Source organism: Salvia miltiorrhiza, unplaced genomic scaffold, assembly GCF_028751815.1.
Source record: "Salvia miltiorrhiza cultivar Shanhuang (shh) unplaced genomic scaffold, IMPLAD_Smil_shh original_scaffold_306, whole genome shotgun sequence".
Taxonomy (NCBI): domain Eukaryota; kingdom Viridiplantae; phylum Streptophyta; class Magnoliopsida; order Lamiales; family Lamiaceae; genus Salvia; species Salvia miltiorrhiza.
Genome location: NW_026651525.1, coordinates 3,396 through 134,130, shown reverse-complemented (window position 1 = coordinate 134,130; position 130,735 = coordinate 3,396). Strand labels below are relative to the sequence as shown.

General features: G+C 33.2%; 14 protein-coding genes and 2 long non-coding RNA genes across 34 annotated transcripts in view; 7 read left to right on the top strand and 9 right to left on the bottom strand.

Annotated features, from left to right (window-relative positions):
* Positions 1-9,906: 9,906 nt before the first annotated feature.
* LOC131004064 (cyclin-dependent kinase F-4-like) lies at positions 9,907-17,268 on the top strand. 4 transcript variants are annotated; one of them, XM_057930647.1, is made up of 19 exons: positions 9,907-10,215; positions 11,337-11,594; positions 11,684-11,732; positions 11,830-12,407; positions 12,493-12,571; positions 13,161-13,229; positions 13,297-13,386; positions 13,472-13,610; positions 13,970-14,072; positions 14,163-14,215; positions 14,304-14,370; positions 14,578-14,686; positions 15,231-15,296; positions 15,429-15,497; positions 15,618-15,681; positions 15,762-15,899; positions 16,170-16,201; positions 16,353-16,434; positions 16,767-17,268. In XM_057930647.1, exons 4-19 carry the CDS (start codon positions 12,400-12,402, stop codon positions 17,051-17,053), a joined length of 1,455 nt encoding a protein of 484 aa, XP_057786630.1. In that variant the 5' UTR covers positions 9,907-10,215; positions 11,337-11,594; positions 11,684-11,732; positions 11,830-12,399; the 3' UTR covers positions 17,054-17,268. The 4 variants fall into 4 exon arrangements, with proteins under 4 accessions (XP_057786630.1, XP_057786632.1, XP_057786633.1 ...); XM_057930649.1 differs by having other exon boundaries at positions 9,919-10,215; positions 16,770-17,268; XM_057930650.1 differs by having other exon boundaries at positions 10,215-10,410; positions 16,770-17,268.
* Positions 17,269-17,573: 305 nt separating this feature from the next.
* On the bottom strand, positions 17,574-23,071 carry LOC131004066 (protein BREVIS RADIX-like). 2 transcript variants are annotated; one of them, XM_057930651.1, is made up of 8 exons: positions 22,784-23,071; positions 22,641-22,678; positions 22,409-22,453; positions 21,206-21,375; positions 18,592-18,911; positions 18,378-18,507; positions 18,038-18,306; positions 17,574-17,951 (listed from the first exon to the last, which is right to left on the bottom strand). In XM_057930651.1, exons 4-8 carry the CDS (start codon positions 21,311-21,313, stop codon positions 17,870-17,872), a joined length of 909 nt encoding a protein of 302 aa, XP_057786634.1. In that variant the 5' UTR covers positions 21,314-21,375; positions 22,409-22,453; positions 22,641-22,678; positions 22,784-23,071; the 3' UTR covers positions 17,574-17,869. The 2 variants fall into 2 exon arrangements, with proteins under 2 accessions (XP_057786634.1, XP_057786635.1); XM_057930652.1 differs by lacking the exon at positions 22,409-22,453.
* A 15,278-nt stretch (positions 23,072-38,349) lies between these two features.
* LOC131004063 (putative 4-hydroxy-4-methyl-2-oxoglutarate aldolase 3) lies at positions 38,350-39,461 on the top strand. The gene is made up of 2 exons (XM_057930646.1): positions 38,350-38,503; positions 38,742-39,461. Exon 2 carries the CDS (start codon positions 38,751-38,753, stop codon positions 39,249-39,251), a length of 501 nt encoding a protein of 166 aa, XP_057786629.1. The 5' UTR covers positions 38,350-38,503; positions 38,742-38,750; the 3' UTR covers positions 39,252-39,461.
* Positions 39,462-51,770: 12,309 nt separating this feature from the next.
* Positions 51,771-52,826, bottom strand: LOC131004062 (protein PAM68, chloroplastic-like). The gene has a single exon (XM_057930645.1). The coding sequence runs from the start codon at positions 52,586-52,588 to the stop codon at positions 52,004-52,006; it is 585 nt and encodes a 194-aa protein (XP_057786628.1). The 5' UTR covers positions 52,589-52,826; the 3' UTR covers positions 51,771-52,003.
* An 83-nt stretch (positions 52,827-52,909) lies between these two features.
* Positions 52,910-55,362, bottom strand: LOC131004061 (uncharacterized). Its single transcript, XM_057930644.1, has 5 exons — positions 54,922-55,362; positions 53,742-53,837; positions 53,615-53,663; positions 53,239-53,350; positions 52,910-53,093 (listed from the first exon to the last, which is right to left on the bottom strand). Exons 1-4 carry the CDS (start codon positions 55,318-55,320, stop codon positions 53,262-53,264), a joined length of 633 nt encoding a protein of 210 aa, XP_057786627.1. The 5' UTR covers positions 55,321-55,362; the 3' UTR covers positions 52,910-53,093; positions 53,239-53,261.
* A 359-nt stretch (positions 55,363-55,721) lies between these two features.
* Positions 55,722-58,071, top strand: LOC131004060 (cadmium-induced protein AS8-like). Its single transcript, XM_057930643.1, has 4 exons — positions 55,722-55,874; positions 56,322-56,568; positions 56,794-56,923; positions 57,659-58,071. The coding sequence occupies exons 2-3, from the start codon at positions 56,328-56,330 to the stop codon at positions 56,919-56,921; spliced, it is 369 nt and encodes a 122-aa protein (XP_057786626.1). The 5' UTR covers positions 55,722-55,874; positions 56,322-56,327; the 3' UTR covers positions 56,922-56,923; positions 57,659-58,071.
* Positions 58,072-61,676: 3,605 nt separating this feature from the next.
* LOC131004058 (growth-regulating factor 4-like) lies at positions 61,677-63,360 on the bottom strand. The gene is made up of 2 exons (XM_057930642.1): positions 62,051-63,360; positions 61,677-61,949 (listed from the first exon to the last, which is right to left on the bottom strand). Exons 1-2 carry the CDS (start codon positions 62,517-62,519, stop codon positions 61,942-61,944), a joined length of 477 nt encoding a protein of 158 aa, XP_057786625.1. The 5' UTR covers positions 62,520-63,360; the 3' UTR covers positions 61,677-61,941.
* LOC131004059 (uncharacterized) lies at positions 62,368-63,797 on the top strand. Its single transcript, XR_009094891.1, has 2 exons — positions 62,368-62,507; positions 63,633-63,797. It is a non-coding gene; the product is annotated as an uncharacterized LOC131004059 (long non-coding RNA).
* A 43-nt stretch (positions 63,798-63,840) lies between these two features.
* On the bottom strand, positions 63,841-68,282 carry LOC131004057 (growth-regulating factor 4-like). Of its 3 annotated transcripts, none has more exons than XM_057930638.1 (4): positions 67,993-68,282; positions 67,166-67,507; positions 66,191-66,584; positions 63,841-64,639 (listed from the first exon to the last, which is right to left on the bottom strand). In XM_057930638.1, the coding sequence occupies exons 2-4, from the start codon at positions 67,398-67,400 to the stop codon at positions 64,156-64,158; spliced, it is 1,113 nt and encodes a 370-aa protein (XP_057786621.1). In that variant the 5' UTR covers positions 67,401-67,507; positions 67,993-68,282; the 3' UTR covers positions 63,841-64,155. The 3 variants fall into 3 exon arrangements, with proteins under 3 accessions (XP_057786621.1, XP_057786623.1, XP_057786622.1); XM_057930640.1 differs by having other exon boundaries at positions 66,194-66,584; positions 67,993-68,273; XM_057930639.1 differs by having other exon boundaries at positions 67,651-68,230.
* A 2,124-nt stretch (positions 68,283-70,406) lies between these two features.
* LOC131004056 (uncharacterized) lies at positions 70,407-73,173 on the bottom strand. The gene is made up of 5 exons (XR_009094890.1): positions 72,832-73,173; positions 71,926-72,023; positions 71,666-71,719; positions 71,169-71,217; positions 70,407-70,753 (listed from the first exon to the last, which is right to left on the bottom strand). It is a non-coding gene; the product is annotated as an uncharacterized LOC131004056 (long non-coding RNA).
* Positions 73,174-78,189: 5,016 nt separating this feature from the next.
* LOC131004054 (MOB kinase activator-like 1A) lies at positions 78,190-81,720 on the top strand. Its single transcript, XM_057930637.1, has 7 exons — positions 78,190-78,563; positions 79,317-79,365; positions 80,021-80,129; positions 80,414-80,507; positions 80,847-80,980; positions 81,146-81,309; positions 81,460-81,720. The coding sequence occupies exons 1-7, from the start codon at positions 78,541-78,543 to the stop codon at positions 81,529-81,531; spliced, it is 645 nt and encodes a 214-aa protein (XP_057786620.1). The 5' UTR covers positions 78,190-78,540; the 3' UTR covers positions 81,532-81,720.
* On the bottom strand, positions 81,628-83,806 carry LOC131004053 (cell division cycle 20.2, cofactor of APC complex-like). 2 transcript variants are annotated; one of them, XM_057930635.1, is made up of 5 exons: positions 83,512-83,806; positions 83,029-83,298; positions 82,682-82,951; positions 82,025-82,588; positions 81,628-81,934 (listed from the first exon to the last, which is right to left on the bottom strand). In XM_057930635.1, exons 1-5 carry the CDS (start codon positions 83,539-83,541, stop codon positions 81,785-81,787), a joined length of 1,284 nt encoding a protein of 427 aa, XP_057786618.1. In that variant the 5' UTR covers positions 83,542-83,806; the 3' UTR covers positions 81,628-81,784. The 2 variants fall into 2 exon arrangements, with proteins under 2 accessions (XP_057786618.1, XP_057786619.1); XM_057930636.1 differs by having other exon boundaries at positions 83,029-83,534.
* Positions 83,807-84,819: 1,013 nt separating this feature from the next.
* Positions 84,820-87,280, bottom strand: LOC131004052 (uncharacterized). 5 transcript variants are annotated; one of them, XM_057930631.1, is made up of 3 exons: positions 86,948-87,260; positions 85,913-86,560; positions 84,820-85,515 (listed from the first exon to the last, which is right to left on the bottom strand). In XM_057930631.1, exons 2-3 carry the CDS (start codon positions 86,257-86,259, stop codon positions 85,074-85,076), a joined length of 789 nt encoding a protein of 262 aa, XP_057786614.1. In that variant the 5' UTR covers positions 86,260-86,560; positions 86,948-87,260; the 3' UTR covers positions 84,820-85,073. The 5 variants fall into 5 exon arrangements, with proteins under 5 accessions (XP_057786614.1, XP_057786615.1, XP_057786616.1 ...); XM_057930632.1 differs by having other exon boundaries at positions 86,708-87,210; XM_057930633.1 differs by having other exon boundaries at positions 86,847-87,178.
* A 7,514-nt stretch (positions 87,281-94,794) lies between these two features.
* Positions 94,795-106,971, top strand: LOC131004050 (protein ENHANCED DISEASE RESISTANCE 2-like). 8 transcript variants are annotated; one of them, XM_057930626.1, is made up of 24 exons: positions 94,847-95,013; positions 95,132-95,199; positions 95,388-95,899; positions 96,210-96,284; positions 97,549-97,602; positions 98,488-98,553; positions 98,689-98,792; positions 99,948-100,015; positions 100,101-100,217; positions 100,395-100,435; positions 100,547-100,647; positions 101,054-101,149; positions 101,746-101,810; positions 101,896-101,967; positions 102,247-102,402; positions 103,446-103,675; positions 103,751-103,790; positions 103,889-104,043; positions 104,150-104,251; positions 104,405-104,449; positions 104,531-104,671; positions 105,329-105,424; positions 105,829-105,930; positions 106,694-106,971. In XM_057930626.1, exons 3-24 carry the CDS (start codon positions 95,756-95,758, stop codon positions 106,814-106,816), a joined length of 2,193 nt encoding a protein of 730 aa, XP_057786609.1. In that variant the 5' UTR covers positions 94,847-95,013; positions 95,132-95,199; positions 95,388-95,755; the 3' UTR covers positions 106,817-106,971. The 8 variants fall into 8 exon arrangements, with proteins under 8 accessions (XP_057786608.1, XP_057786604.1, XP_057786609.1 ...); XM_057930622.1 differs by having other exon boundaries at positions 100,098-100,217; XM_057930624.1 differs by having other exon boundaries at positions 94,872-95,013; positions 95,132-95,193; positions 100,098-100,217.
* Positions 106,972-109,066: 2,095 nt separating this feature from the next.
* Positions 109,067-112,581, bottom strand: LOC131004049 (bifunctional pinoresinol-lariciresinol reductase-like). The gene is made up of 4 exons (XM_057930620.1): positions 111,667-112,581; positions 111,330-111,570; positions 109,849-110,052; positions 109,067-109,380 (listed from the first exon to the last, which is right to left on the bottom strand). Exons 1-4 carry the CDS (start codon positions 111,994-111,996, stop codon positions 109,217-109,219), a joined length of 939 nt encoding a protein of 312 aa, XP_057786603.1. The 5' UTR covers positions 111,997-112,581; the 3' UTR covers positions 109,067-109,216.
* A 16,291-nt stretch (positions 112,582-128,872) lies between these two features.
* Positions 128,873-130,735, top strand: part of LOC131004047 (isoflavone reductase homolog) — a 2,967-nt gene continuing 1,104 nt past the window's right edge. Inside the window, exons 1-2 of the mRNA XM_057930618.1 lie at positions 128,873-129,468; positions 130,501-130,735. The exon at positions 130,501-130,735 is cut by the window's right edge and continues 210 nt beyond it. Of these exons, the coding sequence (XP_057786601.1) occupies positions 129,133-129,468; positions 130,501-130,735 (571 nt within the window). The 5' untranslated portion in view covers positions 128,873-129,132. The remainder of the gene's footprint in view (positions 129,469-130,500) is intronic.

The window sequence follows — 130,735 nt, the reverse complement described above, 5'->3', positions numbered from 1 at the left end:
CATATTATCTACATATATTTCTATCATATGTAATTTCACTTAATGAAATTAAAGATGTCAAATTGAAATTACAATCAGGACACGATTGAGAGACTTCCTTACTTAACATACAATTTATATTGAAAACGCATAATCTTTTATAAAAGGTTTATTTTGCTTAATTTATCATAGTAGAACAAACAATTGTAAAATTAACTAACAAAGTTTATATTACAAATATGAAAAATATGAATAAGAGACAACTTCATTGATCAAAAAAAATTATTTAACCATTTTATATTAGAAAAAACATATAATTCAATAAAAATATAATAATATCAACTATTCCCCAAAATCTCGTATAAAAATAATAAATGGGAAAGCAAGTTCAATGATCGATAAATGTTATAACACAAATAACAAAATTACAAAAATATTTAATGTACACATTACATATATCTACACACTCATTTATACATTTGTTTCAATATATATATATAAAGCTTATTGATACAAATTAAATAAATTTAGTAACCAATTACTACATGCACTGTCAGGTCTATTTAATGGTTGCACTGGGCTTCTGCTAGTGCAAGCCCATATGTCTTATAAAAACCTATATTATAGTGTGTCCAACCAAAATTTATCTAATCCAAAATATTTTGTCAATGTTTTTTTTTTTTTTTTTTTGAATATATAGATATAGACTCAATTATTGATGAATTATATGTATTGAAGTCTTACATGATCATGTGAACTTCAAAATATTTTAGTATGTACAAAATTTAATACTCCCTCTGTCCTATAAAAATATGTGTAGTTTTTATTTTTCATCCGTCTCATAGAAACATGCATAACCTATTTATAATAATAATTTTCCAATTAAACATCACAATCAATTTGAAATTCTTTCTTCACTCACACTATATTTTACAAGGTTTCTTAAAATTCGTATCGTCTCATATTATGCATATTTTTGTGTGATGGAGAGAGTATGTATTACTATTCTTTAGCCCACCACATTAACAAATTTTGGATAATCCTCGACAACATGTTAATGGATACATTGTTATTTAAAACTATGTGGATTGTATATACTTCTTAGTCAAAGAAAATTGTCTATAGATGAAACGGACATATTAGCATCCTAAATATTGATGCAACTATCATTACTCTTTTAAAAAACAAATTAAAGTATTGAAATTAAAGATTACATCAATTAACACGATAGTAGTAATAAGACCTAATTTTTTAAAAAATATGACATTCTATTCATTATTAATACATGAAAATATACATTTACACATGAAAGTAATAATTTAGAATATTGATCGACATGTATCATATTTTGATTAATTGTGTGATATAAATATTCATCTCAAAGTTTCAATTACAAACTAAATGATACAAATAAACTTCACTCATATATGCGATACAATTAATTTGTAGCATGGAAAAAATATACTCCCTCCATCCCATTATTAATGGCTCATATTCTATTTTGAATTGTCTCAACCTAAGTAGCTCGTTTCTAATTTAGGAAATAATAAAGAGACACTTAAACTTAATTAATTTACTAGTAATTCTTTTCCTTGACAAACCCCTCCCTAATTGCCAAAAAATAAGGACTTGAGGAAAATCTAAAATCATTCTCATTTTTTCACTCTTTTCGGTTCGGCCGCACCATCAAAATTCAAATCCTAAATCTCTCTCTCTCTCGAAATTATGTACGTACATGTAAAATTAACAAACTACCAAAATTTAGCTCCAGCATCAGCACTTAAAACACAAACTTTATTTTTCAATATTGTCGATTTCCTCACAAATAATATATTTTTTTTATAATTGTCATTTTGAAGAAAAACAGAAAGGAAGTGACGGATAAATGATAAGGACAATAAAAAAAAATCGAATGATGATGACAAAAGTACTGTTAGCATCTTATTATTGCTCAAAAAAGTTGAAGAAGCAGCCTTCAAACTCAAAGCACCAACCGATAATTATTATGAATATCTCTCTTTATATTTGAGCAACGTTCTCATTAATTTAAAATCTACGAACAATAGACATCATTAGTTTTGTTCCGATACAGTACTCACAATTCTTTTCGACACGAAAATTAAAAAATTGGTATTTTGTGTGTTAAGTGTGGTAAGTGAAAAAGTGAAAATATGAATAAAGGATAAATTTTTTATCATTTTTAGAAACGTGTCATGTTTCGTGGGACAGACCAAAAAGAAAACTGTGTCATGCTTCGTGGGACGGAGGGAGTATTAATTAATTGTCATCAAAGCTAACATAATCATTCTGTCTTAGCCTCAAAATATAAAACCAATCATTCTCTTCAATTATCTAAATGGTACATAAATAAATAAATCATATTAATGCCAGAAAGTAATTCACATAAATATATATACGCCCTTGGGTTTGAGGAGATAAAATCGGAATAGCTGAATTATTGAAAAGAAAAAAAGAAAAGAAAGTTAGGTCATCCAATCTGGCGCCGCCCAAGAGCGAGAGGGATAATGAAGAGAGAGAGGCACTTAAATTGTTGGGTAACGTGGCGCCACCGCAATTACACTTCATCTTCCCACCAAATCACCAAACACCACATCTTTCGAATTCCCCCATTTATATTTCTTTTGCCTTTTTCTTTTAATTTTTGGCCCTGAGATGCCCAATTCCGACACACCAACTATACAAAATTCTATTCGCGGAATGTGGGATAAGGATAGGAATACTTCACCCTCTCTCCCTCGTATCATGACCTAACTTCCTTACATATGTACCCCATTACCACATCATTATATATAATTTTTCACATACTAAAAAAACATTTGTGCGTGTATTTATTTGCAGATAAGTCGGGTTGTTTAGATAACATTTATTTGATGCAATTTGCTTATCTTTAGTAATTTACAAGTTGCAACATGTAGAGTGATGATTTGTTAAAACACACTACCACTTATGGAAACATCGTTTGCTTTTATTTTGGTGTATGTGTGGTTATTTTACATGCATGATTTCAAAGTATATTGGAATTATACACACTTTACATGTGAGTATATATCCATGTTAGTGATCTAGTTAATAGGTTCTATAATGCAGTGGTCACAGAAAATTAATTTAGAGAAGCTATAATCATTTTTTTCCATCGATGAGGAGTGTTAAAATAGATAAAATATATAAAGATAAGAAATACATAATGTAAAAAAAAAAAAAAAAGTTTCTTGTTTTTGTTTTAGCACTGCGTAAAATTGCTGCTTTTGCTACCTGGAAGTGGTCATTGTCTAATAAAACTATACACTGGTTTGAATGAATCAAACCCTCGTGATTAATGCTTTCAAATAATTTGACTTAATAATTGATTATCCCCTTCTGATAAACAATAAAGAGATAATGATTATCCAGAAGGTCTTAAAGTAGGATTCTCTTGTAATACTCCATCGTATGTTCACTTTGCAATGCTTGATCACTAAATAATAGTAAAAAAAATATAATTTATGTGTATGTGCTGATTAATGTCTAATGCTAAAAGTTTTGGGTTTGAATCCACTATTGCGTAGTTTTTAAATTTTTTTATTATTAATCTATAAAAAAATACAATCATTTTCCATTATTTAACTTGTAATTAAATCATTTGCTTGTTACAACCAATCATCGTATTACCAGCATAAGTTTTGTAAGAAAAAAGAAAAACATTTTTTTGGACATCGAGAAGCGAACTGGTCATTCATTCGAAAATGATGAATCTTGATTCTTAATTAACGATAAATTTGGAAATGAACGGAATAATAATTCAATAATGATTTTGAGACACCTAAGTGTCTAGACACCTAGATGTTAACCGGGTTTTTTGTGATTTTTTAATTGAACCGGTTTTTTGTTAATTGATGATTTTACTAAAGTATCCAACCTAATTTTACTCTATTTTTTTTCGGTTGTTTTCCAGCTTTTTCGTTTTTAATTGTTTCCTTAATTATAGGTTTTGTTGTTACCTTATTTATCTATTATTTATTTTCAAAAATTTTATAAATCATATAATAATTCGAATTTATGAGTTTTAATTGCAGATTTTTTTTATTTATTTGTTTCAAGATTTTATTATTTAGTTTTCGAAATTAATTTTGTTTTTCGAAATTAATATTTATTTGTTTCAAATTTTTAGTATTATTTATTTTTCAGATTTGTTTTTTTTGCAATTGATATTTTTTCGAAATTAATATTTATTATTATTTTTCGAAAATTATGTTATTTTTATTTATTTTCACTAATTTAGAGATTATCCTAAAATAATCCTAGATTTGATTCCACTAATTTAGAGATTTTAATTTCTCCAAATAATAATCTCAGATTTGATTCCACTAATTTAGGGATTCTCCTAAAATAATCCTAGATTTGTTTTCATTTATATATTTTTTTTCGAATATTAAAAAAAAAACATTTCGAAAATGATTTAAAAAACAAAGAACCAAAATAACAAGAAAAAGGTGTTTCATTTATAAATTTTTTTCGAATATTTAAAAAAAAAATCGTTTTCATTTATATAATTTTTTCCAATATTTAAAAAAATTCGTTTTCATTTGTATAATTTTTTCGAATATTTAAAAAAAAATTGAAAATGATTTAAAAAACAAAGAACCAAAATAACAAGAAAAAGGTGTTTCATTTATAAATTTGTTTCAATTTTTTTTAAATCGTTTTCATTTATATAATTTTTTCGAATTAAAAAAAATAGAAATAACAAGAAAAAGGGTGCTTGGGGGGATTTGAACCTGAGACCTCAATAATATGTGAGTGATACTTTGCCACCTTCTCCGATAGCGGCAACAGCATTACTCAACCGTCAGAAATAATAATAAACTAAATCATACAAAGGGGCATTGTTCGAAAGAATAAATAACATATAATTTACTAAACGTGATATAATAATTATAAACTGAATCATACAAAGGTTATATTTGTCTTTTACTATTTACTTAATTAAACCTAGATGATTAGTTAGTCGTGTGTTAATAATTCCTTTATTATTTACAAGTATTAATCGTACTTAATTATTAGTGGAGAAAAATTAAAAAATCACCATTTTTGAAAAAAATAAATAATAGAATTTTCAAGAAAAATAATACATATGGAAAACAATCTACAATTATTTTTAAGAGAATCCTAAAATAAATGTAAAAAAATGAATAAAATATAGTCGAAAAATATAAATAATATAAATTTTGGAACATATAATATGTGTGGAAACAAATTTAATTGTTTTGTAGGAGAATCCTCATATTAAAGGAAAAAAAAAAAATAATACTCCCTCCGTCTCACAAAAACATGAACATTTTGTTATTTTGGGGTGTCTCACAAAAACATGAACATTTTCATTTTTATACATTATTTCCTTATTTTTTATCCCTCCTTTTCATACTTATTCACAAAAAAACCATCATGGCCCACCACTACTTTTCCTCAATTAACTTATTACTCTCAAAACACTTTATAAAGTAGGACCCATTTTCCATTCACAATAATATTTAACTAACATTTCTTAAGACCCGTGCCACTTTCATTTGTTCATGTTTTTGTGAGACGGAAGAAGTAATACAATTTTCGAAAAAATAAAATAAAATTACAGAAGAAAAAATAACAGAAAGAATTAAAATCGAATATAATACTAAAAAACGGATAAGATCATTTTGGAAAGGATATTCTAATGGAAACAAATCAAAAAGATTAAAACAATTTTCGGAAGAAAAAAAAATTGGCTGAAAATAGAACCCTCAACAATCGAACAAATTTAAAAGAAAACATAGTCAATTCATAAATTTTCGAAAAAAATAAAATAAAATTCGAAAAACAAATGATATAAATTAAAAAAAATATTTTCGAAAAAAATTTTATTTTCTGAACAATAAAAAATAATATATGCAAAAATAATTACTATAGGATTATGTTTACAACAATTCATAATTTCATCGAAAAAAATAAATCTCAGAAATAAATAAATAAATAATAATTTGAAAAAAATAATAAAATTTTCATTTTTCAGAAAAAAACAATTTTCGAATAAACAAAAAAATAGGGAAAAAAACTAAAATACTAAATAAATAGGATAAGATTAGAAGTAGTTGAGGAATTTAAAAAATGATATTTTAATATAAAAATAACAAAATTCGAAAAAAAACAATTAAAATAATATATATTTTTCAAGAAAAAAAAATTTGGCAAAAAAAAAACGGCAAACAATACTGAAAAAAACAAAAATACAAAAAAAAATTAGAGTAGATTATAAATATTTGAGAAATATAAGGAAATGATATTTTAGTAAAACCATAAATTAGCAAAAAACCGGTTCAATCAAAAATCCACATAAAAACCGGTTAAAACCTAGGTGTCTAGACACCTTGGTGTCTAAAAATCACTACTCATAATAATTTCATTTCAATTCTTCTCTCGAAAAAAAAACAAATCATTTCAATTCAATGCGACATATCAACCATGTCTTGAATATATGGATGTATGTATGTATGTCATTTACTCTCTTCTGTCTTTTTAGGCTCATAATAATTCCCCTCTCTCTCTCACACACACACACACAAATGACGATATAATGTGCGGCGGGACCATGTTGATTTGTTTTAATGTGGACGACCACGGACCAATGAGAAATCAAGGTGGCCGTATTTCCGTTTTAGGCACATGGAATGTTATATTAAGAATTTATCTTTGTACCTTTCTACTCTCTCCATTTTGTATTATAAACATTTCACTTTGGTCGCGTTTAATTTAATTATAAAAATAGTGCATGAAAAATACTTTTAAATTCCTCATTTTTTTATAAAAAGAATTTCACCATTTTTTATTTTCACTCCAAACAAGAATAATAGTATTATCACCCTAATACTTTGTGATAATATTATCTTTTCTTGAAATGAAAGGATGAATAAAAAATAGTGAAATTCCTTTTCATATAAAATAGGATAAAAGAAAGAAGAGATTTAACGGAATATTTTTTTTGTCACTTGTTTTTTTTTTTGTGATAATTTTACAATCAAAATGAATGCACATGTTTAGTTATGTTATCAAAATGTACATCAATAATATGTATCTATTGAAATTATTCGGTAGCTGTTTGAAATAGACACTTGGCGATATTACATTACTTGTATGTTGATAGTTGATGTCGTGGATTTTGAGCAACGGTGTGGTGTGTGCGTAACTACAAAATACAACTGTAATTAATAGCATAAATTAAAGTAAAAGTTTTTGATATCTAAATGGAATTATTATAGTATATAGAAGTAAAACATTAATTGTTATTTTATCAAGTATAATAGTATTTGTGGAGTACTATAACATTCTCTCTATGGAGTAACATTTATTTTTCCACTAAAAAAAATAGTAATTTTTACTAATTTAGTACATATAAATATAAATATTAGCATGTGGTATATATAACACAAACACGCATATACATATATATATATAGTACATGTTATATATGTTATTTTCTATGTACTATATATATTGATATTTACTTTTATAAATATATGGTATAGACTATAAATTACTCCCTCGGTCCACTAATTCAAGGCCTACTTTTCTTTTTGGTCCGTCCACCAACTCAAGGCCTATCAATTTTTAATAAATTTTATTCATATTTTAATTGATGGGTCCCAATAAACAATACATTTTTTCTCCACTCAACTAATAAACAATACACTTTGTGGGCCACTTTCTCCACTCAACCAATAAACAATATATTTTGTGGGACCCTTTCTTCATTCAACTAATAAAAATACTATTTTTCTTAAAACTCATGTTTTTTCATGTAGGCCTTGAATTAGTGGACGGAGGGAGTATGTGATAGGGCGTCATCCTATATATGTTCGAAAAGTCAGTGTATTTTCACCTCGGTACACTTGCAAACATGTTGTAACATTATTTTTTGTTAGATTATGAAGAGCGTGTTTGATTTCCGAAAAAACGTGTAATACGATTACTAAATTAATGTATAAATACATTATACTATATTTTATGGATGCTGGCATTAGTAATTAATTGTTAAAATATCATATTGTATTGTTATTGTAAAAAAAAATTGTAGGTCATGTAGACATATTTAATTCATTAATTGTGTATAAATCAATTTTGAGGGCGTAGATAGTTGAATTTATTTGTTTATTATAGTATTTTTTTTTATGAGGAATGAGGGCGTGGATTGTAGATAACTAGAGATGTCAATCGGGCCAACCCACTCGGTTTCGGGCCAACCCATTCGGTTTCGGGTTATTTTCGGTTCGAGCTAGTCGGTTTTTTTTATTTTTCGGGCTAAAATTTTTCGACCTTAACCCTAACCCACTCGGTTTCGGGCTAGCCCGTTCGGGCCCACAAATTTACGATTTTTTTATATCTATAATTTTTTTATGGATAATCATATTATTGTAATAAAAATATGTCGTGCTTTTTAAATCAAAACATTTCGCCTTATTTTAGATACAAAAATTAATATTATTTTAATGTAAATTTACATAATATCTAATTTTAACTTTGTTTTCGATAAAAATTGTATATAGATATAACATAAATCACTATCTTTCTTTGACTTTTATATCATAAATATTTATTTTTAATTGTTAGAAAAAATCAAATCATATTATACAAGCATCAAAATGTTATTATCAAATTAAATAGTAAAGTATTAAAGTTTTGAAATAAATTATTAAGAAAGTGTTCGGTTAATCGGGTCAACCCACTCGGTTTTCGGGCCAACCCTATCGGGCTCGGATTATTTTCGGTTCGGGCCATTCGGGCAAAAATTTTTTCGGGCTAAAAATTTTCAGTCCTAACCTACCTTTTTTATCGGTCTATTCGGGTCGACCCGTCGGTTTCGGGCTTTTTTGACATCCCTATAGATAACACATTTACCGTTTTATTTTGGTGAACAGTTGCTTTATGAAGTCTATTTGTAATTAGTTGCAATTTGGTGGATTAGTTGACTTTCGACTAAAATAGCTTCAGCTAAAAATCTAGTTGCTGATGAATGACGATTGAAGCATGGCAATTAATCAAGTTTAAATCTTCTGTTTTTTTTTTTGGTTGATTGTAGATATATATAATGTTTATGGTTATATTCTTATTTATTGAGTCACATACCCCTTTTTTTTGGGTTTATTGGCACCTAAATACACGAACTTTGGACTCATTTTAATTTTTTCCACGAATTTTGAAAGTTGTCAAAAAATACACGAATTTTGACTCATTTTATTTTTTTCCATAAACTTTGAAAATTGTCAAAAAAATACATGAACTTTAGCTCATTTTGATTTTTTCCACAAAATATATTGTAATAAAAAAATTATTCAACTTTTATAATTAACAATAAATTATGCTTCGCTTGACATTAGGAATTTGAAAGTTTATCAATCACATATCCATCACAATACTGTTAGTAATAAGTATAGTAAGTAGAATTTAATTCAAAGTAAAATGCTCATATTTTAACTAACTCAAATAGTAAATAATACTCATATCATCGTTGTTTCAAATAGAAGGTGTCAAATCAAGCTTTACCCGAGCTGGTAGGGCCAACGAGAGCAATGAGGTCAAATCCAATTTGAAAAATGATCATGGTGTTTTTTAAATGTACACTTATTTTATTGAAATGTATACTCATCCAAATAATGATATTTTTTTGTAAAATACTAAAATGCAAAGTAAGTTTTGTTATAGCCAATCTTAACAAAACAGACCTCTTAGAAAAAAATAAAAAAAAATCTTAACAAGTCAGACACCGATACATATTTTTATGATAGCATGTAGTATTATGTATTTTCCACATTTATTATGTGAATATGTGTCCAACAAAAAAATCGAAAAATTCACATGTTTGCTACAAAAGAGGAAAAAAAAAAAAAAATTCCAATGAAAAAAGAAATTAAAAGGAAAGAACGATTCCTTCTCCGCGTGGGGGAGAAACTTTATTCACCTTTAATTTGAAGGCTTTTCTTAGGTGCAAAGCGAAGATTCGCATCTCCATGATTCTTACCATATAATTAGGGGTGATGCCCATCAGCACATCCATCATGCCCATCATCGCATCATTATATAAGGTCGAATTATATTTCTCATGGTGTTTTACGTACCCGAAATACAATATTCATAAATAGGGGAGGGAATTAGAGAGAGAAAGTGTGGCATCTCTGGGTTTTTTCTCCTTAGGTTATGCCGTTTCCTCTACCGGTAATCCCCTTTCTCGCGCTCTCCTCCTCCGTCTCTCTCTTTCTACATATATAATAACTATTCGATGTTGATTACTTTTTGTGCTTTTTTATTGAGATTATTGCTGTGTGATGCGATTAGATCTGTGCTTTATTTTTGACGTTTTTGGATTGATGTTCGGGGGATCTGAGACAGATTCTATCATTTAATCTAGGGGTAATGCTTTTACTATTCGTGTTTATGTTTGTTTAATAGCTTCTTAATCCTTGGAACTATAGTTGGGGTTGGTTTTATGTGTGGTTGTTCAGCTTGAATTGATTTTTTTCCTGGTAATCTTCTCATTCCTCTTTAGGGCTTCCTTTACCTATTTTCTATGTTTGGTTTTAACATGCGCCTCGTTTTGGTTCCGATTTAATTTTTAGGCGGTTCGTTCGAATATAAGGCAAATGTCTGTGGGCTATTGTATATTTTAAGGGACAAAACTGGATGAGCTGATTGCTGATTAGGAATAATTGAATACGGTAATGCCAAGTAGATTATTGACTTTGGGGTTGGTCTTGTTAATTGAGCTAATTGTATTTGAGGTGTGTTGTAGCTTAGCTATATGCATCAATAACAATGTCATTTTCCACTCATATTTGATGTTTTTGCGAAGATACCAAGCAGTTGTGTTTGTGTCTTTAATATAAGAATATGGGGATCAACTTAATTATGTTGTTTTCATCTTCTATATAAAAGGCGTGGCTGTTTTTTTGTTACCAATTTTTCACTAGATAAAGAAGTATCTCATGTGGGAATTAATGTATTTCTGGTGTGTGTTGTGAAGAGGTTGCTGCCTGATTGCAGTGCATCAGTGACTTCAAGTTTGACATATTGAATTTCATAGTAGTATAACTGTCTCTATAGTTGATGGAAGAAAGTTAGTGTTATGGCCTATACTTGATAGAAGTTGCAATAAGTAATTCATAGATGAATGCATTTCTTTTATATAAATGTGTGAATTGCTTTTTTGTTCAAATGTGCATGTGGTTCTGAATTTCTGATGGTATATTATCATCCTTTATGCTTGAAATAAAATTACCGTTCTTTGTTCTGTTGCATGTTGTCCATTCTGACTCCAATTTTCTTCTCTACTTTATCAGGTTGTGTCAAATTTCGGTTTAGAACAATTAAATTTAAATAGGACATGGAGCAAGTTTGCCTCTGGTCAGATTGCTACCAGCACTGGGATTTTTCATTCCAAGAAGTCCTTGATTGGCGGTTTCTCGTCCTTGGAAATTTCCTTCTTGTTTCCTTTGTCAATTGCACTTAGTGAGGAGCTTTTCTTAAGTGACCAGTACAGGAGGCTGAATGTGTATTGCCAATAAAATAGATGCTGTATCTTTAGCCCACTTTTCCAAGTGAGTTCCATACATCAATGTATTCAGCATTTGGCTGTACTTTTAAGCAGGGTGCACTGATAATCTCCTTCTGTAATTCTATTGTACAGTGCATTGTGGATGCAACATCCCTTTTCAGATCCTTAATCTAGCTGTGAGGTACCCCTTCTTTTTGTTTGCTGCCTATACAGAGGAGATTATTATACATTACTTGTATGAGTTTGTAAATGCTGAGATTTTTTTCTTCTCATTGCAGGACTGAAGTCTGCAAGTATTCGAAGGAAGTCTACTGTGTTATTAAGTATTACTAGCCGTTTCACTGTTTTTGTTCAGAGTGTTAGTATATAGTATCCGTCATCTTTCCGTATCCTCTGTAATGGGCCTGGCGATGGTGTTCTGATTTGGTCGCGGATCAGATTCAGTATCTGTGCCCTGGAGAAAAATGTCTGGGAAGCTTTGGTTTGCCATGTCCTGATCTAATACTCGAACTGTTAATGAACATAACATTATCAGTCAACTTTGATCAGCGTCAAGATGTTATATAGCACCGCAATATCACCGCCTTATCAGTGCTCGGGAGTCTTTGATTTGGTATACTTTATGAATAAGGCTGTGAAGCCCATCCATCATTGCTCTGTTTGTTTGGCTCACGATGAAGTGGAGTGGGCGTATTGATGGTGGATCTCGCTGATTCAGCCAGGCCTTTAATAGTTGTTGTTTAGAGTCATTTAGGGAATATATAATATATATATAAACATCTATACATCTGTTTTCGTCTCGTTCGTTTTCTAATAAGTACTGATCACGAGCTGTTGGAGTTACCAGAATGGAAAGGTATGATAATTTGCAATTTCACGTTTGAACATGCACTTTTTAGTTTCTCTTTGTGTAAATTCAGCTGTCTTATTGGTTCATGCAGGTATAAGGTCATTAAGGAAGTTGGTACTGGCACGTTTGGAAGTGTCTGGAGAGCTATAAGCAAGCAATCTGGTGAAGTGGTATGTGGTGCAAAATTATATTGATAGGTTAATTTGTAACATTCTTGAACTTTGGGCTAATTTCAAGTGCAATTGTGCAACTTGAACTTTAGATTTAATAATTCCGTGCACGAACTTGTGAAATTACTGAGTTGCACATCAATGATATTTGATGGAAAATTTGCTAGTACGTTGCCAATCTTAGTAAATTCTTGTGCACATGCCATGGATTGATATTTTCAAACCATCTATTGCATCCAGAACTCATGTCTGTTTTTCCATTTGTATCCTTTTCCATTTTCATCCCCAGTAGGCCTTTTTCCATGTTCTTCCACCACAAACAGGAAATGCATAAGTCAATATAGTAGCAATGTGCAAAATGTGGCCTCAGTGACATCAATTTTAGGTGTGTAAAGTCTTTAATATTGCAATTGAAAGAAAATTGAAAGTTTGTGGATGACATTGTTGCAATTCAAAATCAGGCAAAAATTTGTAAATTTTGGTGTAATTATCCTTTTATATATTCCTTCTGCTCAGAGAAGCAATTTTTTAATCTCTTGAACGAAGAAGCACTACTGAATTTGGAATCATTTGTCAAAATCTTTTACAGGTCGCAATTAAGAAAATGAAGAAGAAATATTACTCCTGGGAAGAATGCATAAACCTCAGAGAAGTCAAGGTGGCATTTTTTTTTTCTTTTTCCCCAGTGATTGTCACCAGATAAATGACTTATTTTGTGTTGGCAGTCGCTGAGGAAAATGAACCATCCAACTATCGTAAAACTCAAGGAAGTTATTAGAGAAAATGATGTCCTGTACTTTGTGTTTGAGTACATGGTATGTATGCGGTTGCTTTCATCCCCGTTTTTGCTTTCTTTGAAATCTGTTCCTAAATATAATGGGTGTTATTTTGATTTTTAAGGAATGCAATCTATATCAGCTTATGAAGGACAGAGGAAAACTTTTTACAGAAGCTGAAGTGAGAAATTGGTGTTTCCAAGTATTTCAAGGCCTTGCATACATACATCAACGTGGATACTTCCATCGTGACCTGAAACCAGGTTATTGCTGCTATATTTTATAATTTGGATCAGGACCCAGCTATGATTGTCATGCCTATCTTTCATTTCCGACTTTGTTATTGTATCATAACCTGGATCATGGGTAGTTGTAAGACTTAGTTGCTGAGTTGTCCTTTTGCTAGACAATCGTACTGATATTAGCTTGTTAATTTGTTCACTTAGTAGTTAGTAGTGCTTTAGCCATTACTTGCAATTAGTGCACTTCATAGATTCTCGTGTTGGTTGCTAACTGCAGTGCATTGTTTTTGTGAACTATATATTAACAAGAAAGTCGTTACTTGTTTTTTGTCCTGCTGGTATGCTTAATGACTTATTTGTTTTTCTTTTGCTTATGGCAGAGAACTTGCTTGTGTCTAAGGATGTAATAAAAATAGCTGATTTTGGTCTTGCTCGTGAGATCAATTCACGACCTCCGTTCACTGAATATGTTTCAACTCGCTGGTGGGTGTTGTCATTTGCCTTATGTTTACTTGTCATGTTTTCTTTTCCAAGCATTATATAATTTAATGTTTTTGTGATGTTATGTTATAGGTACCGGGCCCCTGAAGTTTTACTTCAGTCTCCAACTTATGGTCCTCCTGTTGGTTAGTACATGATTGAAGGTTAATTGGATTGTCCTTGGTATTTATTACTGGGATAACATGATTTTTTTTCTTTTGGATTCCTTCCCAGATATGTGGGCAATGGGTGCAATAATGGCTGAATTGTTCACTCTTCTACCTCTTTTTCCTGGCTCAAGGTATGATTGTCCTTGGTTGAGTTACCTTTACTCTTATATTCTTGATTTAAAAGTTGACAAGTTCCCATGGTTCAAGTATTGTTTGCTCTATACTGACAGAGAGTGTTCCATCCTGTGAGAAGTGTTCAGCCCACCACGAAACATTTTATTGGACATTTTCCTTTGACATTTTGTGGTGCTTGATGTGCTATTTGTATCTTTCTGTAGTGAGGCGGATGAGATTTACAAGATATGCTGTGTAATAGGCAGTCCAACTAAGAGTCAATGGTCTGACGGTCTCGAACTTGCTAGTGCCATGAATTACCAATTCCCCCAGGTGAGCTTTCCATTCTCCTGTATGTATTTTTATATTTTATGAATAACCTGACAATTAAGTTTTTCAAAATAACCCGACAATTCTTCCATATGCCAGGAATTTACAAATTTTAAAATAGTACTCCCTCCATCCCAATAATAACATCCCAAAAAAATGGGACACACAAATTAAGAAAATATAAATAAAGTAAGAGAGATAAAGTAAATTGGGAGATAGATAGAGAGAGAAGTGAAGAAGTAAGAGAGAGATAAAGTAAATGAGGAGAGAGATAGAGAGAGTAGATAAAGTATATTTTTCCTTTTTTGGACTGGGACGTTATAAATGGAATGCGCAAAAAGGAAATTTGGTACGTTTTTATTGGGACCGAGGGAGTATCTAAATGACTTTATTGAATATTCATAGTACGCGTGATGCATTTTTGGGGGATATATATGCTCTTTTTGCAGTGAATTGTAGATGCACTTAAACTAACAAACCATAGTTTCCTTTGTTGATGACCACCCTCCACATCTTCACATATATCTGTGTGGCTAATACATGGCAGGTTGCTGGAGTCCATCTCTCTACATTGGTACCAGGTGTTAGTTCGGATGCAATTGATCTCATCACAGTGAGTACTGAAAGCACATTTATTTACTCTCCGAATCTCATTGTTGTTGAAGCTTTTCATGCTGGTATGTGGTTCTCTGCATAATTCGACCTCCAAAACTTATTATATTTTCATTTTTATGAAATAATCTAGTCCCTCTGTTCGTGGAATCCATCCAAGAGGCCAACAGCCTTGGAGGCTCTTCAGCACCCTTTCTTCCAGGTAGGTTACTTTTTATTTTATGATAAATCTTTGAATAACTTGCTGAGTATTTAATAACAATAAATGTTAGTCATTGCTCTGAGGAATTCTGAGAAGACAATTGTTTTTTCAATGTTACAGAGTTGCTTTTATGTTCCACCATCACTGCGCCCTAAAGTGGCTGCTGCAAGAACGCCTCCTTCTGGTTAGTATATTCTTCAAATCGTAGTCTTTGAAGGTTAAAAATAATGGCGGCAGAGCACTCGTAACAAAAAGCTATTGCAGTCGGTACAAGGGGAGTTCTGGAACCAAATTGTGGTAGGAGATACCCAGGCAGTTTGTCGAACCCAAAGACTGTGAATAGTTATGCTTCTGCAAAACCACAGGCATATGTTGGTTTAGACATGAAGTATTCTACAGGAGGTATTTACTGTTTCATCTCTTTGTTGATATTTGAGTTCTGAAAGCTCTTTTTCCTGATATTTATTATTGATAATAATGTTGGAGGAGTTAGGGTCTGCTAAACTATAGACAATACACTTATTTCATATGTTTCATAGGACTTACCTTTCTTATTTTGGGCCTCTGTTTTTCCAAACTGAAGTTAATATATTTTAATTTTTTCTTTTGTGGGTTGTTTGATTTTGGTAGTCTTTGCTAACATCAGATTACCTAATTGTATTTTCTATACAGGTGTGCAAAGGAAGTTGGATATGAATAATCAGGTACATTGCAATAGTTTTTGTACCTTGGTTTATTTGTTTTGCTTATTATACTGGAACAATTGAGAATTACATCAGATGTTGATAAAGTCATGCTATGTTTTTTCTTTTCCGCATTGCTTATTTTCCTAACTTATGTTTATTTGTGTGGCAGGATTCACCTAAAAATGATAAGAACCTGAAGAACCAGGTCAAGCAGCAGCCAAGGTATCGGCCACCCGGAATGAATGGCCCACGTAAGTTCATGCATTTTAATTTGGTTTATGTATTATCTTCCATTGGGCATTGATGAATCTGAACCAGGCTCAGTATTTCATAAACACAGTTGGTATTCCTTCTTGTTTAATCTTATAAGCCCATCATAAACATGCAAATAAAGATTAACTTGTGTTTGGTGCCCCTTACAATTAACTCAGCTTGTGTTTAATCTTTTGCTTCTTGTTATCTACTGGGTAAATTGGTAACTACTTTCAGTATGCCTTGTTGAAATTTGCACAAGTGAAGATTTTTTATTTTTCTGAACTGCGTATGGTGAGAATGTATATTGATGGTTTATCACCTGCAACAGCAGCATGGAACCATGGGAAAGCACGTGGGGTATCGGATGCGAGTGAGAAGTTAGCAAATATGACAGTAAGCTCTGGCAGGTCACTTGCAAAAGCGTCTGTGCCTCCACCTATGTCAAAGGCGTCTGCGCCTCTACATTTTTCAAAGTCGCCAATGCCTCCACCTTTAGCAAAGGCATCTGTGCCTCCACCTATGAAGGCCGGAGGATGGCATGGGTATTCTGAATTGCTCGGCCGATCTCAAGATGCCCTTCCTGGAAGGGCGTATATCAGGAAGGTGGCAGGATGATGAAACTACTTGTACTTGTTTTTGTGCGTGCCAACATAATCATGTACCTGGTGTAGGAATTTGTGTCCCAATAACGTGACTCTATTACAGCCCCTTGTTCCTTTACGTTTGGCTGTGTTTTTATGTTGATCAATAAAACTTTCTCATGCTTGTGTTACTTCCACTCTCTCTTATGGGGAAATGGAGTATGATACAAGTTGGGAAATTTATCCTTTCATCATTTTAGATGATCTATATATGTATATTTTTTTAATGTTTATTATATTGATGTGCTCTTTGGAAGTACAATTATTGATGATCTATAAAGATGTCAACGCAACTGCGAAGTAATATTATGTCTACTTTTATTATTGATGCTCTTTGGAAATTAGAAAGTGGATGTATAGAAGACATGAGCACAACTGCGAAGTACAATTGTTGCATCTATCTAGTGGCGCACAGAAAGGCCTTTTACTCTGAACATCTTTAATTTGTTTTCGACTGCAAGTATGTGTACAAGAAGTCTGGTGTGAGTTACATGTTTGATAATAGATCTTCGCTCATTCATTATATTGTTCTTAAAGGAAGTGTACAACTTTACGACTCGGTTGCATTGAGAAAAAAATAATGATAAGGAAGTTAATAATAAATGTAGAGGGATAATGGCCTTAATACACTTCTAAAAAAAAACAACGTATTAGACCGCGCAAAAACAGCTAGCTACCAACGCAATCTGATGAAAAGAAAACCCACCCTGCCTCAAACTATACCCCACCCCCCTCCCCTTGGAAACTTTTTTGGTTAGATAATATCAGTCTGATGCACCTTACCTTGGTTCTAGCAAAGATACTGAGTTTGTATCCTGTCCCTGTTAGTTTCCCACCAATGCTTGGCATGCACCTCTCCAAATTTTTCACGGCTGAAACACATCAACATAGCTATTAACCGACTGAACAAAGGCTATGCTATCTATCTATGGTGAGCTTTTGTATGAGAAATGGAGACCTGAATCTGACACGCCGAAGCTCTCTAGTGCCATCAAGAAGCTGTCTGATGGTGATGTATACACCGGGCTCATCCTCCTCTATCCATTCCGATTCAATGTCACTGGCATTGCTCACCGAGACGTCTCTTGAGGAGGCCGTGTCCACAGACGACATCTTCTGGGGGGCGCCTGTACTTGACCCCGCACCTTGAAGGCTTTCTTTATACCTCGGAGTTGGAGTTGGAGTGTTGAGCGATGGACTTTCCAGCCTCGAGTAACTAGAGTCTCTCTGCATTCGCAACGCGTGGTTAGAGTAGATAGCAAGTGTAACTAGAAATACCAAAAACAGAGGGCACATACTCCATCCTCTGATCTCCCGGGAGTGTTCATTGCCTGCTGATTGAATCTCTGCACATTGTACAGCTCCATTATCCTATCATAATTCTCACCCCACCATCTCTGAGCTTGCCACTTGTTGAACATCTCCCGGCTTCACATACATGTCATCTTCTTCCATTAATATCATATCATATGATAATTACTTGGGCCAAATGCGATGCAAGATAATAGTTACCTGAAACGGATTCGTTTAAGGTCATTCCCTCCACGAGGGAGAGAGACGAAGGTGATTTGAACACCAGGCTCGACTTGGGCCGTCCACTCTTTAGGCTCTTCTTCATCTTCCAGCACCACTTGGGCCGAGGAAAATCTTGATTCAGGCCGACGGCCTGTGCTCGTGAAATCCCAAGCTGGAGTAGAGCTAGTGCTCCCTGGCTGTGCATAGGCATCTGAAATGGTGTCAAAGTCGGGATACGATCTCTGCCCTTTCTTGTAACTTGCTTCTGCCTCACCGGGCTTCCCTTTCCCCGACACCTTCAACGCCATGTCCTTAATCTGTGCTCATAACAAAAAGTGTTTTGGATTAATCAGTTCACCTCCAAACATGTTGATGTCTCACACTAGCATAAATATCGACTAATGTTTGTGAAGTTAACGTCTGCTTTGCCTGCATATCGCGGCACAGAGAAATTGCTTATAATAGTGCCAACACCATCAAGGACAGTTTTGATGGTAGGTAACAGTTACAGCTGTTGGATGTGGAAACTTCATCCATCTACAGACAACTTTCTTAAACTTAGTCAATAAGTTGTTTTCAAGAATATAGCTTATAGCTGAAAACTGCAAATATCAGCAGCAGTTTGCAGCTAAGCTAAATTGGTAAATATTCATTTATGAATTTTGTAAATTAACTTGTTTTTCAACTAGTGTTAGACTTATCAACAGAAATAGCAGAGCTTAGCATTGAAAGAAAGCTGACATAGTTGCCATTGGCTGTTAATGCTCTTTGCAGTACCAAAAACAGGACAAAGTAGCTGTTCTCTGCAGTCACAAAGCTTCTTCTCAATGCAGTGATAATTTAAATTATCCAACTGCATTAATTTAGTTCAATCCTTCAATTTAAGTCTTACAACTCATATTTTGGGACAGGAATTCAAATGTGGGCCATGTCAAGGATGAGTATTTTCCACACATATAGTGTTGTCCTTGTTTTTTCCTGAAGATCCCCACAACAAGACTTGACTTCAAAAGCCTTCACACTGCTAATAAACTTAAGGACCCAACATTATACATATTCTAAGTCCAAGACACTTGCAACTAGTAGACAATAGATTATTGTTATTATTAGTATTATTTTTTTAAAAGAAGTTGTAACTGTAAACTGTGCTACCTTAAAGAGAATCCCCTCAAGTTCTTACTAGTAGCAAATCTTGACCCAAAAATGATCAAGATTACATGTGACCCCCTTCTTAAAGTTTGTCTTAAAATAGTTATGCACGGGCAAAGCATGATGCATTGCTTTCCAGACTATGATATGATCCCGGGCTCCGATCCCGAGGCGACTGAAGCCTTCCAACTATGGCCTTATAAAAAGAAGAGAAATATTGCATACTCTATCAAAGGAGTTGTTGGCATTGTTGCAGTGGGGACCTTCACATAAATAGCATACATGTACAGAAAATTTAATTTAAGGGAAGGAACTAAAGTATATGTTGGTTCCCATTAGAATAAATACATTTCATCAAAAAGGTGAAAAATCTCACCTAAGTTGAGATGAATGTGCTATGCATGATATCAAGAATGGTCACATATTTTAGTACACTTTTGGGACTACAAAACTTTACACCATCAGATGATGATTTTCGCACGCCTGATATGTCCCTTTATCAAATGTGGAAATATGAAATATCAGTGTTTTGCATATTTTGTTGTATTTATTATTTTTGTTTTTGAAATCATGAACATATCATATGGGGAGCTGAAAAAGGGTGAAAACTAAGGGAGGACCGTAGCATGTTGGGACCAAGATTTGGACACATGATCCAAGGTGTGGCGTGACCATGTCCCCTTCAATTTATGTTGCTGTCTGTCTTTGCTACTTCCAAATTTCTCACCCATTTCAAAAGCCAAGCTACCCCTTGGCTTAAACCTCATTTTTGAGTTTGGTTTGGATAAAAAACGGAGTGGCGGAAATAAAAAAAACATCTCAGACTCAGACAAACAAATACTAAGGTGATTGTGGTGTCAATAAATGAGGTGGAGCGGTTGAGATGTCATGCTTCTATTATTTTATTTGAGTCTCATGATATCTCAAAACAAAGCTTATTTTTCAACTAATGAAAAATCATTAAATGAAAATGACCGTTTCGCCCAAAGTGGACTATTCTATTCCTATCTTACTCCTACCCATGGTGGGCCCAGCAAAAGCCCAGATTCAAACAGTAAAATCAAAGTTTTATATTTTTGATGGGCCCAAAAGGGAACTAAGAGTGGGTACCACCATTTGATGTGGAAAAGAGCAATAATATTTAATACACTCTTGCTCACAAAACTACAAATTACTACTCGTTAATTTATTCGTGGTCAAAACTGAAACTCGATCCAAAATGTCTCTTTTAGGAAGAAAATGTGAGAGCCAATAAATATTTTGTCAAGATGAAGAAAGATGAAACGGACCCAAATCGCAAACCCAAAAATTTAAAAATTTAAATACTAAAACCTCTCTAGTCTATACTACGTAATAGTCTAGTATATATGCATGCTCATTTATAGATATATAACCTATAGATACAGCATATAAATTGGGGCTAGGGGTAGGGGTAGGGGTGGGGGGGGGGGGTGAGTAGAACCTGCGCGGTCAGGCTTTTGACGGCGTCTTTGGTACTGGGCGTCCCACGCGGGGCTTCCTCTCCGCCATCTTCCGTTGTTTGCTTTGAGCAAGTAATACACGTCAACATCTTTTTACCCTTCTTCTTCTTTTCTACTAATACAAATCCTTTATTCTTCTTTTCTCTTTTACCTGCAGTGAAAAAAAATGGTGAATAATTGTCTTGGCTTAGAAAAGGATCGCGTCTGTTAATTGCAATGAATGCGTGGGCAAATTCTTGATATTTGAACCCACAAATCTTGAAAGGAAACGAATACGGAAATATGTTAGTAACTTTGACTGGATATGAGAAACGATCCAATTTAGGAAGAGAATCAAATCCTGAATTTTCCTAACTAAAACAATTTCATGGAGTTACTGCCATCATTCAATGTGCAAGTACACAGAAAAGAGAGAACAGGGAAAGTTCAGTCACGCATTCCCAAAAATTTGAATAATATCTTTTCTATAGCTAACTTAAATCTTGGAGGAGAAAAAAATAAATTCATATTAATTCACAAATGATGAAAGAAGAAAAGAAAAAAAAGAAGGTTTTGGCAGTACAAGAATTAAAGAGAACGAAAAAAACAACTGAAATTAATTATATACATTTCCTCTTTTTCAAACGAAACAAAACCTACAAATGCAAGGAGAAAAAAAGAAAGAGCAATTGATAAAGAAATAAAAAAGTATAGTAATAGAAAGAATAGTAGTAGGTGGTATGTTAAATAAAAAGGCCCAATAATTGAATGTAAAAATTCTAAAGTGGCCTACTCTGCGCCCTGCTTTAATCCACAGGGAATAAAAGAAATCGAGATTTTCTGACATAAATTTTAATATCATTCAACACAAACCCAACTCAGCAATAATCACAATCTTTTTCTCAGCATAATCATATCGTTTCTATTTTCTTGTTAATTCAAAAGCGTAGCTGGTAGTGTTATATATGTGAATGTGTGTATAAAAATATGTTGGATAGCAAATAAAAAATCCCGTATTATATAAACAATGATTTTTGGTGTCACACGACAACACAGGAAATTGATGAAAAAGAGAATAAGAAATGGTTGTGGAAATATTGAATTAAGGAAAAATTGTGAAAGGTGTTTAGTTGTGAATGCTTTTTTATTCAGACAGAAGAATGAAAACTGAACCGTACTGCTCATAACAGCTGACAATGACCTACCTAAGCCCCTCCTTCACCACCTTCTTTTCTTTCTCTCTCTAGAACCTTAACACACAAACGATAAAATAAACAAAACAAGAGTGATGTCAGAACTTAATCGTTATCTTCAAAACCTCTATATGCAAAAAAGGCAAATGAATTAAGTAGTTTCCAGTCACTGATAAATCAATATCTAGAGAGAGAGAGAGGGAGATTTGAAACAATATGTAAATTAAAATCAACGTTGTAGTACCTCTTTGGCAGAAACTTGAGGCCACCTTTACCTAAAAGCTGTGGATTTTTCAGTGAATATCTTGAAATCTTCAGTTCCTCAATGCATTCCAGCAATGAATTTGTGACAAAAGCTGAAAACGAATTAATCTAACAGAGACGTACGTGATCAATCAGAATCTCTCATTCTCCTCCGCATGCAGATTTGAAACCGGAGAGGAGAATATTCTCCGGCGAGACACGGCGGCGGCGGCGCCGGACTTTCTCTACTCCTCAAAATTTTTCACGTTTACATATAAGGAAAAGGATGGTTATATATATGTGTGTGTGTGTGTGTGTGTGTGTGTGAAATATTTGTATTCTCTCGTGTGCATAAATGGAAACAAAAATGAGGAGTAGAGACAAAAAAGAGAGAACAAAGTCTGACGTTCTATTGCGGTATTTATAGATGGGAGATGTGACGCCGTCATCTTCCGTCGTTATCTAACGGAAAATGTACACATAGAAACCGCGCACTGCATCGAGGAGTTGTACGTCGCGCTCCGACGAACTGTACCCAGCTGCAGGCACCATGGTTTTATATGGACATTCGCAGTTAGGGGTCAATTTTTATTGCAAAATTGGTGGTGATTGAGGTGGACAAACCGGGCCCACCTGTCTCGATGGGCAATTTCTGTGGTTGGTGCATTGCGGTCACGCCACGTGGAGCCCTCCCATTGCGTGGAATTAACATGGTGGATCAAATGGCAATGATGGTTTCAAAATTTTTTTGGTGTGCTAAATGGGACGCGCGGGAGTTAAGAAAATTGATTTTGAGAGATCATTAGCAATCAAATCTTGATTTCTTCTCTAAAAACTAAAACAGAATAAAATCTTGAGTCCTAGTTTCATAGTCTTGATATGTATATTTTCATATATTAACACAAGAATCGAAATCAAATTAATTTCAAACTTCAAAATATTCTAAATTAGGAAACCCTAATTATGAAGTACTCCCTCCGTCCCCAAAATAAGTTCCTCTTTGGGGACGGCACGGGTTTTAAGAAAAAATGGTAAAGTGTATTGATAGTGGAAAAAAATATGTTATAATTAGTATTGGGAGTGGTGAAAAGGTGAAAAAATGTTATAATTAGTATTGGGAGTGGTGAAAAAGTGAAAAGTAAGAATAAATAAAGTATTATTAGTGGTGGGGGGTGTCCAAAAATGGAAAGAAAGAAAGAGGAACTTATTTGGGGGACGTCCCAAAAAGGAAAAAGAGGAACTTATTTCAGGGACGGAGGGAGTACTATTTATGTGTCATTTTTTCCTTCAGTTCTAATAACATGAAAGAACTTCCTAATTCTCATTTTTAAGGCCTTGAAGATAAGCCTAATTCTAATAGTATGATGTTAGATTTAGATCATATGTAAATTAATGTAAATTTCTTTCATCTATATTGTAATAATCGATGATCATATTGGCCCATATGTAAATGGGCGTGTTGAGACCATCATATCTTATTTCAGTTCGACTTGATAAATGATCATGCTATAATATATAAGTTGAAACACTTTATAAGATCTTTTAATAAGAAACTTATATATCGAATTCTAATATTTTTTAAAAATATTTTAGTAATTGGATTATGAACTATATTTAATTAGATAAATGTTTCGAAATCAATTTTGTGTAAGATCACATATGTGCACCAGAATTGACCATTATTCAACATTACAATAGTGGTATATTGGGTTCAAATCACGATCACATCCGCAGGCGTACGGCTCCTGCTTTGATTTATTTTTAAGTACACTTTGATTTACTTATTTAAACTACAGTTTACGAAGACAATATAGAGTCTTATCACCGGCCGCACTACTTGGCAATTATAGAAATAGTCAATAGTAACAAATTTCTGAAATAATCTCCTTCCACAAAATCCATCGAGTAGGCACATAATTGCTCATCACACAAGTCAAAGTCTGACAATTCATATACTACTTTTTACTTGAATAAAAATTGCATTCAGTCGTTCTGCAAAAAAAAATTGTGGAAGAGACGTGTTATATTATACTAATAATAACAATAAATTTTTACAACCATACTGTTGGTTGCTTACACACTTATAATGGAACGGAGGAAGTAATTTTTAAAATGAAGTTTTTTTTTTATTATTTTACTATATTGTTTACATGGTAACTATACACTAAAATAACTAATTTTTTTTAGTAAAAAAAATGAAGTTAATTTTTTTCCTATTTAACTAGTGTGGGCACAACCACATTATGCTTCTTAGCATCACCTCTAACAAAATGTGAATGAAGTTATGAGTAAAGTATGGGTCCTATTTTATGTGATTGGGATTATGTGAACCTTACTACTATAAATGGAAATGATAAATATTTCGTAGATAAACCAAAAAGAAATTGAGACATTTTTTAATGAACGGATGAACTATTTAATTTGTTTATATTAAACTTTATCAAACAACTTATTAAAATGCAATATTAACTCCTTTAAAATCTAAAGCATTAGTCTCAAGACAAAAGACAAAATTATTGAGTATATTGGAAGTGGTGAAAAGTGTTATAATTAATTTGAAGATTAATGAAAATGTGTTATACAACATTCGTTCACAAAAAATAGTCCTAATAATGGACGACACGAGTTTTAATAAAAAAATATTATTGTATTGTGAGTGGAGAAAATATTTCACTTAAAAAATAGTGTTTATAATGATAATTAGTTGTATTGTGAGTGAATAATAACCCACCATATGATAGATAGTTTTTAAAAATAGAAAGAGCTAGACTAATTTTTGTGAACTATCCAAAATGATAAAAATTGACTATTTTTGTGGAATGAGGGAGTAATTAGTATTGAGATTTGAGAGTGATGAAAGGATAAAATATAAGAATAAATTAGGCACTATAAGTGATGGGGTAGTGTCCCAAAATAAATAGGAAATTATAATTAGAGGATGATCCAAAAAAAAAAAAAAAATTATCTGAGGGTTGATCAAAAAAGAAAAATAAAAAATATTTGGGCCGGGGGAGCGAGGAACTATTATTAACTAACAAATAACTTGTCATTGAGAAATGGAGTGTCAATTGTCAATGACATATATTTTTTAAATTGTTACTCGTCTATACAGAGGGGAAAGACATGCATATAAACAAACCAAAATTGAATTAACATTGATTGATATGACATTTTTACCCACCAAAAAACAAAAGATTTAACATTCCAAATTCACTCGAAGCAACTAAAATATCAAGTAGAATAAAATAGTGAAATAGCAGAAATTGTCATATTCATTTTCCACCTCTGCTGTGCAAATCTCGCGATTAATGGCTGAAAAAACAATGGGGGAGAAATGTTGCATGCATCAGGTATTTAATTTCGATTGTGATGAACTCATAATTTCTTAATGCGTGTCAAAACTACTCAAACTAACAAAGAATGCATTGAATAAATATATAAAAAATAAATTTGTTGAATAAATGTGCCATCAGTGTGTGTGTGTGTGGGTGTACAAGCTAGTTTGACCTATGCATGTAGAATTAATTTAGTGAGAGAAGGCTATACTATCCAAGTACACATACAAATACTAATTGGAAGCAATATATATAAACAAAATTTGACCATATTTGAATCCCTTGGCATTGATATTGAGATTGATCCCCTCGATTCCTACGAGGTTTTGTTTTACTTCATCAGAAAATAAGCGATACGTTATTAAATATTGTACGTGCACACTAAATTACTATATAGTCTTACCATTTTTTATTTTATTTTATAAAAACATATAATTAATTTGTTTCTTGTATGTTTTGCAGTTGCCATTGACACTTCACTGATTACATATCCTTGGGCAGAGATCCTCCCATTTTCACCCTCAGCTCTTGTCCCTTCTCACTTCACTGCTCTTTGCCTTTTTCTTCTTTCCACACTATTCTTTATTTCCTGTTGTTTCGGAAACACCCATGTTTAATTTCCACAGTTAATTCATGCACTATTTGGTAAAAATGGAAATGTTTTGCAAATCATAAGATAATTAAGAGGGAAATTATACGAAAATTAATTAATGCATCTAGAATCCTTGTAAAAAATACGATGTAGATTGAACGTCGTTTGATTTTGTAATCATCGTCGGCTATTAATGTCGTTGATTACCAAATTCGTAACATGGGATCATCTGTCTGACTGTCTCACTTCGTATGATATTTTAGTAAAATTTTGACATAATTAACTATGATTTACTAATTCAAATAGGATTTATAATTATTTTTTAATTAATTATCAAGATTAATTAATCCAAAATCCGAGTATATATATTTTTAAAAATTTCATGAACAATGATTAGGAATTATTATGTAATAATATTTTTTATTTTATAATAAATAGTCATAGAATAATAAAATTAATAACGAGAAACACGATGAAACACAATAAATTGTAGGGCATATTAGGATCCCAATGGAATTCATATCACTTCAAGTTTAAGCATTCATTTAATACAAAGTGGTAGATGACTTGATTTATCAACAAATTTGTGATTAGTAATAAATGAATGGGTGAAATGATTATTGATAATAATGGCAAGAACAAATTATGGTTTTAGTAGTTTGAATTAGGGTTTTCATACGGTCTCTCGTTTTGGCTTTAACCTCTCTCTAAGCAAAGATATATAAATGCCTCGAATAACAAGACACACGTGGTAAGAGCATTGGCAACGCAGCTCCTCGAGCATTACTCGAGTAAGGCAATTTCTTCGTGTATGGCGTTGCAATGGCTGTTTCCTCGAGCATTACTCGAGTGCTCGGGTAGCACTCGAGTGGCGCGTGCACAGCACGCGCCTCAAATAAAAAAAAAATTAATTTCCAATGGGTGTTTTTTTTTGTTTTTTTTTATTAAAGTTTTATGTAATATTTAGGATTTTATAATTAATGCAATTTAAATTTGAAATAAATTGTGTTATTTAAATTTGAGCAATTAAATTTCAATGAAAAACATAAAATCAAAACTAATGTTATCAAGTAGGCTATCAAGGAACCCCAATGCAGCACTACCTACTCAATAACACAACCACTATCAAGTAGGCTATCAAGGAACCCCATTGCGGGTGCTCTAATATATTTATTCCCATTTTGGGTTTCCTTTTTTCAGAAAAGAAAAGAAAAAAAAAAAACTTATCTCTCTCTCTAACGAATAATGGGCCACGTGGCACCGCTCGTTTTTTTTCATTAGAAAAAACAGAAAAATAAGAAAAGAGGTCTGTCAGTTGTGAGATGATCTTCATGGCAAGAAAAGCATAGTCAGGGACCAAATTAAAGCCATTTCTCTCTCTAGATCTCTCTCTCTCTCTCCTGATCAATTCAAGCTCTATTCTCATCTTTCCCATCGTTTGCAGCTGTTTCGGATCCAAATTTTGAACTTCAAAATCCAACACTTTCAAATCAATCAGAGATGAAAAATCTTTTTTTCTTTTTTTCTGTGATTCGATCTCCCATCTTTTCAATCTTTATCTGTTTCTCATGTAGATTTTGGTATGCTAATATTTATGCATGCGAATGCCAAAATCCCTCCCCAGAATATGCTACGGTCGATTTCACACGTACCAATATAGACATATTTTGATACATTCAACACTTTTTTATTAGTATTTACTTTTTCTTTTATTATATGACATTTAATTACAAGAATTATACATATATTTATTTCACATCGATTTAAATGATATTTTTGTCTGATAGTGCACTAGTACCAACTACCAAGTATATATGAAAATATTGCCATATACTATATGAGAGAAGAAATATATACTGATTACAGTGAATATTTAATTTATATAATTAATCAATAGTACTATGAGATAAGAGCATATGGGGCCTGGCCTTCATGATGTTTTCTTTTATATCACGAACCGACTTTAATTAATTCAAATTGGTTGCTTGTTCAAATTATCATAGATTAAAGTCTAAATATGATAATCTGAAACTTGGCTTTTAATTAATGCATTAGGAATTGAATGCGACATTAGTATTAGCATTAATGGATAAAAATACTCATATTTATAACTTCTAATAAAAAATGCTTACTTTAAAAAAAATGATCCTATGTCCAAATAATATTATGAAGAGTTGAAATTGCCCTTAAATATTAATGACTTTCATCATTTTTTGGGTAAAATTCTACATTGTTCTAACACAAGTACAAATATATAAAAAAAGTGTAAGAAAAAATAGATTAATATCGGAAAAGTAGGTTGTCGCTCGGTCGACAAGCTACTTTTTCTTGTAACAGATTAAATTCTTAATAAAAAGGTAGCAACCTACTTTTCCCACAACAAACTATTTTTGTCTTGCAAGTACATTAATTTAGTTGATTTGGACATAAACACAATAGTTTTCTAAAAGTGGATATTTTTCATTATAACTTGACAAAAATGAACATTTTAGATTTTTACTCTTAGTATTACTCTTATTTAAGTGTGCATGTGTTGGCCAAACGGTAAGAAATTAATGTCTGAGATCTCCTTATTTAATACTGTTAATTTATGAGTATTACTCTTATTTAATTAACGATTATAAATCAATACACTAGGACTAGGAATAAGGAAGCATATATACAAATCAAGTGAAGAAGTTGTTATTCTTTGCCTAAATCGTGGAGAAAGTTTAAAAGATTAAGTAAATCATAGCCTAATCAATTTTTTGTGTGGGTCATGCATAGCAACTTTGAAGGTCGCACCATTCTACAACGTAGACTGTAAAGTACGGTTTGCTTTTCTGCAGGGTCTATATATTCGTGAATTGAAGTTCGTGATTGAAAAATCATGACTCTTACTTATACTAAAATCTTCTCGATTCAATACGTCTTGCAACACTTGTTTAGTTCAACCTAATTCCACAAATGATAGGAGTACTTCCTTCGATCTCATAAGATATACTCCTCCGTTTTATATCCTTATAAAAAGTATTCATTTCTAAATGACACGAATTTTAATAAAATAGTTGAATGTATTTTGAGTGGAATGAAAAACTTAATGAAAATAGATCGGATACATTTTATGAGGACAGACGAAAATGGCAAGCTGAATACATTTTATGAGGACGGGGGGAATATTTATTTTTAAATGGCACAAATTTTAATAACATGACTGAATATGTTGTGAGTACGTAGAATAAGAGTTCCACATTATTATGAGTGAAAATTTACTAAAAATGGACTAGATACATTTTATGAGGATGAATGAAAATAGTAATTTAGATTCACTTTATGAGGACGGAAAATAGTTGGTTAATGTGGACAAAGGGTCTGATCATATAAAAATGAGTGGTTATGGTTGAATTGAGTGTGGACTAAAATGACTTTTATGCAAATAAAAGGTATTTGTAATTTGTAAGGGTAAAAGAGCAGCAACCTCGCCAGATGCTACTTTTTCAACTGACAACCCACTTTTTTTTGTAGTAAATTAAAAATTTCAATCGAAAAAATAGATTGTCGGTCGAAAAAGTAGTCTTTAGCAAGGTTGTTGTTCGGACGACAACCTACTTTTTTTATTACACATTTTTCTTATACAATTGTAGTTGAATAAGAAAAGTGTAAAACTATACACAGAAATCGATGTAAAGTTATCAACGTCCAAGGGCAATCTAGACCATTTACTTTAAAGTGTAATTAAACTATACACAGAAATCAATTTTTTTTATAAAAATGAATATTTTTAATTACAAGTTATAAATGTAAATATTTTTACCCATTAATACTAAGTAAATTGGGTGTGCATGAATAGTAAACTTGTTCAAGTCTTCAAGATTAGACTTTGTTTTAACGTTTGGAATGTTCGTTTTTGCGCAGTAAGCAAACTGCAGTTGCTTACAGAATCTGCTTCTTGTTTTCTAAAATTTTTGATGAATAAAAGTTGATTAGTAAAGTTAATTGTGGATCAACAATGTGTAAAAGTAGGTAGTAAATCCCAATCGTCTCTTCATGCAAGTCTTTCCCCATTCCCAAGGTTTTGTTGCTTTCGTTACATGCTTTCCTTTTCAGAGTAAGATTAAAACTCTCTGCTGCTAAGGATTTGTTAAAAGAAGAGATGTGTTAATACGTGTGTGTGTGTGTGAGAGAGAGAGAGAGAGAGAGAGAGAGATTGATTCTCTTATAATTAAGTGCTTAAAACGTACTACTGCAGCCCTGTCATGTTCTTTCTCTTTGAATTGGATTCTTTTTCACTGATGCATGCTAAGAATCAAAATTGCTTATGTTATTTCTTAGCAATATTGATGGACGACAGGGCCATTTACCATTCTAACATCACAAGATAAAGAAATTATCTACTTATTACTTATTAGGATTCAATATTTCTTAAAACTAAGAATTTAATTATGTGACTGGACGAACTCTAGGATGAAAATTAATATTTATATCGAATCCTGTATATAACCAATTGATTATGGTCCCTAGAAAAAACAAGAACCAACTGATTTCGTGCAATTGGTAATTTTCAAGATTCATTATCTCAAATTTAACTACTAGTAATCTACTCCCTTCATCTTTAAATAAGTGTAGTAATATAGTGTTTTTTTCATCACTTTTTAAGTGTCATATTGTGGAATTTTAGAGTGAAATTGAGCTAAACTTTCAATTCTACTCATGTCTTAATATTATAATAATTAAATAAAATCTTAAAATTAGAAAATATAATTGAGGGTATGCATGTAAAGTTATACTTTTCTTTAATATGTGTAATTTTGTGTCATGTGACACTTATTTAAAGACGGAAGGAGTCAAATGAGATCTTCTGTCCCAAAATATAGTGTGTACCATGTGTACACTCTTCATTTCTTTATATTTTTAAATTATTTTTTATTCAATTTTAATTTATTATGCTTTTATATAATATAAAGATAATTAACAAGGGTTCACTCATCCATTTAGGGTTTATAATTATTTTTTTATATTTATTTGAATTAATAATAGATTATTTGGGTTCATTAATTCAAAGTTAAGGTATATAATTTTTTAAATTTTAATTTTTCAATGATAAATACTAATTAGAGTTTATAATATAATAATAATTTTTATTTTTATAAAAAACAATTTATAAAACAAAGAAATGAAGAGTGGTACACGTGGTACACACAATATTGTGGGACAGAAGATCTGATCTGCGGAAGGAGTATACATATATAAAATTTGGTCCATTAACCAAAAAAAAGTCTATATATATATAGGGGAACGCTCCAATGAGATCCCCTATTTTAATGAGATCTTAGACACGATCGTGTGCGTTTATTTTATCAATCCTATGGCTGATATTTTACCTAGCGGACAAATTTTTTTCTCAGGGTTCTAATCGTGGAGGGAGCGAAATATTTTAAATTTCGTTATTCATCAGTATATATTGTCTTGTTCAACAATATGTATGTCTTATACATTACCAATTTTTTTAAATTTTCATTATTCATCAGTATATACCCCTTTGTTCATCAGTATATATGTCTTATTCATTGTACTTAGTGTCTCACGAAAAATAAGGAGTCTCACTGGAACGTGTAATGGGACGAAATGAGTATATATTAGTATTGTTGTATACATTTTAGTAGAATTTGTAACATCCTAATCTAATTAAGGTGTTAGTTTTAAATTTTTAAATAAATATTTAAACGCGAAAGTCTTTATATGTGTTTATATATTTAAAAAACAATTTAAAAGTAATATCAACATCTAAATGCAACAAACTTTTAAAACACTTTTAAAACAATTTAAGGATATCAACTTTTTAAGATATTTAATTATTAAATTAATCGCAGTTTAAAACTATTTTTAAAATATAAGATTGAGCTAAGTAAAACATTAGATGCATAAATTATATGCCAATAAAAGTAACTTTTTTGTAAAACGATTTGATTTGGCCTTTCGACCCTCCACGTATCTCCAATAGCAATAATCTAAAAATGTGAGATGGGCATACATAATATACTCAGTGTGGGTTATCAGACAATAATTGTCCAAGATAATAATACGGTAACACATATGGTCATTACATATATATCCTCAATTCGCACAGTGGCATTCCATGGACTTTAATGTCCTGGATCCTATTTACAAATTCCTGGCGAAACCTCAATATAAACCTGAAATCGCATTGTGGCATTTCAAGGACTGTGACGTCCGAGACCCTATTTACGGGTACCTAGCCATAAATATACTTCATAATACATATGGTAAACACATATTATTAAAATAGACAATAAATGCCCACAATATGTATTTAAATAAATCTACACCTGAAACCTTATCTTGAACTTTGATAGCTAACTTCAGTAATTCAAATAAAAAGTTATGTCCTAGCCATGCCGCACCTAGTGAGATAAATTCAAATAATAAAATATAAGGGCTTAACTGAATTTGAAAATAATTTAACACTTAAAATTTTATTTTATAAAATCTTTAAAAATCATTGATTTAATTAGTAAAAAAAACACTTAAAGATCATTTCTTTATGAAAAATCAGCTAAATTTCTAATTTGAAACCAAGCCCAGCTTCAATTAATAATATCAGCCAAGTTACTTAAATATATTATCATGCAATAGATCAGCCCATAAATAAAATAGAAAAGTCCAAGATTTAAAACCCAATAATTTAATTAATCTTCCAGCCCAACATCAGAGACCAATTTAATAAATCAAATAAGGCCCAAAATGAATTAATGTGCAAGTCCATATTTCAAATCCCAATTTCTTCTTTCCTTATCTTTCACTCCCTTTCTCTTTTTTTCTCTAGATTTTTTGTATTTATTCCTTGATTCGAAGGTATTTTATATGTGGATTTAAGACTCAAAATTATTGTGTTGGGATGTTAAATAAATGAGAAAGTAAATTGAAGAAAAAAAATAGCTTGCTGTGATGAAATAAAAGATTTTGAAAAATAATGAGGTTTACCGTATGAAGCTTTGCAGAGAAGAGAAACAGAAATGAGTGTGCTTGTTGAGTTTTATCAATTTTTAGGAAGATAAAATGAGAAGATGATGGCTGGTGAATTTAAATATGAGGATATTTTGGAGGGATACCTGGCTGAAAAATGATGAATAAGAACAAGTGGCAAAGGTAAAATACAACACGTAAACTCATTCTTAAAAATTAAAAGACAAATAAATATTTATTTATCATATATATATATATATATATATATGGATTTGTTAAATATACATGAAGTCTTAGTCCAATATAAATAAAGCCCAAGAAAATAACATTTTTTAGGCCCAAACTTATATTAAAATATTTGACAATATAATTTTTTATTTCTGTAGGTATAACCTACATTTCAAAATCATACATCTAACTAAGGGCACAACCAGACAATTCATGAGCTTGACATATAATAAAATTTTCAATGACTTCACAATTTAAGGAATAACTAATTCAACAGTAGATCCATCTAGAAGACGCGTGAGAAGCAACTGATTGTTACTCTCTTCAGTTAGTTAAAAACTAACTTATGTAAATGTAATCTGATGTGTACTCCCTTACGTGCACCCGATTGTTGAACCAAAATACTGCTGAACAATTCTCTTAGCTATTATTCGAATTATGAAGCCATATTAATCATCACACTTTGAAAATTGATGTAGGATATTACTCCCTCCGTCCCGTAAGAGTGTATTGCATATGGGATGATGCGGGTTTTAAGAAAAATGTTGATAGATAATGTGTTGGATGAAAATGAATGGTTGTGGTTGAATTGATTATAGGGTTATGTAGTAATGAGTGATTGTGATTAAACAGAGAAAGTGGGACCATGTCCCAAAATAAAAATGATACATTCTCATGGGACAGACGAAAATGAAAAATATGACACATTCTTCCGAGACGAAGGGAGTATTAACTATTCATTCTTGTCAAATAGAAAGACAAAATACATTGTTAGACTTGTGAAGTTTTGGTCGTATTTATGGACCCTTATATATTTATTGTGCATGAGAAGAGTTCAATGGAGAACACTAAATATTCAAAGAACACAGAACATTGAACATGCATGTCAGTAATTCCCCTTGAACGTTAAATGTCCGTAACAGTCATTTCGTTGAACATGGCGTGAATAAATGCTGAATTTTTGGGGGTTATGAGATTCGACCCCCTATATATTCAATGTCATGTTCAATGAAATGACTGTTACGAACGTTTAACGTTCAAGGGGAATTACTGACAATCTGACATGTTTAATGTTCTCTGTTCTTTGAATATTTATTGTTCTCCATGAAATCTAACCCTTACTTAATTCTTGAGCTTCTTAATCTATTTTGTTAAAACCTTTCCGGCTTATATTTTATAGCAGTATATTGGAGTACATTTTGCAAGTATGTTTATAAGCTCCGTAAATAGGAATCAAAGATAGCCATGCATGTGAACAATAATAAGGTATACAACTTTATAAAGTAGAAAATAAAATAAAATAAAAACCTCACCACATAAAAGAATATCAATTGCAAGTTTAGGAGCTAGCTAGTAAAATATAATTTGAGAATTTAGAAACTTAGTAAGAAAAATAAATTATACTACTAAGACCACTAGCAGAGTGTCACCGCATATGACAAAACAAAGATATTTATAAATTAAATGAAAATTGTTGCAATTGGCGTGACTTTGGGCGATGAACCACCTTTGAGGCGAAAGAGTGTCATTGCTTAGGGATATTGTTGCTGCTGATTTTTCGACCTAAAAATAAATAAAAATTTAGTATTACCATTTACCAAGTGTAATAAATTAACTAAAAACAATTTAGTAATTAATATCTTCGAGGTACGCGGTTGAAATTTAAGACTTAGTAAATTGGGCCTTCAAACGGCCCAATCCTAAACTTGGAGACCGAATCTCAATTTGTTGAAGGGTGATTCACTGATTCTATACACATTCCTATTTTACTCATTGGAGCCTCTTATTTAAAAAATAATTAATTAATACTACCCTTATAATTTTTATTTCAAAATTTCAACAAAATAATAATTTAAAAATCTAAAAAAATTGAAATAAAAGTTCATTCTAAAAATAGCATCATAGCCCTCACTAACTCCACCATCAAACATTCAGCGGCTATACAATTACACCTGCACATTTTCTTTTATAATCATTGTTGTTCTTCAAATTCTCCCCCTTTCTCAAACACACGGCCACACATTTAGAATGTGTTTGGCTGAGCTTATAAGCTCTTTAAAACAACTTATAAGCTCCTTCAAAGTGTTTGGCAAAACAAGCTTCTAAAGAGATTATAAGCTGAAAAAATAAGTTTTAAGAGCTTATAAGCTCCCCAAAAATAAATTCATATACCCCAACTTATTTTCTCATTATCTTATAAGCAACACTCATTTTATAAAAATAATTCAACTAAATATTTTTTTAGTTTCATCATACATCATTCTAATTAATTTTCTTCGATTTTCTCTCTCTAACAGATATTTTCTCTCACTAACTAAAAATTCTCTCTTTAGCTTATAAGCTCAATTACCCAAACACTTTGACAACTTATAAGCTACTAAGAACTTATATCTTATAAGATTCCGAAACATCTTATAAACTTCAAGAGCTTATAATAAGCTCTTTTAAATAAGCTTAGCCAAACACGTGTTAGCTATATTCATCAACATTAATTGGCTACCTCTCCTGCAAAATAAAATAATCTTAGCTATATTCATCAACATTAATTGGCTACCTCTCCTGCAAAATAAAATAATCTATCTGTACAATCAAAGTGAACTCGTTGTTGATGCATTTCGTGGAACATGTAGAAGCAAAGGTGTAATGCTTGCTTCATGTTTACGGCAAAATTTAAAAGATTGTTGTACATCTAAACATAAGGTTGCGGTTGCATTATTAAAATACTTTGAAACCTATAATATCGTCTAAGTTATAAACATGATTTAATCTATTTTGGGAGGCTTAGGGAAAAAAATCATATCACTATAGAAATTGGAAGAGAAGGGATTGAGAGAAGGAAGGTGAGAGATTGCTGGATCGATAGTCCTCTTACATAAATCAGATCAATTGCATAAATAACAATCGTCCTATTAATCGGTAAGCTTGAATGTAAAGAAAGGAAACAATTGCGGAAGGGAAGAAAAACAAAGAAAAAATATGTCATTGGCCGACAAGAATTGTAGTTTTACAATCAAGTCTGACAAAAATTATTTATAATAAGGTTAAATTAGTTCTTTGCAATTCCAGTTAGCAAAGGTAAATCAATGGTGAAGTTTTCAAGAATGAAGAAGGCGATAATAAAATGGTATAGCCCGGCCCCAACACCCAACACCGTCCATTGATTTTCAAATTTTTAGATTATAATGATAAAATTATTATTTAAGTTTAGGGTTATTAAGGGTGAAATTGTACATTAGTTGTTATTATTATTATTATTTTAAATAAGAGGCTATAATGAGTAAAATGAGAGCTATGAATAGAATTATCCTTTATTGAAATGGAAGGGATCTAAATTAAAAATAAAAATAAAAATGAAAGGGATCTCTCTGTAGTTTTTAAAATTCTACCACAGATAAGAATACAATAAATTTGTGCGGCCACATTTGGTGCCACCCACAAACTAGTTTAATAGATTTTTTTTTGATTTATTTCAAATAAAAATAGAATTTATTCTTTACATTGTACTTATTTTTTAAAAAAATTTGGCATTTTTTATTTTTAATAAAAATAAAAAAGTTACAAAAACTAATTACAATATAGATAATACAAGGGGTTAATGCCGTGAAAAACCATGAACTTTGGTCGGATTTCCAAACTTTCCATGAACTTTTTTTTTATCAAAAATTCCATGAATTTAATCGTCTGAACAATTTTTCCATACTTTTTTGCTCCGTTGAAGCTCCGAGCTGACATGGAAATTACGAGTTGACATGGCACCGATGTGGCGCCTATTATGACTGAAAATTGACACATGGAAAAAAAAGAGCAAAAAAAAAAGAAAAAAGAAAATCCGTCGTCGCCGCCGCTGAGAGGGCTCTGCGGCTAGCTCCCAGATCGAAAATCCCCACCTCCATCGCCTCCCCCCTTCCCCCACCCTCAAATCCTAATTTCCCCTCCTTCCACACGCCGCCGCACCAGATTCGCCGCCGCCGGCATCGAGAGGGCTCTGCAAATAGAGGACAAAATCCTCTGTCGGTGAATTTAACGGCGATGGCAGTGAATTTGACGAAGTTGCCTTGGATCTCCATCCCTCGCCCGATCCCCCCTCTCTCTCTCTGTTGTTGGCGGCCGCTGCGGTGGCTCGCGGCAGCTCCGGCCTTCCCCGCCGCCAGTCGCGCCTCCGCCGTGGTGGCTCGCGGCTGCTGCTGTAATTTAAGGTAAAACGACGTCGTTTTATCTCCCATCTAAACGACATCATTTTGGTTCCCGTTCGGCATTGCCATGTCATATTTCAGGTCACTTAAAAATGTCATGTCAGCACTTAATATGGGAATTTTTGAAAATCATGGAAAAATTGTTCAGACCATTAAATTCATGGAATTTTTGATAAAAAAAAAAAATTCATGGAAAGTTTGGAAATCCGACCAAAGTTCATGATTTTTCACGGCATTAACCCATAATACAATAAAATAATTAAATCTTATTTTTATTTAAAAAATAAACTAAATAAATTAATTTTTTTTTTCTATTTAAGTGATTTGTGGGTGGCTACAATTGCTTAGCATAACTTGGCAAGAATATTTACGCGCGCATACGTCATGCCACAGCCAACGAGAAGACGAGACGATTTTGAATGTTTGGAATGATGTCAGGCTGATGCAACATCAACTGCGACGGACAAGAATATATAGCAACTCATTATCTTAGATCTGCTGCGCTTTCACAATTTAATTTCCATCGGTGGATGCTGCGATTTCTCCTCGACCGGTAAAAAACTTCAACCCCACTTCAATTTCACAATGTAGCATGTGATTTTAGCTCAAATTAACTCGCTTTCAATTTCACGGATTTTATTCCCATGTCATAATTTGCTTTATTCCGTTACTACATTCTAAAAGAAACATTAATTCTCATGCACACTTTTCTTATCCTTCATTTTCTCATACCTTAAAAGATGAGACGGGTTTTTATTATTGTTTCTATTTATGGGCATGCTTTGATGAAGACAAGACATATGGGTTCGTTGGCAACTGCCGATGTTTGCGACACGAATGCGGCGCTGCTGCCAAGCGGCGATCTCCGAATCCTTCCGCCTGTTTTCCAGATGTACGGGCAATGCCGCGCATTCTCCGGTGAGATTGTGACTGTGAAGGTGTTGGAAGACAATGTGTTGGTGAGGGAGCTTCTTGCAACGAAAGGAAAAGGCAGAGTTCTTGTGATAGATGGGGGAGGAAGCATGAGGTCTGCGTTGCTGGGTGGAGTTCTGGCGCAGTTGGCTCATGACATGGGTTGGGCTGGGATTGTCGTCAATGGCTGTATACGAGATGTAGATGACATCAACGGCTGTGCCATTGGTGTAAGGGCGTTGGCGTCGCATCCCCGGAAACCATTCAAAAAGGGCACCGGCGAAAAGCACGTGCCCATTACTATTGCAGGAACCCTAATTCACGATGGGGAGTGGTTGTATGCAGATGCTGATGGCATCCTCATTTCCAAAGGGGAACTCTCTATCTAGCTACTTTCTTTTCTTCTACATCATTACCAACTGTTTCTATTTCCAACTTACCTCGTATTTTCAATTTGGTGTGTTGTGAACCCTTTTTCTGTAATAAAAATGTAATTCAATTAATGTGATCAGTGAATTAGTATATATTTTCAATTTGATGTCCAAAAACTTCCATGTAGCGAATTGAGACTGTGTATTGATGAGGTGAATGTCCATCAATTTCCAATTGTTGAATTTTCTTTATGGGTCACAAACAAAAAAAGAATAATGCAATTTTATTAGCTTTAGGTTGGGATATTTTTCAAAAAAAGCTTAAACGATTGGTCAAAAAATGATATTTACCTTTTATGAACATAAATATTGTATGCCTAAATTAAGTGGACGAATTTAAATACGATGGCTTTTTTTTTTAAAGTCTTACATGAATACGATTGTGTCAGAAATGTGTAATAAAAAAAAGAATGATTTAACAGCTATCGTTTAATAGTCTATTTAGCAGGCGCTTAGATCATCTAGCCACACCCGGCCAAATAATCTGGCCGCACCGGTTAGATGGATTTTGATTGAAGTGTTGAGTGTCGAGAGTACTACGCCCGCCGGCGAAGATGGCGGCGGCGCTGTGGTCAGGCCCGTACCTGAGGGCATGCTCAACATGCTGTCGCATAGGGCCCCAAATTTTTAGGGGCCCATTATATATATAAATTATTTTTGTTTAATAAATAGTATTCCAAAAATATATATATACAGTAATGGAAAAGGCATTCTAAAAAAAACTGAATCAAAAAGCTATTAATTGAGGCCCACTTTTGGAGGCCCATTAATTTAACAATTATTAACTTAAATCCTAATAACCTAAATCCTTTAGGAACAGACATGTTCCATAAAAACAAATTAGGAATAGGCGTGTGCGTGAAGTCTGAATATAACAGAGTTAGAGAACTGCTATTTTCTCCAATTTTAAGTTTTTAAGATGGTGCGTGATACTGTGCTAGATATACAAGAAATTGTGGTTTGGTTAGATATTGTGGGGACAGATTGCATTCAATATTGTTGCTATGGTGAACCAAGGTATATTTTTACATAGCTTCGTCTTATGAAAGTTCTTTTTGTCATTTAGATCATACCGTTAGTGTTGAATTCTTAGTAACTTATCTTTTATTCTCTTTTGATTGAAAACTCTTTTGAATAATTGGCTGAAAAAATTTATGTTAATATATTATTGTTGTTTCGTCGATATAAATTTTTTTTATAAGGGCCCATTTTTTAATTTTTGCTTAGGGCCCTGTGAGATACAGAACCGGCCCTGGCTGTGGTGGTGGTTGGAGGGAAGGTGGGCTCTCGGAGTGAAGAGTTGCTGACTTGGGCGTTGGTGAAGGTGGCGATTGCGTCCTTGCTCTTCACGTGCCGGATCCCAACGTCAGTGAGAAATTTTATAGTATCGCATCTGCTCATTAGCTATGTGCGCAATGTGTTTCTAAAATTTGTACATATATATTTTTGGTTTTAGGGTGCTTTAACTTTTGTAACAAATGTTGAATTCGAGTTGTCTTCGTTCGTGGAATTGTGAAGAACTATTTGTTTAACCGTAGTACTCAAAAACTCTTCTTTGTGAGAGGTTTTGGGTTCAATCCCGCCTACGTACGGGTAGTTTTTTCATTTTTGTGTGGATAATGTTACGACTACATGCGATTATTTTCCTATCTTTGTGTACAGGGACGGATCCAAATTTTTTTTGTCATGGGGGCACAAAATAACTATATATAAAATATGTTAAAAAAACTACACACTTTGAAAAAAATACTACTCCCTCCGTCCGCAAAAAATATGTCACAATTACTATACTAGACGTCCGCAAATATTATTTCACTTTTCTTTTTAAGCAATGGTCCCACCATCCATTTTTAAATTTATCCTTACAAACACTTTTTATTTACAAAAAATTCACCCTAAATCCAATTTCAACCACACATCTCATAAAGTGATAGGACCCTTTCTCCACTACATCAACATTATCACAAATTTTATTAAATCTCGTACCCAATTAAAGTTTCATACTTTTGCCGGACGGAGGGAGTATATAATAATTCAAGTCTATTATAATTGAAATCTACAACAATAAAAATTTATTATATAAAATATAATAAAATTTATAATTACAGAATTTTGCGATTACAGAATTCATAATTAATATATTAAAATTTATAAAATATAATTAATAAAAATTTATAAAAAAATAATAAAGACATTATAATTTTATAATCACATGATTCTGGGATTACGGAGTTTTATAAAAAAAATTTATTATAATTAATGAAAATATATATTATAATTACAAAATTTTGAGATTGCCAATAATAAGATATAATAAAATTTATATAAATATACATATCTAATTAATCTATATAGAAAATGTTGTGGGGGCACGTGCCCCCATACTGGGAGCCGTGGATTCGTCTCCATTTGTGTGGTGTAGAGGTCTCACCTGCGTGCGGATTATTGATTTGATTATATACTAGATGTCTCTTGTAATTCTAAAAATATATATATAATTTTATATAAAAAAGTACATAATTTGAGGCTCTCGAAATTGCATAGCTGGATAATTGCATTGTCGAGTTTGGTATTTTAGTTTTGAGGTGATCTTGGATATAATCGGGTGTACCGTACAATCGGGTTGCACCCACACTCAAACTATGTCCCGTATTCTAATTCAAACTTGGATACTGACTCGAACCGTGGAAATGATACTATTTTGGTTGCGGGTCAACCCGATTGTACTGTACACCCAGTTGTACCAAAATTTTTGTGTTTAGTTTTTAACTAGTATTTGCACCTTGTAATGTGATTTTTTTTATGTTCTATATTTATAAAAATTGATATTGACTCAGTTATCATATTTATAAATATAATAAAAAATTAATTTTAATTAAATATATTTGAGCTGAATATTGATAAAAAAAATTAAGAAAAATTCATAATAATAAAAAAAGGGAAATCTTTTTAGATACCACATAATAAAATGTATAAGTTTTTTACACACATTCATAAGAGTATAAGTTTTTTATACCGAAATGTATTAAATTACTACATTACCCTTACTAAATATTAATAAGTTAAAAGAAATTAAAAAATATAAGTTACGGCTTATACACGATGGCAATTGGCAAGACACGGTCATGTGCAAGCTGTAACTTATACTCTTTTATTTAGGGGGTGTTTTAGTCTTTTTATTGATTTTGGTATTAAAAACTTATACTCTTATGGATGATTATAAAAAAACTTCTATGTTTTATGCTTTGGTATAAAAAGATGCATTCTCACATAAAAATTGATATTATAAAAAGGTAAATAAGATAAGTACAAGTTTCAAAAATATAAATATAAATAAAAAATAAATGAAAAATAGATTTATTGAAAAAAAAAATAAGAGAGGAGATAGAATGTTTTAAAATTCTAATTTTTAATAAATATAACTTTTAAATTTTAAATTAAATATTTATATAAAATATATCAAATTAAAGCTCTTATTGTGATTTTTAGTTTGATATGCATATTAAATATTTTATAATTAGTCAAATTTCATAATTTTAGAAAGAAATAAAATATATAAAAAAGATAAAGATAAAAGAAATAAGAAGAAAAAATCTATCTATCTATCTATCTATCTATCTATCTATCTATCTATATATATATATATATATATATATATATATATATATATATATATTAAAAGAAAATTGTGTGAAAATAAATTTAATTTAAAAGGTAAAATTAGAATGGAAAAAAATCAGTAATTAAAAAATAAAAATCAAATTCAAATATATTCATCCACTTAAAAAATCTGCCGACAACATGGAATGCAAACCACCAAATTAATTTGTTTGGTCCATTATAGTACCACGTTATTTATATCTTCTACTTTTCTTATTTTATAAATTTTATGTTCAATTAATTGTATGTTAAAAATTAAATTCAAATATATTCATCCACATAAAAAACCTGCCGACAATTTATGGAATGCAAAGCGCCGACAACTTATGGAATGCAAACCGCCAAATTAAATTGTGTGGTGCATTATTTATATCTTCTACTTTTCTTATTTTATAGATAGAATTTCATATCAAACCCCAATGCTCCCCCTCCCCAACTCTCCCAAAAAAAAAGAAGATAGAATTTAATTTTAAAGTAATTATATGTTAAATAAAATATGCAATGTATATCTTGAATAAAAGCTTATGAAATAATCTTTAATTCGATATATAATATATAAAATTAAATTTATAATTAGTAAATTATGATAATTTTAAATTGTAATACATAAAAAATTATATTTATAAACAATACATTTTTCTTTAAAATGTAATATTTTACTTGAAATTAGAACCGTATTAGCCTTTTAAAATGATCAAATTATGTATTTTTATTTATTTTGTATTAAAATTTATTTATAACATATTATAACATTGTTATGGAGGTAAAAGCAAGATTGTGATGCTGAAACAAAATCTTTGGGATTTTAAATATGGAAATGTGCTTCTCTTCTTGGTGCTCCAACGATTTGCTTATCTTGTTGTGTAAAGAACGGTAATTTGGTATCTCTGGTACCAGCTTTATTTTAATGAATTTTTCTTGATAAAAAAAAGGGATTATTGCCATAAAATACACATAGTTTGCTAATTTTCTGATTTATAACATGACTTTAAAATTTGGCCAAAAAATACATCAATTTTAAATTCAATCTTAATTTTAACATAGTTTGAATTTATGAAAAATAAAGATCTATGTGGCATATTATTTTTTTATTTTAAATCTAGATGGCATATTAATATTTGTTTTAAATTTATGTGGCAAATCCACATACACAAACACACACTGACACACACACACCACATACACACTGACTCACACATACCACACACACACAAACACGAACACACACCACACACACACTCACAGAGACGCCGCCCGCCCCCTCTCTCTCGGCGCTCCTGCCGCCGCCGGCTCGACGGCCGTGCCCTCGCCGGAGCGGCGTCTCCTCCCTTCGTTCTATCTCTCCTCCCTCATTTCTCGTCTCTCAGCTCTCCCTTCGTTTCCCCTGAATACAAAACACCCACACACAAGCAGTGGCGGCGCCGCTCCCTCCACAGACAAGAGTAGTCGCCGACCGCCGCCTGAAAACTTGAGCTCCCTCTCCGTGAACTTCGGCGAAGATCAGCTCTATCCCCAAATCGGCCGCCCCAAATCGAATTAGAGCCACCGCCTAAAACCCTTAGATCCCCAAATCGGCCGCCCCAAATCGGAGCCTTCTTTCTCACCGATAACCCACCTCGCTCTTGCTCTATTTTCTGGCGATAAAGGAGCTCTCCAAATCAGGGTCGATGTAATTTTTTTAAGCTCCAACCTATTTCCAACTGAGGGAGGAGAGAGAGAACGAGAGATGAGGGAGGAGAGATAGAACGAAGGGAGGAGACACCGCTCCGACGACGGCACCGCCGTCGAGCCGGCGGCGGCAGGAGCGCCGAGAGAGAGGGGGCGGCGGCGTCTCTGTGAGTGTGTGTGTGGTGTGTGTTCGTGTTTGTGTGTGTGTGTGTGGTGTGTGTTTGTGTGTATGTGGTGTGTGTATCAGTGTGTGTTTGTGTATGTGGATTTGCCACATAGATTTAAAACAAATATTAATATGCCATCTAGATTTAAAATAAAAAATAATATGCCACATAGATCTTTATTTTTCATAAATTCAAATTATGTTAAAATTAAGATTGAATTTAAAATTGATGTATTTTTTTGCCAAATTTTAAAGTCATGTTATAAATCAGAAAATTAGCAAACTACGTGTATTTTATGACAATAACCCCCCCCAAAAAGACGTCATTTTAAGCACACTAATTCAATAATCTCATTTAATTAACTGAATATTAAATTATTCTTAAAATTACAAATTACATGTATACATTTATAAAAATTCTCCTTCAATTACTTAACTATTAGTTAATTTTCAAATTGAATACTCCCTCCGTCCCCAAAATTAGTTCCTCTTTGGGGACGGCACGGGTTTTAAGGAAAATGGTAAAGTGTATTGATAGTGGAGAAAAATATGTTATAATTAATATTGGGAGTGGTGAAAAGGTGAAAAAGTGGTATAATTAGTATTGGGAGTGGTGAAAAAGTGAAAAGTAAGAATAAATAAAGTATTATTAGTGGTGGGGTAGTTGTCCAAAAGTAGAAAGAAAAAAAGAGGAACTTATTTGGGGGACGTCCCAAAATGGAAAAAGAGGAACTTATTTCAGGGACGGAGGGAGTATTAAATTAAATAATTACATAAAATATATCAAATTTAAGCTCTTATTGTGATCTTTAATTTGATATACATATTAAATATTTTATAATTAGTCGAATTTCTTAATTTTAGAAAAAAATAAAATAGAAAAAAAAAGATAAAGAAAAAAGAAATAAGAAGAAAAAATATAGTTTACAAATAAATCTTCAATTTCATTAAGACTACAAAATTGCCACTTGATTTTGCAATTGATTTCCAATTGAAAATTGCAGTTTTAATATAGTATAGATTTTATTGCTTTAAGTTAGAGTGGATTTTGAAAATAACCTATTTTTTTAGTAAACTTAAAAATTACCCACTAAAATAAAAACTTAAAAAATACTCATACTTACCATTTTACCCTTGCATATAAAAATTTAAACACTACCTTTAAAAAATTTGTGCATTTCACAACCAGTTGAATTCACAACCTTTTGGTCGTATTTTCAAGTAGTCGTGAATTTGAATTTGAAAATTTGAATTCACAACTAAAACAACTAGTTGTAAATTCGAGTTTTAAAACTCGGATTCACAACCAGAAAAATTTATTTTGGTTGTGAATTCAAGTAGTCGTTAATTTGAATTTTAATGTTTGAATTCACAACCAAAACAACTAGTTGTGAATTTGAACATTAAAACCGGAATTCACAACCAACACTAACGATTCAGTTGTGAATTCATCGAGCTGATTATGAATTATAGTTTTAGTTGTGAATTCATAAATCTAGTTATGAATTCAAAAACATTAAGTTGTGAATTAATAAATCTAGTTGTGAATTTAAGAACATTATGTCAACCCAGAAGAAGGGAGAGATGATTCCTCAAATGTCTAATATTTTCTTCCGAAAGTGAATCCATCGGCGGAGCACTAATTAAGTTAGTCAACAATATTTAGATCTGAAAATACCAAAAACGTGCACTTTAACAAATCCACACAAAAGATTACTCAAGTCTCCAACTCTAAACAAGATATCTATTTCTACAAACTCATCTCCGTTATTCCAGTACATTTTCCTCCAATTAGAACACTTTCTATTTTGGGTGTCCCACCATCAGTGAGACTCTTTCCGTTTTGAATAAAAGTTTAACCCTTTAAATATTTTTTCACTTTTTCACTTACACACAAAATACACTTTTTTTTTAATTCATGTGCCAAATAAAAGTCTCACTTATAGTTGAACAGAAGGAGTAAAAAAGTATCATAAAAATTATATGAGATTCAAATTTCATCATTTTAATTATATAAGCATGTTTTATATAAATTTTAAATTTGCTAAAATACCGTAAAGCTTAATGTTGAATTATAGAATTAATAAAATATAAATAACATAAGAAAAATCAAATTTATATAAATTAACATTATTCAATAAATTTAATTATTGGCCAAAGTAATATTAGATAAATTAATTTATTTTTTAAAATATATGTATCTATTTATTTGTCCAACTAAAAATTAATTGACCAAATTAAATTAATGGTGCAATTATACAAAAGATGAGATACTACACAAGTATTTATATAGTCTTTAGTCAAGATATGGAGTTTGATTTGTGATAAAATGATATGGGAAAGAGCTAAAATAAGAGCATTTCTTAAGATATAAAATAAGAAGCATTTTCAGCCCTTAGATCATCAAGATCTACAGTTGATTCGTAATCCTGTTGGATGAATTTATGGTCCTGAATTCGAATCTCAAAGGTAGCAAAAATTTATTTTTCACAATTCATACCTTTATACAGCAAATTCATACGTATTCTACATAAAATTCATACATTAAAAATTGCTCTTATTTTTTATTTTAAGATGTGCTCTCATGGTAGCCTACCCCAAAAAATATGACTTGTGAATAAATAAAAATGAAGAAGAATAGAAAACTTTTAAAATGATGATATTTTAAATATGCCACATAGGCTAAACCCATTTTTTTTAATTATAAAAAAGATTACATGGGTAATAAAAACTAAATCTTGTTATAACTATAACTACATTATTATTTCATATGGTATTTCTATTGGATCGACTGCAGTGAACCTTTTCAGATACAATGGGGTTTCCCGTGGATAATTCTATTATTGCCTCCGTTTTACTTTTCAATATAGCTTTTTCAAAAATAATAATATATACATCCATAATTTTAAAATTAAATTTCTGATAAATCCTCATAGCTCATAGCCACTGTATTTTAAAAATATGAACTCCAAAATACGGATGAAGAGAAACGTCAAACTCATAGCCACCATATTATCAAAAATATGAAATCTACAAGTCGAAAAATAAAAATATGAAATCTAAAATCCGAACTAAAAAAATATAAAATTCATTAGAATGTGTTCCTATAGTCTCAATATATATTCTTCCCCTTTACAAAATAATTCTTCTCCTTTACAAAATTTTTTTTTTAAGAAACGAAATGAAGAAAATAAAAAATCATGTAAACAAATATCCAAGCAGTAGAGAGAAAGAGAGACGATACTTTGTTCAGTGCACATAACACAACCTCAAAGACGACATCTTTTGCTTCTATTTCCTTGTAATTGTATTCTTCCATGAAATTCAATAATATTCTTAATTAAGTATATACTCACACAATTTGTCAATGTCATGAACAACAACACCCGTTAGTACACAAAGTACAAATAAATTAAAGTGATTCAAATTAGCCAATTCTCCTGCAATACATGCAAAATGGTTGACAATACAAAAAAGTAGGGATATCAATCCAGCCCGAAACCCATGGACCGACCCGAATAATCCGATAAAATTAGAGGGTTAGAGTTGAAAAATCACAACCCGATTATAAATCGGGCTAGCCCGTTCGGGCTGACGGGTTGAAGCAGGCCAACCCGTCGGGTTGTCGGGCCAGCCCGTTGGGCTACAATTTTTTTTAAAAATGAATTTTAAAATACATTATAGTTTAGGCTTTTAGGGTTTGAGATTTTTTTTGAGATGCTTTTTTTCTTTAATTTCAAACTATTGTTGAATATTTTATTTTTATTTTTTTAATAAAGTTGAACATTTTATTGTTATTAACTTATTTTATATAGTCTAAAAAAACTTATTTTATATATTATGTAATCTTGAATATATTATATTTTTGCATTTCATGCTTTGCTATATAATTTATATCTTTAATATCTATGTATATTTTATATATTATACATTAGATCATTAAAAATAATAGAATACAAATGATAATTTTATTTTTATACCTTTAACTTGATTAGCCCGATGGGCTAGCCCGAAACCCAAACGTTTAGGGTTAGGGTTGGAGATTTACAACCCGAAAAATTTTTCAATCCGATTAGCTCGCATCCGATTAACCCGACACCCGATAGGGCTAGCCCGAAAACCCGATGGACTGGTCCGATTGACATCCCCACAAAAAAGTGAGAAAAATGCCGCACACTTTCAGCTAGGGCTGGGAATCGGGTCGGGTTCGGGTACCCTACCCGAAAAAATCGGGTACCCGAACCCGAAAACATCCTAAAATCACTACCCGAACCCGACCCCGATTTTGAAATCGGGTACCCTAATACCCGACTCGGGTACCCGAGTCGGGTAATCGGGTACCCGAAATTACCCGGTCAAAACATCCTCTTTCAAGACAATCGTGTAAATCGGGTATTTCGGGTAATCGGGTACCCGAATTACCCGATTCGGGTAATAGGGTACCCGAATTACCCGAAATACCCGAAAATACCCTATTTTTTTTAAAAAAAAATGAAAATGTAAATTCGAAATTTGCATTAAAAAAACAAAAAAAAAAAAGAAGAAGAAGAAGAAGAAGAAGAAGCTCACCTGTCTGTCAACGCTGTCGGAGCTCGGAGGCTGCACCTGCACCTGCGGCGGCGAACGGCTGCTGCACCTGCGGCGGCGAACGGCTGCTGCACGGCTGCAGGGGCGAGGGGCTTGCAGGGGCGAATGGAGCCGACGCCGGGCTGGCGAGGGGCGAGGGGCGAGTGGGGCGGCCGAGAGGTTAGGGCCGGCGCCGACGGGCTGGGACCAGGGGCGAGTTGGGAATTGGGTTTGGGAGGGATGAATCCGAACAGGGGGCGGGGAGAGGATCCGAAAATTTTAATTTTTAGGGCTGGGGAGTTTTACTGTTTTAGACTTAGTCATTTAGAAATTAGAAATTTAGAATTCATATTTAATAATTAATTTAATTAAATAATTTTAAATTTATTAATTAAAAATAATCGGGTAATTCGGGTATACCCGATACCCGATCGGGTATACCCGATACCCGATTATTTTGTCCCCGAACTACCCGAACCCGCACCCGATCCCGAAAAACTCGGGTATCGGGTACCCTAATACCCGATTTTTTCGGGTCGGGTATCGGGTACCCGATTACCCGAACCCGAAATTCCCAGCCCTACTTTCAGCCATTGATAGATGAGAAAATGAACTTCGGCTAATGAAAATTGTTAATTCACCATTGTAATTATTCATTGGGAAACCCATCCATATATCAACACAATTTGAAGGGGTTTTTTCTGTTTCCTAGAATTTTTTATTTTGTGAGGAAGAATAGATTGAGGCTATAAAAAAAGGAAGGTTTTACCTTTTTTTTGTTTCTTCTTTCTAAATTTTATACTCCCTCCGTCCCGCGAGTCTTGACACGTTTGGGTTCGGCACGAGAATTAAGGAGTTGTAGATTAGTGTTTTAAGTGTGTAATTAATAAAGTATAAAATTGATAAAGTAGGAGAGAGAATGTAATAAAAGTGATAAAGTATGAGAGATAATATAATAAATGTGATAAAGTAGGAGAGAGAAGGTAATAATTATTACCCAAAAAGGAAACGTGTCAAGATTCGTGGGACGGCCCAAAAAGGAAAACGTGTCAAGATTCGTGGGACGGAGGGAGTATCTCATATTTTTGGGAATACAACGGCGAATGTTTATGTAATTTAGATGCTAGGGAAAAAATGGTATATTTATTTTTATTTTATTACTATAATTTAAAAAGGGGCTATAGAGATTAGAGAGTAAGAATTACTCGTCTCCAAATTGATAACAAGCCCCATTATTTATTGATTGGGCTTTCTTCTAGAGACATTTAGAGAGTTGGGCTGTTGTTTATTGATTGGGCTTTCTTCTATAATAAAATAAAGGGAGATTCTATTTGTAGCGCCCATTTTACTCTATACAGCCTCTTATTTTAAAATAATAATATAAATAAATAAGAATGTACCATTATATCCTTATAAATTAATCTCTAAAAATATGATTGATCTATATAACCCCCATTTTACATTTTACTCTGTACAGCCACTTTGAATCAATGCCTCCTATTTAACGAAGTTCTGGAAAAAGCCTTCACCTGCCCGGCTCCGACTGATGTTGCCGAGACATACAAATAGCACGGTAAACGGTCTTCTCACCGACGCGTCGCCGTATGAGGCAATTGACGGCGTCGGAGCCATTAACGCGATTCTCGTAGATTGTATTGATGATTTTTTATGTTTAGTTGAATTAGTATTTGGTAGAAATCGTTGGAATTTGGGGGAGATGTGAAGCCAAATTAGATAAATGAACACAGAAAACAAACAAAACATATTCTCCAGCAGCGCAGGTTGGTCGTACAAGTATGACTCGTTGTCGTCGGCCATCGATGCTAGGGATTTTGCGGGCGAGAAGGAGAGAGTTGTGGTTCCAAAATTCGCATTTATTTTGGATTGAAGAGACGAATTTTTTTTTTGAGGAAAAAGAGACGAAAAAATTGAAGGGGCTATTTGACATAGGAATTGGGTTTCAATTTGGGAAAGCATAGGAAGTGTTGTTGTGTGCGTTGTTTCTTTTGGGGGAGAGATGAAGCTTTTTCATGTCTGCTTATGATTTTTTGCAGTGATATTAATTGTTGTATTTCATCTTCTTCTCAGATCAGATAAATCTGCAAAACTTTTGCACAGATCAACGGTTAGCAGAGCTGCGGAGGGCTATACAGATCTACCTTTTAGAGTTTAACTTATTATAATAAAATTGAGGGTTATAAGGATATAATGGTACATTCTTATTTATTTATATTATTATTTTAAAATAAAAGGTTATACTTATACCGAGTAAAATGGGGGCTACAAATAGAATTACCCTAAAATAAAGTAACTAATTGGATAACGTAATGACACTATAATTTCTTCTTTTTTTTTTTTTTTTTTTTGAGAATTATGATCCTATAATTTTAGTACTGAAGAAGTGAAGATCAGCTAAGTAGCATGAAATCACCAATCCTTGACATTCCTTTAACTTTAACCATGAATGAATCTCAATTTAACCATGAATGAATAATGATCCTCACATTCACTGTTTTTCTTCCAAACCTCTCCTGCATTTTGCAATAAATCTAATCTAATTCTATCAACTTGAACAGCATACAAAATCAACCGAAAAGAAAACACATGATACCAAAAGTGAAAGAAACAGAGGAAAAAGTGGAAGAAATTACTATTTCTTGTTCCCACCCCAAATGGACTGCCAGAAAACAGGCCAATTCTTCTTAGCCTCAGTCCAGCCGAGCAGGGAGCCTTCCCTCAAGGGATCCCAACTGGCCGACACAATTCCATAACTGACCCCCAAAAGCGCAGTCCCGAAGAAGACAAACGACACGATGAAGGGCACCCATGTGGGGACATCAATTTTCAGCCCTACCTTGAGATAGTAGAAGAAGGGGAAGAATAAGAGCCCAATGAAAAGTGGGATTCCAACTGACAGTCCCATTCTGCTCATCATCCTATTCGTCACGATTTCCGGAATCACGCCTTCTTCTCTCTCATCTTCCTCTTCCTCTTCCTCTTCTTCGTCTTCGTCTTCGCTTTCATATTTCTTGTTTGGTTTCTTGGATTTGCTGGCTTTCTTTGGGGCGGGTCCGAAGCCTTTGGGCGAATTTAGAGTGGCTGAGATTGGATTGAGGTGGATTGAGTGGTGGGAGTATTGGTTTTTGGGAATTGGGAATTGGGCTGTGTTTTTGGTTGAGGTTAGTGAGAGTTGCAATGGTAAAGAAGGCGCTCTTGCATAGGCATGGATTCCCATGATTTGATCCCAACTGTTTTTCTCTTTGAGCTACATGTATTTTGAACGGTTGGTTGGGATGGAGTCCTCTTGTTAGCGGAAAGAAGCTTATCTTGTAGGAGTATAGTTATTTACTAAAGTACCCCTGAAACATTTTGAAGTTCTGTTTGATAGATGAAAGCCCAGTCTCCCTTGTGGGAATTTCCCCCCTATCCTACAGCCAAGAGCCATACTTTTGAATTTCTAATGTGTTACATACTTCTATTTTAAATTTCATCCTACTCAAAATACGTAGTAATATCAAATTTAGGTCGTAGTATAAACTTCATGTGCAAGTATGGCTTTTAGATGAATAACTATCTAATTCTCATTCTGTGTCATAATCAATTGCACATATACCAAGTGGATTCATTAACCATCACAAAAGAATAGTTTTAGCTAGCTCAGTAATACAAGTTGCTGCAGTAGAGAACCCTCAGATGGCTTCTCTTCACAATTTCCAGTAATATATCTATGCATTTGAATCCTGCCGCAAGACAATAAGCACAAACTTAAGGCATATAATTGCGACTATTAATCTAATAAACTCAAAAGCTCAGCTCCTATGTTGTGATACAAGATCTTGTGCCAAATTGTTACACAAAAAAACAAACGGTAAAGACCTCTCTTACCTAGGAACTTCAAGCTGCCAAGCTCAAGTCGATGAGATCCCAAAACGCCTCTTGAGTGAAGAAATGCTGTTCTCAGAACTTTTTGCTAGCTCGGGAATAGTTGTTTTACAAACTGAAACACTCACATATACACAAATACCGTAAGATATGCAATTAATAGTTCTTCACCGAAATGAAGCTTTGCACGAAAGTGCAAGCATCAGTGTTATACTAGACCTGAAAAATAGTGCCTGCCTAGATTGTTATGTTTCTTACATGATGCATCCAAAAATTGTGATAGACATACATACTCCACCATGAAAAAAAGGGGTTGTATTCAGGTAGCTAGATGATGATTTCATATGAATTCTTGTAAAAGAGTGAGAAACAAACTTACGCCGAGATGCAGTGGCCTGTGCTTCTGCTATAGAAACAGCATATGAAGCCTGAAACAGATTATATAGGTTAGACATACGGATGTCAAGGAACACATTTTTTCTCCAACTAAGAAAGGAGGTTCCCACCTTCATTGCTTCTCTAACTTCATTGATTCGATCATTCATCTTCTTATATTCTTTCTCTGCCTCATCCATGACTCTCTGGCATTCTTGAGTCTGAATCTGTTCAAACAACAAATATGCAGTCACACATTCACGATAGAGAAAATCTGATACTTAAGCACAAAATATTATAACTGAGCTTTTGGCACGTCGAAGGTGCTAGGTCCTACATACGAAGATCTAAGCCTCCAAACAACGTGAGTCTGGAATCTGGATCAACTGATAATGGTAAAACCTCAACACAGATCTATCCCATTATTAGCTCTAGCATGTGTGTTTTAAGAACAAATGAAGTATCTAAGTCGTTCTTTTATTTAACTCAAGCAGTTGGATAATATAACAACGGTTAAGTCAAGGTTAAAGTTAAAATATCTAAAATCAAACAAGTGGTTTCTCTCCCAAGAGTCCGAAATTCAAGTAGTGCAGCAAGAAAGATGATGCAGCGTATATACATTTTCTTCACAACACCAAACTATTTGCACTCATAGAATTCTTCAAGAGAAGATTCACGCTCCAAGCTTGGTCTAGGATGTAGATGACATATTATGCACTTCAATATGCTCTCCAACATTTTTACAAATTGGTAACACAGTACTCAATCGTAATGTTGATATTATAAATGACTAGGACATATTTGGATCAGAACTTGTATTTATCTTGCAACACTAAGCTCGGCAACAGCAAGCTCATGTATAAATTCGAAACACTAGCAGCAGAGAGATTGCAACGCATACAGAAATTCAGAGAAAAAGACTCTTAACAAGTAATTGTAACAAGTAACTGATTACATAATTTGTTCCGGAGTAAGAATAAGATATATAGATAATTAACTATATCCTCAAATGTTTAATCATAGATGACGAGAACTAATTATACAAATAAAACAAATATGATGTACATCGATTAGGTATAGCATTATGCCAGAGTGTGATATCACTGATATATATCCATAATGAAAGATGAATACACATCCATAACTCGAGGTGTTTCAGAAATAGGAAATGAAATAAAAATCTCATAGCATTTCGTCAATGATATACAATATCCTGAGCGTCCTAGTGTAGTGATAAAGCAAAAGTTGCCAAGTAAATGGATTCACGATCTACACAGTTTACCAAAAACAAATAGCGAGAGAGGAAAAAACCTTGTAGCGTTTGTGCAGACGGCAATTTGACGACTCAATATCCTTCAAAATTTCAGAATGCGATCTCTCCAGCTGATGCTTAATGGAAGCTATATTAGAAGACGCCAGGTCCTTCAGATCAGCGATCGTGTTCACATTTTTCAGCGACCGCTGCGGCGATGGAGAGAATCCAGTAGGCTGAATCCGCTTGGAACCTGATGCGCCAGATACGCCGTTTTTGTTGCTCTTCTTCTTCAAAGACGAGGCGATACCGGCGAATGCATTAAGATCGAAATCGAACTGCCCTGCGGGAGACTCCTTCGGCGATGGGCTCCTCGTCGCCGCCGTGTCTGATGGTGGTGGAGGAGGTGATACCAGGAGTTCAGCGGCTGATGATTTCCTCGTCGATCTCTTTCTCATCTCTAGTTGTCTTTCAATTATTGATTTTGGGAAGTTTGTTGAGCGCGGGACATTTATAGTGGCGCGGAATTTTTTAAGTTTGAAAAGAGTGCACAAGCCTCGCAAGAATTTTTTTTTCCCCATTATTTTCTCGAATATGATCTTATTTTTGAAAGAAAAATAGTATTAAAAAAAAGGCAAAATTTTTAGCAATGAAATCAATATCATATTGTTAATATTTTATTACAATTTATAAATTTTGAAACTATTCACATTTATATATAATTTAAAATTTTCAAAAGATATACTTAAAATATTTATCTTCATATCGCACTTTGGGCAAATGTAATTGACCTTAATGTGAAAATACTTGACTTGATTCCAATAATGTCATCGAGACTGGGCCCCGCACTCGGCCCATTTACCATTCTCGGACCAATTTCAGCCTCAAATTCGAAGTGCGCGGTGAATGGAAATTTTATCCGTTATTTGCCGATGCTCTTCAAGGCTCAAGCTAGAGTTGAATCTTGCTCTCAGCTCAATCGCACGAATACCGGAATTGCGCGCAATTCCAGGTTTTTCCCTTTATTATAGTGAGAAAAATTGAATGCCATTTTTCCACGTTAATTTTTCGTATATATGTGCTGCTGTTTATACGAGTCTCCCCTCTTAAATGTAGTTTTAACTATTCGTTTACATAAGGTGTTTGATGTGTTATTTTCTACATTGGACGCTATTTTTATTGTTTTGTAAATAAATGTGATTTAAATGTAAGAATATCACTTTGCGAAAATGAAATGGTGGTATAACCTTTTTTTTTGGCAGTCAGTATTTGGCTTTTTTGTTGTTAAATTTCTTTATTGATCGAATTCATAGCATAAAAGTTTTCATATGATGATAAGTAGAAAGCGATTATAGAACCTATATGGGTGGATCTTGTAGCTCTAGTAGTAACTTGTGGATATGACACCTACTTATTACAAACAGTTTCTGAATCTATCAAATTGTGCTTGAATCTTCAGGTAGAAATGATTATAAAGGGTCTATTTAGGAGACATGAGAGGTGGAATCCAGTGCATCCAACAATCGGAGCCTTTTGGGGCATTGGAATAGGCATAGGTTGCGGTGTAGGATGGGGTCCCGGCTTTGGCCATGAGGTTGTTGGCTACGTTGGAGCCGGCTGTGGTGCTGGATTTAATGTCGGGATCACTTTTCTTGGTGTTGGCATTGGCCTTCCTGCTAATTACCTATTTAGGGCCCCTCCTAGTGGTATGTTTTTCAATTCAAGATTGCATCCTATTGGCAAATTTCTGTGGAAGAACACTTGAATATACTTGAAGTATGATGTTTGTGGAAGATGATGGAACTTAGTTCTATACTGAACACTTTAGGCTTAGTTACTTACTTCTTTAATGTTCATTTCAGCATTATTGGTTGCAAAGAAAGGTTCATTTAGATGGAAGTCTAACTAGAGTTGGGGTGCATCATTTTCAGGTTCCAAAATTGACAGTTTGAAGAACATTAGGGATTTACCTGATGTCAGAAGCATGTTGGCTTCCCATACTAAGCATGTGACTGATTGTTTACATAGAGTCAGTGGAGGCTTATTTCCCTCTGAATAGAGGTACGTGAACATGACTTTTCTATTCGAAAGCTTTGTTACTATATTAATATCTTGGATAAATGGATAATCGGTACCCTCAACCATCACCATGCTCTGAGCATTGTGTGGTTGTTCTAATTCTGATGGTGGTTTTTATATTTGACTTTATCTTTGATGTATCCGGAGCCCTATATATTGCCAGTTTTGTCACTTCTGGCATGCTAAGTAAAGCTTGACAATTAATAAACTCTGCAGCTCAATTTTTGGTTTTGTAGCTTTAGATAGAAGTAAGAAGTAACAGAGTGCTGGTTGGAACTTGGAAAAAGAGCATAATTTGCAGTAGCAGCTAATTAGATAAAGCTTAGTCATGATCTTTGAGTATCTCAATCGAATTTTCTCCATGAACACTTTGAAAATTTGGACAGTTTTGAATGTAAATGATACTAAATTTCTGGTGAATGAAGCATGTGGATGTGGTCATTACGTCCACATTCAGTCATATAAACTAGTAATTTGATGTAATATCTCCATCTTTACTGAGTGCTCAGATGCCCCTTTATGGACACTCATTTTTGGTGGTAAATCTTAAAATATACTGAGAGAAGAGAGTTAACCACAATTATTGTGTTGGAAGAAAACAAATCTTGGCCAACCATAGGAAAACTATAAAATTCTTGACTAATTTCAGTTACTAGTTTACTTACCATTCCATATGTATTATCATCACTCATTGAGGAACTGGGGAATCTGTTGCAGGTCCATAGAGTCGGCCAGAGGATCCATAAAGGGAACTACTCGTTTCAGTATGCTCCTACAACTGCTCCACGAATAGACTCTATTTGCGTATAACAATCTTCAGACGAAATTCTTCTATCCTGACGATAGAAGAGGCTTTCCTCCATTTATTTGCTATAACGATGAGAAAAGAATACATCCAAATTTTTGAGTTCACATTGAAACATTGTGATTTTTGTAGTTATAGTTAGGCCTGATGCTCGAGCCGCTTGTATATGTGTTTTTGTAAATATTGATCTTTCTTGTGGAGTTATCATATCATATGCCTATTCTGCTGTGTAACTACATATAGGGCGTTTGGTTTGGTGGATGAGACAAATAAGATTGATATGATCGAAGGATGATTTTATCCATTAGGGGCCTAATCAGCCTAATCATATGAATCAAACATTTGATTAAATTAGATTATTTTATCAATCATGCTCTACCACTCAAACCAAGCTTCTTGCAATCGGCTTAAATTCAAGTTTACATGTAGTCTACAATGTGTGTGGGTGTTGTTTCAATAATGAAACTTCGTTTGCAAAGTGATTAGGATTTCTGCCTACAATCATGCTCACAATAACAAAACACATCTGTAGCTCCGGGAAAACGGTCGCAACGAGAAGATGGGTGCACCCCTGAGTAGTAGTCGTTGCAGAGTTGGACGCATCGAAATTCAGATAGTGTCTTACCACATACGCCCAAGATGCTCACACACCGGTATATTGGAGGAGGACGCCCATCAACCTTTACTTCTTGCATTTTTGTGTCATCTGTCATATTTCAAATTTAAAAAAAAAAAAAAAAAAAAACGTTGATATAATACTCCCTCCGTCCACTAATTGTTGGCCTACTTGCCTTTTTGGTTCGTCCACCAATTTATGTCCTATCTATTTTGGGTAAGTTTATATTCATATTTTAATCAAAATTGTGGGTCCCTTTAATAAATTGTGGTCTAATTGCATTGACTTTAGTAAATTGTGGATCCTTTTCTCCACTCAATTAATAAAAATACATTTTTTTCTTAAAACCCGTGTTTTGCCTCCTAGGCCAACAATTAGTGGACGGAGGGAGTAATAGTTAAGAACAAGTTGTATTTTTACACACTTACAATTTGAAGGGGCATTAGCAGCTTCTTCACCCAATGAGGGCAGTGGAGGATTAGCAAGTCGAGCATGCACCATCACTAAACTTTGAATATCTGTGTACAGATACGACATTCGATATTATTGGATAAATATTAGTTTTATTATGCACTTCATTCTACTAAAATAGGAAAATCCCAAAATAAAGCTAGAGGCAACAAGTGAAGATATCCACTTATCTAGTTACCTAGAAATTCCTCGTAGAAGATAAAAGGGTTGATTGCATTAAAATACAACAGTTTAGATCAAAATTCATTTTTGACGCTAATTTTAAAAGTTGAATTTATATACACCGATTTTATTAATTGTTCAATTTTGACTCTGATGTCATGAAAATACACCAACTTTAAAGGAGAAGGGACCAAGATGGTGTTGATACTAGTCGTCCAACGAAGCAAATGGGGTGTGCCGGTGAGCTACAGAGACGCCGTATCATTTTTCAATTGGGGGAAATGACATTGAAGTTAAAATTGAACAACTAATAAAGTTAGCGTATATAATTAAACTTTTCAATGTTCACCTCAAAAATAAATTTTAGCCTAAATTGGTGTATTTTCATGTAATTAACCCAAGACAAAACTGAAACTAATGACACCAACATTATCATTGGTAAGAATTTTATAAGGCTGATAACAAGAACTAGATCGAAAACTTACATAAAACCAAGGCAAAAAACATGAGATTTGTGAGCGCAGAAACATTCCTCATTGTGGTCAAATAATCCTTTCTTCAAAACTTCCCCTAATTGATACACGTTATATATGTAATTTTAATATTTATGCCAAGAGGAGAGAAGAGGATTCTTCAATGAATTGCTTCAGCCTTAACTTTGTAATTAGAATTTATAAGAAAATGAAACGAATATAATTAATTAGTATACCATTCTACTATTATTATGGAAAGTAAGACCAGGATATGCCTGCTGCCTATATGCAAAGTAAATTAAATTGAGTTTAAACAAATAAAGATATTGTCAATGTTATTATGGAAATATTTAAGGAGCACAGCGTATCATTACTCTGTATATTATATCTTATAATAAATTACAATACTACGATTGGTCAAATGAGTCGCCTCAACTGATCCACAATAGGATATATGTAGGAAAGGATAGCTCACAAGGTAAGTATTATTATTGTGGCACCACATTGTATAATTTATAAAATCATTAAATGTGCATTTAAAACTTGCTAATTTGGTTATCGGGCAATTTATTAAGAATTCTTTGTATATACTCCTATTAGTTTGAAATTCATAATATGATATACTCCTTCCGACCACCATATAAGCTTTATTTTGGGGTGACATGAGTTTTAAAAAATTAATTGTGTGGATGGAATAATGCACTTATATGAGGATGGTATTAATCCATGTTGATCAAAACTACCTTCACCACAGCCAACTATTGATGTGGCATATAATTACTTGCATATAAATATATCAACTTTGGATGAATTCTGATTTTTAACATAAATTTTAAAAAATACTATCAAAAGATACATGAACTTATTGGTTGATAAAGTGATTTTTGTATTCTAGACTTGTACTAGTTTTTTTTATTGTTATAATGCTCATCTTAAATTTTTAAAGAGCTAAAATTTCCTACGTTTTTATTAATTGTCTTAAAAAAAGAAGGATGTTGATATATCATTTGGTTTATCTTAATGAAAAATTCTTATTTAAACATTTTTCCTTGCATCAATTCTTGCCTTGCATAAGTTATAATTTATAATTCATCTGAAGATGTTGTCTGCAAATTGTAATATTGTCAGTTTGAAACTTGGAATGCCGCTACGATTTATTTTTGATCGGAAGATCAGTACGTCTACAACAATAGTTCATAGACTTTGCTTTTGTTGTAACTTATATATTCACCTGATATTAAAATTTTATTGCAATTGTAACATTTCAAAAAAGTCTTAAAAGAAATGAGGTTAATTAACACGAGCATTAGGTCATTTAACACATTAAATCTACAAAAACTTTAAAATACAATTCAATAGAAAATCTTAGCCATGTGATCAAATGAGATGAAGTGTTACAACACCAACTTAAAATATGTCCATACTAAGATTTCCTTGATTTTTTCGAATAGTATTTCTTACATTTCGAATAATCCATTTTTAGATATACTGAAACTTTAAATACCTGGTTTTAATTTCAATCAATTAGATAGCTTAGCATTTTCTGTTTACATATATTGAACATTTTAATAATAAACAATATTTTTTTTTTGATAAAATTAAGTTGATAAACCATGCTAGGGCTGTCAAAATAAGCCCAAAATAGCCCGACCCAACGGGCTAGCCCGGCCCACCCGTAATTTTGGCCGGGTTGGGCTAAAAATGTAAAGGTCCGAAAAATATTGGGTCTACCTGGCTCGACCCGTGCGGCCCGGCGGGCCACAAAAGCACGTCAGACTTTCGGGCAAATTGGCTCGTCATTTTGTTTTAAAATTAAATAAATATTTGTGGTTGTGAGTTGTTACTTATTAGTTCATGAATTATCTCTTCACTATTGTAGACTTGTTGGACACTTGAAATGCTTGTTATTAGTTGAATCATGATATTTTGTAGTGATTGTGTGTGGTTGTGTATTTATATGTTGTTAATATATTACATAAAATTGAAAATTTGTGATGTAAGTTTAGTCCCACTTTGGCCCGTTTTGACCGCTATAAACCATACAAAATTTCTTGTACACAATGCACATGTGTGTTCAAAACGATCATCTCACAAAATTTACTAATAATTCATTTAAATGCAACAGATTTCCAAAAGGATGATCTTTTGTATGTTCAAACATTTTGTGCTAATATTGCAGAATGCTACATATTATTGCACATAACCATATAGCAGTATAAACCTAACACGAAACTTTTTATTAGGGCCATTAGTTCTAACCAAGACAGAAGAGGCTAACAATAAACTTATTCAGGAAGCCGAATTCGAGCAAGCAATCTGATTTTAAAACATACCGAGTAGCCTAAGAGAATGAGCTAATATCAAGTCGACAACATGAATCTCATACAAGCAAACAAATCCTCGAAACACACCCTCAATCAAGCGGCGTGCAACAGCCACAAAATGGTGTCGTAATAGTCAAGCTCTTCCTCCTTCAAGCATCTGTGTCAACACATATCCAAATCCACGAGTTAGCACGGTTCAACCTATAGCGATTTCTTGCTAAAACAATGTGGTCCGTCAGAGCTCTTTATTTGACTCACCCTGTGTGGAGTACCCACTCGAAGAAAAATTGGTAGACGCCCTCGGAATTGATATGGACAGCTGGGTAGAGGAGAAGAAGTTTTTGCTGAAACCATCATCATCATCGAGAGTGGACCACGATTCCTTAGTCGTGGGCCACTCACTAAAGAAAGGATGAATAGGATGTTGTTGTTCCTGCTTTGCAAGGACTGGGGAACCAATCTCACTACCCAAAAAGCAGTGCTGCCTTTGCTGTAAGATAGGCTCAAATCTGTGAGGTATGTTTTGTTGAGTGGAGGATGGGCCGAGCAACTGTGAATCATATTTTTGCTTTATTATAGAGCTCGAAGAGACTTGAGAAGACATGAGTCGCCATGTGCCATCTCCTGCACTCGAGCCTAAGCCCAGACTTCCAACACTTGTAGATGCTTCGAGTGAGAAACATAGAGTGCATATTGATTTGCACTTCTTCCATAGGTTCTTTTTCATCTAAGATTAGCTCCATAGTATCTTCCTCATGTTGTAAGTAGGCTAGTTCTTGTGCCTCAGTCATCTCCATATAAAATAACCTGTTTTTGCACTTGTGTCCCACAAAAAACTTTTCATCCCAATTGAAACATAACCCTTTCTCCTTCCTGACTGCCATTTCAGTTGGAGTGAGTATTTTGATAGGAGTTCTATTGTTGCTTGGTACACTCGGCTTGGTAGGTGTTCCTTCCTCTGGCCTTTTACACCCCAATCATTGGTTCTGGAAATTCCTAGGAGGAGGTTTCACCCTTTTAGCTATAGCCTCAAGTGTTGAAATTTGTTTATGCCCCATATCTATTGCCTCACTCAAAGTCTTAGGCTTAAACAATAGCATGAACCTTTGCATTTCTTCAGAAAGTCCACTGATAAAAGTGGCCATGAAATACTCTTCAGAGTAGTTCATGTTGTTACTAAGTAAGAGACAAGCCCTCAACTCTTCAAACTTCTCCACATACTCATCATAGGTACCATGTTGCTTGAGGTTTTTAAACTCCATAACAATCCTTCCCTCATTCAAGTCCTCAAACCTCGTAGCTACAACATCCATAAACTGCTCCCAGCTAAGAGAGAAGAGATTCTCACAACCAAAATTCTGTAACCACTGTAATGCTTTCCCCTCAAAGTTATGAACAACAAGTTGAACCATATTTTCATCAGATATGGCAGCAGTCAACTTAAAATATGTGTTGCATTTAAGAATCCATCCTCTAGGATTGTCACCACTGAATTTAGGGAAATCAATTCGATGCACAAAATTTTCAGAGTTAAAACTAGATTGTGAAGCATAATCAGTTTTGAGCTTGGATGTAAAAGCGTGAGATTTTGCATAGCTATCTTCCTTCCTGATGGAACTAGGAGTTGGACTTAGGATATATCTCATTCCTTATTTGTTCTGCCCCAAGCTCAAAAGTTGTTTGATTTCGCCCAAGGTAAAAGATAACTGATCATACTTAGTATCCACCTTCATATCCAGACCAGAGATCACCTCTTTTAACCTGTCTTTGTCTTCAGTAGCTGTTCTTTTAGTGATTTGGCTTGTAGCAACTGATCCATTTTCTTTTGTGCATCCTGCAGCTCTTTCAGACGCGTACCATCAGCCATGATTGAACAAGATCTGTTGTGTGAAAGCAGAGAAACCTTGCTTTGATATACCAATTGTTATGGATCTATGATTGTATGGAGAAATATTGTATTTTTGTTGTGTTTTTAGGTAATAAAAATGTGTTCTTTACCGGAGAAGAGAATAGAGAGATAGAAGAAGTTGGAGGCGAAGGAGAGAACATAAGAGAAAAGTAGAACTTTCATTACTAGGTTAAAACCTTCATGCAAATACATATATAGTTGGTCCCCTCCTCCACGTACTGGCCTAACAGAAAATTCAAAAGACAAAACAATACATAAAAACATGCTTTTATAATAAGTAAATAAAACGTTTTTGTTCCTCTTCAACCACTTTTAAAAATAGAGCCCTTTCCCCTTAATAAACCGAGATCTCCAATGGCTATCTCACCAACCATCAACTTCTCCCCTTCAACTTCACCATCATTCTCCAATACCGTGACACTATAGCGATTTCTTGCTAAAATAATGTGGCCCGTCAGAGCTCTTTATTTGACTCACCCTGTGTGGAGTACCCACTTGAAGAAAAACTGGTAGACGCCCTCGGAATTGATATGGACAGCTGGGTAGAGGAGAATAAGTTTTTGCTAGAACCATCATCATCATCGAGAGTGGACCACGATTCCTTAGTCGTGGGCCACTCACTAAAGAAAGGATGAATAGGATGTTGTTGTTCCTGCTTTGCAAGGACCGGGGAACCAATCTCACTGCCCAAAAAGCAGTGCTGCCTTTGCTTTAAGATAGGCTCGAATGTGTGAGGTATGTTTTGTTGGGTGGAGGATGGGCCGAGCAACTGTGAATCAGATTTTTGCTTTATTATAGAGCTCGAAGAGACTTGAGAAGGCATGAGTCGCCATGTGCCACCTCCTGCACTCGAGCCCAAGCCCAGACTTCCAACACTTGCAGATGCTTCGAGTGAGAAACTAGGATCTTCAGCATCGGGAGTCACTCCATGAATATACCTGCATATGGAACTTAGGTGTTAAGAAAGAGCAGTGTCTAGTTTACCGAGTATCAAATCAGATGCTGAAGCATGGAAATATTAAACCACAAATCAAACTAATCATCCACATGCCTGGCATTTGTTTATCAATAAATACCAACTCTTCAAATCTTATGATATGACGACTAAGAAAAATATTTTTGAAATTACACCTAAAGATAGGAACACCTGATCTCGTTGTTATAGTTTATGTACACTCCTCTTCATATTATTAGTTTCACCAGAATCTGATCATGCCATCAAATCCCTTCCAAATAAAGAAAAGATAGCTCATTTACTAGAAACTAACATCAGGCTGAATCCGCTCTGAAGTGATATAGAGTCATAGACCCAAAGACCAAAATGATGAGGAAAAGATGGTGATCAAAAGCAATACTATAGCCTCTCACGACTTTATAAACTGAACAGACACCGACAAACAGAGAGAAATTGGAGAGGGTGGGGAAATGAAATATATGAGTATCGTCTAATTGAAAGTGAAAGCCCATGGTCCTAACTAATCAGATAAGCGGATACTTAGCAGTCTATGTCATGGACTTCAATCAGATATGAGTTTCCTGGGAATATTTAACCCGTGCAGTCTGTTTTAAGTGGAGAGAGGGAAGAACTAATCATTGAGGTGACAACTGAAACCTCGAAAGAGAACTTTAGAGTTTTGTGGTAAACCAATTATTTTAGCTAAATCAGGTGGCTGAAAAGCGTCGACATTCCAAAGAAAATTGCTTTTGAACACATTACCAAAAAACAAGATAATGAGTAAAAACAAAATGGGGACAAAATTGAATGTTATTCTATGTCGTATTCCATGTGCAGGAAACAAACTATTTATTTTTCTATTGGTCCTAACTTCAACATTGTAAGGAACCAAAGAGTTTAGTCACTTACAAACTATTTATTTCTCATGATCCCCCATGTTATCTTCGTCCTCTGATTCTAACCTTTCTGGGGAAGGGAAAAGTCAAAGTCCGGATATTAGTTCTCTCAATATCCCCCATGTTATCTGCTTTCCCTGATTCTAATCTATAACCTGTATGAGGAAGGGGAATACCAAATTTTGGATAATGATTGATCTAGGCAGAAGTCATATTTTTTAGAAGTATAAAGCTGGATCCTCTTTGTTTGGCAGTTGAGGATTAAAGAAATTTGAAAGCAAGTTCATCTAAAGCTTCAATAGCAAATTGATTTCCTACAGAAACACCGCAACCTACAAATAGTTAATTAGTTCAATAATTTTCTAATATTGTTTGCACTTGAATGTCTCAAGCAGGGAAACAGTTTAGGTACTCTCATTTTCTAACGTAATTTAACAACAATAAACACCCATACCCAGAAACCCGATCCCAGTTTTCTAGAAACTGCATGCAAATGATTCAAGATTAAGTTTTCCTAACATAATGGTTCTTATTTGCCAAGAGGATCCTAAGAAATCTCGGATTATTCCTGAGCATATAAAGTACCAAGTGTTTAAGGACTATGGATGAGTTTGATAATTGATAAGCTTAAACAGAACTGCCTGAAGTCCTTGTTATCGATCCCGTAGGAGATAGGTTCCATCTGCAGCTTTGTCACGTTGCTTCCAAAAGATGATCCATCTGAACTGGCAACAGAATAAAACGGCATGTTCTGAAAGCTTCCGCTGCCACTGCCACTGCCACTGCCATGAAAGCTTCCACTATTATTACCACACCCACTAGATATGTGGGACGTCGCAGTTGACACAGACTGCGAAGTAGACTGGGATTCCACAGGCTTTCTTGAACGGTTACGACCCCGATGCATATGCCGCTCACAATATTTGGAGTCCGGATGTGCATCTTTCGAGCACCTCCACTTCTTCCCATCAGTCCTCCGGCATCTCCCAGGCTCGGGATCAAATTTCTTCCCATAATAGGAACAGTATCCCACTGCATGATGAACAGCCAATATCAAGTTCCCGGTTAGATAACATAAGCGAAAACAGACTAGACATTATTAGAGCACAAGAAACTCAAACCACACCTTGGTTACTTGTGTTGATTCCCATCAAATAATTGAATATTTTCACATCACAAAATACATCACAAAATATGTTCTACTATAAAACTATCATGTAACAAACTAGCTCAGGTTTAAAGCAAGCAAAATCTTCTACAAGATTCTTCTTTTATTATAACTATATTCCAAATGAGCTCAAACTATGGAACTCACCAGCTTAAAATTAGATAAAACAACTAGTGTAATTAATGAATTATGAGTAGCAAAGAACAGGAGCTTCCAAACAACAGTTCAACATATACAACATCAGTTATATCAGCAATTTTGGCTATAAAATAAGTTGCAGCATATCAATCAAGTTGACCTGCACCTATATTTCCAACAATCATATGGGCTCAGTCACAATATTAATCAACACGCCATTTCCTCCGAGGACTACACTTTGTGCATACACATATCTACACAAGCACACATATAGAGAGAGATAGTAAGCAGACAGCAAGATGCTTACATGAAGGATGATGAAAGAAACGGGCAGAAATGGCATCAAAGCTGCGGCGGATGGGCATAACGAGGTCTGGTGGGACTGGCAAGCCAGCCATGAGGTACTTGTATATCATGGCTTGGTGCTCTAGCTCCTGCCATTGCACTGGAGTGAATGGCGCCCTATAACCCCCATACCCCAGCTCGCCTCCGCCGCCTATCCCCACCCCCACCGCCACTGAAGATGATGCTGCCCCACTCATCGTTCCACCCCCCTCACTTCCACTCTTTTCTTCTATAGTTTCACCCCTCCCCTTAACACCACTCCTAGTTAATTCCAACTATATTCTCCTTTCAATTCCTTCAGAATCTGCAGCCATAATCAAATATAAATTCAATCAGCAAACATATGCAGACATGTAAAGATGCCTAGCTACTCAATTATAGCCCTAGTTTCTTTATTTTTATGTTCCCCTTTATTTTGAGATGGGGTAAAGGGGTTCGAGATCTCACTTCCAACAAAAAGCAGCTGCACACACAAGTGAAGGCGAAAAAGGGGGAAATTGTAGGAAAGCAGAAGCTGCACAGCTTACACATGCACATTAACTGCTTGAACAAAAAAAGCTGCTCACGCAAATTCAAGAACTCGAGATAAAAAGTCAATAACAGAAAAACAGCCACAACAAACACAAAGACACACTAGCAGTGTCTGTGTGCAAGAGAGAGAGAGAAAGAGCAGAGTGTGTAATCAGCAACTGTAGCACAGATCTAGGGTTCGGCCAAACAGATTGCAGATAAGGAGGAATGTGGGATGAAAAGCTGGTACAAGAAAATTGAAAAAGCTGGGATTTTTACCAAGTACACTGAAAAAACTGCACAATCTGCAACTAACACTAATCAGAAACTGGTATTCTCGCAACAACAAAGTACAGCTATGGGGGCATTATCTTTTCTTTTGGCTAAAGATGAAATCTTGGGGATTGGAGAGCTTAATATGAAGGAGAATTAAAGTGGGTTTTTGTGAGTGCTGAGATTAGAGGGGACATGGGGGGCGGTGGGAGGCAACATAGGATTGGGGATGGGGGGTGGGGGGTGGAGGGGGTGGGGCTCGAATTATGGCGTTTGGTTGCGGTGGTGGTCCAATGATGTTACACATCATGTGATGATATGATGACCACTGTATGCAACCTTTGTCCTCAAGTTTTTCTAGATTCCAAGTGACACTAAAATCCAATCAATGCTTTGTTGCACCAAGGAAAACTATGGATCAAATTTTTGTAAGCTTTGAGCAACTTTATCTTCTCTTCTCTTCTATATTATACTAGATACAAAAATCCTACTTTATAACTTTGTTTAATGATTTTATATTTATTGTACGAAATAATATATAGTTTTATATGTGTTGATATTAAAGTTTCATTTTCTTAAATCCTTAATTTATTAATTTTAATTTAGGTATTTGAAAAGACTCCCTTGAGGCATATTTTAAGAGAAGTTAAAAATATTTAAGAAAGAAAGTAGAACTTGACTTGCCAAAACTTATCTAGTTGATAATTTTTTATATTTTTCATTGAGCTTGTATAGTTTTGCTCGAAAAATAGGAAATGACATAGATAAGTTCAAAGTTCTTTTTTTTCTTAAGCACAGTTCGAAGTTCTACACTTCAACTTCAATATATTTCCTACACTAATAGTTTTAGATTAAAATGCAGAAATAAAATATTAATCAAGATTTATAGATTGCTCTTATAGCCCCCCCCTCCAACATTTACATTCTCTAAAAATTGAAGCATCCTTGAAAAATTGCAGTAGGAAAAATTCCATGAGCCCATAAAGTAGGGTGTGGTTTTAGTGTTCCAAATGCAACAACCCTCTCACTCAAGAAGAAGAGTGGTTCCCCACCGCCAATCTTGCTATCAATGCCAACCAATGGAATGTACACTACAAAAAAAATTGAAATTAACTACGGAAAATTCCGTAGCTAAACCGTAGCAAAAAATGATTAACTACGGAAATTTCAAAATTTACCACGGAATGACAAGCGTCGCGATATGCTTGGTCGTACTGTTCACCTGTTACGGAATATTCAGTCGTTAAATTTAACTACGGTTTAATAACGGAATATACCGTCGTTATTTTACTTTTTCATTTTTGTAATTTTTTTACATTCCGTCATAAAACCGTAACCATAAACAGGTATTTTTTCTATTTTTTTTAAACTTCCGTAGTAAAACCGTAGCTATATATAGATTTCTTTTATATTTTTTAATAATCCGTAACAAAACCGTAGCTACATATAGGTATTTTTTCTATTTTTTTAAACTTCCGTAGTAAAACCGTAGCTATATATAGATTTCTTTTATATTTTTTTAATAATCCGTAACAAAACCGTAGCTACATATAGGTATTTTTTTATTTTTTTTAAACTTCCGTAGTAAAACCGTAGCTATATATAGATTTCTTTTTATATTTTTTTAATAATCCGTAGCAAAACCGTAGCTACATATAGGTATTTTTTTATTTTTTTTAACCTTCCGTAGTAAAACCGTAGCTATATATAGATTTCTTTTATATTTTTTTAATAATCCGTAGCAAAACCGTAGCTACATATAGGTATTTTTTTTATTTTTTTTAACCTTCCGTAGTAAAACTGTAGCTATATATAGATTTCTTTTATATTTTTTTAATAATCCGTAGCAAAACCGTAGCTACATATAGGTATTTTTTTATTTTTTTTAACCTTCCGTAGTAAAACCGTAGCTATATATAGATTTCTTTTATATTTTTTTAATAATCCGTAACAAAACCGTAGCTACATATAGGTATTTTTTGTAACCTTCCGTAGTAAAACCGTAGCTATATATAGATTTCTTTTATATTTTTTTAATAATCCGTAGCAAAACCGTAGCTACATATAGGTATTTTTTGTAACCTTCCGTAGTAAAACCGTAGCTATATATAGATTTCTTTTATATTTTTTTAATAATCCGTAGCAAAACCGTAGCTACATATAGGTATTTTTTATTTTTTTTAACTTTCCGTAGTAAAACCGTAGCTATATATAGATTTCTTTTATATTTTTTTAATAATCCGTAGCAAAACCGTAGCTACATACCGGCATTGTTTTTAGTATTCAGTAGTAAAACCGTAGCAATATATATACTTTTTATTTTTATTTTTTTAATATTTCACAATAAAACCTGTTTCTAATAAATACAAAATCAATGCAATATTTAAATTAATAATCATCTCAAAATCAAACTAATAAAATATCATAAAGGATACCTGTTAGTGTAATAAATTCATAAACATCTAAATAAAAATCTAATAACAATATATAATAAGTACAAAACATGTATTTAGGGTGGAGGCGAGGAACGGGAGGATGATTGGAAGAATTTCATAAGCTGAGAAATTTGTTGTTGCATTTCCAACTGCCTAGTCTCCATTTCTGCTTCTTTTCGTCGTCGCTCCTGCACCTCAGCCTCCATTTCTGCTTCTTTTCGTCGTCGCTCCTGCACCTCAGCCTGTAGAGTAGCTTGTAGAGTAGCCTCTCTCTGTTTATTCCCTGCCAACCAGGAATAGATGGAATCATTGAATTGGCATTCTTTTCCAACCTGCAGAAAATCATCTGGTTATGCCTTCAATTAACCTTAGCAGTAATACTAGTTATATTATTTGAAGCTAATTTAATTTTCAAGAAACATGTAAGTTAGTAGTAGCAACAGTACAGTACAGTAATGTGGTGGTGGTAGTAATAATTTGAGGTAAACTAGTTACATTTATACGGCAACTACAAGAGTAATTAGCAATTCTAGTAGCCCTTATCTGGGATAAGGGTTGATTTTAAGATTGATTTAAGATCCAAAATAGCATATTAGGATGATTAATTTTGGAAGGGATAAAATACGTTCTTTAGGGATACTTATGGGTGATTATTTGGAAAGATAGAAGCTCTATTTTAGGGATAACTATGACTGGTTTGATTAATTATATGAAAATTCAGATGGTTTTTATAAACTATGCTTGCACCTCTTGAGCTTCTTGAGAAGAACTTCAATATCTCATCAATTACTATTACCTGCAGAGAAGAAGAGTAATACAGAAGAAGTGTGAATATCAACCACAAGTTTATTAGTATTAAAAATTGAGACTGCACATGACTTATTTTACTTATTATTTGGTTACACTTTGCCTTCGCATGTGTTGTGTGCACATTATCTTTGCTTTCAAGTATGTGCGTGTCTCTTTATAAAGCTACCTGCTGCCTAGTTATTCAATAAATGGTGCAAATGCCAACATCAAAGGATCTACAGAGAACACGTCGTATACGAACTAAAAGAAAATGATCAAATGATAGCAGGAGATGGTTGAAGGAAGCGGCAGTCAGTGAGAAGAAATCGTGAACCAGGTGATGACAGCAAAATACCAGAATGTTTTTCGAGATATTATTAGGGAGCCAACACACAAAATGTGGAAATAATGAATGATTAGAGGATAACATGAGTTCTGAAGAGAAATATGCTCACCGGAAAAGAAAGATATAAAACAACAGTCCACTCAGACCAACTTAGAGGCGCCACCTGCACACAAAATTGGTGGAATGCAAGATCATGAAATAGCTCATTAATTCAACGTTGTAAATTCTTATTGTCTTCTAGTCTCAGTTTCAGAGATTCTAGACCAAAACAAGAATGAGGAAAGATGAGAAATTAAGTCATGAGAATGGGACTAAAGGCAGAGCCGATACATTGTTACAACGACCCTGACATAACCACAAAGAACTCACCGAATAAAAGCTGTATAATTTGCATAAACACTTCGGCACATTTCTTCAGCGGAAGCTCTTTTCAAATCAACAAGATATGAGCACAATTGTCTAATTTCCTGCCAAAAAAAGGCTCAAACTGTTATTTTCAGCACAAGCACCCATTTCCTAATGAAGCATGAAAGATCAAATTCAAAATTCGAGCATCGAGCTTAGCATGAAATAAAGTGTCAAGAATACAATGATGCAGATCTCTGAGAGTGAAATAGAGCTGTAATAAAAAGAAGAAAGGGAAGCCTAAAAAGAACCCTAGGAGATCAGTTGTGATGAATACTGCAAAGTGCAATTAAACTTGTGCATCAACCAAATATGATGCTGAGCAGTACAAGCAAATATCACGCCTATACATCAGACGACAATGTGCCAAATATCTCACATTACATCACCAAAAAAACTCAACTACAACACCAACACCATATACAAAAGCTCAAGGGGATCACATGTGACCTAAGTAATACTCTGTTGCCTCTACAAGGTAGCAGATTCAGTTAACGTTGTACTAATCGATGTTCACCAACAAAGATATCCTGCCCCACCGGAGACCTAAATGCCTAAATGCATCAACCCATTCACTTGTATTCATTGCCATGTTGCTATTCGAATTGCTATGCCAAGAAATTTAAAATATTACAAACCAAGAGGTTCATAACTAATGATTGGAAATTAACGATGGCCATATCTGTATCATAAATTACTTGCTAAATTAATGATATCAACTACATTTTTGTTGCTTTTCCGAATAAATCACAGAATTGAGACAAAATTTACCAAAAAACAAGTAGAGTAGTAGTTCACGAGCTTCATGAGCCCCAAAATTCATAAAATTTGATCAGATACAGATTGAAATTGAAATGAGGAAATCCAGACCTTCAGCAGCAACGGAAGGCGACGATGGGGAGAAGATGCAGAGATAGACGGCGGATATCGGAGCGGGCGGCGGGGAAGACGGCGGAGATCGAAGCGCGCGGCGGCGAGAACGACGGCGCGGGAGCTTATTTCAGAGATAGACGGCAAATGGGGCGTGAGCTGAAGAGAAGATGCAGAGAACTATTTAGATAAATATTAACGACTCTTTAACAACGGAAATCTAATTTAGAAAATAAAACAAAAAATTCAACATATTTTAACTACTATTTAGCTACGGAATATTAATTTTCATAAATAAAATTAAAAATTCAGTATATTTTAACGACTATTTAGCTACGGAATATAAATTTTAATAAATAAAATGAAAATTCAACATATTTCAACGACTATTTAGCTACGGAATATTAATTTTAATAAATAAAATGAAAAAATCAGTATATTTTAACGACTATTTAACTACGGATTATTAATTTAATAAATAAAATAAAAAAATCAGTATATTTTAACGACTATTTAACTACGGAATATTAATTTTCATAAATAAAATAAAAAAATTCAATATATTTTAACGACTATTTAACTACGGATGATTAATTTAATAAATAAAATAAAAAATTCCATATATTTTAACGACTATTTAGCTACGGAATATTAATTTTCATAAATAAAATAAAAAAATCAGTATATTTTAACGACTATTTAACTACGGATGATTAATTTAATAAATAAAATAAAAAATTCCATATATTTTAACGACTATTTAGCTACGGAATATTAATTTTCATAAATAAAATTAAAAATTCAGTATATTTTAACGACTATTTAGCTACGGAATATAAATTTTAATAAATAAAATGAAAATTCAACATATTTCAACGACTATTTAGCTACGGAATATTAATTTTAATAAATAAAATGAAAAAATCAGTATATTTTAACGACTATTTAACTACGGATTATTAATTTAATAAATAAAATAAAAAAAATCAGTATATTTTAACGACTATTTAACTACGGAATATTAATTTTCATAAATAAAATAAAAAATTCAGTATATTTTAACGACTATTTAACTACGGATGATTAATTTAATAAATAAAAAAAAATTCAATATATTTTAACGACTATTTAGCTACGGTTTAATAACTAAATATTTAAAATTAATTTAAAAAATCAAAATTAATATGTTTCCGTTGGTAATCCGTAGTTAATTAACTATGGAATAAATTCTGTAGTTAAATTCCGTAGCTAATCTGGCGTTTTTTTTGTAGTGGTACTTGTCTGTAAATACATTTAACATCAAAATTCTATCTTTATTCTACTTTTTCATCTTCTTGCTCATGTAGGCCCCACAAAACTGTAAGCCAATTTCAAGAATTCAAGTTTATCTTATGTTGAAGAAAGACTCTTCACACTCAAAGAGATTTGGAAAGAGCGTAATGGACTGCGCAATCAGCTGTTATTTTTCAGTCCAAAATATGTCTGTTCGCTACGGGCAGACATTTATAAGCCCATATTTGAAGGGCTTTTATTTTTATTTTTACTCTTTTGGTCTGATTTGGCCCAACTAATTGGATTTGTGAATTTGGGTCGGCCCATTAATCAGAAAGTTTAATTCTCACTTCTCAACTTGGCTTCCAACACAGAAGATACCAAATGAATTCTATTTTTGCTGACGTGAAAAATAACTCATGTTGACCTATTCTTTCTTTATTTATGCGTTTAACTTCCACTTTATCTTCAAGTGTCTGAAAATTCATTAAAATCAAATACAAGTATGAGTTATTTCCGGAACAACGGTAATATTTCTTGTGTCTAGGAAAGAAAAATAGGGCTCAATTTTTTTATCACATATTTTAATAAAATTAATAATATTTTTTATCTAATGAAGTATGTGAGCTCATGCTCGTGTATTAAAAGAAAAAGTACCATATTCATCGTGTACGCCAAAAATAATAATTATATTTCATTTGTTATGCACGGATGGAGTAGTTAGTAATACAAAATGGCGGGAATCCTCATTCCTAAAATCGAGAAAAGTTGATGTATAAGGTAAATAAAAAAATGAGAGTGATTTTTGGACACCAGGTGTCTTAGACACCTTCATAAAAAATTGATTTTTGCTTGATGTTTAATTTGACAGATTTTTTGTTATTTAGTGATTTGTTTAAAATATCATTTCCAAAAATATATTCAGCTGATTTTTTTTATTATTTTCAATTTTTATATAAAAAAATAGTGAACTTGAAAAAAAAAATAAAAAATAATACTAACAAAATCGATTGAATATATTTTTTTAAATAATATTTTAGACAAATCACTAAATAGCAAAAAATCGGTCAAATTAAACATCAAGAAAAAACTGATTTTTTATGAAGGTGTCTAAGACACCTGGTGTCCAAAAATCTTTTTAAGGAATTAGTTAACATCTTCAAATTCGGAAAACAAATTATTTTCGATTGATTTTGATGGCCTCTTCGGTGCAGTTGCGTGGATAAATGGAAGCTCGTAAATTAATTGATTGATACTCCATTACAGAATAAAGAGGTTGTCTTGTTCCAATATTGCTAGAAAATTCATAATCAATACAAGTAGACAAATACAACTCACTCACACCCATAGATGATCATTGCCAACTATGCAAATTTGTTGTTTTCAATTAAATACTATGAATATAAAGAGGCCCGCCGGAAAAATGGGTCGACGACCAAGACTTCAAAAATTAAAGATTAATATCTCTTTCCATGAATTGGATAATAAGGAGATAATAATGGTAATTTAATTTTCTTATTTTTTCCAAGAATTGGAAGATAAGGATATAATAACAGTAAAGTTTTATTTTTCTTTATAAATGATATTATTGTGTTAGATAGGATGTGTAGCTGACAATGTTTGTAACAATTTTAACATTTATGTTATTTAAATCATTAAATGTATTAAGTAATAGAGGATACATATTAGGGTCAAAACAGCCATATGTGCTTTAAATTCCATTCTTTTGATAAACACCATTTCTTTGGGTAAATTTTGAATTTTATTTTAAAAGAGTAGTGCTATTTGGACAAAATTTTTCCGGACAAAAAAAATATTATTTAAAAAAAAAAGAATTTATAAATTTTAGTTCAAGTTAAAAAAAAAGATTTAGTTAGTTTTATTGTTTTCTCAATATTGTAGTTTTTTCATAATTTTTTTATTTTCTATTATTTGTTTGGTAGTTTTTATACTTTAAAAATAATAAAAATTAAAAAATATATATTAAAAAATTACAGAAAACTTACAATATAGATAAATAAATAAAACTAGCTAAATTCTATTTTATTTTGAATCAAAAGTTTTAAATAAATTTATTTTATAAAATATTTAACCATATTTTGTCCCAACATATTTTGTCCAAATAGCATTATTCATTTTCAAACTATACATATAAAAGTGAGAAGTATCAGTATGATTTGCATCTAGTACTTAGATCTTCCATTCGTAATTAATTAACAAATTATATAATACTTCAATTGAGCTACAAGTGGATTTTGATACACTAGGGACTCCGACTTTAATTAATTGGTTGTAAGTTGTAATCCATTTATGAAAAGTGATAGTAACAACTTGCCATTACCATTCTATCTAGGGCTGGTAAACCAGTCGGTTCGGTTTTAACCGAACCGATTTACCGGTTAACCAGAACCGATTAAGGGTCATTTCCCTAACCGATAATCGAACCGGTTATTGGACCGGTTAACCGGTTAACCGGACCGGTTAATCGGTTAACCGATCAAACCGATTAATCCACGATTTCTCAATTTGTCCGAATTTAACCAGTTAATTCGGTTAATCGATTAACCGAATTAACCGGTTTTTATTTAAAAAAAATTCAAATTTGTAGAATGTGTTCAATAGGATTTGAATTCTTAACCTTTGAAAGAAAGAATAAGGTCTTATCCACTGCACCAACTCATAACTTATAATAATTTAGAACAAAATTTTTGTTATAGATACTTGAAATATTAATGTATTATTTAAATTAAAATATTAAAATATAAATTAATTAATTTAATGTAAAATAAACCGGTTAATCGGTTTAACCGGTTAACCGACCGGTTTAACCGATTAACCGATTAGTGATGAACACACTAACCGATAACCGAACCGAACCGGTAAAAACCGGTTATCGGTTAACCGAAAATCGGTTTTTTCGGTTCGGTTACGGTTAAAACCGATTAACCGGAACCATTTTACCACCCCTAATTCTATCACCAAAAAGAATCAACAAACTTATTTTTTTTTAGAATTATTAGCGTCTAAATACACGAACTTTTGATCCATTTTGATTTTTCTCACGAATTTTGAAAGTTGCCAAAAAATACATAAATTTTGATTTATTTTGTTTTTTTCCACAAACTTTGAGAATTGTCAAAAAATACAAGGACTTTGACTCATTTTATTTTTACCCACAAAATATATTGTTATAAAAAAATGATCTAAATAATTCTTCTATAATTAATTAACTAGCTTAATTAAGTTAGCTAATGATAGGTGACAATTATTCATGGGTGACATGATTTTTTTTTAATTTTAAAATTTATTTCATAATCAAAATGACGTCGTTTTGAAAAAAATTTAGTAAAAGAATTATTTGAATAATTGTTTATAACAATATACTATTTCGTGGAAAAAAATAAAATGAGCTAAAGTTTGTGTAAAATGAGTCAGAGTTCGTGTATTTTTTGATAACTTTCAAAGTTCGTAGAAAAAATTAAAATGAGTTCAAAATTCTAATATTTTATTTTTATTTTTTTTTTTAACCAAAAGGAGCTCGGCCCACTCATCCAACTTTTCTACTTAAATAAACTACAAAAAGTTCTTAATTCGTATTCCAATACAAATAGTTAGCAGTAAATAGTAGTAATCGACACTGGAAACTTACATAATTAAAAAATATCTCGTTTTGTTAGCCACATTTCTGCCATGCACCGATTAAATTAAACTTATAAAATAGTGAATAAGACGTACTAATATTGAGGAAGCTTGGTCCTTGGAAGTTGAAATAACGTCAGCTTCATTGAATACATGAATAAGGGATTAATACTTGTCTCATTACAATTACACATTTACAATTGTCTTATTACTTTGAGCGCGAAAATTAAAAAATATGTAAAAAATAAATTATGTGAATTGATAAAAATTATTTATAAATAATCTATTCGTTTATCACCATGCACAATAAAACATTGACAACTCGGACAAATAATTCTTCGACAATTAAAATTATTTAACAAAAGGTGATAATTAGGTGAAAGCTATCGCCAAAATACAAAAATTAAGAATAAGTAGTTAATCTACGAATGCGGCTATACCGATATCATAAAATTTAGCAAGACTAGATTTTAGTGCCAAAAAAAAAAACCAGTGACTTAAAAAGGAAAAAAATAAAGAAAAAAAATGAAAAGTATGGGTTGAAGATGGCTACTATAATAAGTAATGTATTGGTATAAAAGGAAAAGTGACATAAATGGAATTTGGGTGAATGTATAGATCTCCTCCATTCCATCTCATTCCTACCTGTACCTGCTGCTCTTCTGTTTATCATTGGACGCCAGTCAGTGCTCCACAGCTTTTTTCGACACTTCCTCTAATATATTATGTCTCCCCTTTAAATATATACGTATATTCCTCTATTCCCCGCTTTTCATCATCTCTCCTCGCTCCGCAGCCATGAGTCTCTTTGGCCTTGGCAGGTAACAATTCCCTCAAAAGGGACTTTCCCTGTCCGATTCTGATTTGTTGCTGCGTCAATATTCACGTCAGATCTGTGTTTCGTGTTTTGGATTTCTGATTTCTTGGTTAATTCTCTGTGTGTTGTTTCTTCACTCGATTGATTCATGTTCCTGTTCGGGGTTGATTTTTTGATTGAGAAAGGGGTGTGTTCGGCATGGAATTGAAGTTTGGAGTTTTGATGGTGTGGGAATGCTTTATTTGATAGTTGATTGCGGAGAAAGGGAATTAAAATTATATTTTTCAAGCTCCGTGGCGGGAATCTTATCTGATCAGCAAGCCCAATTATGTTTTCTAATTGTTTCTAAATCACAGTGATTATCTGCATTAGATGTTTCACTGTCTGCAATTGTTTATACGTTTGCAAAATCGAGTGAATGCTTATTAGGCTGCCATTTTTATACCGTAGCTTCATGATCTTGTGCATATACATATGTTTTCTGCAAGTATACACTCATATGTGGTACAGTGGTACCAACTCTAATGAATTTCAATAAGGAAGAGATGTAGCATCACGAAGTTATAGCATGCTTTTACTGCTACAACATTTGTATCTTCCTAATATGGAGTAGTTAAAATTACAGGACACATGCTTCATGATTAATGAAGATAAAAGAAATCCACTTTTAACGCAGATATCACTTTAATAACTTAGAAATAGTGTGTTTGTTTCTGTTTTTAGGAGGTCATCTAATTAATCTTCCTCTTTTGGACAGGAATCAAAGGACATTCCGGCCTAAGAAAAGTGCCCCATCAGGCAGTAAGGTGCATCTCTTGCTAACTAATATATATGGCGCCCTCCATGACTGTTCTGCTTCGTTGTCACTGTCTGTAGTGAACCTCTGTTTAATAAACCACATTGGCATATTTAGTATCATATTATTCGTTTGTTAATGTTTGCTTTCTGTGGTGAAATGATGCTACTTCATTCCCTTTTCTAACTAAGATATTATGTCAAGCATGCTTCATGTTTTGATTTCTTAAGGTTTTCAAAAAATTTACATCATGTAGTGGATAATGTTTTATACGGCCATTCTTTAATTTAGTTCACCAAGAGGGAAAAAAAAACTGATTTGAAACAGTAAGCATGAGGATATCATGTTATATCTTTTCCTTTTATGTTGTGGTCCATGTTCAAAATGAAGGAAATGTTCTTCCATTTTCCTTCTTGTCTTCATTATCCAAATCCCATTTCTGTCGCCTGATTAATCTATCATGGTTGAGATCCAGAGATGATAGGACTTTGATGGATTAGTTATACCTTGGTTATTTGTTTGAAGGTATTGATGGAGAATAGGAGTTCCTGTTACGTTTATCTGTCCGATTATTACCAGTGGCTGCATGCACAATGCATTTACCTGTTTTCATCATTAACTTCCATACTATTGATCACGAAATCTCTTACAATTACATGCTGCAGGGCGCACAGCTTAGACAGCATATTGATGCCACTTTAGGTAGTGGGAACTTGCGAGAAGCTGTAAGGCTACCTCCTGGTGAAGATTTTAATGAATGGCTAGCTGTTAACAGTAATCTCTCTCTCTCTCCCTCTCTGTTTTTAAGCATATTTTATAAGATATTCATACTGTTTAATTATTTCCTCATGGATTGCACATAATGCCACGAGCAGCTCAATTATATGACTTTTTTATGGACATCAGTATCGTGTGTAATAAAGTCATAAAAGGATAATAATATAACAATTTCTACATAATTAAAGAATTAACAGTTTCGTACTTCATTCTCTCATCTTCTTTCATTAGCTTCTCTGAGGATCTAAATTGAAAAAAGTTGCTTGTTTTTTCATCTTCAGCTGTAGATTTCTTCAACCAGGTGAATCTTCTCTACGGCACCCTCACAGAGTTCTGTACGCCAGAAAACTGCCCTACAATGTCTGCTGGCCCTAAGTATGTCTGGCTGACCACTGTTTCCTTGTGTTTATGTTTTGAGAAATAACCACAATATGAGTACTTTTTTGTCGTTTGAAACTATGAAAGAGAAGAATTTTTAAAAATTAACTCATTAGTCTGATGCTAGTGCAGTAGTGGATATAACCTGTAGTTAATTTCCAATTCATTTCTTGATAATTATGGCACCTTGTATACCCTAGGCATTTCATAGTGTTAAGAATGTTTGAATTCATCCTTACTCGCTATATGCTTGTGTCACAAAACCGATGGGTTAACCAAGAATAAAAATGTTATGTGTTTTCTATATTCCTGATATGTAGACAAACGTTTTTTCAGGTACGAGTATAGATGGGCAGATGGTGTAACAATTAAGAAACCTATTGAAGTTTCGGCTCCTAAATATGTTGAGTATTTGATGGACTGGATTGAAACGCAGTTGGATGATGAGTCCTTATTTCCTCAAAGGCTAGGTAATGACTATGTTTGGTTCAGTATCACCGCTGTTTACATGGGAAACCCTCAGATATAAAAAACACCTTCCTCTGTTCATAATTCATATCCACCAGCAGTTTGGTGAAAGTTTTTTCTATTTTGACAAATTTATTGGCTCAATACTGATGGAGGAACATTTGCAGGTGCACCATTTCCTACTAATTTCAGGGATGTTGTGAAGACTATATTCAAACGGCTATTCCGCGTATATGCTCATATATACCATTCACATTTTCAGAAGATTGTGAGTCTTAAGGAGGAAGCCCATCTAAATACTTGCTTCAAGCATTTTATCCTTTTTACATATGTAAGTTTTCTGCTACTTTGGATTTAACCAGTCATAGCCTTTCTTCAAGCTGAAATAACTGCAAGACTTTATAGTTTACTTTTTACATATGCAAGACTTTACATAATCGAGCATCGTTCACTAGCTTTAACTTTGAAGCTTATTTTGCAGGAATTTTCGCTGATAGACAAGAAGGAACTCGCTCCGCTACAAGAGCTCATTGAATCAATTGTCCCACATTAAAGCACGATTGCATATCGATCTTGATCTGGTTTTTACGTATGAAATAAGTGTGTTTATAGTTAGTTTCCTGGTAACTGATTTTGTTGTACCATCTTACTGTAACAAAGAACTCAACTGCTGGTATTCAGTATTCTTACCGTAACTTGTTCAAAATTAATGTTAAATGCCAAGACAGGTTTGTTTCTGTTATCTTTCTACTAATGTAACACACATTTCTACAAAAACAAGGTAATGTCAATGCCCTCCCTAATCTTCATCTGATACGAGGTATGTTTGGGAAAGGCTCCCGCCTCCCCTCCTCTGCGTCCTTGCTCTTCCCTTTGGGAGGAGTCGCGAAAACTGCGTCCCAGATCCTCAGCGTCTCATCGCCAGCAACGGAGGCGACTTTATATCCATCCGGGCTCTGCAACGGAGGCCGGGGTAAGGTCAGCTAACCACAACCCCAGAATGAAATAATATGTATAAGAAACATGATTAGTTCATCAATGAATACCTTAGCCATGCTAAGCACTCTAGAAGTGTGGCCTTCAAGCTCAGCCATCTTAACCATGGAAGGGTACCTCCAAAGAGTGAGCTGGTTGCTACTGAAGCCGTGCGCGCTGAGAAGCTCCCTCTCGTGCGAGCTCCACAGCAGCGAGCAGACCTGCGAGCCAGTGTCGACTGAGCTGAGGCATGCCCCGGTGTTGGTGTTCCAGAACCTGATGCGCTCGTCTCCCAGCCCCCCGCCAGAGGCGAGGAGGCCGCTCTGGAAGGGGGACCAGGAGAGAGCCTTGACCGCAGCAGAGTGGTCCTCGAAGCGATGGAGCCATTGGTCGGAAGAGGCGGACCAGATGTGGACTAGGTTGTCGTTGCCCCCGCTCGCTAACTGCCCCCCCGAGGGGCACCATCTCAGACCACACACCTCGTGGCTGTGCCCACGGTAGGTGCTCACGACGTGCGTTCGCACCCTCACGTCGTTGTTGATGATCAAACTGTCCATTCCTGAGCTTGTTAAGATGTGTTTGTTCCAATCAAGGGAACTCACCCTTAAATGATGCCCTCCTTGCAGTGTCCTCAACTGTAACCACAGCATAATCACTTGTTTTAGATATAGTGAAAAATGAATAATTTGATTGATGAAAGATGATCATTGAGCAACAAATGTATATACCTTTCGAATAACTGAAGTGTCCCAGATTTGGACATGGGAATTACTGAAGCCAACTGCAAGGTGCCTCCCATCTGGGGCCCACCTGACGCTCGTCACCGGCCCGGTTTCGTCGGCGGCGGAGAGAAGCTGAACGGTGGAGCCATCGGAGGCAGCCCACAGGTAGACCTCGTTTCTCAATGCGATGGCAATGACGTCAGCGCTGCCCCAATCCAACAAATCGAGATAGAAGTCATCTATGATATCAGGAGCATCCAAGATCCTCTCTGGAAACTGCTCATCAAAACAATCGGGATTCAGCAGGAATCAACAATTGCAAGCGCGAATTTATCAAACTTTTTTCAATTGACCTTATGAATTCGTCGTTTCTGCCTGATTGACTTTCTACGGCGGATAGGGGAAGAGGAGTGGGGGATGTTCTTCGAAGATGGGGGCGCCTTGTTCTTGAAAGCCAGAATTCTTGGTCGGTTGATGTTCAAGATCTCTGCGAGATGCTTCCTGTAGAGTGATTTTGATGGGGAACAGGGTTCGCCGCTTTCGCTTTTCACGGCGGCGCCTGTGAGCATGTACCGAGCGTAATCGAAATCCATGGCCGATCGATTTGGGATGAACCTGTCCAACTGAAATTTAACAAAACCAAAAAAAAAGTTACAGATTGAGATCATTAGGTTAACTTTATTTTGTGGCGCGAATGGCGTTTGATAAATTCAACTTCAAAACGAATCGAAATATGGAATCTTTTCAACAAATTTCACAGAAAGCAGATTAATTTTGAAAATCGTTAATGAAAGGACTTCAAGAAACTGTAACTCGTAAATTCATCGCCTGCTTACATTATCGCTTGAGTTTCTCTTTCGAAGCATTGAGAGAGAGAGAGAGAAAGAGAGAGAGGGCGCGTTAAAGGAGTTCGATGATGAAGAAAACGGATGCTTGTTTGAATTTTAACGGTTTTCGTTTTAATTGAATCGTTTAGGCTTAAAATTGGATATTTTGTTTTTATTGAAAGGAAAATTGATATTATGTTGATCACACAGAATTCCAACCTCGGACCCTGACTTATTAGTATAAATAACTTTTTGGGCGATTCATGGTTTCAGCCATTTTTCAGTAAGTTGTTAATTTAATTATGGATTTTAATTATCAATTGCATTTTGGTTAATTAATTTGTGAATATGGTCAAGATTGAGAAATATATCAAATCTCAATAGCATGCGTGTATATACTACCATAATTAGTGGTGAATGATGATTCACTCGAGTCAACTTTCATCTCTTCTCTCTGCTCATGTCACTTAACTTGGTTCAATTTGTGAATTGCACTAATATGCTAAAGTTATGGGAAAATCCAAAATATTCAAGAAATTGACTAATATTTCAAATTAATGTTGACTTTTTTCGTATGATATAAGCTGTGATTGCAAATGGCTTTAAAAAAATTAAAAAATCTCGAAGCTTTGTCCAAATTTTATATTTCAATTTATTCTTTAAATTTCTTTATTTGTCATGACAATAATAATTTAGCGTTACCAGTCAATTTAGGAACTCGATCATGCATATAACTAAACAAAAAGTATGCTATGTAAAAACTAAAATAATTCTTTTGTTGAGGTTAAGATGATGATTAATTGAGATGTGTTGGATATTCCGTTTGCATTAGTGAGAATTTATTGATCATGTCACTATTTTTTCTATTAAATAATGAATTTAGCCAATACTAACTAGTGTAGACCTCTCTAAATAAATAGACATAGTGCATTCATATAGGCAGGGTACAGGAAACAGAAGATAATTGAAATCTAGAGTTTTTCAGAGGATCTTGAATTTGAAATCTGTACTTTTTTTCTTTAAAACAATATAAACGGTTTTTGAAATAATAATAGACACTAATTAATTAGCCAATTAAATTATTGTTTTTTACAAATTTAACTTGAACTGCTTATTGAGAGGTGCCCCTGTTGCTATAGTAGACTTCAATTGCTAAACTCAATCCCTATTGGACCATGGATAATAGGACCAAGCCCAATTCTATATAGAGTATTTACAATTTCATAACTTAAAAAAAAAAAAAAAAAAAGCCTCACACATGTAAAATACTAGGGCCCAGAAGATGATGTGTGCAAATTCATACTAAGCTAAACTCAATTTGATGAAGCATCATAGTATCATATATTCTAAACACAACTTAATCTTGGCATTACCTTTACATCCACAATTCAATACCAAAGACTGTAAGAAGGTGTTGAAGAAAAAAAAAAGGAACAAACTATGATCACTAAACAAATAACTAGGCATAAATGTGTGTATATATAATATATACCTCCTCCACAACACTCACTACCTCAAAAATAGACAAATCATACATACACAAAATCTTCATCCACTTTGAGCCCTTGAGATCAGTGACTGAATCTGGGTTGTGCATAAATATATGCACCAGAAGCAGAAGCAAGAACACCAAAAACTTGAATGAATAGCTGGAAATTTGCCAGCAGCTCACCACGGGCTTCGTGCTCCATGGAACGACATGAGATTTTGTCGATGTTGAGCACACAGCCATCCGGCATCATTGAACCATAGAGAGTGAAAGCGGTCTGATAGAACCAGAGGCCCTGGAGCGTTATAGCAATGCCGCTGCACAAATCAGCTGGAAAGCTGGTTGGCATGAGAGCTCCCGCGATAGTTGATAATATACAGAGGCCTATGAGGAGAACGAGGACACGGTGGTAATACCCCTCGAGTCCCTTGTGCGTAGTCGAGTGGAAGTTGAATAAGAGGTACTCTGCTGTGAATGCTGCTGAAGCAATTAGGCATAAAGCACCTTCACTCAATGGAAGATGCCTGAAAAACGAATACCATCATGTTGCAAGGTGAGAAGTAATGCTACTGAATTAATATATATATTTATCATTACAAAGACTTCATAAAGGGGAGAACCAATCTCTAATATCAACATAATGAAAGTGACTTGTAAAGCCATAACTATATCTTTTTTACAAGATTTTCAATGCAATCTGAGCAGTCAATCTTTCTACTTAAATCTCATAGTTAGTATTGTTACTGTTAAAATAAGGCGTCAATTGTCACAGACTCACAAAACTAGTACAGATATGCTTCAAAACAAGCAGAACTGAGGCAAAATCTGTTTCTTGACATTAATCCATCTAAAGAAATAAGGCAGCCAATATCTATATAGTATTTCCATACTGATTCCAATTCAAGAAGAAAGCTTTTTCACCTTGTGTTTTCACACAGCAGTGTGATTACGCCAAAGATGAAGAACATGAGCAGCATTCCAGAGTGCTCAAAGTTGTTAATGTGAGAAGGGTTCAAGACTCCATTGACAAAAATCTTGAGATGGGTTGCATAAAGAAACTCTATGCACAGATCAATAAAGCCTCCAATTGCAATGACATAGAGCTCCAGGTACTTAACCCTGCCATCAAATCCTCGAACCGGGTTCCAAACCCTGACCCGATACAAATCAGGAACTGATACATATCTAACTATAGAGCACCAGACGTGCCACACCCCCACAACCAGAAACAGCGTTCCTGGAACCATATGCCCCGGAAACGAACCCATCTTTTCTAAGTCCTTCTCCTCCTTAAACTATGCTACTTTTAAAGGGTTAAATCTTCTCAATTAACTCACAGATATCCATTTACAAAAATTCTAAACTAGCAACAAAAGCAAGACCACAACCTTTCCTTTTTCTCTTTACAAGACTGAGTGCCATCTATATTATGATAATTGATGCATTCTCCTCTTCTCTATATGTCTAACTCTTCATCAATAGGACTACTCTTCCTAATACTCAAAAGCTAAACTAACAATTACCAAGAAACAGAGTTCTTGGACTTTCCCTGGATAAACTTGAAGCCACCTGCAAAAGAGTAATGCATCAAATTTTACTGCCAAAGATGTTTCTCAGGGATAAAGAAAAGAAAGAAAAAAGCAGTTGTGGAAACACTTTTCCACCTCAGAAATCACAACAAACCAAATGTGCTTATATACTCATCAAGATACATACATATGAAAGACTGCTTTTTCCAGCATCCAATTTAGAAGAATTTATGCACCAGGAGGATTGGAGATTCACAAATGAGATTAATAATGCACGGCAAAAAAAGTTGGCAGAAAGCAGTCAAATATTTAACAAACAAGCATACTCTGTTATTCTACAAATTCACAGCTATGATATGCCAAATCTTCATGCCCACAAAATCCCAGCAAAATAAATAAAGACAACGCAAATAGACACGGATCGTACGGTTGAATAAAGAGGTGTTAATTTTGTATCCGCGAAGAAAGAAGAGAGTTAAGCAAAGCAGCATAGATGTGTGGATAAAATAAAACTCTGTTTCTGATAATAGTATTATGAATGGGAGCGAAATAGCTTTTTGAGTATTTATTTGAGTTAATGGGGATCGAAGAAAGATTAGAGATGGGGTCAAATCACACTCATGGAAAGGAAAAGGAATAAGAGTTTACAAAAGATTTATAATTATCAACACATCATTGAATTTCATGCCTCTCTCTCTCTCTCGTGAAACACTACACTAGAAACACGTGTATGCGGACGTTTGTCGTGAATACCTGCTTGGTTGCATGCTAATAAATCTGATCTCATCATAAAAAGTTGTCAATCTTGTTTTTGTTTTTATTTTTTGTTTTGTTTTTTCTTTAGTTTCGTTCTTTTTATTTGTTTTTTTTTTCTTTAGTTTTGCTTTGGGTTTTCCGTATGTTATATTTATGTGTTATTTTTTGTTTTTGTTTGCTAATCTATACTATATTAAAAAGGGAGTTTCCAATTTAAAATTAATTTTTAAAATTGAGTGACAATTTTGTAGTTATAATAAAATTGAAGGTTTATGTTTAAACTATATACTTTTTCTTTTATTTTCGTTTTCTTTAACTTCTTATTTGTTGTTACATTTCTTTTCCAAAATTGTGAAATTCGATTAATTATAAAATATTTAATATACATATCAAATTAAAGATCACGATAAGAACTTTAATATGATATATTCTATGAAAATATTTGATTTAAAATGTAAAAATTAAATTTATTTAAATATTAAAATTTTATAAATTTCTCTCCCCTCTCTCATCTTTTTTGAATAAATATATTTTTAATTCTTTTTAATTACAGTATTTTATTTTTTTTATTTTTGTTTTTCATGATATCAAATTGTATAATTGTGAATTATTTTTTATTTTTTCAATATTCAATTCTAATATATTCAATTAAAATTAATTTTTTATTATATTTAAAGTATAATAATTGAATTAATATTAATTTTATATAAATATAAAAATTAAAAATATTTTCTTGTGCATTGCACGGGATGCAAATGCTAGTTTTGTTATTAAAAGTGTGTTGTTTTAGTTGTAAATTTATTATAATAAAATAAGAAATAAATTTGTCATAATAAAATAAGAAATGAAAAATGAATAACAAAGTTTTTAAGGATTGTTTTCTTTTAGAACCAGTTTGAAGGATTGTTAGTTTAAGGCAAATTGCCATTTATTATAATAGATGAACACATAATACTAAAATCCATCATATAAGATCAATAATTTTTAATTAGAAGAAAATGGAACACGATTTTGCATGCATACAACATGTTTTTTTTTTTTTTTTTTCAAACCCAATATACTATATAATATCGTTCCCCGATCATAAATTACTACCCGATGCAAATACCAATTTTCTGATTTAATTATATTAGGTGGTGTGGTGAGGTGTTTCTTTCAATAGAAAGCAAAATGGTCTCATGGCTTTGTCACATTTTCTTCTATAAACGGATCCAAATAAAATGTTAATTAATTGGAATTTGGAAGTACTTCTTTCAGCCCTTTCGCTTGTTGCCTTGTTGGTCCTATGGTATACTGTTCTTTTTCAAATAAAGCAATATGAATTATCTTAAGTGGGAATTATCACATATAGCCATTTTTGTTATAAACATAAGTTTTATAGCTCTAGTTTATAATAGATAAGTTATATAGTCATTTTAGGCTTAAAAGACTATAACACCCTTTGACTTCTTTTTGAAACTTCAAGTACTCGATGGCACCATCGTGTACACCATCGAGTAATGAAAAAAATGAAGATTTGCTACAACACTATCGAGTAATCGAAGTACTCGATGGTGTACACGATGGCACCACGAGTACTCGATGGTGTACACGATGGCGCCATCGAATACAAAAAAGTCAAATAGTATTATAGTCTTTTAAACTTAAAATGACTATATAACTTATCTATTATAAACTAGTGCTATAAAACTTATGTTTTTATTAAAACTTATTAAAACTTATTTGAAGTTGGTCATGTTGCTTGAGAGGCAATTTAATAAAGGGGTCTTGAAGTAGAAGGTTGATTTGGTGGAAAGTTAATGAAGATGATCAGTTCAGTCAAGGTGGAGATTTGTTGAGTTTAATGACTGCACTTTTACATCCTTGGGTAAAGGGGCATAAATGCAAATAATAGAAGTTGGAGGAGCAAAGAATAAATAGTTAATTGCATCAGCTGAATTCAATTGTGCGCATATATGAGCTTGTTTCACTGCATGCACATGAAAGTATATTTGTTTCACTGCATGGTTTGTTTTCTTGAGCTAAGACAACAGCATCAATTAGATCGCAACTGTTCTTGAGCATTTTGAATTAACACATCAAATAAACACAATCACCTAATAATCGATTTTCGTAAAGGGAAGACATTTCCAACAATACTAGAGAATTATCAAACAAAATCGGTAATGCGGATTTGAAAGCGGCAACTATGGGAGCAATTAAATATTTATTTGGATAAAGATAAATTATTTAATTATAAATTTAATTTAGAGTCTATTTATAAAGGGTGAAAATACTAAATTTATTAGTATTATTTTTAAATAAAGTAATTGTAATATATATATATATAAAATGAAGGGTATGAATATAAATATATAATCAACCAAGTATATATTCATCGCCTAATCATCTAAAAGGGATGCCCATAGATGATAGAACGTGGCAAGTTTTAAAATTTGTAATTTCGAACATTCACATGTTGATGCAATCATTGCCATTGTGCATCTCAACAAACTGGATTAAATATACACACATTGTGGTCCACTCTTATTATTTATTGAATTTCAGTTCGATTTGAAATATTCAGTATAAATTCTCTCAATTTAAATTAATGGCTACAGAGATCTGATGCTATAAATATCTTCGATTTTTTAAATAATTGATCAATAATGATTTTTGTTTACACCGCCATGATTAAAACTCTTAATCTATTATTAAAAAAGAAAGGTCTTACTAATTTTTTCTTTTAAATTACAAGAGGTATCTGAATATAATTAATTATACAATCCGCACGCAAATAGTAAACACTTCATTGTAATTAAACACCTGATCAATAGTAAGCGCCCTGCATATGGAATACCTGCGTGTGGGACCTCAAGACCAAACAATACAACACCGCACACAGGCGGGAATAGTACCATCTAAAGTGGGAAAACATCACAGCACGCAGGCGAGATTAAACTCAAGACCTCTTATAAAGGAAAGTTTTTGAGTGCCTAAACTTTGCTACTAGAGCAAGACCTCATTGACAAGATCTTACTAATTATACTATATTTGTTGTCAATATTTCTATTTTCTACAAACTTTCCCTTATGTAAACATTTTTCTTTTCAAGTTGTTACCACATTATTAAAAATTAATATCCAGTGTATTTAAGAATATTGAATCATGAAATTAAATAATAGCGGGCATATTTAATTATTTTTTATATAATTTCTAAAAATCATATGTATAAATAGTATATCATCATATTTGTATGTTGATAATTTTGAATCAACAATTAATAATGAGTGTTATAGTGATATAACTCATGACAATAAATTAATTTTAATTTAATAGTGTAATTGAATGTTATAACTTCTATAATGGCATGTCATAAACTTAAAAAGATTTACTTATATACAATTAATAATAAATTATGTTATATAAATTATATATTCCATACAATAAAAGTGTAAATGTATTTATTGGTTTTATACCTTGTTGACTAAATGTTCATGAAAGAAATAATAAATAAATAAATAAATACAGATGTTAAAAGTCCATATATGATCATAAATCTTTATTAGTTTGATATTTTTTATTTATGTTTATTAAATGTTTTATATGATCAGACAAAAATATGTTATTATGTGGAGTTGACGATTTCACATTCTTACTTGTTTTTAGAAACAGACACTTCATGTTAATGTGTGTGATTAAAAAAATTATCATCTTCACGAGTTCAAATTGTATAACAAATTTGATTTTATTCTAATTTTTTTAATCTTAATTACTTCTCCGCTTTGATAGTTTGTATTTTTTACTGAAAAATTATAAAGTTGGTAAACAATGTAGTAAATCGCTTGTATTGATTTAGAGGTATTGCTCCATAATGTCCTCAAAATTTTAAAAGTGAAAATTTAACCTTTCATATTTGTGTGTGTGAGTGACAGATTACTTTTAATAAACTACTTTGATTACATATAATATTATGGGTTATTTTGTTTAAACAATTATAATTTAAGTTATTTGGATGTTTTTTTCCCTTTTATACTATTATTACATACCTATATATTAGATTTAAGTTAATGAGCATTCATCAACTATAATATATTATAGTATATTACATTTATTGTATGGAATATATGACATAATTTATTATTAATTGTAAATAAGTAAATCTTCTTAAGTATTACATATCACTATAGAAGTTATAACATTCAATAAACTATTAAAATTAATTTGTTGTCATTAGTTATGTCATTGTAACATTCGTTATTAATTGTTGATGTAAAATTATCAATAATAAGCATGATATGCCATTTATACCTATTGTTTTCAGAAATCGTATATGAAAAATAATTAAAAATAAAATTTACTAATTACGACAGTGTGTAGTCGGTATTATATATTAAATGATTAACGTTAAATGTTCAAAGTTTCTTTTATACTTGTTGACTAAATGTTCACGAAATTAAAGAAATAAAGAATAAATAAATAAATAAATACAGATGTTAAAAGTCCATATATGATCATAAATCTTATCTATATTAATAGTTTGATATTTTTATTTATGTTTATTAAGTAATTTATATATATTTACTGAATATTTTATGATTACTTTAGACAAAAATATGTGTATTACAAACCAGATCATTTTAAAATAAAAACTACAAATCATGAAAATGTGATAAATTTTATGAGTAAAAAAAATTATAACAAAAGTTTATTTGTATGATCTAGAGTAGATGAAAAAAACAAACAAATAAAATAAAAATAATACTACTTGTTTCCAAAAATAGTATGGTAATTTCAGCGAAAAAAATTTAACTTACTATTTATGAAAGTGATTCTCCTTATATATATATATATAGGGAGAGGTTCAAATAAGAACGGAGAACCATTTTAAACCATTCGATCATCAAGATCTACGGTGGATGCATCATCTTGGTGGATGAATGCAGAACCTGGGTTCAAATCCTGAAGGGAACAAATTTTTTATTTTTTTCGAATGCAGTAATTTTAATAGCGGATGCATTAATTTGTATAGCAGTTTTAGTAATTTTAATGGTTCTCATGTTCTCAAGAAAATTGTGGTTCTCACTAGAACCGCACCATATATATATATATATATATATATATATATATATATATATATATATATATAGAAACAATGTAGTCAAATGGCCATAATGAAGATTGAAAATCAATTTTGGGCCCCTAATTTTTAAACATCAAAATATGGCCATTAATTAGGTGGTATGCCTAATTTGCCATTTTTACTCGGCCGCTGGGGTGATTGCGCGACCGCTGGATGATTGTGCGGCCACTGGAAGCTTGTGGATGAGTTGCGCGCTCGCGGGGAAAAGCCAGCTCCCACTGCGTGTATGGCACTAATAGTGCCATAAATGCCATACGCATCATTTTATTACTTGATTTTATTTTGGATTTTCGTTGGCACTTATGGCACTAATAGTGCTATAAGTGTCAAAAGAACCATTTTAAACACTTCCTCGTAGGGTTTAGATGTTCCATTTAGGATTTAAATGTTCGATTTAGGGTTTAGATGATCCATTTATGATTTCTTAATTCTATTACTATTGTTTCTGTTGCACGTATGACACTATGACCATTTTACTTAGTTTTATTTTGGATTTTCGTTGGCACTTTTGGCACTATTAGTGCCATAAGTGCTAACGAAAATCCAAAATAAAACCAAAGTAATAAAATGATACGTATGACACTTATGACACTATTAAATAAAATCGGACCCGGCACGCTCATTAAGGGTAAAAACATCCAAATCAATAAAAATAGCCAAATTTTATGTTTTTTCAATATGTGGCCATAAATTGTGTTTTATGCTTCATTTTGAACGGAGAACCATTTTCAACCATTCGATCATCAAGATCTACGGTGGATGCATCATCTTGTTGGATGAATGCAGAATCTGGGTTCGAATCCTGAAGAGAGCAATTTTTTTAGTGCATTGATTTTAACAGCGAATGCATTAATTTTTACAGTGGATGTATTAGATTTGATGATTCTCACGTTCTCACAAATAATGCAGTTCTCTCTAGAACGACATCACATATATATATATAGAGAGAGAGAGATAAATTTAACCTTATTATACTTTCAGACTAAAAACATGTTTATGAACAGTGCGAACTACTGTCTACGAACAATGAGGTTCAGGGTTCAAACTACACCGCTCTCCCTCCCCCAAAGTAAAAAAAAAAAAAAAAGAAAAAAAAAAGTTCATTCTCATTCGTGACGATACAGACGTTTAATTTTGATATCAAATGACATATTTGGGTATTTTTGACTATGTGTAGAAGAAGCAAAAATTAAAGTTTGGAATGTTTTTTAGGCTGTCTAAAATCTTATGCTTCAAAAAGTTGCCTTTTCCTCCCAACTCCGGCTAGTTCAGGCAACTGGTAATATTGAAAATAAAAGAAGCAAAAACCATTCTCGAATCTGTGAAGGATGGCGGAATTGGTCCAAATCCAATATTTTTCTTCCTGACGATTTTTGTTTTTGTACAATATAATTTTTTTCTCAGAAATTTTATTTGCTGGAGATCCCCAAATAATATGCATGACGGCTTGCTTACAAAATTTCAGTAACATTTGTGAATTATAAATGATGTAATTTTTCTTGAAACAATACAACTTGAGATATATACACTATCAAAACTGCCAAAAAGCTTTATCAATATTGGTTTTTGCCATTACCTTAAAGTTGCAAGATGGTTTTTGCTCATCCTTTTATATTATTCGCATCTCTAACTTTTCAAATTTTTGTTTCTATATACTAAATAAAATTGTAATGTTATACATCAAAACAAAAACTTATGTCGATTACATGCACAGTTCCTCACGAGTTTGCACTTTTAAAATTCTTCAAAAGATTGTAAGATAAAAAAGTGTTTTATAAATTACTACAGTCACTCCATTCTCTTCCATTTTAATGGTAACAAACTGAGGTTCAATTCCCACTTCTCTCCTCAAACAAAAGAATAAACATTTTACAAATTAAGTAGCTCACTTCAATATATATTTCCAAAAACCTTAAATATTTGCACTCTTAACAAAAGAGTACTATTATCTACAAAATTTTACCACATACGAATAGGGATTTTTTGGTCATAAAAAAGTCAGAGCAACCTTAAATACTATCTGAAGGTACATTTGTCAAATTTTTGAGTGTCTAAACGTATGTATATAATTCAAAAGTAGTTGGCTTGAATAGTAGTAGTATATTGATCGAATACACAAAATTACAAAAATAACCTATGTTACATTACATAAACATGAAGTGCACGATATAATGGCAATAATTTTGAGGGGAATAATTACTCATCCTTAATAATACCCCTCAAAAAAAAAAATTACCCATCCTTAATATTCTCTATTTATGACTTATGAGAGGAAATTTATATGCAACCCCCAATTAATAATATGTTAATACCCGAATCTTGAATTTTGTAGCTCATTCATAAGACAAAATAACCCCTACGCATAAAGACAAACAACGCTCTCTCATCCCCAGTCCACTCTCGACTTCCAAATTTAAAAGCAATTTCTTTTGGTAATCCCACTGCAACGAAAAAAATAGTCAAAAAAATAAAAACCCAAAAAATATTTAGTAAGTATATTCTATTTTTCTAAATTCCTTGTTTTTTCCTCTGCTTTTCAAACTCTCCCTGAACTTGCCGGCGTTTCTACTGCGTGTTTTATTATTCGGTGGCCTGAAAATTTCAGATCACTAACTGTAAAATTAACTTCCCTAATCTCTGTTTCTCTCTCTGGATATACGATGTATACGTGTGTTTCTCTCTCACACACATAAACACACGCACTCGTTCATTCACGCCGGCACTTAATTGCAGATGTGCCTGTGTTAATTGCTGTAGTGGTGAATTTTGAAGATTCTGGCACGGGCCTCACTAATGTATTGGTGAATCTCTCTCTCTTTCTATTTTATTTGTTTATTTTTGTATGTGTTGGTATTTTCCTCGTATATGACGTGCTTGAATGTATGTATGGGCGTGGAGAGTCTTACACCTGCACGCCGAAGTTCTCTCTCTGGCTTGGCATTTTCTTAGCCTTAATCTTTTGAGTTGTCGGTGTTTTTGGACTTTGCAGAAGCAGATCGCTGGTGTTGGAGGCGATCGATGATCGGTTGGTGCGGTTTTTGACAGAAATTGCGGTCAATTTTGTGTTTATGTGGTTTAACTGCTGGGAGGTTAATTTCGTGAGAGAGCGATTAGTTTTTAATTTTCCCTCCAAATCAAAATTTCTTCGGTTTTCCAAGATCGGTACCTTATCGTTTTTATGAGCAGCATAGGCTTGATTAACTTTCCGGAAGTGAAGAGTAGCTCTGAGCTTCCAGAATTATTTTGTACTATTTGCTGCTGGAACTTCGAAGAATACACGAAGGTTTTCTTCCTAGATTAATAAAAAGGCATACCGTGTCTGGGGGAAGTTTGCGGAAAATTGTGCAACTTCCAGAGATGTCAAACTCGAAAGTGGTGTATGAAGGATGGATGGTGAGGTATGGGCGCCGGAAGATTGGAAGATCATTTATTCACATGCGATATTTTGTGCTCGAATCTAGGTTGTTGGCGTATTACAAGAAGAAGCCCCAAGACAATGTGGTAAATTTCATTTAAAATGATTGTTTTCCCCTTATATGTAGGAGTATTTCTAATTGGTGGTGTTAGAGATTGTGAGTTCTATGATATGAATTTCCTCTTCCTCTACCAATAAAGAGCATATGTTAATGAATCATGTGGATGGCTGCAGTTCAATTCTAAAGGAAATTTTATTGCCTAGTTGATATGGCTTGGAGCTAACTGCTAACCAATTTTCTCGTTTTTAGAGGGAAACTATTTGCCATTTCTATTGATTACAAATTTACAATCATATGGAACTTACTTTGTGTTCCTTCTCCTTATTGTGTGTAAGGTGCCTACCAAGACCCTTCTTATAGATGGCAACTGTAGGGTGGAGGACAGAGGACTGAAGACTCATCATGGACATGTGAGCTAAAATCTACATTTTTATCTTTATACTCCCTTTCTGAATAGTATGTTGTTTGATCTTGTGCTTTGGCTGAAACAATGTAAACAGTAATTACTGTCACTCTCAAATGAGACAGGCCAAAAATGTGGTATATTTTGTTTTTGGATGATTTTATTCAACATGTCCTTGTTTCAGTTACCATGAGCATTAACACCCTTGTGGTTCAGTTTGTTGATCTCACATCGGAAAACTTGAGTCCTTTTTTAAAAAGACAACACAGTTCCAAGTTTCATTTGTTATATGTTCAGTACTTGCTGAAATATTGGCGTGGGAGGAATTCCCTCTATAAGATGCATTAGAAAAAAATGTGTTAATTCACATTAATTTGGTCATTACATATATACTCTTATAAGGATGACCCTAAGATACCACCAGACAAAAAAGGAAAAGAAAGGAAGCAGAGAACAGATTAAAGATCTAACACGTTCCCTGTATCGCTCTTTTAGTTGGTCTCTGATGGAATGTGGACATGGATAGCTGAACCCTTGTATTCACTAACGAAAATTGAGGAGGATGTTATTAGCAGTTGTGTCTAAATATTAATGAAAAGAGATAATGACGTGAAGTGTCATATTCTAGGTACTTAGTGAGCTAGTTTTTACTGAATGCATGCAGGAATTAGTCATGAGTTCTGGTGGCAATGAATTACAAACTTATGATATCTCTTAGCTGTCAGGCCTCAAGATGTGCCCGTTTGGGTATTAAATTTTGGTACTCAAACCTGGCCCTCTGTAGATCACATTCCATTTTGTTCCCATAGTTCTCTAAGAGTGTGAATTAGTTGTACTTCATTGTGATGGTTTTGGATCACAATTATGCATGATGGGAACGATAGTGGGTGGATGATAATTTACTTGATTGACTACTTTGAATAAATAATTTAGTATGCAGCATATTCAGTTATCAACCAACATTTTTAAGAAATAGAAGTCAATTGTTATATGCCAAGCTGAGTCCAACAAAAATCAGGTGTAGTTATTTACTACCTAGGTTTACAATTTCAGATCTATTTTTATTTATTAGTTGATCATTAAATGCTGCCTTTTGTCCCAATTTTCCATCCCTCTTGGCCTTCCAGGAGCACTTTTCTTTTGATGCACTAGTTTATGCAGCAAATGTAGATGCATGATAGTTTTGATGTTTTGACTGTTTCTACTGACAAAAGCATTTCAGAAATACTTTCCGCCAGTGCCTATTTTGAACATGCTCTGATGTTTGGCAGATGGTGTATGTGCTGTCTGTTTACAACAAGAAAGAGAAATATAATCGAATCACGGTGCGTTACTTTTGCATCTGGGGATATTTGCAGCTGTTATATATGGTTAACATTATTATTTTGCCAGTGTGTCATTAGGGATCCTATCATAATACTGCTTCAACATACGTGACAGGAGTCATTAATTTATTTTCCCCTCATATTTTCTTACCTTTTAAAATAATTATGATGTTCTCATTTGTTATATTTACTGTACTGCTTTTTGTAAGTTCAAACTTTTACTTTCTCTGCCTTTAGTCTTTACTTTTGGTATTTTGTTCACTTAAATCCTTTTGTGGCAGTTTAATTTGTTAAAATGGCATGGGCACCATGAGAAGTCCTTTAGAATATATTCTTAGTTAAAGCTCTCTGAATATGAGACATTGAGCAACAAGAACTTCAATCAACAAGACATGATGAATAAACATGACATAATTTGCTTGGGACAAATACATTTACTTAAAGGAAGGCCGTGATGCTTCTGGTTTATTTTGACTTTCAAGCAATGCTCATAAGGAATGATTTCGGCTAATAAGTTGTTTAAGAGCACAAGAAAGTTAATGAAGTCAACATTGATATGCACGGATTGATATAGCTGTATTATTATGACTGTCTGAATTCTGTTTGAACTTGCTCCTTATGGTTCCTCATACAACATCCCAGATTTTTATCAACAAAATTTGTCTGATGTGTACTCTAAAACGACATAGTTTTATTAATAAAAGAGTTGGGGATGTTGTAACTGCAAAAAATAAAAATTGGTTATAACTGCAATGTTTTCAAAGTTGAATGAAAATTGCAATTTTAGGTAAACGTCATGTTATTTCCAGCAATTGACCCTGTAATATTTGCTGTTGGTATCTTCTTTCTTTGTGATGTTATAACTATTGATATTCCTGGCTCCAGATGGCAGCTTTCAACATTCAGGAGGCACTCATTTGGAAAGAGAAAATTGAATCTGTTATTGATCAGGTTTCTCCTATCTTGTTGTCTCCTCCAGTATCTGATATTATATCACTGTTGCTGAATTGAGTTTTCTTCCAAGACACCATACATCACTATGTTTTAGTTGGCAAAAAAAGCTGACATATAGTTCTCAACATGCAGCATCAAGAATCTCAAGCTACTAATGGTAACAAATACCTTTCTTTTGAATATAAATCGGGTGTGGATAATGGGAGGAATGCTTCATCATCAGAACATGATAGTCAGTAAGTATTTCTGAATGAGGATCTTATGCACACGCTGTCATAAATAACATATCACTTTAGTAAGGCTTTTGTTAGCTTGCTCATGCAAAAGATAAATGTATATCAACTATTTTACATTCAATAATTGTTTTTCTAGATTTAGTAATATCTTCCTTTCGGTTTTTGCTAAGTATGAGGGTAATTCAGTAGATGGTGGATGGTTTTGTTGTGGAGTTGCTTTGTATCTGAGGAAGCATTATGCTTCAATGACAACAATTTCTGGGTAGAAGACAAACTTCCTTTCAAGATACAAGGGGAACAGCTTTAGATAGCAGGGATGTTGCTTTGGTGATTAACATATATAGCCATGGGTAAACCACAAAATATTTGTTCCAGGATAGTGCTCTAGGGATTTAGACTTCAGATCTAAGCAGAAGGCAGCTTCAAATGATTATGGTGATTAGAAGAAAAAATATCGAATTTAGTTGGACTGTTCAATAAAGTTGTAAAGAAAACTTAAAATTATTAATATAAACTGTACTACAGTCTGTCAATTTGGAGTTTATCTCCACTCTGAACCAATCCATTAGACTTGAAGAGCGAGCTGTTTGAATGGAAACCAAACCATGCTTAATTTTTGGTATGATTCCAAAGATTCAATTTTGAGAATCCCTAAAGTCTGTCACAGTTCTGAAGATGCCCGGATTATCCTAAACCTTGTCCCGTGGAAATTTAAGGAAATATGAATAGAATGTCCTAGTTTCTTCCTTTCCTCTGGAAACTTCTTGCACTGTCATCTGTTTAATCTAATGTTTTAGGCCTTTTGAGGGTCATTCATCATTTTCTCTTTCTTGTCCTTAATTTATTATATATTTCATTCTCATATTTTTCCTTACACAGAATGACATAACTATCCCCATACTAATATTTTGGTATTTTCGTTATAAAAATTTTGTTCTTTAATACTATATCTTTACGCTGATGAACTCCCATTTGAGAACTTCTATAATTTTGCTTAATGATACTTGTTGACTATCTAAAATTCCTCATAGTATAGTTGGATTCTGTTCCTAGCAAATGTTATTTTCGGACATTGGAGGGCTTTTGCACCAGTTATTTCTATACTGTTCTGATGCTTTCCCCATCTAAATTTGTTTGATTATTTTTCTTCTGCAGGTTTAGTGCTGCAGAAGATGAAGATGATTCTCATCGAAGTTTGTTACGTAGAACAACGATAGGAAATGGTCTTCCTTCTTCAACATGTCCACTTGATTCCATAGATTTATTGTAATCTTACTGAAACTTAACTACTACTTTTTCATTTAGCAGGCCCCCCTGAGTCCGTTTATGACTGGACGAAGGAATTTGATTCTGATTTGGCTAATCAAAATTCAAACAACCAGGCATTTTCTAGAAAGTATTGGCGCCTTCTCCAGTGCCAAAATGGTGTGTTGATGTTCGTAACTTAAGTTGAATCTGATTGATAGGCTGTTAAGTTTTACAAACCTTTTAGTCGTTGGCCATGGGATAATGCATAGAATAATATTGTCTTGATTAATCATTTACTTAATGGGAACCTTTCTAACTCTCAAACTGTATTTTATTTTTTATGTGAACTTTTAGGTCTTCGGATTTTTGAGGAGCTTGATGAAGTAGACATTCTTGTAAGAATGTTTCTTTGCGTTGCATTGCCAACATGTTGTTGAAGTGGTTTTGTCTAGGCTTCACATGGATCTATTTTTTAGTATTTGTTCCTTACAAGTTTATTTATGTAGCCAAAGAGCTGCAGTAGAGCAATGAAAGCCGTTGGGGTGGTGGAAGCTACCTGTGAAGAAATATTTGAATTAATAATGGGCATGGATACGACACGATGCGAGTAGGTCTTTTTTTAATTTAATTTTGAGAATTTGCAAGTTATGTATTTGGGAGCGGCTTGGTTATAGAAGGAAAGTTGCAGTTTACATCAAGGAAGTTATTGTTGATTTTTCCCTTAGCATCATATATACTCTTCAAGGAGGTTACTATAGCGAAGAAAACTTCATGACTTGCTCAATTTTTTTTAATTAGGTTTAGTCAATTTGTGTTTCCTTATCCGTGAAGGTTGCACTTTCTTAAACTGCAGCCAGTGTGTGGAGATGGTCATATCTGTTATGCAGCAATACAAAGGGAAAATTGCATCATATTCATGGCATAATTCACAATTTTTGTACAATGTGTAGATTACAAGTTTAGAACTAATAACCTTTGTTCCTGACTATGACGGAAGTGTATTATGCATGTAGGTGGGATTGCAGTTTCCAGTATGGTAGCTTAGTGGAAGAAGTAGATGGACATACAGCTATACTTTACCACAGGCTTCAATTAGATTGGTTCCCGCTGTAATGTGCCCTTATCACATCTTCTTCTAAAATGTGTTAGTATTTACTTCAGTGCCATTTCCTGAACATCGCTGCCATTGGAATTTCATTGCCATTTCCTGAGAATTGTGCAATTGACTGTAGATAAAGCTCCTTATTGATAGTATACTCGGCCATGTTCACTTTTCAAAATTCTTCTTTCATTCTTTTAGTCATTTTTCTCTCTATTTCTATGTTTCCCTACCCCATTACTTTTAATATTTGTTTACCAAATGGGTTAACAATTATGATTTGCTTTAGGTTTTCAAGATCACTATTGGAGATTAGACCTTGCTTTATGCCCTTAGGTCTTATTTTATATTGTTTCCTTGACAGGCTTGATTGATCTCTTAATTTCTCTTGTATTTGCTACTGAGCCAAATTTCTGTCAGCAAACAAAATTATGTCTTTTCGGCCCTTTTCATGGTGGAATTATATGGTTTGTATAGTTCAATGGTCTGTTCCCTATTGAAAGATGAAACTCATATGTCTTCACAAAAAAACTTGTGCATATATTATTTCAATGCATCCGCATGGTACACTATCAAGAGATAACAAAATATTGTAACCAATTACAGGTTTGTATGGCCTCGTGACCTCTGCTATGTGCGCTATTGGCGTAGAAATGATGATGGGAGTTATGGTAAAATTCTGTGCCTTCCCTCTTTATTGTGCTTATATTCTTTTTTAATACAAATCTTTCTGGTTTAATCCATATTACTTTGCAGTTGTGCTATTCCGTTCTAGGGAGCATGAGAATTGTGGTCCTCAACCTGGATTCGTGCGAGCTCATATTGAAAGTAAATTCAACTTTGCTTTATTAATACACACACAGCTGTTTCCTGAATCAATTCCCAAGCCACGTTGTCTAGTCTAATTGAATCTTTTGGCAATCTTCATTTTACAGTATAGTCATGCTGAAAGATTCACCTGAAAGTAAATTCAACTTTGCTTTATTACTACACACAGCTGTTTCCTGAATCAATTCCCAAGCCACATTGTCTAAACTAATTGAATCTTTTGGCAATCTTCATGTTACATTATAGTCATGCTGAAAGATTCATCTGAACCAATTGCAGGTGGAGGGTACAATATTTCACCTCTGAAACCTCGTAATGGGAGGCCCAGAACACAGGTCCAGCATCTTATGCAAATTGATCTGAAAGGCTGGGGAGTGGGTTATGTATCATCATTTCAGCAGCATTGTCTCCTTCAAATGTTAAATAGTGTTGCTGGTGAGTTCCCATTTTATGATTTAAATCCTTGAGATGTAGTGGATTTGATCCTTTGCACTCTTGGATTTATTTTTGCACAGCTTCTCAGAATCATTTTGAAATGCTCATGTTAGTCAAATAAAGTTCAAATCGGTGCTGCTATGTTGAATTGAGGATCAGTTTGTCTGGTCTTGCATCTGTCACATCCCTGTTTCAATTTCACAATATGCTGTATGAATTCCATATATTTAACTATTTCTGGATATTGTCACTTCCCTGTAAAAAAGTTTACAGCTCCATTCATTTGGTATTTTTCATTGGCATGGCTTGCAAATTTCCTTTTCTTCCGTGTTGCATTCAGTTTAAATTATCTATATTATTGATGCTCTATGTTTGACCTTTCAATGGCAATTTAAGCTATTGTCTCTATAGAAGTACCATTGTCATATTCCCATCGGAAATTTGGAATGGTAAAAGCACACTCATTCTAGGACTTGCCCATTGCCATATTGCTCATCCACTTCTATCACTACCAGCTACACCATTGATGTTCTGTTCTTTCTTGCTCTGTTTGATATGAAATTCTCAATCCTTTCAGGGATCAAACTCGAGTTACTTCTGGTGAAGAATTTATTGACTTCTGATTGTTGCCCGATTCCATTGAAATTGAATGAGATGCTCCATATATTCTTACATTTAGTTGTTGGTTTAGTTTAACATTGGTATTGTTAATGTCAGTTGGGGTGGCATACCATTGGTGAAGGGTGGTGAAGTTTTCGTGTATCACTCACACATATGTGTCAAAAGTTGCAGGCGGAGAAACTAACTTAGAATATCTATACTTCTTACTCTCGTTAGAGGGAGGTTATAGTTTGAACTTGAATAACTATACTAATATTGGCAATTGTAGAGAGACCAGAGCAAGAGTTCTCCTTCTGGTACTAGAAAAAACAAATAAAACAAGATAAACCATGAGCTATGTCTCTTTTTTTTACCTCGATCTGTAATCTCAATTTTCTTTTAATCACTGTAGATATGATTTTTTGTTTTCCCTTCTGTTGTAGGGTTGCGAGAATATTATTCTCAAACTGATGAAAGACCTGTGGCTCCTCGCATTCCTGTTATGGTCAATATGACATCAGTATCCAGCTCTTCAAAGAGGAGCAAGAAACTCCAGTCATCTTCTGCTCATCATCGCAGTTCTTCACTTGATCAAATACATGCAGCAAACAGAAATGCTGTTTTAATGGATGAATACTCTGATGAAGATGAAGATCTTCAGGCTGATCAAGAGGTTCACATGATACTTATGCTTCTATAATATAGTTAAAGGCTTATACTGAAGCTTGGCTTTCTGTAACATCTGCAGGCTATGTCGTCTGCCTTTGAGGTTGAAGACAAGAGAACTGGTATTTATCTTTAATGGTTATCTAAGTGATATGAAATCATTCTGATGTTGCACTGCAATTAACTCAAACTGTTTTTCTTTTACTTTTATAAATTTTAGGCTATGAAGAAGAGTCTACAGACCAAATAGATTTGTCCATATTCTCTGGCAACCTTCGACGTGATGATCACGATAAGGCTCGCAACTGTTGGACATTGTCGAATGGAAACAACTTCAGAGTTCGTAGCAAGAGGTTCTGTTATGACAAATCAAAAGTAATAGTACTTTCTTGCTTGTTGCAGATACATTCTTGATAGCAGTTTAGACTGCCTAGATTTTCTTAACAAAAGTCTTATGGAATTTCTGCACTACTTTTTGAAGATTCCTGCAGGCAAACATCTTATGGATCTAGTTGCTGTAGATTGGTTTAAAGATACAAAAAGAATGGATCATGTAGCTAGACGCCCAGGTTGTGCAGCTCAGGTGAGTTTCTATGGCTGATTATCTTTTCCATAAATCTGAGTTCCTTTCTGATATTACAAACTTTTAAAAAGAATTGTTTTGCCAATTTGATCAATTTTTCAGTTTTTCATCCTTGCTCTTGATATATAACTAATATTATTTCTGTCATTTTAGGTTGCTTCAGATAAAGGACTTTTCTCTATTGTGTTTAATCTTCAAGTGAGTTAATTAGGTTGCTGATTTCCATCCAAGCTATTCTGTATGGTTGTTTGAACAGTTAATGAGTTTCTACTCTCATAGGTACCTGGATCGACCCACTACAGCATGGTATTTTATTTTGTGAGCAAGGAACTAGTACCAGGATCTCTTTTGCAGAGATTTGTTGATGGGGATGATGAGTTTCGTAATAGCAGACTGAAACTTATTCCATCAGTGCCTAAGGTAGCTTTCTTCTGTCCATTTGCAGCGGAGTCTAGTGCCCTTTGATAAACTAGCCTATTTAAAATAAATGTTTAGGAACCGACTCTGATTGATGTTATGCAGCTTGTACCTCTTTGAGTCACTAAGGCTTTTGATGCTATAACCAGTAGTAAGTTAGTAACCTACTGTTTCATGCTGTCACCATATTTCTAAACGAATATAAAAGAAAAGAGAACTTATAAAGACCAGTATGTGTTATCCATTTTCTGCATGTATTTAGAGTACCTGGAGAGTATTTTTATGGCATTAGATTCTAACAGAAGTCAATGCCAATGATATATAACTTGTAGTAAATGAACTTCTGGCCATTTGTTATTATGTGTATAATATTACAGTTTTACTTGGCGGATTGATTCATGTAATATTAATGTTGCTCTTCCATATATGCTGATTTGTGCTGCTATTCCTTTTTGTCTGGCATGGTACTCTTTTATGATGCTTGATCAAGCTCAAAAGGTGTCTATTTTTTATCTCCCATAATTAGTTGAATGTCTGCCTGCCTATGTATAGATACTCATACATTTTATGCCAGAAAAACCTCCCTACAATTTCCTTTTTCATCATGACTGTCAACTCTATGTCTCATTCTAAATTTTATTAATATTACAAATCATGCAGGGTTCTTGGATTGTACGCCAGAGTGTTGGCAGCACCCCTTGTTTACTGGGGAAAGCAGTTGATTGCAACTATATTCGTGATCCCAAGTACTTGGAAGTATGGCTGTTTTCTGTACTTTTAGGGCTTGTTTACCTAGGATTTATAATTTGGTGGGTAGATAGTTTAGTGAATAGAAGGAAGATATGATAAAATTAATAAATCTATTCTGGGTATATTCTGAAGCACTGAGAAGAAAGAGATGATATCCCATGTCATTAGGTGGCATAAATATCCTTTATGTAATAACTTGAAACCAAAATATTTAATCAAGGGCCTTGGGTTATCCACCTCTTTGAAATTCAGACAAGTAATGGATAAAGTTGGTTGATTCTTAGTACTACCTTTATCTACTATAGTAGCCTTAGCATATTCTTAAAAATGCACTAGAACAAGGTTGCAGATGTACCTTTCTCGACTGATTTCGCAACTTCTGTGGTGTTTGATTTTTTAATTTTCTGTAGGTTGATATTGATATTGGTTCTTCCACTGTGGCAAATGGAGTCCTGGGCCTTGTGATTGGCGTTATTACGACACTGGTGGTTGACATGGCTTTTCTTGTACAGGTATTAAATATTAACTGACAATAGCTCGTATAATATGGGGAAGAAACTTAGATGGTGTTTGGCCGATCCTATTTTAGATAGCTTATAACCTCCATCAACTTAAGATGTTTTAAGAGCTTATAGGTTGTCAAAGTGTCTTGATAATTGACCTTATAAGTTAGAGAGAGAATTGTGAGTTAGAGGGGGAAAATCCTAGTTAGAGAGAGAAAATTGAGGAGAGATGAAATTGGAAGGGTATATATGTTGGAAAGAACAAATCATAGTAGCATAAATTTTGTAAATTGATTGTTTCTTATTAAATCATGAAAAAAATAAGATGGGGTTGAGGAACTTATTTTTTGGGGACTAGCTCAACTAATCCCCCTCTTAGAAGGAATGTAAGTATATAAGTAAAGTATGAACTGTAGTTGCAAAGAGAAAGTTACTGCCTGCAAATGTGTTTTTGCCCACATATTTGAGGAACAATTCAAGCGCTAACATGCATGCGACATATGTGTCTACTTGTTTGAGCTAGTGTGTCTTGGAAATCCTCATCTTGCTCATATGGATTATAGGATTATTAATGATTGAAAATGTCAGGAACTACTCTAATTTCTAGTAGTAAAGATGGAGTACAATTTATTCCTATTGAGAATCTGTATTAAGTTTGTGGAAGAGGATAGCTTGCAACAATTGCATGATCTGGTTATAAATTATGTTTGCACACACGAAATATTGTTGATTACACACACTGCTTATGATTATGAGATTGTGTAATGGTCAGGCCAACAGTACAGACGAGTTGCCGGAGCGGCTGATTGGTGCTGTAAGAGTTTCTCATATAGAATTATCATCAGCTATTGTGCCGGTGTTGGAGTCCGATCCTTCAGATTCACTTAAAACATAGTGCCTATATTATACATAAACAAAAACAATTGTTGCTATTCAAGTACATATACTACTTACTACATTCTTTCAATATTCAATATCTCTAACTCTCACCATGTAGAAATTATTTTTCCTGACAATTGAGTTCAATGCAGTGAAATTGTCTTGATTTTACTTGCTCCTCGTCCTTGACAATCACATCCTTGCTCCTCTGTTGAGGTTTTTGGTGATTTTATTCCTCCAACTGAAATCGTACCTCTAGATAATTGTTAGGTTTATGACATTACTGACTTGATCATACCATGACCAAGAATACACTGGGAATTTTTTACACTATGTGCCAATTTTTAGAGGGTTAATCATAGTTCCTCAACTTTGAGCATTAGATGACGAAGTCTAACTCAATTGGTAAGATGTTTTTCTTCTAATCTAAAGGTCAAAGTTTCGAGTCATCAGTAGATAGGACACGAGGAACTATTATTGATTCTTTAAAAAATAAAAAATAAAAATAAAAATCTGAGTGTTCTCCAAAATAATTTATTCAATTCACGTTTGCACTTAAAAAATTCATAATTTGAAAAAGCTCGATTTACACCAACCATTATAAAATTCAGCGACAAAATGAGATTCTTAGGAAGATTAGCGTGGACTTCTTTTCTATTTAAGCATCAAATTAAACAACGAACAAAGGGGAGAGAGAGGGAAAGTTTTTCATTCAGGACAAATTAAACAACCATTTTGATGTTTAAGTGGAGAAAAGTCTACCTATAATTCACCTAAAAATCCAACATTGTTTTAAAATGAAAAACTGAATTGAAGATATTTTTTGAAAAATACTAAAAGTTGGACTACATAAAACTATGATTAACCCATATTTAAAAAAACACGGATTTTGGGTACAAGTGTAAAATTGAGATGGATTCTTTAAAGCATGCAATTAAAACATTATTTTACGATTAGTTCGTTTTTAAACATCTCCAACTAGAGTTGAAGACTGGCTTGAGTTTGTTGGTCTACTACCATCTAAGATGTCATCGAGCCACACCCTATCTCATGGCGCCGGCATCGCCTCTCCTCTCGCCGGCCTGGACAACAAAGAGCCACACACATTTTGTATTTTAACTTTTTATTCAGGACAAATAATTACCATTGCCATTTTATAATTCAATAAAACTTATTATTCTATTCGTCCACCAAAAATTTGCCACATTGTAGACTACACTGATTTTAATAAGATATAAGTTATAAAATAATAAGGGTCGCATTTTAAATGTGAGGAGAATTGTGTGGACTCTATTACTATATAAATAAAAATGATAGTAATTTTTTTGCAAATGGATCGGAAAAAAAAATATGATAAATTTTCCGTCGACGAAGAAAACATATATAATCATGTATAGCCGTGTGATTTTTAAATCTACAAACTATTACCGAATTTGGCTTTTCTCGAATCTATAAATTTGGATTATTATTAAGAGTTACAAAAATCACATCTTTTTTTCGAGCAATAAAAAAAATCACATCTTAAATTTGGCGTTCCCTAAATTTAAAATAATGCCGTACGACTCCGGATGGAATAGAGAATTTCCACATAACATGCACATATATTTCAAGCTTTTCATGTCATAGTTCGAGCCCAGACCACTTTTTGCAATTTTTATCATGAAAGTTTATAAGTTCTTTTTTAACAATTTTTGAGGCCCAACTATTTTTACAAATTTCTTCAAAAATCGAACCATAAACTATAATTAACTCTAAAATATAATTTACGTGTGGATCGGCTGATCAATTTATATTTAGGTAATGCCATTTTTGTGTTTAATTCACCTAATTAAACTTGTTTTTTTAATATTCTTTTTCAGATACTATACTAGTTGAATTGAACCTTAATAGTAGTATTTAGTCTTCTAAATGTGTACTACCTACAGTTTACAATTAATTAATTATAGCAATGCAATAGGCATAGGATGTATAACTATTTCATTAATCATTCAAGTGACAAGCTGAAGCATCTAAAGACTGTCATTTGTGAGAGGTTTTAGATTCGATTTTGCATGTATGAGGGTAGTTTTTCCATTTTTATGTGGGTAATAGTCCCGCCTGCGTGCAGGTAGTTTTTCCACTTTTGTGTGGATAGTGGTCCCGCCTGTGTGCTGGTAATTTTCTTATTTTTATGTGGTGTAAAGGTTTCGTCTACGTGCGAGTTACTTATTTGATTATATAATAAATACCTCCGGTAATTTAAATTATATATAACACCCGAACAATTAATGAACTTTTCCTTGTCATAAAAAATAAAACTTGTTTTCTTTACTGAACACATTGGTTGTTTGATGAGGGTGACTTCATTAATTCTTAGATAAAATACAAGTATAATTTATTGCATATAAGTAACACGTTAGTGTATTTCAGAATAAAATTAAACATAACGTTTAAGATAGTCTTCCACTGTAGTATAATGGAGGTCGGGATAGAGCTGAGAAGCTTCTTCTCCTTCATTTCCTATTTCGAAATTCGTAAGGCATCCTTCATACAATACGTCGTGGTAATGCCCTAATCCAACTTGCTGTCCATAATCAAGATCTACAATCAAATTAAACATATAACAAATAATTAGCAATCTTAATTTTTTAATGCTAACATTCATTAGCATTACAATGATAATTAACAGCATGATTCAATAAATAAAAAAAGGCATGCAACAAAAAGAACAACCATATATCTACATCAAAATAAAATAACACTATTAATTTGAAGTGAACTACTCAATTGGTCTTCTCTTTTCTATATTAATAATTTCTCTTCTTTGGATATCAAATTTTCATTAGGCCAAAAACCAAAATCGTGAATATTTGCTTCATCTATATAATTAGGTGGCAATTAAGCTTCACGGTGATCAAAACTTGTCGACGCACAAGTGCTCTAATTTTTTTATGCAAGACATAATCTCTAATTATAGTTAGTGAATAAATATTTAATTTGGAAAATTGACTTGAGCAAATAAATTATACCTTTGATGTTTTTCTCAAAAATGGAAAAAAGAAATACTACCTTTCATGGAAGCTAAGAAGTCTTCCTTGGAGATTGTAGTCTTGTGTAATTGTTTTCCAATGAGCTTCTCCCACATGTGCACAACTTCCCTCTGTGAAAGAATGTTTTTGGGAGGCTTAATATACAACGTCTTATTAAGCGTTCTTGGATCATCGATTGTCTTTATGGTGTAGCTTGCTATGTCATCCTCAGCTACATATATTGCTGTAAAAAACATCAATCAATAGTTAACTTACAATACTAACTAAACTTAAAAGACACACGATATAGTATTTCCTAGGTTTGAGAGTAATTAATTAATGTATAGTCCCTTTAAGTGTCCTATTTTAATATTTTCCTTGTTTCTTAATAAGTGTCTCATTTCAAAATTTGAGAGTATAATTATGACTAGGGGTGTAATCGAATCGAGCCGAACCGATTAGTGATGTGTTCAAATTTGGTTTGTTTAATATCAAGTCGAATCCCAAATTTTATTTACCGAATACTTTGAGGGTCACGAGTTTAATCGAGCATATATACGAACTTTCCAAATTTATATTTATTTTCAAAATATTAATTATGTTCTTTTAAAAATAAATTATTTCATTCAAAATAATAAATATATTAATTACTTTCTTATAACAAATAGAGTTAATAGAGATTTAATAAAATTACTATTAATTTTATTAGATCAATATAAGTTGTACCTATTAATAATTTATAATTTTCAAGTTGAAAAAACTTAACAAATTTGTTCACGAGCTAACGAGCCGAATATTGCCAAGCTGAAATTTGGTTTGCTGTTTATCAAACTTCCCTAAACGAACTTGAACGAACTTTTTTCAAGCCGAGCTCTGAATAATTTGTGAGCGACTTGGTTTACGGCCCTAATTATGACGTTCTTCCTATCTCATCCTTATTTAGTACTCTCTCTGTCCCACCATTTTAGTCCCCTATTCCATTTTGAGATGTCCCAAAAAGATAGTCCACTTTTCTAATTAATACTATATAAAAATATTTTTTTTACTAAATTAACCTTATTTAATGCTTCACTTAAATGTGAAAAGGATGTGTGAAAATAATAAATAGGGGTATAAAAGATAAAAATATAAAAATTAAATGCATTTTCTTAATATGTGTGAAAAATGGGAGGGGACTAAAATGGTGGGACGGAGGGAGTATTTGTTAGAATATACTCCCTCCGTCCCACCAAAAGTGGTGCACTTCTTTAGGGCACAGAATTTAAGGAGAATAAGATTGTAGTGTAAAGGTATATAAATGTGTGTGGGATCACATTATTTGTAGTGTAAAATTATTACAAAAAAATGAAATGCACCACTTTCGGTGGGACAGCCCAAAAAGGAATACGCACAACTTTCGGTGGGACCGAGGGAGTAGTAATTAGTTATACATATGCATTTATTATGATAATCGATAAGGTCATAAATATAATTTTTTTATTTCATCGGTATATATGCGTAATTTGACGACGGGGTATATACCTTTTTTATTGCCATCTCCATGTATGAGTACAGAGTCTCTTGAAGGAAGGATTTTCCCAAATTGACAAAGACCTCCAACAAAATAGCCCGCGAAACAATTTGCAGAAACATACGTGTATGGAATCCCAGCTTCTTCAATGGCTTTCCTCACCATCATTTTCTCCTCAAACAGCACTTTTCCCGGTTCCGTCGCATTCTCCATTCTCGCCGGATCTGTTCCGAACTCCGACGGCACAAACCTCTATATGTATGTATATATAATTCAACTTATACAATTATGTGTAGATAATTAATTCAGCTGGGATCAAAAATGGAATTAAATCCACATGATATATACCTTGACATTTCCAGCTTCCTTGATTGCTTGAACAAGGTTGAGCTGCAGCATGATGGTGCTGCTCCGAATGTGGACGCCGGAAAGAGCGCAAATGACGACGTCGACGAGCTTGACGGCGTCGACGAGGCTGGCGTGGTCGGCCAAGGAGGCGGGGACGAGGTGTGCTCCTAGCATTTTGAAGGATATCAGCATCTCTACTTTGTCTATGTCCACACCAATCTCGCGTCTGCTCAGAACGAATGTTTCATGGCCTTCGCGCAAACTTGCTTTCACCAGTCTCTTTCCCAGATAACCAGTCCCCCCTATGATAAGCACTTTGCTTTTTCCCATCTCTCTCTCTATCTCTCTCTCTCACACACACACACTTGTATATATGTATCTCATCGCTCATACATATTTATACCAATTCTCACACCCCAATTCTTTTACGCTACCCAATAATTCAAAATTATATTATTTCTTTTAGCTTCGAATAGAAGGATTTTGAGGTGCGAGTATCAAGTTATAAATTTATCTCGAGCTATAGATTTTCGTCTCTAACCCTAAATATTAGTAATTTGATCTTTAGGCTAAGTTTACTAAAAATAGATAAAAAAATATTGATAACCATATTCTTATAGCAACAACAAATATATCGTATTCTTTTTAATTAATTCAAACACTTGATGAGTATCATTAATCATAACAATCTCAACCCTTACATATATAGTACAAGCTCACAACCAAGAACAATAAAGTTACAACTTAAAAGAAATACAGTCTCTTTGGGTGTAGGCACCAATCGTTAATGGAATAGCTAGCAAAATGAGCCAGGAAAATATGCACATAACCATTTCCAAGAAGTAACATTCATGCCTTCCACAATCTTAGTGATAATCGGATCAATTTCATTAAAAATGAAATCACTTCTCATCTTCCAGATTCTTCACATAGTGAATTGTCAGATTAAATTAAATACTTTTTATTTTTATTCCTTTCCTCGACCTTCCCAAATGAAGTTGTCAAAATGGTTAAAAAAGTCAATTAGTTACCATATATATCCTCACACATGCCCAAACTTGGGCTGCAACTTGGCACTCAATCAATGTCAAATGGGACGAAATTTCAAGACTTTTTGAGGGAAATTTGTGTGCGACGGATTGATCACCAGACATGCTGTCCCTTTTAATAAGTGACTAATTAATTACTACGTGAGAGCTAGGTAAGGGGCAGACAAACATTTTTCATAAATGACAATCTTTTCTAATTTTCACGTCATTAAGTTCCCATTAAACATTTAACACAAACAATGAAAATGATGAGTACAATTCAATTAGAAAATCAAAACACATTCTATAAATATTTGAAACAAGAAATCATCGAATTCAGAAGCAAAGTAATGAAGTTTAACGAGAAAAAGTTTGATGAATTAAGTCAACCCACTAAAGCTTTCGGTCAATTCTATTCGATCATTGGATTATTTATTTGGACCAATTAAGCTGAATAATTAATTAAGTTTATGATTTCCTGTTCAATCTTTTAAGTACCAAAAACTCATATGATCTTACTTGATAAATTAAGGAAAATGCATTTTTTGGTCATGCATGTTTGTAGCTACTAGTATAGCTAGGTTTCCAACCAACAAAACTAGGGAGATATATATTTTTTAATATGTTGCATGTGATGGGAATATACTCACTTTTTCTTGAAACTAAAGGTGGAAAAATTATTTAAAAAGAAGTTTGTAAAGATTAGGATCACAACTACTTCTTCTTTGCTTCGACTTCCAGATGTCGTTACTTCTACGGATTGCGTGCAAGTTAGTTAAACAACCAAAACCAATTTCTCATGTTTCTTCTGTTCACAATTTGAAAATTTAGTACTATATTGAATGCAAGTTAATTTCCACATTAGCATGCAATTTAGAATGTAAGATTACTGCTTTCTTAATAGTTATATATATATATAGCTTTTTAGTTTCTACTCAAAAATAATAAATGTTACATATAGTTTTTGTATAGTGCATTATATATGGTAGCTCTTCACCTAATTAATTAAGTAAGAGTAAAAACATTCATATAATTATAATCCTAATTAACGTGTTAATTTTTGTTTTGTTTTACACTTTACATATATGATGTTTTAGTTGGTACGTAGCTCGTCACCATTATTACAATTTTATTAATATTAGGAACATTGACTTCTTTTCATTGAAAAATATCCAACCAGCAACAAATCTTCCGTATCAGAAATTCAACATCATGTGTGAGGAAATTAAAAAGAGGCACAGATTGACTTTTACTTTCGCAGCTAGAAAAGAATATTCAGCCCTATCTCTAGAAGTTTTGTACCACATATTATAATTAAGAAGCCCCTGCTTGATTAATAAAGCATTGAGGTCTCAATAAAGTATTAAGTAATATATAATATATAAAAATCTATGAGATGTTTTATCTATAGGTATGTGATAAGAATATAGTCAAATTAAATCGTTTCTGAAAGATATATGGACTAGATTAGGATATATTTGATATATTCTAATAAGTTTTAATTAATTAGTAAATAGTTTGACTATTGGATTAATTAATTGGAGACAAAAGAAAAGCCCGGCCTGTTTAACCTAGGGTTTACAGGCGTGTCTTATTCCTATAAGAATAGGAATATATTTCTTTTGTCTGCAAGAGATACACACGTGACGTACGTAAAATCACAAGAGAGAAAACACTTAGAGCACTATAGAATTCAATCGGAGATTTCCTAGCTTTCGATGATTGAATTGTGCATCGGGAATTGTTCCTGCATCGAATCTGCAATATGCGTGGATACCATAGTAGTGGATTCAACTACAGGATTACTAGAAGAATTGCTACAGGATTGTTTGCTACACAACAAGTAAGTTATTCTAACTGTTGTTGTGTGTTTGTAATCTCTACACATGAATCAATTGTAAATCTAGATCTTTTCCTTGACTGTTATTTCCGCTGCGTATCATTAGATGATGTCAAAGATTTCCAACAGTGGTATCAGAGCCCGGGGCTCGATTTATAATTGTTTTATGTTCTAATTAATTATGGGTTAATTAATTATGATTTTAGAAATCTGTTTCTGAAATTTAAAATTTGGAATTAAGCATTGAATTGGGATTGAAAATCGTTTTCACTTGCTGGGCAATTTATTACTTGTCGAACTTGCTTCGATTGTTCACCGGACAACGTTGACACCGCTGGGGCGGCGAGAGGCGACGACAGATGGCTCGGGGCTCGCCGGCGTGCTGCGCCCGACCGTCTGCCGCCGTTGGCATCGCGTCGTGCCGCGCCGTTTCTGTACTTCCGTTACTACGATAAACGTCGTTCGACGCCGATGCGGGGAACGTGAATGACAGACGTGGCGGCGGCAGGTAGGTCGGGGCACGCCGGTGTGCAGCGCCCGACCACCCGCTGCTGGTTGCGTCGCGGTGCGTCGTGGCTTTGAGCCGACGCCCGCTGCTTCTTTGTAACAATCCCGCTAGTGCAGGCTTGGCCGCCGGCACGGAAGGCGACGGGGAGGTGGCGGCGTTGGTGGATGAAAGCCACTGGATCGCGGTGGCGTGACGGGAAGCGTCACAGCGGTGGAGGTCTCGTGTGACGGACCTGCGCGCTCGCGGCGACAGCGTCGCTGCTTTCCCTTCCAAGAAAACGCCTCTCTTCGACGTGGGCTTAGTAGCCAACGCACCGCGACCGGCAGGGATCCGTCCGGCGATGCCGCGCGACACTGTTCACGTCGCGATCCTCCTCCGGCGTGGCTGAAGGCGGCGGCAACGGGCTGACAGGAAGGGAGGCGGCAGCTGTTGCTGCAAAGGCTGTAAACCCTAGCCTCAGAATTGGGTTTTGGGCCGCTGGGAGTTTGGGCCGTGGTCTGGGCGTTTAGGCTGGGCTTATGTTTTTCTCTTGGGCTACTGTTCATGGTCTAAGCTGCGTTTTTGTAATAAATGGCTCATTTTTGGGCTGAATCAGTTCTATTATAATAATAATAATAAATAAACTGTTATTAATTTAGAATTAATAATATTAATCCCAATTTCAGAATTAAGTTTATTAATTAGATTAATAAATCTTGATTACTATTATTTTAGAAATAATAATAATCATTGTGTGTTTATATTAATTTGGAATTAATATAAATTAATTAGATTAATGAATTTTATTTAGTATTATTATTTTGAAATAATAATATTGAATGCATATTTATATTAATTTGGAATTGATATAAATTGACTAATTCATTAATTGGATTTAAATCATGAATTATTATTATTTTTGAAATAATAATATTTGATGAGTTTTTATATTAACTTTGAATTAATATATGAAATTATTATTTTTTGAAATGATAATGTTGTATTAATTTGGAATTAATACAAATTGATTAACCCATATTTTAATTGGAGAATAAAATTTTAATTGGATTTAGCAATTTTATTCGTAGAGATTCTATGTTGTTTTGTGATAAGCATGCTATTTGATTTTATGCTTATTATTTAACTATAGTAGTTAGAGACCGCTTTAATGCTTGGGTAGGCGGCACCCAATACGTGTGGTTCGCATTTTGTATGCCTGGGTAGGCGGCACCCAGTAATTGTTTTGCTATTTAATATTAGATATTAAATATAAGCAATTAGAATCACATACAAAATCCCCACTAAATATAAGTCTTTGTGTAAGCATAAAACGCGTCGTCCATCATAATTGTTTGAGCAACCCATCCTTTTCGACCAAGAGTATTTACACCCAAGTGTTTGCTCTAATCTACAAGGCCAAGGCTCATGCATAGGTTGGCACCGTGTGATGGGGTTGACTTGCTTGATCATTTATGGCGTGAAACTCGACCAAAGTGATTAGAGGACGCAGATTAATTGGATTAATCAACCAAGAGTTGCAAAATGGTTGTTGCAATTGGCTTAGAGGCCTACTAAGTAATATTATTGTAGTCATCAGCCCAAGCAGAGGCTGCATAATATTGACTTGGATCTTGGACCACTATAATTTATGTTTAATAAATTCGTATTTTATGTTGGGGTCATAAAATATGCAAAAATAGTGGGAGCTAATCAAAACAAAATGCCTTGTTTGATTAGTAAAATAAATGTGATCTTATTCGATTCGATTCTTTTTATTGCTTTCTTTTATCTCTGTTTTATCTGCAACTGTTTTGATATGTTTGTTGGATACGGTAAATTGACTAGGTCAAACTTTCTGGATTGACCGCACAATTTGCGTTTGGTGCTAAGGCTAGATAGGATTGACCATGTCTTGGACAAATCAATCCACATCATCCTTAATGTAACTTTAGAAACTTTCAAAATGTTTGACATTGAAAGTTATAAGAAACATATGGATGATGTAACTTCTGCTAAATATGTCATGATTGTGTCTATGAGTTTGGAACTGCTTAAACAACATGATCATATGTTTTCGATTGAGATATTGATACACCTGAAGAGTGTTAATGCTTTAGAAGCTAAGACCATAAAGTATAAGATACTCATGGATCTCTTCAGGATTAATCTACATGGAGTAGACAAGGTCTCTATGAGTGTCTTGAAAAGATTGAGTTAATTGAGAGGTTGGCCACGATTGGGACGAGACTATCCGATATTTGTCTCAATCAACTTAATCTTGCAGTAATGATTTGTCTCATTTCAGAACTTCATAGTGAATTCGAAATGAATAATAGGACAGTGACACTGCCTGAATGTCATGACATGTTAAGAACGATTTTGAATCGTCTTCCACTAAGGACAAATAAGTTCTTATGATTAATGCTTCTGCCAATTATACCCAAAAGGAAAGAAAAGGTAGAAGAAGGATCAAAGAACTAAATTTTGCATCCTAAGGTGGAAACCAAAAGAAGCAGAAGTTACCCAAAGATGAAATACCTTTTGTCAAGAAAAGGACACTGGAAGGAATAATGTTTGATGTTCAAAACATTGGATGTTTTGATAGCAGGATTTGGTATGTTTATCATTAAGGTGAACATGTCTACTAACAACTCATGCTCCTGGGTATTAGATACGAGTTATAGTTCATACATTTAAATGTGTGTTGTCTAACTAAAACAGGAGAGTGGGACCAAGGAAATTTGACTTACGCATTTGTTTTGAGCAATAGTTGCTAAATGCATAAGGTCTTATGGATTTGATCTATCTTTGGGTTTGTGGACATGTTAGATTGTTATTTTGTTCTTGGAATTATGAGGGATATAATTTTCATTCTCGTGTTAGACATTGAAGTTTTTCACTCTATTTTGCGAATAGAATTTATTCTACTTTGCTTAATGGAGATGAAAATATTTCACTTGAGAATGCTTTATATTTGCTCAATGCGAACAAAATATCCTCAATGTGTAAAATAAACCATCACAAGCAATGCGAATAGTCCGACTTAACTTTGGCATGTAGGCTTGGTCACTTAATGAGAAATGAATAACAAGATCGAGAAAGTTAGACTATCTCACACTTTTTGACGTAAAGTCTTAAAGTGCTTGTGAAATCACATCTCAAGGTTAAAATGACCAACGAGCCACTTTCTAGGAAAAGAATATAAGCTAAAGAAGTACTTGAGTTGATTCACATAGTGATATGTGGACCGTTTTCAACTCAAGCACAAAGTGGATTTTCGTACTACACAACTTTCACAGACGATTTCTTAAGGTATGGAAATGTGTATCTTATGAAACACAAATCAGAAACTTTGAGAAATCTATGGAGTTTAAGTTAGAAGTCAAGAAACAACTTGGAAAAGTATTTAATCTCTACGATTAGATCGAGAAATAAATACTTAAGCCATGTGTTTGCCGATTGCTTGAAGTCATATGGAATCCATCCACAATGGACTCCTCTAGGAATACCTTATTTGAGTTGGGTATCCGAAAGGAGAAATCGAACTTCATTAGATATGGTTCGATCCATAATGAGCTTCTCAAAACTTTCAGTGTATCTTTGGGACCATGCCTTGTTTATTATTGCTTATATTCTGAACCAAGTTCCACTTGAATTAGTTGAGTAAATATCATATGAATGTGGTATTGAAAGAAGCATAGTTTACACATGTGTGAACCTTGGGTTACACTACATATGTAGAGAAAATGCTCGCTGATTAGTTGGAATCAAAAGTGAGAAGTGTTACTTTGTGGGATATCCGAAGGAAACACGAGAATACTAATATTTTCTTGGAAAATATAAGTTCTCAGTTTTAGGATTGCGATGTTTCTTGAAAAGACTTGGTCTATAGGGAACAAGATCGTTATGACTTAGATCTTAATAAGATTTGAGAGCCACAAAGTCAACATGGAGGAAGAAAACTTGTTAGATGGTCTAAACAAGATTTTAGTGGGAGCTTTACATGATCTCATTGGTACTGATGCACTACTTAGAGCGTCATCTACATCCAATAAGAGTAGTATTGAAGATTATGCAGAAATGCAAGATTCTTCAATACGGGGGAGATATGACTTGGATGTCGAAGATTCTTCATCATGATATAGCGGATCAACTTCCTCAAGTTCAGAATAACGAAGAGCCTGCACAAATGCAACGTCGTATAAGTTCTAGAGAACATAAACCAGTCGAAGAATTAATCTATTGGTCTAAGATCAATACGAGAAAGAATTTGAAATTGGTTATGATCTTAGAACTTATGCGAAACTATGATAGTCATAGGTTCCATGATGGTCATATATTCTTAGAAGTGGCAAGAAGCCATAAAATTTGAAATGGATTGGTTAGACCTTATATAAGTTATCATTTGGGGTAATACCTAATTGATGCTAATGACAATGTGCAAACCTGCAAGGCTAGGTCGGTGGCAAAAGATTATAGTCAGTGCGAGAGCATTGATTATGATGAAATCTTTTTGCCAATTGCAAAAGTCAAGTCCATTGAGATTTTACTTGTTGTTATGAACTAAAACAAGCTTCTAGAATATGGAACACTAATGTTTTGACAAAGAAATCAAATCGTTTGATTTTGGTCAAAAGCAAATAAAGTATTGTGTTTATAGGAAACACAAGAATGAGAACACAATTTTCATCATCATTTATGTATGACATATTGAAAATGAAAATTATTGTACTCATGATGCAATCCATGAAAGACTAGTTGTTAATTTCCTTCATGGTGAAGGATTTGAGTAAAGCCTATTCTATCCTTGGGATCCAGATCCATTGAGTTTGAGCTAATGGATTGTTAGGCTATCAAAATCCACTTACATAGGCAAGATGTTAAGGCGATACTCCATGAATAAGTTCGAAAGGACATCTACCGATGGAATATGGCATCTATTTTTAAAGAAAGGATTGTCCTTCTAATGACAATGAGATTTAACGCACAAAGGATGATCCTAACGCTAGGGCAATAGGATGGTCATGAATGTCATGATTTTCACTACACAAGGTGTAGTTTGTGTGCTTAGCATCGTTGGCAGATTTTAAGAGATATTAGAAACAAGAGATTATGTTAGAGCAAGTTCCCACATAAGAGGACATAGCTAATCCTTTTGACCGGTTGTTATGCATTATGAATCATAACAAGCACTTTGAGTGTTTGGGCATTGGATATCTTTGAGACTGGCTTTAGTCAGTGGGAGTAAAAGTAATATGTCTAGAAATAATCTGTGTTGAGACTTATTACTTGATCACATTTATGACATTTGATGTCACTAATGGCATTATGCATTTATTTGATTGATTACTTTGATTATTTGTTTTCATTCAATTAAATGTTCCCATGAGTTAATACTGTTGCTAATTTAGTGGGAGGTTAGCAATAGAGTATAACTCTTAAAGCACCCCGACTAAGGATCATCAAGATTGGGATATTGATGATATGTTATAAGTTGGCATGCGATCTGTATCACATTCTTAGAGAATGTAGTTGTTCTCACGACTATGAGATATTAGATACTCGTGATAGATGCATGGATACTTTAGAGAGTATTGGCATACCCTACCAATATATCATTTGTTTTGGTGTCTATGATTATTGGTGTGTGAGATTGTGACAGTCCTTTGACTTGAGGGCAATACTTATCTTACTTATTGAATGGTATACTTTGACCAAGTACAATGCTTGCACTCCAACCAAAGGGGTAGATACGGCTTGTGTTGGGTATATCGGGATATAAGGGAAGGTGGTAGTTGTGCCAAGATAGGATTCATTTCTCGATTAACATTTCGAGAAGAACACTCAGTTTCTCTATATTACTTGACCATTAAGTCACTGGCCAGTGCAGTTGATATGTTCGAACTGTAAAAGGTTGAACATGATCGATATGGGTCATTTAATAAAGATGAGATAAATTGATAGAGCTATTAGAAAGACACAATGGCAAATTCTAGGCTCTATCGAGTGGTTCGTGAATGAAAGGATGTTACTATATCTTCGCATAAAGGTTTTGTTTACAGAATCCACGTAAACGTTCTTCATATATCGAGTTCGCTACACAACGCAGTCTAGGAGTTTTGTGTAGACTTTAATTTGATTATCGACGATAATGGAGGCCTATTGGGTCACACTTTATGTGTATTGTTGATTCGCTCAAGGGTGCAAAGATAGTGCTTGGTGTTTAATCTAATGCTAGTCCAAGTGGGAGATTGAAAGATATATGGACTAGATTAGGATATATTTGATATATTCTAATAAGTTTTAATTAATTAGTAAATAGTTTGACTATTGGATTAATTAATTGGAGACAAAAGAAAAGCCCGGCCTGTTTAACCTAGGGTTTACAGGCGTGTCTTATTCCTATAAGAATAGGAATATATTTCTTTTGTCTGCAAGAGATACACACGTGACGTACGTAAAATCACAAGAGAGAAAACACTTAGAGCACTATAGAATTCAATCGGAGATTTCCTAGCTTTCGATGATTGAATTGTGCATCGGGAATTGTTCCTGCATCGAATCTGCAATATGCGTGGATACCATAGTAGTGGATTCAACTACAGGATTACTAGAAGAATTGCTACAGGATTGTTTGCTACACAACAAGTAAGTTATTCTAACTGTTGTTGTGTGTTTGTAATCTCTACACATGAATCAATTGTAAATCTAGATCTTTTCCTTGACTGTTATTTCCGCTGCGTATCATTAGATGATGTCAAGGATTTCCAACAGTTTCCTTTAATCTTAAAGGATAATCTACTGAAAAAAAAATGCGAATATTTTTTTAAAAATCACAGACAAATAAAGCACATTTTGCACCAACAACTACTAGCTAGCTAATCCGAATCAGCCCTAAACGAAGTGACAAGATCTTTACATAATATTAACATCAAACTTTAATAATAATGTATCCTGCGAAGCACATTTCTTGTTACTGTTTCTTAAAATTAAAGAATGCAAAAACTTTTTTTTTTAAAAATGTTTGTTAATGATTAGGATCTCAGTCACTTTTGTAAGGGACCGTACTTCTACAGAAAACTTGCAAGTTAGTTAAACTACAAAACTAACAATTTATCATGTTTTTTCTGTTCATGATTTAAAATTTAGTTATATATAAAATGTATATCTAGAGTTGTACATTAGAAATTTATAAATTTATAATGTAATAAAAAAAATAAAAATAAAAAGTTGCGTGTAGTTTTTGTATAGTGCATGGTAGCCCTCTTTCTTTAAGTAGATTATATTTAGCCCTCAATTCTGTTATATTTTAATCAAATCGTCAACTGTAAATTTCATATATGATACACTAATAATTGCTGTTTATTAGGGGCGATCATGATTTTTTTTTTTTTTTATGATCAACCCAATAAATTAATGCTCCGCTAGCTATGATTAAGGAATTAATTCAACACCAGAAAATGCACTACTAGATTGACTTTTTAACCTATAAAAATGTTCAGCCCAATCTTTGAACGACATGCATGAAGAATTATCGTGGCCGTCTCTAGAAGTTCTGCCACGTATAGGAAGCCCCTAGCTTGATAAAATATTGAATATAAAACTCTTTGAAATGCTATTTTAATAGGTAGTAGGTAAATTAAATACTTACTACTATTTTATTAGCAAATATTGTTAATTAGATTATGTTTAATATATATATATTTCTTAAGGATATATGGAAGGGTTAAGCTCCATTTGCTTTATGTCTTATTTGCTTTAACGTAATAAAAAAGTTCGAGTAAATAACACTCCCTCCGTTCGCCAAGAGTATGTTATTTTGACTGGGTACAGAATTTAATAAAATGGTTGGTGATTTTTATGTACGTAGTGGAGAAAATGTCCCACCATTATTTGAAATGAGTGGTTAAAATTGAATAAGAGGTGGCCGTTTAATTATAAATAATGAGTATTTGTAAGGATAAATGATAAGAAAAAGATGTGGGATCATGTCTTAAAAAGAAAAGTGACATACTCCTTGCGCACGCCCAAAATGATAATTGTGATATACTCTTGGTGGACGGAGGGAGTATAAATTTTCTGGTAACACCTTTTCCTTATACCTAAAGGATGGTTGGGTATAATATTATATATATGAGGAGTGGATAAATATATTATCATTTAAATCAAATAAGATATAAAAATATGATTTTACTTGAAATGATAAATTTATATCTCGTTGTATTATTCTTTCACGAAATTAGAGAGATAAAAAGTCAACCCACCGTAAAGAAAATGGCAAATTTTTATTTCTTACTATCTTTTCCTTGGGATCATATTCCGGTTCTAGCAAAAGCAAATGATACGAAAATAAGAAATTAGGATTTTTTTTTTCTGTACCATGTGCATAGAATAATGAAATTATTTTCCTTTGTATAGTTAAATTCGTAGCTAGTTTGGAAATTGATGTGAGTTTTGAAATGTTGGGAAGTTAGCTTAAATCTCGTTTTCCTTAGTACTACATCACGATCGCGTCAGATGTTTATGGAATATTTCTCTTAATTAATAGCAATTCACTAAATAGAGATGTTTAGGAGATTATAAGAAAAGAAAAAATCCAGATGATGAGAAGTCCTTTCTTTTTCATTATTGTTGACAACCGCACATGAAATGAATTATTATGAGAAGCCTCTGAAGAAGCACGTGGGTCAGCATGACGCAAACAAAGAGCTAGTCCTATTTGTACACAAAGATAAAGAAATTAAATTAATGTTCTTTCTCAAAGAAAATGATATTCTCTCCGTCCCACTTCAATTGACACTTTTACTTTGGGCACGGAGATTAAGAATAAAGGGTTAAGTGTGTAAAGTGGGTGGGGGCCATTTGTTTAATGTGCGTAGAGAAGGTAGGGACCACATGCTATTTTTGGAAAGTGCCAATTGAAGTGGGACAAACAAAAAAGGCAAGTGTGCCAATTGAAGTGGGACGGAGGGCATTGACATGGTACATATGAAAATATGCAATAAATGCTCTTTAATTTCTCAAAGAAAATGATCATTGACATGAACATGAACCAATATGATATACATGAACCTTTCGTTTGGGATATGAGATATTTTATTCCACAATTTTATTATTCTTTTGCTTTTAGCTAGATCAAAGCTCCAACCTTAAAGGTAAGACGAAGGTAAAATAATTATGTGAACTCTGGGATACGTAGATAATTAATTGTAACTTCAATATTCTAATTAATTAAACTCAAGTTCTATTTATTTATTTTTTACTTGAATTACAAGTTGTATTTTTTTTTTCCTTTTTGTAATTTGATTGTCTTGTGTAATTGATAAGTTGTAAGTTTGTAATACAAGTTTTAATTAATTCGTTGTAAATTTGTAGCCGACTTATGTCATAGACAAATATTTTTCTCTAGCTAATTGCATTATTTCATTTATTTTCATGTACACTTCATGAATTTCAAGCCAAACACTATCTCACAGTTCGAACTGGATCAAAATCGATGATTCCAATTCAGAATCGTGAAACGTGTAACTTATATCATCTGGACTGATTCTGGTTTCGGTTCTATATATACTTACGAAAAATCATGAAGTGCGGTTCCGGGTCGGTTCGAACCGAAATCAGAATCGGAACTATGAACACCTCTAACATGAAGTATATTTATATTTTACTCCCTTCATCTTATTACTACTTTTATCCCTCTACAAAAATTATAGTCTTTCTTTCTTTGAAAACAATCCCTTATATTTTAAACTTCACTGACACTCAATATTTACAAAAACTCAATCATATTTAACACATTAATTTTGGTGATCAATTTCTTTTTTCACTTTGCACATATTTTTCAACCATTTATTAAATCTTTTACTTCTCAAACCACACTACAATTTTCGTGGACATGGAGAATAATTTTTAACCAACACTATTACTTTGGCAAATAATAAATAAACTTTAAACTTTTTAGAACTTGATCAGAACTAAAATTTGGCCACGCAATTTCACGTGAACATCAAAATTTTATAATATGAATTAACTAGCTATGACGAAGAAGAAAATGAGAAAATGTTCCAATGTCCACGTAATAAATTCCAACATTCGGGTAGGTAGGATTAAAAATGTAGCTAAAATTTCAATTTGAATTAAATTACAAAAAAAATAAAATTTATATATTACTTAATGGAGTAAAAAATAATTGAAAACTAAATTTAGATCAATTTCGTAATTTTTATGGGATCTGGTGTCAAATTGGAGCAGGTAAGGCAGCCCACCCACCTAACATGTGAAGAAGAAGACGAAGAAGAAGAAGCAAATGATCACTAGTGTTGTAGGCCCAACTGGAGCGAGCTCTCTATGATTTCTCTTTAGTAATTAATTATTAGTAATTGCCGCAGTTTTGATCTACTAATTAAATTAATTCCTCAAATGGGTATATTCTTCAACTTTGGTAATCCTACATTCCTACATGTATGCCACATCATTCGTTGAAATAACAGAAAATGTCATCTAATCTGCAGAAATTTTGACTCTTGTCATTAGATTATATATTTATCAATGACATTCGTCGACTCAATCTCTTAATAAAGAAAATCATTTCTCCTTTTTTAACATATACATTTTATAATTCAATTAAATTTTATAATTTTTATATTTTATCAATGACCCACCTCTACCTAAATATATTTTTTTCATATTTTTTTAATTACACAATGCCAAATATCATATTTTTATTTGATTAAAAAAGATTATGTTAAAGGTTCCGCAATCTGCAGACACATAATCGGTTATCACCATCTCAATATTTTATCTTTCTTTTTTTTTTGCATGAATTTTTTGTCTCATTTTCACAATGAATAAACATAGCCTTAAATTATATACCAAATACGATATATACACAATAATATATAATCACGAGCCCTTTAAAGAATCATGTATAAGAGATCATAGTTTTCCTTCACAAATCCACAAGGAAACTTTTGTAACATGCAACAAGGTGAATGAGATCATCTATTCTACTTTTTTTTGTTGCTTTCTTTTTAATTTCATTTTCTTGTACTTCAGTTTAATTTTATAGTTATTAATTAATACTCCCTCCGTCCCGCTCCAATGTCTCCTTTCTTTTGGACACGGAGATTAAAAAATGTGTATAAAATAGATAAAGTGGGTTAGTGAAAATTGTTTAAATATTAAATACAGAGAGAAAGAGTGTATTGCCAAAAAAAGAAATAGGACATTTGGAGTGGGACAACCCATAATAAAAAATGGAACATTTAAAATGGGACGGAGGGAGTATTGATTATACGTATCCAATAAGGATATAGTTCTAAATTTTTAATCCTTGGTTAATAAGGATTGCTACGGTTGATCATTTTATAATTATGATATATAATCTGTTTAAGTTTCAATTTACATAACTGCAGTAGGGTTTATTATATAATAGAAATTATATATTGAAAAAGTTATTACTAAAATAATAAATATGATGGTGGTACAAAATTAAGTGACCGAGGGAGATTCAAAATGTGGGAAAAGAATATCAAACATTATGTTTTTCTGATTATTTATTCTCCCTGTTTCACATTGGAGCAATTAGAGATCATATCGGTTGATTGAAATCCTAATCCTAACCTAACCTTGTACAGGAAATATATATATATATATATATATATATATATATATATATATATATGTGTGTGTGTGTGTGTGTACCAGCCAAATTCAGGTTATAATTTTTATATTGCTCCTTCTGGTTAAATTTCATTATCTTTGTGATCATATATATACCTAATAATTTGAGTACACAACAAGAAAAATATTGATGGAAACTGATTTTTATCTATTCAAATGATCGGTTTCATAACTGGTGGTTTCGTAAGAGTCCCAAAAAAAAAAACGTTGATAGAAATTAGTTAAAATTTCATAGATTCCTACAAAATCGATTTTTAACCAATTTTTATTAGTGTGAAATAGACACCTCTACAGAGTAGCGCTGATAGACACTGATTATAAACCAGTTTCGTAAGTATTTACAAAATCGGTTGTTCACTGGTTTCTATTAGTACGTACCTTTTTTAGCAATGTCTATTAACGCAAACGACACCACTAAGAATTCACTGTATAAATCGGTTAAAAATAATTTTCGTAGCTAATTTTAATGACAAAATTATTTTGTAAATACATTTAGTAGCCCCTACAAAAGCAATTTTTTAAATAACACTAAATATAATTAATAACAACTAATACCAAATTACACAATTAATTATCACCAACATTCATTATAATCATCTCAAATGTATCGCACCAAGTGTCCCCAATGGGACACCAAGCGGTGCGACCTCCTGTGTGTGAACAATGAGGTCCCGAGTTCAAACCTCACTGCTCCCCCTCCCCAACTCCCCCAAGTAAAAAAAAAAAATGTATCGCACCAAGCTTCAACTATGAATGTAACAAATGAAAATTTAATAACAAGTTTCAAAATCAAATGTTCTTGAAGCATCAATTTTCCAACAACCAAATATGGCCTACTTTCCTCTTTGCATCCAAGCTAGCACTGATCATATTTCCTGCAAAACTCAATTCAATAACATTCAAGATAACAATATTATCTTTTAACTTACAACAACAATACCCACCATTCAAGTCAACAAACACCAATATATAAAATAAGAAACAAGTTAATTTATCTTTTACTCATAAATATGATTTGTACACAATCGGCCCACTCCCTACGCACTTCATCAATGTCCACACTGACACTAGAATAACTTTTTCTAATGAACTGTAAAGTATAATAGATATAAATCATAGTCCAACCACCAAATATATATTTTCGATAAGCTTCAATTATACTCCCTCTGTTCGCGATATCGTTTCCACATTTACCATTTCGGTCCGTCCGCGATATCGTTTCCACTTCCATTTATAGAAGTAGGGTTTACAAACTTCAACTCACAACAATAGTGAGACCCAAACTCCACTCACTACATATTCACCACTTTTCTTAAAACCTACGCCGTCCACAATGTAGAAATGATATCGCGGACAGAGGGAGTAACAATTACCAATGATTGCAACGAACTATTCCTCTCAATACAGCAAACTCAGTAATATCTTTCATGTATCTCATAACATAGAAACCACACTTTTAATGATATAATAAATTAAATTACGAATAAAAGTTTTATATATTACTCCCTCCGTCCCTGAAATAAGTTCATCTTTTTCCTTTTTGGGACGTCCCCCAAATAAGTTCCTCTTTCTTTCTTTCCATTATGGACAACTACCCCACCACTAATACTAATATTTTATTTATTCTTACTTTTCACTTTTTCACCACTCTCAATACTAATTATAACACTTTTTCACCTTTTCACCACTCTCAATACTAATTATAACATATTTTTCTCCACTATCAATACATTTTACCACTTTTTCTTAAAACCTGTGCTGTCCCCAAAGAGGAACTTATTTTGGGGACGAAGGGAGTATTATAAAATATATTAGTACACATAAAAATGCTTTTAACCTTTATTAAAACTCAACTTAACTTAGCAAGCCTAATTAAGTTTTCCAATTCTTTTGACATTAAAATATACTATTCCCTTCATCTCATTATAAATGTCCCTTTATTTTTGGGAACGAAGATTAAAAATTGTGTAATTAATAAATAAAATTTAGTTAAAATTATTTAAATATTAGGTACAGAGAAAAAATATATTGTTAAAAAAAATGAGACATTTATAATGAAACATCTCATTATAGAAAATGGGACATATGTAATGAGACGAATGAAGTATAAATTTAATACTCTGGTTAACCGTGCAATATATATCTTGGTGAAATTGAGGCCATTGACTTGGCTTGATCTGATCTACGGTCCACAATTATTCATAATCGTATTATGGAACCCATATTATTAATGCGTGGCATATTATGTCAAGGAAACCGATTTTTCAACCTACAAAATCGATTTCTGTTTCTATTAGATTTTTTGTTGTAGCGTATAACACTTACTACATATTACGATCAACATCAACACCTCTATATATAGAGGCATATTCTCTGAATTCCCAAACCTAACTAACAGCAAAGGAATTAAATTTGAAGGTAATTAATTAATGAGAATGGGAAAAAGTAGGGTTCTTGTTGTAGGTGGGACAGGCTACATGGGCAGGAGGATTGTGAAGGCGAGTCTGGCGGAGGGCCACCCAACTTACGTTCTGCGGCGGCCGGAAATCGGGCTGGACATGGACAAGTTGCAGACGTTGCTGGAGTTGAAGCAGCAGGGGGCGGTGCTCATCGAGGGCTCCTTTTCCGATCACCGGAGCCTGGTGGAGGCGGTGAAGCAAGTCGACGTCGTTGTCTGCACCATGTCGGGGGTTCATTTCCGGAGCCATAACCTGCTGCTGCAGCTTAAACTTGTCGATGCTATTAAAGAAGCAGGAAATATCAAGGTATCATATTTATCATGCGTGTGTTTCAGTTTTATTAAGTGCTAAATTGCTTTGATATAATAATAATAACATCATTTAGCACTTCCTATACAATATCGTTCTACGTTGTCTTCAACTATACAATGTATTCCAATAGCCAGGTAGTTGATATACATCAACGTACTTTTATTTAGTAGGATGGTTAAATCAGATAAGGAAATTGCAACAAGATGAAAGTTTGAGTATAAATCAATTAAAATAGAAACTTAACCCATATATAGTTTTATATTAAATGAGTTTAGAAGTATATCCATTAGTATTTGAAGGGGCTAATTAATAAATAAAAAGGGTTATTGGTGCCTAAATATACAAACTTTCGGCTCATTTTGGTTTTTTCCACGAATTTTGAAAGTTGTCAAAAAATACACGAACTTTGACTCATTTTGTTTCTTCCCACAAACTTTGAGAATTATATATCAAAAAGTACACAAACTTTGACTCATTTTATTTTTTTTCCACGAAATATATTGTTATAAAATATGATCCAAATTAATTCTTTTATTTTAAATTTTTATCAAAACGATGTTGTCTTAATTACGAAATACTATTTTTTATTTTACAAAAGAAAATTATGTCACCATGAATAATTGTCATCTATCATTAACTAAATTAATTAATCCAAATCTAACAAAACAACGTTGTTTTAATTACGAAATATATTTTAAATTTAAAAAAAGAAAATTATGTCACCATGAATACTTGTCATCTATCATTAATTAAATTAATTAAGCTAGCTAGTTAATTTTAAAAGAATTATTTTGATCATATTTTATAACAATATATTTCGTGGGAAAAAACAAAATGAGTCAAAGTTGGTGTATTTTTCGATAATTCTTAAAATTCGTGAAAAAGAACAAAATGAATTAAAGTTCGTGTATTTTTTGAAAACTTTCAAAATTGGTGGAAAAATCAAAATAGGCCAGAGTTGGTATATTCATCCGCTAATAACCGTAAATAAAATGAATAGTAGTAATTAAGATATTGTTTTTGCAGCGGTTCCTGCCTTCAGAGTTCGGCATTGATCCAGCGCAAATGGAGCATGCGCTGGAGCCAGGAAGAGTAACATTCGACGAGAAGATGAGCGTGAGGAAGGCCATCGAAGAAGCCAACATCCCCCACACCTACATCTCCGCCAACTGCTTCGCCGGCTACTTCGTCGGCAACCTCTCTCAGATGGGCACGCTCCTCCCCCCCAAACACACTCTCCACATCTACGGCCATGGAAACG

What these genes read in the sequence shown, in the direction of transcription:
- LOC131004064 (XM_057930647.1), top strand. An exon ending in ATGCAATTGATCTCATCACA is followed by an intron (nt 15,297 to 15,428) that starts GTGAGTACTGAA and finishes GAAATAATCTAG; the next exon opens with TCCCTCTGTTCGTGGAATCC. An exon ending in AGTTGGATATGAATAATCAG is followed by an intron (nt 16,202 to 16,352) that starts GTACATTGCAAT and finishes TTTGTGTGGCAG; the next exon opens with GATTCACCTAAAAATGATAA.
- LOC131004066 (XM_057930651.1), bottom strand. Translation starts at nt 21,313, where the DNA reads ATGTTGACGTGTATTACTTGCTCAAAGCAAACAACGGAAGATGGCGGA. An exon ending in TCAAAAGCCTGACCGCGCAG is followed by an intron (nt 18,912 to 21,205) that starts GTTCTACTCACC and finishes TTATGAGCACAG; the next exon opens with ATTAAGGACATGGCGTTGAA. An exon ending in CTTAAACGAATCCGTTTCAG is followed by an intron (nt 18,508 to 18,591) that starts GTAACTATTATC and finishes ATGTATGTGAAG; the next exon opens with CCGGGAGATGTTCAACAAGT.
- LOC131004063 (XM_057930646.1), top strand. Translation starts at nt 38,751, where the DNA reads ATGGGTTCGTTGGCAACTGCCGATGTTTGCGACACGAATGCGGCGCTG.
- LOC131004062 (XM_057930645.1), bottom strand. Translation starts at nt 52,588, where the DNA reads ATGGGAATCCATGCCTATGCAAGAGCGCCTTCTTTACCATTGCAACTC.
- LOC131004061 (XM_057930644.1), bottom strand. Translation starts at nt 55,320, where the DNA reads ATGAGAAAGAGATCGACGAGGAAATCATCAGCCGCTGAACTCCTGGTA. An exon ending in GTCTGCACAAACGCTACAAG is followed by an intron (nt 53,838 to 54,921) that starts GTTTTTTCCTCT and finishes TTGTTTGAACAG; the next exon opens with ATTCAGACTCAAGAATGCCA. An exon ending in ACAGGCCACTGCATCTCGGC is followed by an intron (nt 53,351 to 53,614) that starts GTAAGTTTGTTT and finishes TGAGTGTTTCAG; the next exon opens with TTTGTAAAACAACTATTCCC.
- LOC131004060 (XM_057930643.1), top strand. Translation starts at nt 56,328, where the DNA reads ATGATTATAAAGGGTCTATTTAGGAGACATGAGAGGTGGAATCCAGTG. An exon ending in ATTTAGGGCCCCTCCTAGTG is followed by an intron (nt 56,569 to 56,793) that starts GTATGTTTTTCA and finishes CATCATTTTCAG; the next exon opens with GTTCCAAAATTGACAGTTTG.
- LOC131004058 (XM_057930642.1), bottom strand. Translation starts at nt 62,519, where the DNA reads ATGAAAAAGAACCTATGGAAGAAGTGCAAATCAATATGCACTCTATGT.
- LOC131004057 (XM_057930638.1), bottom strand. Translation starts at nt 67,400, where the DNA reads ATGAGTGGGGCAGCATCATCTTCAGTGGCGGTGGGGGTGGGGATAGGC. An exon ending in TTTCTTTCATCATCCTTCAT is followed by an intron (nt 66,585 to 67,165) that starts GTAAGCATCTTG and finishes TTCATCATGCAG; the next exon opens with TGGGATACTGTTCCTATTAT. An exon ending in GATAACAAGGACTTCAGGCA is followed by an intron (nt 64,640 to 66,190) that starts GTTCTGTTTAAG and finishes TTCCATATGCAG; the next exon opens with GTATATTCATGGAGTGACTC.
- LOC131004054 (XM_057930637.1), top strand. Translation starts at nt 78,541, where the DNA reads ATGAGTCTCTTTGGCCTTGGCAG. An exon ending in AGTCTCTTTGGCCTTGGCAG is followed by an intron (nt 78,564 to 79,316) that starts GTAACAATTCCC and finishes TCTTTTGGACAG; the next exon opens with GAATCAAAGGACATTCCGGC. An exon ending in TGAATGGCTAGCTGTTAACA is followed by an intron (nt 80,130 to 80,413) that starts GTAATCTCTCTC and finishes TTTCATCTTCAG; the next exon opens with CTGTAGATTTCTTCAACCAG.
- LOC131004053 (XM_057930636.1), bottom strand. Translation starts at nt 83,343, where the DNA reads ATGATCTCAATCTGTAACTTTTTTTTTGGTTTTGTTAAATTTCAGTTG. An exon ending in AGAAACGACGAATTCATAAG is followed by an intron (nt 82,952 to 83,028) that starts GTCAATTGAAAA and finishes TTTGATGAGCAG; the next exon opens with TTTCCAGAGAGGATCTTGGA. An exon ending in ACACTTCAGTTATTCGAAAG is followed by an intron (nt 82,589 to 82,681) that starts GTATATACATTT and finishes CTGTGGTTACAG; the next exon opens with TTGAGGACACTGCAAGGAGG.
- LOC131004052 (XM_057930630.1), bottom strand. Translation starts at nt 86,259, where the DNA reads ATGGGTTCGTTTCCGGGGCATATGGTTCCAGGAACGCTGTTTCTGGTT. An exon ending in CTGCTGTGTGAAAACACAAG is followed by an intron (nt 85,516 to 85,912) that starts GTGAAAAAGCTT and finishes TTCGTTTTTCAG; the next exon opens with GCATCTTCCATTGAGTGAAG.
- LOC131004050 (XM_057930621.1), top strand. Translation starts at nt 95,756, where the DNA reads ATGTCAAACTCGAAAGTGGTGTATGAAGGATGGATGGTGAGGTATGGG. An exon ending in TGAAGACTCATCATGGACAT is followed by an intron (nt 96,285 to 97,548) that starts GTGAGCTAAAAT and finishes GATGTTTGGCAG; the next exon opens with ATGGTGTATGTGCTGTCTGT. An exon ending in TCATCAGAACATGATAGTCA is followed by an intron (nt 98,793 to 99,947) that starts GTAAGTATTTCT and finishes TTTCTTCTGCAG; the next exon opens with GTTTAGTGCTGCAGAAGATG.
- LOC131004049 (XM_057930620.1), bottom strand. Translation starts at nt 111,996, where the DNA reads ATGGGAAAAAGCAAAGTGCTTATCATAGGGGGGACTGGTTATCTGGGA. An exon ending in AGGAAGCTGGAAATGTCAAG is followed by an intron (nt 111,571 to 111,666) that starts GTATATATCATG and finishes ACATACATATAG; the next exon opens with AGGTTTGTGCCGTCGGAGTT. An exon ending in CTTCTTAGCTTCCATGAAAG is followed by an intron (nt 109,381 to 109,848) that starts GTAGTATTTCTT and finishes ATTTGATTGTAG; the next exon opens with ATCTTGATTATGGACAGCAA.